This window comes from Ascaphus truei, chromosome 3 (assembly GCF_040206685.1).
Source record: "Ascaphus truei isolate aAscTru1 chromosome 3, aAscTru1.hap1, whole genome shotgun sequence".
NCBI classification, from domain to species: domain Eukaryota; kingdom Metazoa; phylum Chordata; class Amphibia; order Anura; family Ascaphidae; genus Ascaphus; species Ascaphus truei.
In genome coordinates, this window is record NC_134485.1 from 105,205,751 (window position 1) to 105,336,643 (window position 130,893).

A 130,893-nucleotide genomic window follows, 5' to 3' on the forward strand; every position below is an offset into this window, starting at 1 on the left:
GCCGAGATTCACTAAAGGATGCTAAGCTTTAGTACACAGTAACTCCCTTTCAAATAAACTGGAGTTAAGGAGTTCAGCCTTTTAGTGAATCTGGGCCAAAGAACCCAACAGTTGATCCCAGTACAATGAGAAATGTACAGCTGACGTGAATAATAAGCACTGAAAAGCTGGACACCGGATATGTGCCAGAAAAAGCCATTGGTCCTGGCATGTCAAGGGAATGGCTATGAATGCAACAATATATTCACTGTGCCACATTATGTGCAAATGTAAGCAGTAGTGCTTTTGACTGTCTAAATAGTGTCAACCTGAAATCCTGTACTACTGTACGTCTTTTCTTCGGTTAAAGCAACAAAATGTGAAAAATCCTATGTTTTGTTTTTTTTTTTTTTTTTGTTTTTTTTAAAATCAGCTCTGTAGAATGTTAAATAAAACTGTCTGCACTTTTTTTTTTTTTTTTTTATCTCCTAATGCCATTTTTAATTACTGATCATCCTTTGGTTGCTACAGCAACCATATAGAAAGTCATAGCCACTTCCTCTTTTGAAGCAGGATCTGGCACACTTTTTGGTAACATAGTAATAGATTGTTTTGCCAAACAGCAGACTGGCTGATGCTCTGAAAGCTGTAACAAAATAATGTGTTACACTTAGTCTGCGCTTATAGTGCCGGCGACGCAATGTCGCGTGCGCTTATAGTAAGCGCGGAGTGACGGGAAATTTGGACGCCAGTCAAATTTGATTTTTCAGAGGCTGTTGCCATGTGACAATGACCTGGTCACCGCAAAGTGAATTACAACTTTCGCTAGCGGCGACGGGTGACGTCACGCGTCACCTTTGCCCGCACTATAAGCGCGGCCTTAGTAATATAATGTTACATATCAGCGGCAGCATTTCACAGACTGCCGCACAAACTTAGAAGACAGCCATTTCGTTAGGCACACAATTAGGATTTATTACAACAGGAGCACCAAACAATTGCCAGCTTATATAAAGAATATAGAATTATACCTTGTCACACGCTTATCATTTCAGGGGGGTTGGGGGGGAGGAGAAATGTAGTATTGCTGCTTTAGAGATAAGTGCTTTAAGTTTAAATGCGGTTTGAGCCTGCATTCTAGCTACAGAGAGAGGCCTGACTGCAGCTACTCAAAGCAGGAGAGGAAAGTAATTATTGTTTAGGCCATGTTTGGCTTGGGCCTTCAAAAGTAAGATGTAATCCAGAAAGCACCATCGCCAGCAAGGTCTAGGTATCCAATGAGTGAGGTTTACCTGTTATGTATGATGAACCCAATAATGTTTTAGTTGGATCATTGTGGCTTTGATGCAGCATGGAGGCCACTGATGCTGGACATAGGGGAAGCTCACTGGAGGGGAGATACTTAATGCCAATGTAATATAAAAGCACTCAAGACAATTTAGGAGGGAAATTAGATAGATATTAGACATTAATTTCTATTAAGATGCAGTGACCATCGTCAAGGAGAAAAATAAGTCACCCAAATAACCCCCACATTATTCAGTACAGTGAGAAGCAGGATATTACATCAACCGCCATTCACTATGGTCCCTATTTAGTACGCCGTGAAGTTGTTTCCCCCTATCTTGGAGAAGCATGTTCACGTACGGTCAAAATAATAGACCTCAAAGCTTCCTTAACAAGTGAGAAGCAGGTTAACTGCATATTAAATTAGGAGCCAGTAATGGCCACACAGTTGTGCAGCACAATTAATGAGTGTTGTGCCAGGCATGCTATTACACAGACATTATTGTTTTTCACACATGAAAGCTTTGGGATGAGGCACTCATAGAGAGCGCTAAGTCTACGGCCCCAGTGTCAGCTCCTGCATGCGCGCCTGGCGGCGTGTTCATGGGTGCAATCTGCGGTCTGTGCTTGAGCTGCAGGGGGAAAGAAAAGAATGGGGGGGGCGTGCCCATGGTTTGCCCTCATTGGCTGAACCGGCGCCATGACGTGGCCAATGCTCGGCCACTGTGCCAAAAGACATGTCTTTTGGCAAAGGCGGTCTCGCATCACACTTCCCGCAGGCAGCCATTGGGGCAGACCCCATAGAGGGTCGTACATTCTGTGCGCCGCGCACATGGGACTCAGCCTAATGGTCTCATGGCGTTCAGTGAAGTTTAGCAGCTGACAGAACTATTCAGTTAAAGCATGTTATTGATCTAGAGCAACTGTCTCACGAAAGGCTTTATTGGGCTTATTCTTTAAACAGTTATAGTGCCGAATGGGGCAGTATCGTACAGAAACGAAACCAAGATACAAACTTAGTTAGTGTTCCACTTCTAATCAATAGTTTTCCCCTATTTCTGTATGTAGATAACCCTCTTCTTTGCTAAAACGGGACTGAAACACATTGCTGTAAGCTCCTCGGAGCAGGGACTCCTCTTCCTTAATGTTACTTTTATGTCTGAAGTACTTATTCCCATGACCTGTTATATATATTATTTGTTATTTATATGATTACAACATGTAGTACTACTGTGAAGCGCTATGTACATTTATGGCGCTATATAAATAAAGACATACAATACAATTGCTGAGCAATGCGTCACAGGCCCGACACTTAAGGCTTTATACCTGTCAGTTTCCCTGTGCACCTAAGTGACAAATGTAAGAAACGAGATTAGCAGCTCCATTACATTTGATGCCAACAATACTGAAAATGTGCACTGCATCAAGGCACAAATGTAGCTGTTTGGCACATGGTGAATTTATTTGTCAAGGTTTGAATGTGAGGGAACCTTGCAGTGCATCAAATATGTTCTAGTCAAGAAATGACATAGAAAGGGAGACACACCCTAATCCGCATCATGCTGCCACATATTAAGTGGTGCTATTTCAGAAGACCCACCACACGACCAATTCAGGTGAATGTCTTATTATGGAATAGTACCGCGTAGTCGATAGGGGCCAATATGTGCAAAACTGAACTCTCTTTACCCTCACCAGCTGGTGCACATTTATCAGTCTGCCTGGGCAGGAAACATGGCACACAAAACAGCACATTTAACTAAGGAAACTGTTATAGGATACATTTCGGGCTGTTTTGTACACCAGTTTTGCAGCTTAACGGCCAATGGAGATTTTTTTTTTTTTTAGATGTGTTTAAAATATAGTGCACCTTTATGCACAAGTTTTACAGCTGGGCAACTTCGAGAGGCGTTCTTGATTTCAATTGCAAATCTGGTGCAGGTTTGTTAGGGGGGGGGGGGGGTATCTAGTTACTGAAGTCTCCCAGTTGCACCTAAATAATTGCACCAGATTTATCAAAGGGGAAAACAACCACTGGATTTATTTCTGTGATACATTTGGTGTGGGGTTTTTTTTTGCCTCCGTTTTACTTTAGTGAATACAACTTGTCGCCCTGCCCTGCTCTTCAGCACTGCTGCAGCGCACGTGCTGCGGGCCCTCCCTGTGCAGTCACTTCCTGTTCCCGGGGTAGCGGCTAGTCGGCCTCCGCTGAGAAGTGCCGCTCGCTCCCCTCGGAGGAGCGTTCTCTATGGTGGCCCGGAGGTTAGGCTGCTGCTGCTGTTGCTGCCCCGGTGTCGGGGGTGGTCTCCGGGTCCCGGCTGGACGATATGCCGCTGATCTCCGCGCTGCCCCTGGCGCTGCTGCTGCTCGCGGCCCTCGGCGCGCTGCTCCTGGGACGGTGAGCTATACACCAAGGGAGAGCTGGACAGGAAATACCCGGGGAGGAGGGGGAGCACCGGGAGAGACGCGTTCCCCGCGCCTGAGAGGTGTCAGGGTGTGCAGCTGTCAGACGTGGCACTGAGGTGTGCAGCTGTCAGACGTGGCACTGAGGTGTGCAGCTGTCAGACGTGGCACTGAGGTGTCAGGGTGTGCAGCTGTCAGACGTGGCACTGAGGTGTGCAGCTGTCAGACGTGGCACTGAGGTGTGCAGCTGTCAGACGTGGCACTGAGGTGTGCAGCTGTCAGACGTGGCACTGAGGTGTGCAGCTGTCAGACGTGGCACTGAGGTGTGCAGCTGTCAGGCGTGGCACTGAGGTGTGCAGCTGTCAGACGTGGCACTGAGGTGTGCAGCTGTCAGACGTGGCACTGAGGTGTCAGGGTGCGCATCTGTCAGACGTGGCACTGAGGTGTGCAGCTGTCAGACGTGAAACTGAGGTGGCAGGGTCCGCAGCTGTCAAACGTGGCATTGAGGTGGTAGGGTGCGCAGCTGTCAGACGTGGCACTGAGGTGTCGGGGTGCGCATCTGTCAGATGTGGCACTGAGGTGTCGGGGTGCGCATCTGTCAGACGTGGCACTGAGGTGTCGGGTGCGCATCTGTCAGACGTGGCACTGCGGTGTGCAGCTGTCAGATGTGGGACTGAGGTCAGGGTGCGCAGCTGTCACAAGTGGCACTGAGGTGTGCGACTGTCAGACGTGGCACTTGTGCTGTGTCTCCTGGTGGTGACAGAATAACAACTGTAGGGCCAGAGGGGCTGCAGTGCATTGCAAAGCTATATATATTTGCTTTGCTCGTGTAATACGAGCCTGAGACAAAAGGTGGCACTGTGTGCTCATTTGCATGTCATTTCCCAGAGTCCCTTGCTGCAGTGGAAGCGCTGTGTGCTGGGCGATAATGGTGAAAGACAGGGTTGCAGACCTGTCTAAGACATGCAAATGAACATACAGTAATATTTACAGTTGCTATATATATATACTACATATATATATATATATATATATATATATATATATATATATATATATATATATATATATACACAAACAACAAGGGAAAAGCAACCTTTAAATAGCACACGGACATAAATGAAGGTGTAACAAAAATGGTTTTTATTCAAGTGATTTAAAACAGGGGATGAAAATTAAAAGGAGAGGGGGGCTCAGCACTACCTAAGCATATGAGGCATGGAGGCAAGAGTCAAGTAAAGATAAAAAAATCAAGACACATACAGGGTGTAGGTGGCTATATCTAAGCACACCTGCGTGACAATCTACCTATACTGAGACCTTGTGACCACATGTAAAGAGTATTTGCCATATAATTTGGTGCAGTGATTACATGATAAGGGTACACAGGAATAAAAGGTAACAGGTTGCAAAGATACGTTACCACTCAGCAGGTGATTGTCACAAATAATAAAGTCAATACTCCATGTTGTAGATAGGAAAGGTAGGGGCCCCCCTCAGCAAGACTCCCACTCCAACGCGTTTCGACGAGAAACTGTCTTCTCCCAGAGTCTCCCAGAAGAAGACAGTTTCTCGTCGAAACGCGTTGGAGTGGGAGTGCTTAGATATAGCCACCTACACCCTGTATGTGTCTTGATTTTTTATCTTTACTTGACTCTTGCCTCCATGCCTCATATGCTTAGGTAGTGCTGAGCCCCCCTCTCCTTTTAATTTTCATCCCCTGTTTTAAATCACTTGAATAAAAACCATTTTTGTTACACCTTCATTTATGTCCGTGTGCTATTTAAAGGTTGCTTTTCCCTTGTTGTTTGCATATTTCTATTTACCTTTAGCACCACTGTTCAGTCTTACAAAAATTGACTTATCAACAGTGTTTAGGACAAAGTTCATGTAAAGTGTTGAGCGATATCTTTGTGTGTTCCAACATATATATATATATATATGTGGTGACACATTGTGCGCTCATTTGCATGTCATTTCCCAGAATCCCTTGCGGCAGTGGGAGCACTAGGTGATAATGGATAATGGTGAAAGGCAGGGTTGCATACCTTTTGACACCTCCAGCCATAAAACACATCCACACCGGGGGAAGGACCAGCACAGATAACATTCCAATAGACACTGTTTATAGTATAGCTTTTGCTTGCTGCAATCATTGTAACATCGCCGGAAGAAGAGATCAGTGTATCTCGAAAGCTTGCACAAATAAAAGCATTTCGTTAGCCACAGAACGGTATCATCTATTTATTTTTTGATTATTGAAGCTCGGCTAACACGGTACTGATACTTCTACACATATATATATACACACACACACACAAATATGTAAATATAACTGTATGCTCATCTGCATGTCTAAGGCAGGTCTGCAACCCCGCCCTTCACCATTATCACCCAGCACACAGCACTTCCACTGCAGCAAGGGATTCTGGGAAATGACATGCAAATGAGCACGCAGTGCCACTTTTTGCTTCAAAAACCATTTTTAACATGGTTCCCTATAGGCTTAAGCTTGCTGCATGGTGACAGCTTTGAGCACAGCCAGGGTTAAGGTGCATACCCAGAAAACCACCCACAGGCAGCTGTTTCGACCTTAATGGGTCTCATCAGTGTGGGGTTGATTGACTGGGTATGCAAAGAAGCTAAGGGATGGGGTATACCATAATACTGAGTTACGTTATGGTGAGTAAAAAAAGTGACAAAAACCCTCCATTGCAAAGCAAATATGCAAATATTACATATTTGCATATTTGCTTTGCAATGGAGGGTTTTTGTCACTTTTTTTACTCACCATAACTTATATATATATATATATATAGTTATTAAAGAATATCTTTATATATATATATCTTTATATATATATATATATCTCTTGTACCATACTGTCTTGCAAAAATGTGTATATATAGGTGCTGAACATGGTGAGTGTTGGTGTAGGTATGTGGGTAACGGGCAGGTGGTGTTAGTAAGCGGATGGCAGGTGATGTAGGTATGTGGTGATGGCGGGGCAGATGGTGTAGGTATGTGGGTGACAGCAGGATAGGTGGTGTTAGTAAACGGGTGGCGGGTGATGTAGGTATCTGGGTGACGGTGGGGCAGGTGGTGTAGGTATGTGGGTGATGGTGGGGCAGGTATGTGGGTGACGGTGGGGCATGTGGTGTAGGTATGTGGATGACTGTGGGGCAGGTGGTGTAGGTATGTGGGTGACGGTGGGGTAGGTATGTGGGTGACGGTGGGGCAGGTGGTGTAGGTATGTTGGTGACGATGGGGTAGGTATGTGAGTGACGATGGGGCAGGTATGTGAGTGACGATGGGGCAGGTGGTGTAGGTATGTGGGCGACGGCGAGGTATGTTGGATGGTTGTGGTATTGTGAAATGGGGAATAATTGTGTTTGTAGGAGGGTTCTCGGGTGGCATGATAAGTTTTGTCAGGGTTGCAGTGATACTGGCATTACCAGTGTTGGCAGATTGGCATGAATGTGACTGGTTGGTGGGTGGGCATAGATGTTATTGGTAGATTAGCACCAATGTGGGGATTAAGGTATTGGTAGATGGCGATTGGTGAAGCAGGTTTAGACTTTATTTCTGAACTGAGCATCATTTATTTTTATTTTTTTGCTTTATGTCTTGGCATCTTGTAAATCGTTTCCCGGGTGTAGCTTTTTTTAGTCATGCTGATTAGATTGTCACAGGTTTGAGATGGATGCCTCTTCTACTCCATGCTCTCTTGGAACTGGAAATACGTCAAATGAACCCCGTTGACATCTTAAGAAAACACAGAGAGTGCTGTGTGAACAAGTTTCATGCTCTGGAATAGAGTACCACCTACCGTGTCCCACAACAATGCTGGGCTGTGCTCAGTGGGTCCAGTGTTTGTGTACTGTCATTGTGGCGTTTACAGAAGCGCTTTGGTCGGTGGTAGACTCTCCACGATATGCATGTGAGGTTACTAGTTCATTTAAAACAGTCTATAACCTTAGAGCCCGTTTTCTAACTCTGACATACTTAACTGAATTGGCCATGCGTTCTAATACGTACTAATTCATTTCTTATAAGGGATGGCTGGGTTTAATATGTATCAATTACATAGAGTGCGGACTTGCACTGCATGTATAGCAGGGACCGAAATGTTGAATAAACAGTAGTTATGCTCGTGCCTGTACTGTGATGTGTTATGTTAGACACCAGTGTGGGATTCAACATAATCCACATCTATCTAAATTGTTAGCCTAAGGGCCGGAGCAGACTTGTAGCGTCGCGACGCAGCCTGCGCGCGCTTCCGTCTGCTGGGCGATGTGTGAACATCCCCAGCAGACGGAATGATCCGCGGGGGGGGGGGGAGTATCCAGTTTACCACTCTATTAGAAGACCCCCTACATAGTGTGTGTGTTTATAAACCAGTGTTTTCAAACCTTTTTATGGTTAAGGAACCCATAAATTCCTTAACCAAATTCTGAGGAACCCCCAACCATGTTTAATAGCAACTCTGTGATCAGATGCATTGTCAATTCTTCTGTATTTAGTACAATTTTCAAATGACCAGAAAATTGCAGGGAATCCTTTAGGGACGCCCGGGGAACCCATGGGCTCCTAGGAACCCTGGTTGAAAAACACTGCTATAAGTACATATATACAAAAATAGGAACCAGCACACTATTCAGAGGTCAATGTTTTCATATCTATAAAAATGAATTGATTTGAAACAATACAAACGTTTGTGACATCAGAAGGGTGAAGAAATGTAAAATGATAATGTGTTTGGAGTAATGTGGAGAAGAGAGGCTTGCAACTGTAATACCTGGAATATAATTGGGGAGGTCTACATCCAGCAATGGATCAGTAAGGGGCTGAAGATGACAGCATGCTCTCTACACTTGAAGAAGCAGCTAGTTTTGAAAACAAAGTACTGTATGCTATAGTTTCATCTATGGGGGAAATCTCAACATCGGTCCCAGAGAAGGTGTCACAACCTGCAACAAATCATGATGGACACCACTAAGCCATTTAGTTGTTTGCAGTGCACCTCACAATATCAATTAAGTGTAATGAAAGGCCCTTTGTTTACACTGCATCTACGGGGGCTACCTTTTATAGGGCTAATGCTACTGTGTGATATAAATCTTATCTTTACACTATGGATAGAGGATCAGTGATCTTTCTTTGGAAAATGTGATTAATTGGCCATGTTAGTTGGATTGATCTTTATTGTTTATTTTATGGCTCTTCTGGTTATAATCCCTGTATTTTACTTTGTAGGCTTATCCTATAGAGCTTCGCATAAATGGGTATGACAATATGCAAGTGTTCAATAAAACGGGCTTCTGTAAGCGGAAATCTTTTACATTGTGTGCTTGATTCTTGTATTCCCATTCTCAGATGGCTGCTTTATCGCCTGGCCACGAACTGGTGTCAGAGAAAGCTGGGAGCTGATTTAAAAATTGGGTCCATGGGCTTCTACTGGCTTCAGAACATCAGCCTGAAGTTTGGGACGCAGCAGCAGCAAACCCTGGTGAGTAGCAACAACAAAGCCCTCCTGCGAGACCACGACCACGGGAATTCTACTTCCTAAAAACGACCTTCCACGGCCACTTTGTAAAATACTTTAGGTAACAAGAGAAAGTCACTCGGGCTACAGCTAGGACTTGTGCTTTCCTGTTTCCTGTGCTTGGAGTTCCTGTGTACTGTGGGACATTATATTTCCTGGTGGGGGTTGGGAGGGGGGGGGGATTGTACAGGCAGCTCTAGTAAGCCAGCGATGAGCATGTTTGCTATCCCATGAGACCAGAGTTTTGTTACTCTATGCAGGTGTGGAACGTCCTACTGTAGTGTTATTTAGTGGAGGCTATTGATGAGAAAGTGAGCCTTATTGCTCTAGTTCAGGCCTGCACAACATACGGCCCGCGGGCCGCATGCGGCCCGCCTGGATCTCTGTGCTGCCCGCGATAACTCCGTCCGGGCGCCAGTGAATTAATTAAATAAATTAAATAAAAAAAAGAAAGTTAAAAAATTTTTTTTTAAATTGGCGGCGATTCATCACCCCCCCTCCCACCATTACCCCCCCCCTCCCACCACTACCCCCCCCCTCCCACCACTACCCCCCCCCTCCCACCACTACCCCCCCCCTCTTCCACCCCTCCTCCACCCCTCCCCGCCCCCGGTTTTGCGGTGCGCGGGGGCAGCAGCAGCATGAGTTTTTTTTTTTTCAATAGCAGGATGCGGGGGGCGGGGCTTAGTACCGGGAGAGAGGATGTGCTGATCTAAAAGGTGTGTGTGTGTGTGTGTGTTTCTGTGTGTCTGTCTGTGTAAAATGGGGGGGAGGGGTAAAACGGGCTGGTGGGGGGTGGGTGTGAAAAACGGGCTGGTGGGGGGGTGGGCTGCTGACGTGAGGGGGGGGGTGGGCTGCTGACATGTGGGGGGGGTGGGCTGCTGACATGTGAGGGGGGGTGGGCTGCTGACATGTGAGGGGGGTGGGCTGGCTGCTGACATGTGAGGGGGGGTGGGCTGGCTGCTGACATGTGAGGGGGGGGTGGGCTGCTGACGTGAGGGGGGGTGGGCTGCTGACATGTGGGGGGGGTGGGCTGCTGACATGTGAGGGGGGGTGGGCTGCTGACATGTGAGGAGGGGTGGGCTGCTGACATGTGAGGGGGGGTGGGCTGCTGACATGTGAGGGGGGGGTGGGCTGCTGACATGTGAGTGGGGGGACTGCTCACATGTGAGGTGCAGGGGGGGGAGTGGTGTGAGGTGCAGGGGGGGAGATAGTGTTATATTGAGGGGAGGGGGAGAGAATGTCATATTGAGGGGAGGGGGAGAGAGTGTCATTTTGAAGAGAGGGAGAGAGAGAGTGTCATATTGAGAGGAGGGGGAGAGTGTGTCATATTGATGGGAGGGGAGAGTGTGTCATATTGAGGGGAGGGGAGAGTGTCATATTGAGGAGAGGGGGAGAGTCATATTGAGGAGAGGGGGAGAGTGTCATATTGAGGGGAGGGTGAGAGTGTGTCATTGAGTGGAGGGGGAGAGTGTCATATTGAGGGGATTGGGAGAGAGTGTCATATTGAGGGGAGGGGGAAAGAGTGTCATATTGAGAGGAGGGGGAGAGAGTGTCACATTGAGGGGAGGGGGAGAGTGTCATATTGAAGGGAGGGGGAGAGTGTGTCATATTGAGGGGAGGGGGAGAGTGTGTCATATTGGGGGGAGGGGGAGAGTGTGTCATATTGAGGGGAGGGGAGAGTGTCATATTGAGGGGAGGGGGAGAGTGTGTCATTGAGGGGAGGGGGAGAGTGTGTCATTGAATGGAGGGGGAGAGTGTGTCATATTGAGGGGATTGGGAGAGTGTCATATTGGGGGGAGGGGGAGAGTGTGTCATATTGAGGGGAGAGAGAGTGTCATATTGAGGGGAGGGAGAGAGAGTCATATTGAGGGGAGGGGGAGAGAGTGTCATATTGAGGGGAGGGGGAGAGTGTCATATTGAGGGGAGGGGGAGAGTGTGTCATATTGAGGGGAGGGGGAGAGTGTCATATTGAGGGGAGGGGGAGAGTGTCATATTGAGGGGAGGGGGAGAGTGTCATATTGAGAGGAGGGGGAGAGGGTGTGATTTAGGGGAGGGGGAGAGAGTGTTATATTGAGGGAAGAGAGACATGGAGGGGATGCTGACTTGTGGGGGGGATGCTGACTTGGGGGGTGGGCTGCTGACATGGAATTGGCTGGGGGGATGTGATGGGGGTATTGTGTGTTTGATGTGGAGGGGGGTATTGTGTGGTTGAGGGGGAGAGATGGGGGTATGAGAGATAGATGGGGAGTATCGTAAAGGTGGATAGTGAGGGGTTCTGGGGGAGATATGATGATAATGATGAGAGGTGCTGGAGGAGAGATGATGATGATGATGATGATGATTTAACCCGTGCAGCCCAAATTTTTTTTCCTTGGAGCAGTTCGGCCCTTCTCACTTTACGAGTTGGGCAGGCCTGCTCTAGTTCCTGGTGCGAGCTGTTCAGCACTGTGACAATGTAGCAAAAGCTATGCTTGAAAATGAGTTTTTTCAGGTTTAATGAACAGACGGATACAAATATCTAGGATGGCACTCTCAGACGAGTATTAACAGTAAAACCTTAAAGAAGGTAGGGTGAATACAAGTGGTGATCACGTATAAAAGTGAGCAGTGCATACAAATAACAAGTGCATGAATCAAACAGGGATAGAAGTGTGATCAAAATGGATACAGGTGTAGAACATCCCAACACGTTTAGGATGAAAGGAATATAATGTGGCGCCAGAAAAGTGAAACCAGCACACAGAAAAAGTGTATAAAATGAGTCGGTCCACTCAACCTTCAAAGAAAAAAAAACCTTTCCCCCAGTTTCTTCATATGCAGTAGTTCCAAGGAGATGAGGGAGCGGGGGACATCAGTCATAAAAATAGGAAAACGCCACAGAGCAGTACAACAAAGACTCGTGTGGACGAGGACGCAAAAAACCCTCCAACAGTTATACTCGCATGCTAGTGAGTTTAAAACAGCAAATCACAATCTGTGGCAATGTAGATGAGTTGTGTGGTGGATGCAGGTTCTCAGAAGACGAAAGGAAAACACCATAGCGCAAATATATATGTAATAAAACCTTTATAAAATATCCCATCCAAACCTATAGAATGCGCACTTACAAGAAGGCCATTCTTTTAGGCGTTGTACACAGGGTTGCCACCTTCGACTGACGGCCAACTCGGAGGATTTTTTTTTAAAATGACACTGTTTTGCCATGACAACGGGATGCTATGTAACGTCATTCGGCGTCAAGTTGCCATGACAACGTGGCTCCGCATGACATCATGTAGCGTCACATTGTCATGGCACCGGGTGTCACGTGATGCCGTTACGTCACGTGACTTTCCCGTTGGTATGGCAACGCAGTGCCATTTGATGTCGCGCAGCCAAATTGACAGTATTTGCAGGGGGACATGCCGGGAGACATTGCTGTTGCGGGCACTATTGCTGCATTAATGATATATGGAATTGTATATTACTGTACCTAACTTTCTATTATTTTTAACTAATGCTGATGACAATTGTTGCACACAGATTACATTGCCACAACTCAACACGCACGCACATACATTATATATATTTATAAAAAATGAATAGACGATACCGTTCTGTGGCTAACAAAATGCTTTTATTTGTGCGAGCTTTGGAGATACACTGATCTCTTCTTCGTGGTACATTTGAATAAAGCATGCAAGGTTTAACACATACATACATACACACAAATATACACACACACACGCATATATATCTATATTATACCTTAGTAATAAATATTTGTACATATTGGGTAGAGCGTTGAGTCATTCTATATTTTCCAATACATATACATACCTGGTAGTGAACAGGCACTGGAAGCAGGGGGAACAGGCACTGGAAGCAGGGGGAACAGGCACTGGAAGCAGGGGGAACAGGCACTGGAAGCAGGGGGAACAGGCACTGGAAGCAGGGGGAACAGGCACTGGAAGCAGGGGGAACAGGCACTGGAAGCAGGGGGAACAGGCACTGGAAGCAGGGGGAACAGGCACTGGAAGCAGGGGGAACAGGCACTGGAAGCAGGGGGAACAGGCACTGGAAGCAGAGGGAACAGGCAGTGGAAGCAGGGGGAACAGGCACTGGAAGCAGGGGGAACAGGCACTGGAAGCAGGGGGAACAGGCACTGGAAGCAGGGGAAACAGGCACTGGAAGCAGGGGAAACAGGCACTGGAAGCAGGGGGAACAGGCACTGGAAGCAGAGGGAACAGGCAGTGGAAGCAGGGGGAACAGGCACTGGAAGCAGGGGGAACAGGCACTGGAAGCAGGGGAAACAGGCAGTGGAAGCAGGGGGAACAGGCACTGGAAGCAGGGGGAACAGGCACTGGAAGCAGGGGAAACAGGCACTGGAAGCAGGGGAAACAGGCACTGGAAGCAGGGGGAACAGGCACTGGAAGCAGGGGGAACAGGCACTGGAAGCAGGGGGAACAGGCACTGGAAGCAGGGGGAACAGGCAGTGGAAGCAGGGGGAACAGGCACTGGAAGCAGGGGGAACAGGCACTGGAAGCAGGGGGAACAGGCACTGGAAGCAGGGGGAACAGGCACTGGAAGCAAGGGGAACAGGCACTGGAAGCAGAGGGAACAGGCAGTGGAAGCAGGGGGAACAGGCAGTGGAAGCAGGGGGAACAGGCACTGGAAGCAGGGGAAACAGGCACTGGAAGCAGGGGGAACAGGCAGTGGAAGCAGGGGGAACAGGCAGTGGAAGCAGGGGGAACAGGCACTGGAAGCAGGGGGAACAGGCACTGGAAGCAGTGGGAACAGGCACTGGAAGCAGTGGGAACAGGCACTGGAAGCAGGGGGAACAGGCACTGGAAGCAGGGGGAACAGGCAGTGGAAGCAGGGGGAACAGGCAGTGGAAGCAGGGGGAACAGGCAGTGGAAGCAGGGGGAACAGGCAGTGGAAGCAGGGGGAACAGGCAGTGGAAGCAGGGGGAACAGGCACTGGAAGCAGGGGGAACAGGCACTGGAAGCAGGGGGAACAGGCACTGGAAGCAGGGGGAACAGGCACTGGAAGCAGGGGGAACAGGCACTGGAAGCAGAGGGAACAGGCACTGGAAGCAGGGGGAACAGGCACTGGAAGCAGGGGGAACAGGCACTGGAAGCAGGGGGAACAGGCACTGGAAGCAGGGGGAACAGGCACTGGAAGCAGGGGGAACAGGCACTGGAAGCAGGGGGAACAGGCACTGGAAGCAGGGGAAACAGGCACTGGAAGCAGGGGGAACAGGCACTGGAAGCAGGGGGAACAGGCACTGGAAGCAGGGGGAACAGGCACTGGAAGCAGGGGGAACAGGCACTGGAAGCAGGGGGAACAGGCACTGGAAGCAGGGGGAACAGGCACTGGAAGCAGGGGGAACAGGCACTGGAAGCAGGGGGAACAGGCACTGGAAGCAGGGGGAACAGGCACTGGAAGCAGGGGGAACAGGCACTGGAAGCAGGGGGAACAGGCACTGGAAGCAGGGGGAACAGGCACTGGAAGCAGGGGGAACAGGCACTGGAAGCAGGGGGAACAGGCACTGGAAGCAGAGGGAACAGGCACTGGAAGCAGGGGGAACAGGCACTGGAAGCAGGGGGAACAGGCACTGGAAGCAGGGGGAACAAGCACTGGAAGCAGGGGGAACAGGCACTGGAAGCAGGGGGAACAGGCACTGGAAGCAGGGGGAACAGGCACTGGAAGCAGGGGGAACAGGCACTGGAAGCAAGGGGAACAGGCACTGGAAGCAGAGGGAACAGGCAGTGGAAGCAGGGGGAACAGGCAATGGAAGCAGGGGGAACAGGCAGTGGAAGCAGGGGGAACAGGCACTGGAAGCAGGGGAAACAGGCACTGGAAGCAGGGGAAACAGGCACTGGAAGCAGGGGGAACAGGCAGTGGAAGCAGGGGGAACAGGCAGTGGAAGCAGGGGGAACAGGCAGTGGAAGCAGGGGGAACAGGCACTGGAAGCAGGGGGAACAGTCACTGGAAGCAGGGGGAACAGGCACTGGAAGCAAGGGGAACAGGCACTGGAAGCAGGGGGAACAGACACTGGAAGCAGGGGGAACAGGCAGTGGAAGCAGGGGGAACAGGCACTGGAAGCAGGGGGAACAGGCAGTGGAAGCAGGGGGAACAGGCACTGGAAGCAGGGGGAACAGGCAGTGGAAGCAGGGGGAACAGGCAGTGGAAGCAGGGGGAACAGGCACTGGAAGCAGGGGGAACAGGCACTGGAAGCAAGGGGAACAGGCACTGGAAGCAAGGGGAACAGGCACTGGAAGCAGGGGGAACAGGCAGTGGAAGCAGGGGGAACAGGCACTGGAAGCAGGGGGAACAGGCACTGGAAGCAGGGGAAACAGGCACTGGAAGCAGGGGAAACAGGCACTGGAAGCAGGGGGAACAGGCACTGGAAGCAGGGGAAACAGGCACTGGAAGCAGGGGGAACAGGCACTGGAAGCAGGGGGAACAGGCAGTGGAAGCAGGGGGAACAGGCAGTGGAAGCAGGGGGAACAGGCAGTGGAAGCAGGGGGAACAGGCACTGGAAGCAGGGGGAACAGGCACTGGAAGCAGGGGGAACAGGCACTGGAAGCAGGGGGAACAGGCACTGGAAGCAAGGGGAACAGGCACTGGAAGCAAGGGGAACAGGCACTGGAAGCAGGGGGAACAGGCAGTGGAAGCAGGGGGAACAGGCAGTGGAAGCAGGGGGAACAGGCACTGGAAGCAGGGGGAACAGGCACTGGAAGCAGGGGAAACAGGCACTGGAAGCAGGGGAAACAGGCACTGGAAGCAGGGGAAACAGGCACTGGAAGCAGGGGAAACAGGCACTGGAAGCAGGGGAAACAGGCACTGGAAGCAGGGGAAACAGGCACTGGAAGCAGGGGGAACAGGCACTGGAAGCAGGGGGAACAGGCACTGGAAGCAGGGGGAACAGGCACTGGAAGCAGGGGGAACAGGCACTGGAAGCAGGGGGAACAGGCACTGGAAGCAGGGGGAACAGGCACTGGAAGCAGGGGGAACAGGCACTGGAAGCAGGGGGAACAGGCACTGGAAGCAGGGGGAACAGGCACTGGAAGCAGGGGGAACAGGCACTGGAAGCAAGGGGAACAGGCACTGGAAGCAGGGGGAACAGGCACTGGAAGCAGGGGGAACAGGCACTGGAAGCAGAGGGAACAGGCACTGGAAGCAGGGGGAACAGGCACTGGAAGCAGGGGGAACAGGCAGTGGAAGCAAGGGGAACAGGCAGTGGAAGCAGGGGGAACAGGCAGTGGAAGCAGGGGGAACAGGCAGTGGAAGCAGGGGGAACAGTCACTGGAAGCAGGGGGACAGGCACTGGAAGCAGGGGGAATAGGCACTGGAAGCAAGGGAAACAGGCACTGGAAGCAGGGGGAACAGGCACTGGAAGCAGGGGGAACAGGCACTGGAAGCAGGGGGAACAGTCACTGGAAGCAGGGGGAACAGGCACTGGAAGCAAGGGGAACAGGCACTGGAAGCAAGGGGAACAGGCACTGGAAGCAGAGGGAACAGGCAGTGGAAGCAGGGGGAACAGGCACTGGAAGCAGGGGGAACAGGCACTGGAAGCAGGGGAAACAGGCACTGGAAGCAGGGGGAACAGGCACTGGAAGCAGGGGGAACAGGCAGTGGAAGCAGGGGGAACAGGCACTGGAAGCAGGGGGAACAGGCAGTGGAAGCAAGGGGAACAGGCAGTGGAAGCAAGGGGAACAGGCACTGGAAGCAGGGGAAACAGGCACTGGAAGCAGGGGGAACAGGCAGTGGAAGCAGGGGGAACAGGCAGTGGAAGCAAGGGGAACAGGCACTGGAAGCAGGGGGAACAGGCAGTGGAAGCAGGGGGAACAGGCAGTGGAAGCAGGGGAAACAGGCACTGGAAGCAGGGGGAACAGGCACTGGAAGCAGGGGGAACAGGCAGTGGAAGCAAGGGGAACAGGCACTGGAAGCAGAGGGAACAGGCACTGGAAGCAGGGGGAACAGGCACTGGAAGCAGGGGAAACATGCACTGGAAGCAGGGGGAACAGGCACTGGAAGCAGGGGGAACAGGCACTGGAAGCAGGGGAAACAGGCACTGGAAGCAGGGGGAACAGGCAGTGGAAGCAGGGGGAACAGGCACTGGAAGCAGGGGGAACAGGCACTGGAAGCAGGGGAAACAGGCACTGGAAGCAGGGGGAACAGGCACTGGAAGCAGGGGGAACAGGCACTGGAAGCAGGGGGAACAGGCACTGGAAGCAGGGGAAACAGGCACTGGAAGCAGGGGAAACAGGCACTGGAAGCAGGGGGAACAGGCACTGGAAGCAGGGGGAACAGGCAGTGGAAGCAGGGGAAACAGGCAGTGGAAGCAGGGGGAACAGGCAGTGGAAGCAGGGGGAACAGGCAGTGGAAGCAGGGGGAACAGGCAGTGGAAGCAGGGGAAACAGGCACTGGAAGCAGGGGGAACAGGCACTGGAAGCAAGGGGAACAGGCAGTGGAAGCAGGGGGAACAGGCAGTGGAAGCAGGGGGAACAGGCAGTGGAAGCAGGGGGAACAGGCAGTGGAAGCAGGGGGAACAGGCACTGGAAGCAGGGGGAACAGGCACTGGAAGCAGGGGGAACAGGCACTGGAAGCAGGGGGAACAGGCAGTGGAAGCAGGGGGAACAGGCACTGGAAGCAAGGGGAACAGGCAGTGGAAGCAGTGGGAACAGGCAGTGGAAGCAGGGGGAACAGGCACTGGAAGCAGGGGGAACAGGCACTGGAAGCAGGGGGAACAGGCACTGGAAGCAAGGGGAACAGGCACTGGAAGCAAGGAACAGGCACTGGAAGCAGAGGGAACAGGCACTGGAAGCAGGGGGAACAGGCACTGGAAGCAGGGGAAACAGGCACTGGAAGCAGGGGGAACAGGCACTGGAAGCAGGGGGAACAGGCACTGGAAGCAGGGGGAACAGGCAGTGGAAGCAGGGGGAACAGGCACTGGAAGCAGGGGGAACAGGCACTGGAAGCAGGGGGAACAGGCACTGGAAGCAGGGGGAACAGGCACTGGAAGCAAGGGGAACAGGCACTGAAAGCAAGGGGAACAGGCACTGGAAGCAGGGGGAACAGGCAGTGGAAGCAGGGGGAACAGGCAGTGGAAGCAGGGGGAACAGGCAGTGGAAGCAGGGGGAACAGGCACTGGAAGCAGGGGGAACAGGCACTGGAAGCAGGGGGAACAGGCACTGGAAGCAGGGGGAACAGGCACTGGAAGCAGGGGAAACAGGCACTGGAAGCAGGGGGAACAGGCACTGGAAGCAGGGGGAACAGGCACTGGAAGCAGGGGGAACAGGCACTGGAAGCAGGGGGAACAGGCACTGGAAGCAGGGGGAACAGGCACTGGAAGCAGGGGGAACAGGCACTGGAAGCAGGGGGAACAGGCACTGGAAGCAGGGGGAACAGGCACTGGAAGCAGGGGGAACAGGCACTGGAAGCAGGGGGAACAGGCACTGGAAGCAGGGGGAACAGGCACTGGAAGCAGGGGGAACAGGCACTGGAAGCAGGGGGAACAGGCACTGGAAGCAGGGGGAACAGGCACTGGAAGCAGGGGGAACAGGCACTGGAAGCAGGGGGAACAGGCACTGGAAGCAGGGGGAACAGGCACTGGAAGCAGGGGGAACAGGCACTGGAAGCAGGGGGAACAGGCACTGGAAGCAGGGGGAACAGGCACTGGAAGCAGGGGGAACAGGCACTGGAAGCAAGGGGAACAGGCAGTGGAAGCAGGGGGAACAGGCAGTGGAAGCAGGGGGAACAGGCAGTGGAAGCAGGGGGAACAGGCAGTGGAAGCAGGGGGAACAGTCACTGGAAGCAGGGGGAACAGTCACTGGAAGCAGGGGGAACAGGCACTGGAAGCAGGGGGAAGAGGCACTGGAAGCAAGGGAAACAGGCACTGGAAGCAAGGGGAACAGGCAGTGGAAGCAGGGGGAACAGGCAGTGGAAGCAGGGGGAACAGTCACTGGAAGCAGGGGGAACAGGCACTGGAAGCAAGGGGAACAGTCACTGGAAGCAGGGGGAACAGGCACTGGAAGCAAGGGGAACAGGCACTGGAAGCAAGGGGAACAGGCACTGGAAGCAGAGGGAACAGGCAGTGGAAGCAGGGGGAACAGGCACTGGAAGCAGGGGGAACAGGCACTGGAAGCAGGGGAAACAGGCACTGGAAGCAGGGGGAACAGGCACTGGAAGCAGGGGGAACAGGCACTGGAAGCAGGGGGAACAGGCAGTGGAAGCAGGGGGAACAGGCACTGGAAGCAGGGGGAACAGGCACTGGAAGCAGGGGGAACAGGCAGTGGAAGCAAGGGGAACAGGCACTGGAAGCAGGGGGAACAGGCAGTGGAAGCAGGGGAAACAGGCACTGGAAGCAGGGGGAACAGGCAGTGGAAGCAGGGGGAACAGGCAGTGGAAGCAAGGGGAACAGGCAGTGGAAGCAGGGGGAACAGGCAGTGGAAGCAGGGGGAACAGGCAGTGGAAGCAGGGGAAACAGGCAGTGGAAGCAGGGGAAACAGGCAGTGGAAGCAGGGGGAACAGGCACTGGAAGCAGGGGGAACAGGCACTGGAAGCAAGGGGAACAGGCACTGGAAGCAGAGGGAACAGGCACTGGAAGCAGGGGGAACAGGCACTGGAAGCAGGGGAAACAGGCACTGGAAGCAGGGGGAACAGGCACTGGAAGCAGGGGGAACAGGCACTGGAAGCAGGGGAAACAGGCACTGGAAGCAGGGGGAACAGGCAGTGGAAGCAGGGGGAACAGGCACTGGAAGCAGGGGGAACAGGCACTGGAAGCAGGGGAAACAGGCACTGGAAGCAGGGGGAACAGGCACTGGAAGCAGGGGGAACAGGCAGTGGAAGCAGGGGGAACAGGCAGTGGAAGCAGGGGGAACAGGCACTGGAAGCAGGGGAAACAGGCACTGGAAGCAGGGGGAACAGGCACTGGAAGCAAGGGGAACAGGCAGTGGAAGCAGGGGGAACAGGCAGTGGAAGCAGGGGGAACAGGCAGTGGAAGCAGGGGGAACAGGCAGTGGAAGCAGGGGGAACAGGCAGTGGAAGCAGGGGGAACAGGCAGTGGAAGCAGGGGGAACAGGCAGTGGAAGCAGGGGGAACAGGCAGTGGAAGCAGGGGAAACAGGCAGTGGAAGCAAGGGGAACAGGCACTGGAAGCAGGGGGAACAGGCACTGGAAGCAGGGGGAACAGGCAGTGGAAGCAGGGGGAACAGGCAGTGGAAGCAGGGGGAACAGGCAGTGGAAGCAGGGGGAACAGGCACTGGAAGCAGGGGGAACAGGCACTGGAAGCAGGGGGAACAGGCAGTGGAAGCAGGGGGAACAGGCACTGGAAGCAAGGGGAACAGGCAGTGGAAGCAGTGGGAACAGGCAGTGGAAGCAGGGGGAACAGGCACTGGAAGCAGGGGGAACAGGCAGTGGAAGCAGGGGGAACAGGCACTGGAAGCAGGGGGAACAGGCACTGGAAGCAGGGGGAACAGGCACTGGAAGCAGGGGGAACAGGCAGTGGAAGCAGGGGGAACAGGCACTGGAAGCAGGGGGAACAGGCAGTGGAAGCAGGGGGAACAGGCACTGGAAGCAAGGGGAACAGGCAGTGGAAGCAGGGGGAACAGGCAGTGGAAGCAGGGGGAACAGGCACTGGAAGCAGGGGGAACAGGCACTGGAAGCAGGGGGAACAGGCACTGGAAGCAGGGGGAACAGGCACTGGAAGCAAGGGGAACAGGCACTGGAAGCAGGGGGAACAGGCACTGGAAGCAGGGGGAACAGGCACTGGAAGCAGGGGGAACAGGCACTGGAAGCAGGGGGAACAGGCACTGGAAGCAAGGGGAACAGGCACTGGAAGCAGGGGGAACAGGCAGTGGAAGCAGGGGGAACAGGCAGTGGAAGCAGGGGGAACAGGCACTGGAAGCAAGGGGAACAGGCAGTGGAAGCAGGGGGAACAGGCAGTGGAAGCAGGGGGAACAGGCACTGGAAGCAGGGGGAACAGGCAGTGGAAGCAGGGGGAACAGGCAGTGGAAGCAGGGGGAACAGGCACTGGAAGCAGGGGGAACAGGCACTGGAAGCAGGGGGAACAGGCACTGGAAGCAGGGGGAACAGGCAGTGGAAGCAGGGGGAACAGGCACTGGAAGCAGGGGGAACAGGCAGTGGAAGCAGGGGGAACAGGCAGTGGAAGCAGGGGGAACAGGCACTGGAAGCAAGGGGAACAGGCACTGGAAGCAGGGGGAACAGGCAGTGGAAGCAGGGGGAACAGGCACTGGAAGCAGGGGGAACAGGCACTGGAAGCAGGGGGAACAGGCACTGGAAGCAGGGGGAACAGGCACTGGAAGCAGGGGGAACAGGCACTGGAAGCAGGGGAAACAGGCACTGGAAGCAGGGGGAACAGGCACTGGAAGCAGGGGGAACAGGCACTGGAAGCAGGGGGAACAGGCAGTGGAAGCAGGGGGAACAGGCAGTGGAAGCAGGGGGAACAGGCAGTGGAAGCAGGGGAAACAGGCACTGGAAGCAGGGGGAACAGGCACTGGAAGCAGGGGGAACAGGCACTGGAAGCAAGGGGAACAGGCAGTGGAAGCAGGGGGAACAGGCAGTGGAAGCAGGGGGAACAGGCACTGGAAGCAGGGGGAACAGGCAGTGGAAGCAGGGGGAACAGGCACTGGAAGCAGGGGGAACAGGCACTGGAAGCAAGGGGAACAGGCACTGGAAGCAGGGGGAACAGGCAGTGGAAGCAGGGGGAACAGGCAGTGGAAGCAGGGGGAACAGGCACTGGAAGCAGGGGGAACAGGCACTGGAAGCAGGGGGAACAGGCACTGGAAGCAGGGGGAACAGGCACTGGAAGCAGGGGGAATAGCAGGATGAGGAAGACAGCCAGAGAGGACAAAGTAAGGACTGAGTGAGCAGGCAGCGTGGCACCGCAGTGGCGGACAGGACCAGGTCAGTGATCTGTACCGGGTTGCACTGAAGACAAAGAAAGTCAAGAAGGTCTTGACTTCCGAGTTGGGGGGTACTTCTTGGGAGCGCTCGTGTGTGCGCGCACACAGCACGCTCCGCCACATCTGTGGTGATTGGTCCACAGCCGTCCAATCCTCTGCCGCCCGGCTCCTGCTTCACTGACTTGAGCTCTCAACTGCTCTCTGTCGTCCAGACCACCCGCCCATCCGGAGATTTCAGGGGCAAACCCGTAGCCTGGAGAAGGGGATGCGAAACCCGAAGTCTCCGGGTGAAACCCGGAGAGGTGGCAACCCCGGTTGTACAAAGTTAAAATTCACCATCTCGTTGCAAGCGGCGATGTCACCGCTTCCGCGACGCTGATGGAGTTTGCTGCTGGATGCCGGCTGGTGTAACTTCCGGCAGCGGCCTCCCGGGAACTTCAGCAGATCCAGCAGCAGTTCCCTCTCCGACTTGATATTCTTCTCTGGGACTCAACGCGTTTCGCTGCGTGTCAGCTTCGTCAGTCACTCCTGACAAAGCTGACACGCAGTGAAACACGTTGCACACCAGAGAAGAATATCAAGTCGGAGAGGGAACTGCTGCTGGATCTGCCGAAGTTCCCGGGAGGCCGCTGCCGGAAGTTACACCAGCCGGCATCCAGCAGCAAACTCCATCAGCGTCGCGGAAGCGGTGAGATCGCCGCTTGCAGCGAGATGGTGAATGTTAACTTTGTACAACGCCTAAAAGAATGGCCTTCTTGTAAGTGCGCATTCTATAGGTTTGGATGGGATATTTTATAAAGGTTTTGTTACATATATATTTGCGCTATGGTGTTTTCCTTTCCTCTTCTGAGAGCCTGCATCCACCACACAACTCATCTACATTGCCACAGATTGTGATTTGTTCTTTTAAACTCACTAGCATGCGAGTATAACTTTTGGAGGTTTCTTTGAGTCCTCATCCACACGAGTCTTTGTTGTACTGCTCATTTGTGTTTTCTATTTTTATGACTGATGTCCCCCACTCCCTCATCTCCTTGGAACTAGGTTTAATGGACATCCCAGAAAAATATTCTGAAGGACAGGTATATAAAAGGCTCAAGCAAATGAACAGCTTTTTAACTTTTTATATTGAAAAAGAAGGATCTAGTCCAGTCTGAGAGAGACTGAAGATTGGAGATGCCTCAATGTGTGAATGCTTCGGTGTGTGTGTGTGTTAAGGTGAAGCAACGACAACACTGCATTCTGTTAACATGAGCTTTGCTGTGTTTTGTTTTAGGAAATTGACAGTGTCTGGGTGTCCAGCAAGCTACTGAACCATGAGTTACCGTGAGTACCTATATGACCAGCACCTGCCACCCCAGTGGGCCTGGTCATTCTGACAATGCTTCCTGTGTGTGAATAGCCTATTTAGGACATATTTTGCTTCAATGGACTTTCTTGGACTTGCCTAGCTGTACATTAACTCTAGGGTAAAATCTCCAGCTTCAGGACATTAAGTGATAGGGACTGGGCCATCTTTTGGTTGGGACCTATTGAGTCTTTAGCTTTGCTTTTGAACAACAAGCCAGTTTGACCTAAGACTTTCTCTGTTCATGTCTTGGCTCGTCATCTGTAATACCCCAAGGCTTTCTGACTTTCACTTTGTTTGTGTGTCTCCTTTATTTCAACAGCAGAACGTGCATTTTTGGGGGGATAGGTATGAAAGGGTGGGTCTCTGGAGTTGAACCCCATTCATTTCCGCTCCGGTGACCCCCTGCTTTCGGAGATACTTGCATCCATAGGGGATGCTGGTTCTTCTCTGGTCTTTAAATGCCCTGCTCACGCAGGCAAATAGGAAGGCACAAGAGATGACGTCACGGCCTCCTTTTGACCCGCGGGGGCTTTAAATCTGCCATTTCAATAGCCCCACACAGCCCAGCTTGAGCTGCTACCGGCACCCCCTATGGAGGTAAGTATCTCGGAAAGCAGGGGGTCCCCGGAGCTGAAATTAACGCAGTCTAACTCCGGAGACCCCCTGCTTTAAACCTATAATGCGCTGGAAAAAAATAAAAAAGGAAAGCAGTATTGCTGCTTTACACTTACAATGTACCTCTTCCTTTCAGTCACTACTTTGCACTGTGTTTTGGGGAGGTACGCATTCGCACTGACCTGCAGGGGACAGCAGCTTCTCCACGCCTTACCCCGGAGGCTCCAGCAGACGTGAACAGAGAGGATGGAGACAAGGCCGTCCTGAATCCCTCACTGCTGAGAATCCTGTCCCAGGTAAGTTACTGCTCACATCACACATCTGCACCCGAGGGATACTGTGTGAGGGCGCGGACATGCAAAGTGTTATATATATATATATATATATAGATAGATATTTGTTTCGCCAATTTATGAGCACTGAATAGATTATTTTCATTGAATATCTAGACACGTTCTCACACAGTTTGATTGACACTGTTACTATATATCACAGTATTTAACTGTCACTGGTCACGGGTGTACATTGTGGGAGCGCCGTCTTAGACAGTTTTTTTGTTCCATGTGTACATTTTTGAACTAAAGGATTTGTATTGTTCTCTATTGTTCCTTGTAACTTTTTTTCAAAAGAAAAATGCAATCCAATGTAATGGAAAAGGGGCTCTTATGCTGTTGTCTTTTACAGCTGCTGTCTGTCCATTTGGACTCCATCAACATCATGGTCCTGAATGTGGCTAAGTCAGAATCCCTTTGGCACATGACCGTTTCCAGGACTAGTTTCCTATTGGACAGCGATGGGAAGAGGTAACCACCCAGCATCCTCCTCACCCACGTCTCAAACATTTTGATTCCAGAGCAGCTTTACTCTCACTGTTGGAAAGGAGGATGGGAATAATGATTCCCACCAGCTTTACAGTCTCTCTGCTCCTCTTGCAACGGTGTCTGGAAGGCTGCTCAATACTTGTATTATCCCTCCACCAGTGAAGATGAATGAACTGAAATAGCAGCTTGGTAGTAAAAACACTGTGTGTGTGTGTGTGTGTGTGTATATATATATATAAAATCCAAGTGTCAACTCTCTGACTGAGTTTTGGCGAGTCACTTTGGCCTACATTAATTAAGTAGTGCTGTTCCATATGGCTCCATCCAGTGCCAGAAGTCAACCTGCGTATGTTTTCAATACTATATACGAATACATCCGTAATTATTATCCCCGTACTTACTAACATTATTTGAATGTTTATGTTTTACATTTTTTTCTACCTGTCATTGCTATGTTATTAAACCGTGGTGCCAGGGTACTCGACTTTGCCACTTTTAAAGCTGATACAGGGCATCAGTACAAGAAGTGTGTGTGTGTGTGTGTGTGTGTGTGTGTGTGTGTGTGTGTGTTCTGACCTTAGATTTCCTAACATATCTTTGGGATCTTGAGAAGCATCTTGTTTAATATTAACTAATGTAATACATATGTGTTTGATAGGGTATGTATCTGTTAATAAATCTGTATAAATGTAGTATAGTTTGAACTTGATGGACATATGTCTTTTTTTCCAACCCCATCTACTATGTAATTATGAATAGGCTATCATAAAAACTGCTTCTGGCTTAGGATCCCAAGGATAAGTTTGGTAAGCAGAGGAGGAGTTATATTTACATTTGTAACAGGGAGATAAAGGAAGTGCTGTTGATTAGGCAAAAGTTTATTATGAGACGTGAGTGGGCTACTAAAATGCTTCTTATGCATTTATGTTATTTGACGGAGGCTTAAGAGCGGAGACTTTAGCAGTGGTAATGGGACTCCACTGATATGGGGAATCAGGGGGGAGACCCAGGGAAAGGGGCAGTAGAAACATGAGACAGAGAGGTAGATACAGCTCCCATCCAAATGTGGGTATAGAGATTAAAGTTGAACGTTATTGCTTGTCCTCACGAAGGGGCAATGAAGGGGTTTGTTGCAGTCATATTTTGACCATATCATTGTAGACACACACACCACTTGCATGTTTTCTGATTGTCCTACAGTCTGGACTGTACACTGAACATGAACCAGTTGACCAGCAAAGTGCTGAAGAGCAGCCAGCAGGTGAGTCTCAGTGGGATACAAACAGTCCTTAATAGGCAGAAGTAGAGCTGTTGTCTTTGAAAATCTTCTTTTGTGTTTGTTCTTGACACGGTCGTTCTTTGACTGAGCCCTCTTAACCTTCTACTCAAACACATCTGAGTTTTGTGGCTGTGACATTACTGGCTGGCTTGATGATTTTTTGCTTTTCCTTGAAGCAGCCCTCCTCTCGCAGCTTCATGACCTCACGCTGTCTGGTTGCCATGACCCCTCTCTCTCTCTTACACCGACACACCTTACCTCGCGTGATGTCCGGGGACTCTGCAGCTCCCTCCTCCGGTCGGGGGGGGAAAGTTGGATCCCGGCGCCGACAGGAGGAGGGAGTGTATGGCAGGCAGTGACCGCCAGGCTGCTGCATGGGGAGCCACAGCACCGGCAACCTACGGCGGCCCCGTAGAGCTTGGGGGGCACAAGCCTAGTGGGTAATCCGGCACTGCTTACAATCCAGGGGTTTCAATGGGGCACATATTTTTATGTCATGGTCGTCTTATTAACCAGAACACATTTATACTTGTATGCCAGCAGCTCTTTTATTTCACCACATCATGTCTCATGCATTAAATGTTCAGACGATTGTCCTCATCCCTGCTGAGAAAAGGCGGCTGGCTCATGCTTTTGTCCCTCTCCTCTTGGCACAGGACGAAGCCTGCCTTGCAGAACTGTCCCTGGCTCTGACTGTGGAGTGCAGTATCAGCCAGCGGAGCCTGCGAGCCATCAGTCTGAGGGTGCGCGGCCTGCATGCAGAGTTGCACGAGAGTCTATTCCACAGCGAATTGCTTCACGGGGACATGGTTGCAGTAGAGCAGAGGGACAGCACGGAGGAGCAGGCCGACACGGACACAGGTTGGGGCTGAGGGAATCGCAGACAAATCAGGAAAAGGGCTCAACAATGTCAACATTCTTGCTGAATCTCTTAGGAATAATGTCGTACCGGAAAGAATGGGAAGGGCACAATATAGCGTAATACATTTCAAATTGGGTCAGAGAGCCGAAAGCCAAATGCGGTCCTATTTACTCACATTTCCCCCAAAGAAAAGACCGCATCTCCCAATCTGTGGCAATGATAGTTCAGACGGTCTGGTCGGTAGGTAAAATCTCAAGGGAAACACATTAGTGCAGACGGTATACTAAAAAAATAACATATATATATATGTTGACAAATGCACTCGCCCGCTAGCCACGGGCTAGTGCATTTTGGCCGCTGTCGAGTGCTTACTGCGCCGTGGTGCGGCAATCTCTGTCTTCTTGCCTGCAAATTGTACTTTTTCCCTGCAGGTCCTGAAAAATGGCCGCGCCACATTGCCATGACAATGGGACACTGTGCGACGCCCCGTTGCGTGGCGTCCCGTTGCCATGAAAAAGCGGCGTCATTTGAAGCAGCGCGGCCGTTTTTTAAGGACCTGCAGGGAAAGAGTACAATTTGCAGGGGAGAAGTCGGAGATCGCCACACCACGCCGCCGGACCCCACCACAGGTAAGAGTCGTGAGGTGGGGTGAGGGAGTTTTTTTTGGGGGGGGGGTGGGTTTGTCGAGCCGTGTGTGTGTGTGTGTGTGTGTGTGTGTATATATATATATATATATATATATATATATGTACTGTGTGCTCATTTGCATGTCATTTCCCAGAATCCCTTGCTGCAGTGGAAGTGCTGTATGCTGGGTGATAATGGGGAAAGGCGGGGTTGCAGACCTGCCTAAGACATGCAGATGAGCATACAGTTGTATTTGCATATTTGCTTTCCTGTGGAGGGTTTTTGTCACTTTTTTTACTCACCATAACTTAACTCAGTATTATGGTATATAGCCTATCCCATAGCCTCTTTTGCATACCCAGTTAAAATCAACCCAACACTGATGAGACCCATCAAGGTCGAAACAACTGTCTGTGGGTGGTTTTCTGGGTATGCACCTTAACCCTGGCTGTGCTCAAAGCTGTGACCATGCAGCAAGCTTAAGCCTATAGGGAACCATGTTAAAAATGGTTATTGAGGCAAAAAGTGACACTGTGTGCTCATTTGCATGTCATTTCCCAGAATCCCTTGCTGCAGTGGAAGTGCTGTATGCTGGGTGATAATGGGGAAAGGCGGGGTTGCAGACCTGCCTAAGACATGCAGATGAGCATACAGTTGTATTTGCATATATATATGCAAATATATATATATATTTGGGGGGGGGGGGGAATTTCCATGATTTGCGGAGAGAAATGTCCGGACACACACACACACACACCAACCCCACCCCCCCGCCCAATAGTGATCAGTTGTAAGTGGGGAAATCCCAGCATATGCAGGTCTCCAAAGCTGTAAAAGCATCTCTTCTCCACACTGACAATGTGGGATTCTAACCGTGGCATGCACACCACAAGCAGCTGTGACTGGAGGTATACACTGTTCTTTAATAAGATTATTTGCACTATATATGGTAACATTTGTTTGTTCTACATACACCAGATTTTTTAAGACACTTTTTTTCAGGTTAGTGACACCTAATAATAGTTAATTTTAGTCCAGCACTAATTCAATTCACCACACACACACTACCTCTCTTGCTTCCGGCGCCTTCCTTCCCCCCACTCGCCCTCACACACACACACTACCTTTCTTGCTGCTGCTGCCTCCCTTTCCCCCTTCCCCCCTCACACACTACCTCTCTTGCTGCCTCCCTCCCCTCCCCCCCCCCTACACACTACCTCTCTTGCTGCCTCCCTCCCCTCCCCCCCCCCCCACACTACCTCTCTTGCTGCAGCTGCCTCCCTTCCCTCTGAGTTTTCTGCCTTGCAACGTGGGGAGAGGCCTCATGTCACAGCAGCAGAGGCGTTAAAACAGATTAATGGTAGGTAGAAGTTACTCTCTCTGCTGATGTTGGTTTCAGACTGCATACCCCCCCCTCCCACCCCCACTCCACACACTACCTCTCTTGCTGATGCGCGCACACACCTCCATACTAACTGGTTGAAGAGGGTGCCTGACAGGCCCAGTGCCCCCCTTTGTGCACTACCCACCCTTGGGTCCTCGAGCCCAGACCCCTCCTCTGATGTGGGCCCATCCCCTCCCTGGGGCTCATCCTGTCTGTAGGTCTGGATCGCCATCGCTCTGTTCACATTTGCACACCCCCGGCGGTAATTTCCCTCCCCCCCCCCCCCCCCCCCCCTGCGATCCCGGTTATAATGCAGTCTCATCATGTGGCTCCCGTGCACCGCGTTATAATGGGGTTCAGCTGTATATAGAGATGATTGATATATATATATATATATATAATACCACCTTCTAGTGCTTTATTGTAATTGGCCCCGCAAAGAACATTTCTGAAGTGTGCAAGACCCTGCGTCTCTCATTGGGTCAATGATTTATTTTTTCACATTGTACACCGCCCTGCCTAATTGCACAGGCCCGTTAGTGGGAACCAAAAAGTCTCTAGAGGTGCCCAGACATGAATTCAGACTGTGTTATATGGGAATACTGCTCTGAATCTGAAGGTGTAATGCAAGCATGTCAAACTCGCGGCCCACGGGCCGCATGCGGCCCACAAGGAACATATTTGCGGCCCAGCCCAGTGGTTCCCAATCTGTGCGCCGCGGCGCCCTGGCTTGCCTAGAGGGGCACCGCGATTATCCCTCCCTGGCTTGCCTAGAGGGGCGCTGCGATTATCCCTCCCCACCTTCCCTCCGATTATCCCTCCCCACCATCCCTCCTTAATCTCGGCCGGGCCGCAGGGGATTGGCTGCAGGCAGAGAGGAAGCCGGGGGCGGGGCTTCCGCTTTGTGCAGAGCACACGGTGAGTGTGTGTGTCTGCCTTCCTGCTCCTGGCTCCTCTGCCTGCTGGTGGCTGCGCGGTGTCCCGTCCCCTTCTGCCCCGGGTGATAGGAGAAGGTAGGGGGGTGCTGGGGGGGAGTTAGTTGTACATTTGCCTGTCCTGCACGGATCGCATGCCTTTCCTCCCCCCCTCCCCCCAGTCACTCACATCCGTTGCTGCCTCTGCTCTCGTGTGTGTGTGTGTGTGTGTGTGTATCTGTGTGTCTGTCTGTGTGTCTGTCTGTAGCTGTGTGTGTGTGTGTGTGTGTGTGTCAGAGAGAGAGAGAGTGTGTCAGAGAGAGAGAGAGTGTGTCAGAGAGAGTGTGTCAGAGAGAGTGTGTCAGAGAGAGTGTGCCAGAGAGAGAGAGTGTGTCAGAGAGAGAGAGTGCGTGTCTGTGAGAGAGAGAGTGCGTGTCTGTGAGAGAGAGAGTGCGTGTCTGTGAGAGAGAGAGTGCGTGTCTGTGAGAGAGAGAGTGCGTGTCTGAGAGAGAGAGAGAGTGCGTGTCTGAGAGAGAGAGAGAGTGCGTGTCTGAGAGAGAGAGAGAGTGCGTGTCTGAGAGAGAGAGAGAGTGTGTCTGAGAGAGAGAGAGTGTGTCTGAGAGAGAGAGAGAGTGTCAGAGAGAGAGAGAGTGTCAGAGAGAGAGAGAGTGTCTGAGAGAGAGAGAGAGTGTCTGAGAGAGAGAGAGAGTGTCTGAGAGAGAGAGAGAGTGTCTGAGAGAGAGAGAGAGTGTCTGAGAGAGAGAGAGAGTGTCTGAGAGAGAGAGAGTGTCAGAGAGAGAGAGAGAGAGTGTCTGAGAGAGAGAGAGAGAGTGTCTGAGAGAGAGAGAGAGAGTGTCTGAGAGAGAGAGAGAGAGAGTGTCTGAGAGAGAGAGAGTGTCTGAGAGAGAGAGAGTGTCTGAGAGAGAGAGAGTGTCTGAGAGAGAGAGTGTCTGAGAGAGAGAGTGTCTGAGAGAGAGAGTGTCAGAGAGAGAGAGAGTGTCTGAGAGAGAGAGAGAGTGTCTGAGAGGGAAGGAGTGTGTGTGTCGGAGAGGGAGGGAGAGAGAGTCAGAGAGAGGGAGAGTCAGAGAGGGAGGGAGAGTCAGAGATGCCAAGTGTCAGGAAGAAAACATTAATTTAATTGTTCTTTTTTTTTTTTTTTTAATATATATATACTGTACTTTTCGAAATAAACCTACGTTTCTATGAAAATTGAAGTTTTTGTTTTTTTGCGGCCCACCTAAACTTAAACCTTGTTTATTTGGCCCGTGTTAGCCTTTGAGTTTGACATGCTTGGTGTAATGTGAGCAAACGCATACTATCTGTTTGCTTCTTTGCGTATGATACTGATTCATGTCGTCAATGTATTTACAGAAAATGCTGCATCTCCTAAGTTGCTGCAGGTGGTGCAGCGGTTACCTTGCAAGGTGGATGTGGGCTTTGAGAATAGCACTGTGGTTCTCTCCATGAACAGTCAGCAAAGGTAAATGAGCATGTCTACAGAGATGAGTCTTGTTAAAAGAAAGGGATAGGTAGAGCATGGTGATTGTGTTTCATCTGAGTGGCTCCATCTTGGTTTAACCCCCTCTCTCTTTCCAGGCACCTGAACTGGACCCTGAAACTCCTGCGATTTTCTTATACACGGGCGGAAGACCAGCTGCCTCTGCGGAAGTTCCTCGGCACCTCAGAACTGGCCCAGATGAGCTTCGAGCTGCTAGTGGAAGGTAGGTCAGACCATCGCAGGAGGCGGATACTGTAACCCATACTTGGTCATAACATGCCGCAGTAACATGAGCAGAGGATGAATAAATAACACAGGATCTCATAGCCTTCCATTACAAGTCTATTGTCTGCCTTTGCTTTCCAGACGGCCTGCTGCTGTCTCAGAGCCGACAGAGAATCATCTGCTTGAATCACTTGAAGGCTGGTGTGCAAGTAAGTGACAGAATCTGATGTGACATGTCTACATTCCCACAGTCGGGCTCACGCTGTGTTCCTTCAGGCTCATTAAAAAATGCAATACCCAGAGTGGAGCTAGAGAACATGTCCCCTTTACCACCCTACAGGCTTTAGAGGTCAAGCAAAGGAAGGCTGCAAATAAACAGCAGGGCCATAAATGTATGGCAATTGGTTTGCTTTACTGAGCAGCAAAGTGCTAGCCCGGGGCTGGGCAACTCCCGTCCTCAGGGGCCACCAACAGATCAGGTTATCACGATGTCCCTGCTTCAGCACAGGTGGCTCAGTGGAAGACTGCACCGCCTGTGCTGAAGCACTTATTTTTGTTAATAAGCAAGTCAGATTTGTTTCTTTTCTCGTTGGCTCTGCTTTTCTTAACCCAGGCGGTGGTGAAAAGCTGTGTAACACCTCAGGTTTAAGCTTATAGGGCTCCATGTTAAATAGGATAAGAAGCAAAAGGTGGCACTGAGTGCTCATTTGCATATCATTACCCAGAATCCCTGGCTTCAGTGGAAGCACTGTTTGCTAACTGATAGTGGGGAAAGACAGGGTTGCAGACCTGTGTATGAGATGCAAAATGCACCACAAGTGCTATTTTTATTTGCTTTCTTTATGAATCAGTTGTTCGGCTGTTTTTTTCTGAACACAAACAAAAAGCCACATGTAATACGTTTCAAACGTGCGAGGGCTGACATTCTGGATTACCATGTTTATTTTTGTACCTACGTGTTTGTTTTCTTTACACGTACCCTGGATTTGCAGTGGCCTTTCACACTTACCCTCCCAGATTCATCAAGCTCCATTCCGGGTTATTGCACCGGAACGAGCGGTAACTCCCATTAACTGGAATTGATGCCTGTTCTGGTGCGTTAACCCAGTAAAAGAGAGTGATGAATGTGAGGGTTAGTGAGAGAGGCTGCATGAGAAAGGAAGACTTATTTGAGTGAATTGGGGGTTTCTTGTGCTTAAAAGAGGCCAGAGGATCATGACTCTTTAATCCTATTGGTGCAGGATGAGCCGGCGACGCGTGGTTCTGTTTTACTCCTCTCTCCTTCCGACTTGTCGTTTCAGGTCACCTCCATTGATATCACGAGCTACGTGGCTCTGAACACCTGTATTATTCACTACCGGCACCAGGAGTTCTCCCACTGGCTCAGCTTGATGGCGCTGGAACGCCAGTTACAGATATCCCCCAAAGCCTCAACCAAAAAGAATCGGTGAGTTTGTTATCAAGAGGGTTAAAGGGGCAGAGTTGTAGAAAAAAAAACCCTTGTGTGAAATGTATCAATGTGTAGCAGGGGTCTTTATTAAGTGGGCAATCCCGTGTAGACGGACAGTTTACTATTTTTTACGGGCCTGTGAATGGCGAGGTGTTTGTCAATCAAGTGTTTTCCGAATCCTTATTCCACCCTGTCCTTCTCATAGAATGAATAAAGATGAGAGGGTGGAGGGAGGGAACAGGGGCAAGCACTTGCTGAACACACTGTGACATCAGACAAAAGGGATGAGCCAGAGAAATCAAACCTATTTGTTTAACTTAAAAAACAATTTAAAAGTTGTTATAGGTGTCAGATTTAATTACCCAGATGGGACCCCTTAAACATGTCACTGGAATTATTTCACTTTGGTCCCTGGAGGAATTCCTTCTTTAGCACAAAGTGTGTGTGTGTGTGTGTGTGTGTGTGTGTCTCCTAAGTTAAATTCTGAGGAACCCCCAACCATGTTTAATAGCAACTCTGTGATCAGATGCATTGTAAATTCTTCTATGTGTGCGTGTCAACCACTTCACTGCTTTACTGGCCTGCAATACTAAACCCGCCAAAATATTGTACGTACATATAGTTACTACTGTAGTTTCTGTACTCGTGCTGGGTGGAGGCAGTTCCAATGGAAGTCCCCTGACCTGTGCCGCTTTCAACACGCACAAACTTCTGTTTTAATAGGTATAGCTGGTATTACAGGACCCAGCACATGTAGTGTACCTGCTACATAGGTACAGCTGGGGGGTGGGCATTACATTGCAATGCATCGTGGCCCTGGTACAATACAGTACGGTTAATTGGAAAGAAGCGACATACCTAGAATTGATGCCCGGGCCTATCACCATAGTCAGAATAGCTTTCGTATTTCCCTTCCACAAGGCCAATATTTCCATATTGGCACGCAAATCAGTGGAGGCGATTTGCCAACGTGCAGTTGTTTTCTTGCTGTACAACACCAGTAATACAAGTAAATGTCTGACGAGTCGCTGGGACAGCTCAAGCATGTTACTGAATAACCGTGTTAGAGTTAGGGGCAGAATGTGCAAACTTGGCTGCGTATTCCCCTTTGATGATAAATAGGTTACTCAGCATGATTGTAGAAAAGTGTTGGGGTTTTGGGGGGGGAGGGGGGGTAAACAGTTTGTGATTTTAGAAATGTGCAGTTGAGGATTTATTTGCAAACTATGCTATATCTGGTTACAACAAAACATAATTCCAAATACCTAAAAAGTACTTATTTATTGGGGTTTTTTTTTGGGGTGGGGGGGGACAGAAATCTGATCACCTGAATTGTCTACAATTCACCATATATCATTTTCTATCACCATAAATTATAATCATAACATTTGTTCAAGTGAAGTGCAATTCCCTTTATAAAGGGATAAAGGGTTAATGGCTTCCTGTTTCCACACAGACCTCTTCCTGTGATTTTGGCCCCAGTTATTTTCAACTGCTCCATCTCTAATGTTAACGTGTCTGTCCAGCTCGGGGAGGCACAGCCCTTTGCAGTGGGATTTTCATCTGTTTCGCTAGGTAAGACTAACCTGTATCTCCTACTTTCTCCTTTTGTAGCTATTCTTAACTATAACTAGATTAGTCATTTAGACCCTCAGCATTTTCTTCAGTTGCTGACGTGACGTGTTCTTAGGACTCTTGTATATATTGTATTGCTGTATATATTATGCTTTTACAGTTGCACTTTGTTACCTTGGATGTGGTATATCATTTACATTTTAGCAAGCTCAAGACCCAAATCCAGTGTGTGTGTGTGTGTGTGTGTGTGTGTGTGTGTGTGTGTGTGTGTGTGTGTGTGTGTGTGTGTGTGTGTGTGTGTGTGTGTGTGTGTGTGTGTGTGTGTGTGTGTGTGTGTGTGTGTGTGTGTGTGTGTGTGTGACCGAGAAACACATAAGACAGTATAATATTGGTTCTTACTGAAATGGGTTTACCGTGAGATGGTCGCAAGCTTAAAATATTTTGACCAAAGTATTTAATTAAATGAGCCTTATTTATGAAGAAAGAATAGTAACAAATACATAGTAATGTACTACATAATTTGTCAGATTGGATGTAGCATTTTTATTATTATATTATTCTTCTTTTTTATTACATTGCCCTCCAATTTGTTTTTCTTTCTGTTTTCTCTCTTTATTAAACCCATCGTCCTCCTGTAAATCCTTGGGCTCACATCTCTTCCCAGACATTATAATAATAATAGCTTGTTCTTCTATAGCGCTGCTAGTTTTACGTAGCGCTTTACAGAGACATTTTGCAGGCACAGGTCCCTGCCCCGTGGAGCTTACAATCTATGTTTTTGGTGCCTGAGGCACAGGGAGATAAAGTGACTTGCCCAAGGTCACAAGGAGCCGACACCGGGATTTGAACCAGGCTCCCCTGCTTCATCGATCATTCACTTTTCTCCCGTGCTTCAAACTCCGTGCCAGTCAGTATCTTTACTTACTGAGCCACTCCTTCTCTCCTATCTCCTATCTCCTATCTCCTAAAAAAAAAAAAGAACGGTGTGTGTGTCGAGCACACGTGTACGAAGTGAAACTTCTTTGCATTTTGTCACTCTCAAGTCTTTCATTCATGCAAAATGATAAAAATCTAAATATAATTTGTGGGTCAAAATGCAAAGCAGTGTCAGTTAGAAACTTAGAACTTGTGTGTGTGTGTGGTTTTTAAGTTATGATGTATACATCTTTCAGGAACCATTTAACACCTCTAGCCATAAATCCCATCCACACACTGGGGAGGGACGAGCACAGATAACATTCCAAGTGACACTGTTTTTAAGTATACCTTTTGCTTGCTTCATTCATTGTAACATCGCCGGAAGAAGAGATCAGTGTATCTCGAAAGCTCGCACAAATAAAAGCATTTCGTTAGCCACAGAACGGTACCGTCTATTTATTTTTTGATTATTGAAGCTCGGCTAACACGGTACTGATACCTCTACATGAGAAAGGTCCCACTGGGGGACCGAAACGTCGGTTTATGTATCTTTTTCAATACAAAAACTTGTGATCAAACTTACCAGAGTGCTGTCTCCTGATCTCGTGCTTCAAACGGTATCGTATGGTTTATCATTGCTTTATGGGACAAGCACCCAATTTTTTCTACTTGCAAGTGGAGTGCCGGCTGCTTCTGTGGATTATATATATATATATATATATATATATATATATATATATATATATATATATATATATACAGTATATCACACATAAGCATATATACATATGTTCACCTTTTTATAGCATCTCCAGAGTGTTATAACCTAGGTGTGGCGCTTCCTTTTCTTGTAAAGCATTGTGTTTCTGTCTCCCTCCATCATTGTTTGGTATTTGTGCTGAACCACAGAATCCGAGATGTGTAAAGATACGACACCAGTCCTCCCGGCTGCACGCGCGCCTGGCGGCATAGCGACACGTGCAGCTACTACAGCCACGATCGGCAGTCTGTAGGGGAGTGCAGGAGGGGACGAGGAGGGTAACAAGACAAAATTCTTGTCTTCCCTGCCAGCGTACGCGTCACAGCACGTTGCGCGCCTACACACACAGCCACTGGGGCCTGTCCCATAGAGGGCTGTGCTGTGTGACGCTCACGCTGTAGCGCGCGCTGCCGTGACTACCGGGGACTCGGCCTAAGAAAGACAAACTGTGGTAGCCCCGGGGACAGTATGCCTGTGGGGGGGGCGTTGAGAGATTTCCCGCTGCCGGTGGATACTGCGGTCAGGATTCCGCGGGTTCCCCCAACAACGGGAACATTAACTCCGGCTTCATCTGTGTATGAGCGTATTGAGCTTTTTTTTTGTTTTGTTTGTTTCTTCCTTTAGAGTTCAAGCACCTGCGTACGCAGAATCTCCACCAGCGGGCCCTACTGTCTGTCAGCCACCTCTGCTGGCGAGTGGGGAAGGACTCTCACATTCAGCAGGCTCTTCATCCGCCAAGCACGCATGTCTGGGGAGATGCTCTCGTCCTCGACTCCTTCAGCCTGCAGGTGGGAAGAGAGATTAATGTGAAAGCCGCATTTCATGTTCCAAACAGGAGTACAAGTACTCAAAGGAATTACATTTCACTTCTTGACTCAGAACAATGGCGTGAATCAATATACTGATCCTGAGATCGTGACATTATGGCAACGTATAATACGTTTCCTGATCCATATTTTAGAGAAGTCGTGAGCAAAACAGGCTGGCACCTCTTCACACCTCTCCAGTTCACACACCTACCATACATAGCTCCTGCTAATGTATGCTAATTGTTTCACTACTTCACGTAAAGACTCCCCTAATGAATTATCTCCAGGTATCTCCTGCCTTTGAGTATATACATGCTTCCTTGTCACTGCTGCCACAGTAGACCTGAAGAAGAGACATGTGCGCTTCAGAAAGCTCTCAACACTATAATCCCATCTATGATGAACTAATGTTGGCTTACCAAAAAGTATCACAGCCTACAACAAATTTACATTTCTCCAGCACCCATATGGCTACTAAACTTGGTAGCAGCTTCAGAATGGTAAAATACTCCTATTCCTGTAGAGTATTTAAACAATTTCAGTCAAAAAAAACCCCCCTTTCTTAAGATGTAACAAACTATTAGTTTTCCAATAGACTTTTGTAAATTTTGTGGCTTTACTGCTGAGATCTTTTGCAACCACGCTACATAAAACAAGGTGATTCCATTGTCACCTTCTATTAACCGAAATTGTTAGGGTATCGATAATCGGGCAAATGCTGAGCTAAAATAGAGGGCAGGTCGCTGCTCCCCCAGCCACCTTTCGGGACCCAGATTAATATGATTTGAAGTTGATACTTGAACATAAGTCCACCATTTGAGTAACCCTGACCTTAACTGATGATATGCAATACGTACCCCCAAAACATCAAGTTGTAAACTTGGCAAGGGTTTATGTTGTGTGGTAACCCAAGAGCTACCATTACAAATAGGAGAGGTTACTTCCCCGCCATCCTGTATGTTTTTGCGTTTTGGTGTTCAGGGGAGATTTAAGGTATACGTTTTTGTACTGTTTTAGGTTTCTGTTATGTAACGTGAAGAAGCTTTAGCCGGTTAGAAGGGTTTAGTCACACTCGGCGTTGCTTTATACAGCAGCACAATTAGTTTTACAGGGTATGGGGTTCAGAATAGATATGCTGCTTTCACTTGGTATTCTATTAGGCTGTTGTCGCTTTGTGCTACGTAGACACATTTGTGTTTCCAGGGCAGCTACAACCAGTCTCTGGGTGAAGGCATCATGCAGGCAGACACCCTCTTCATAGAATCCACTGTCCAAGGTCTGCAGGTGGAGTGCTCAGATACCTGCGCAGAATGCCTGTCCCGCGTGCTGAGTCTGTTACCAGCAGTGCCCAGGTATCCTGTGCTAGCCTCACAAGACCTGCCTGCTGTCACCTCTCTGCCGTGTGGCGAGCCAGGCACCAAACCACCCCTGCTTTGGAAAGTGGACATTCGAGTGGAGGAAGTGAACCTGTTTACATTGTCCAGCCTAGTGGGTAAGTGTCCGTGTGTGTTAGTCCGTGTGTGTTAGTCCTGCCTGTCCCTTATTGAACTTTGGTCAAACTCTGTTCAAGTCTTTATCAGGAGCATGGGTTTTTTTGCCACGGAGAATGGAGATCCTCTCATAAGACCATTGCTTTCTCAGTAACACATTTAGCAAGGCACAGTGTAACCTATCTTGTCAGATATCCCAAATCACAGTGCGAGTATCACATGGAGGGGATTTACTGTTTTTCACCTGTTCTATAGTTCCATTGTTCTACTACTTCTATTGATTAGTACCATTTCAATAGAGCCATAAAACTACTGTACAATTACTACTAAAGTAACTCTTGCTTTTGCGTATACAGTATATACTTTTGCTTTTGTCAAGTGCCACAGTCTGGTTCTATTAAAAGGTGATTCTGTATTTTCATAGCAAAATAAAATTTTAGGCCCATGTTTACTAAGCAGTGCTGTTGCGTACAATACCTTCCTCTGCAAGAAGACGCCGAATGGCATATTTAAGTGGATAGACATGATGGTGTCTTCCAGCGCCTGAAGGAATAGTGGAATATTTATGGGAAGCATAATCATTTATGCCGTAGCACAACTTACTAAATATGTCCCTTAATCTCTTCTGGTGGGTGAACTGCAGAGGGAACATGTTGGGTTGAAAGAGTTAAAAGTGAAGCGAGGAACCTGAGAATCACAGATCCAGTTGCTTTGTTCCTTTTTGAAATCTAAAAGCATTGTTCCCTTTTGCCTTGAGCGGCCCATCAACCTCTCTGTGTTTTTGTGGCCTCCCTGCATCGCTACTCCATGCCTTCTCTCTCTCCTCCCCTGCAGGTGCTTCGCAGGTTAGAATCGACTTGCTTACTGTAATGGGCAGTGCAGAGAGCTGCAACCTGAACATAAAGGGGGTAGCTCTGTCGCTCCTGAAGTCGATCACTGAGAAGATGGAACTGTGCTGCAAGGCCCTGGACATTCCTGAACCACTACTCTTCTTCTCCACCATGTCCCTAACGTACCACACCACTACCCGGGCTTTAGAGGTGCGTCTCTCTGTGTGCATCTCTGAGGCTACGGCCCCAGTCACTCCGCGCGCGCTGGGGTAGGAGCGCCTGGCCGCGTGTGCACCTTCTCCAGCCGCGGTCTGTGCTGGAGCAACATCTTGTGTTTATAAAATCTGGTCGAGGAACGCGGCAGCGAATTGCGCTAAGGTAGTTAGCGGGCCGGCCCCATTGACGGGCGGTTCTTGTTCCTGCAGCGCACGCCAGAGTGCACACTGCAGCAGGCACTGGGGACCTAGCCTTGGATCTTACACTGTCAGCAGGGCCTGCTACAGTAAGTCATTCAGTAAGGGGTTAAGAACGCCCCAACATTTGGTTAATAAAAAAAATATCAAAAAGAATACTTTTCTTTTTCATATTAAGGGGGAACATTTAACTTCACTACTCTACCTGTGCCCTTCTTTCCACTGGGAATTTCTGGCTGACCTGTGTCTGAGATGCCAACCTCGGTTTTTATCAGCACAGGGTGCCGGCCACAACATTTCCAACTCCCATTTTCCGTCAGACATCTACAACGAATACAAATCTCAAAAAATGTCTTACTCTTTGTGGCTGGTTTAGTAAGGATGATAAAATAGGGCACCCACCCTTTTTTTCCTCATTTAAAAACCGTAAAGAAAGTGTAAATAAATATTCACAATGGAAAATGTTTATTTGTATGTCTTAAATTCTGCATGTAATTTAACGCTGTAAAGAAACTTAATGCTGCTTTCAATGACCCCTGATGTGGCTTCCTCTGCTGTTTCTGTGTGCAGGTGCATTGCGGGGAGGAACTGTCTCTGCACTGGAGTCCCTGGAATCACATGTACTTGTATCAACACACCTTGTCCACCCTGCAGTGCAGGGATCTGCTGCTCGCAACCCTAGGCAGAGAAGCCCAGCCGCCGGAGTCTGCTACTCCGGAGTATGGAGACAGCCATGTCTTGCCCCCTCAAGATTCAATAACAGGGAGCCCAGGCCCTGAGCACGGGATCCACCGCAGAGGCCTGCAGATTACACTGGAGCTGAGCTCTGTGAGGCTGCACGCCGCTGTGTCACAAGAGAACTGCTTCCTGTTCAGCACTCCGAACATCTTGCTGAGTCGACACGAGGGCTCCCTTCAGCTGCGCTCTCCCGAGGTCCTGATTAGCGCCGATGGCCACAACATCTTCTCCTTCAAGGAGGTGGACGTGCAGCGGCTGCCAGAACTAGAGGAGATGCTGCTTCACCGCAGCTCTTTCCCCTCACTGCGCACTGAGATGAACCAAGCTTGGGTCCTGTCCCTCGGCAGCGCCTCCCTGGAGTTTCCTCACCGCTACGACTTCTCCTGCATCCTCGACCAGGCCATTGGGGTTCAAAAGTGGCTGAAGGGCCTCCACCGCTCCCCTCGGGCTGGACCAGAACCTCTCCCACCGGACTTGGTGATGAGGATCAAGCAGTTCTCTTTTGCCTTCCTGGACGACGTCTTCGAGGTGAAGCTGAGGGATAACTACGAACTGATGAAGGACGAGAGCAAGGAGAGCGCCAAAAGGCTGAGGCTGCTCGATGATAAGGTGGCCGCCTTGCGCAAGCAGCATGGCGAGCTGCTTCCTGCCCGCAAGATAGAGGAGCTGTACGCCTCTCTGGAGAAGAAGAACATAGAGATCTACATTCAGCGGTCCCGGCGCCTCTACAGCAACACCCCCATGAGAAAGTCACTGATGACATGGACCATGTCTGACCTGGAGCTGGTGGCCTTGGCAGACGAGTCCCTGCATGGACCAGAGAGGGTGCTCGAAAACATGAAAGACATTGACAGCATCAGTCCCTTCCCCTCCGAGGGACTCGCACTGGTCATCCAGTGGTGCCGCATGTTGAAGTGCTCTCTGAAGACGTTCTACGGTGAGTCGTCCTCATCTTAATCAGAGAGGGCCTCTGTTTTTTATGGGAAATACATACATATAAGAAACAATGTTGCCCTCCTTGGCATTCTGATTAAATCAAAAACCATGATCCGTTGCAAAAACAGTATACATAATTTGAAGACTCTGTTGGGAAATCCTCTGTTGATTTCTTATTCAGAGTTGTAACAGTTATCATGTTTTAATAATGGGTTCAAGAGGACAGGGAAATTCCGTGACGCTTACGGTCACCGGCACGTTTCCAGACTTCTGTCACGTTTCTCACAGCATACCATTAAAATAAATCTAGGTTTGAGTTTTTGGAAGACTATGAGCTCTTTGTGGGTTAGAATCTCTTCACGCTTAACCCGCAGACTATCCATTCATTTCCCCCATAAAAATGAGAGAGACAGACAGAGAGACAGACAGAGAGACAGACAGAGAGACAGACAGAGAGACAGACAGACAGAGAGACAGACAGACAGAGAGACAGACAGACAGAGAGACAGACAGACAGAGAGACAGACAGAGAGACAGACAGAGAGACAGACAGACAGAGAGACAGACAGAGAGACAGAGAGAGAGACAGACAGACAGACAGAGAGACAGAGAGACAGACAGACAGACAGAGAGACAGAGAGACAGACAGACAGACAGACAGAGAGAGAGACAGACACAGAGAGAGACAGACACAGAGAGAGACAGACACAGAGAGAGACAGACACAGAGAGAGACAGACAGACACAGAGACAGACAGACACAGAGAGAGACAGACAGACACAGAGAGAGACCGACAGACACAGAGACGTTCGACTCCTGAAATCCTGCAAATATTGATTGGTTTTGTAGGCCCTATCCTTTGGAGTTTCCTTGGCACAATGGGCAGGGTTACCATTTTATGTTCAAAATTATAAATAAAGAAATATTTAAAAAGTTGTGATATTGAATTGCAGGCTGTATGCAGCGATGCCAAGTGGAATTAAGATATGTGAAAGGGTTAATTTGATGTAGAATGCAAACTTTTGTGCAACGTTGGTGAAAAAGAGGGGTCGGTCTGACGTGTGTGCTATCGTAATCCCTTCTGGGTTTTTTTCTCTCATTTTCAGTGCGGATCCGCGATTACCCTCGCTATCTGTTTGAAATCCGGGACTGGCACCTCTCGGGGAGACTCCTTGGGACCGAGCAGAGCGGACAAGCTAGCGCCCGCAGGAAACAAGTCCTGCGATTGGGAGCCCCATGGGGTGACGCCATCATGGAGAGAAACTTGCCCCCTCTTAAGTTCTTCCATGATTTTCACTGTGAGTGGAATTTGGGGCTTCTACTTCATAGGGGAGTAGCGCTGAGTGCTGTGATGGGTGTGTACCACCAACAGTATTGACTTATATTCCAGACACTCCACTGCTAAATTATCACAGGGACAGGCTTTGGGCTATTGAACCCTACTGTTCCTGTCACCATAGATCATTAATGAACAACTCTATGCAAGAAATGCCAGAAACCAAATGACATGGTTTTAAATTGGATTTGAGTAATGTTTATTTGGAGAACTGGCATCTCGATACTTTTTTTAAAAAATTGTTTTTATTATTATTACGAAAGTTAAAGCTGCAGTTCAAGCTGACGTTTAAAAAAAATATATATATATATATATATATTTCCCATTCAATATGTGCATTAATACAATCTGCACACTGACAAGTGATTAGCTAAGCTGCAGATCGATCTGTTCTCCTGTAATCGAGCGCTTGCTCCGGGTTATTTAATTCAGTTCTTGCACAGCATTATGGGCAATGTAGTCCTGGAATATGATTGACTGGGCAGTTACTAGATACAATTGGTGCACTGCTAGAGAGAGGGCGGGGCTCAAGAGCCAGAGCCTATCAGAAGGGGAAGGGGCTGTCACTTTGGAAATGCTTCCTACATTAGAAACATTAAAAATGTCTTTAAAACATTTTTTTTTTAAATGCTACAAGTATTTTCTCATAGTACAGAACTGATTTATTAAAAAAACAAAAAAAACACACATGTAGGATATTGCTTGAACTGCTGCATTAATTGCATTTAAATTAAATGGAAGAATATTTTTTGAGATACTAAATAGCTGACGTGTTTTGAGGTCCTTCCGACCTGCAGTTTCCCATCTCGACATATATATATATATATATATATGTCTTAAATATATATAATATATATATATATATATAATATATAATAATAAATATATAATATATATATTAAAAAAACACACAAAGAGTAGCGCTATTAAGTATAGTAAATAACTGTGAATAATTAATATAAACAAAAATATATGCAAGATAATTAATAAAAATAACCAACAAATAAATAAATAGTGTCTAAAGAAAAAAAGGATAAGTCCAAATGTCTCCACTTAATGGTGGTCTGGAGGAGGAGAGGGTCCCATCGATACACTGACCACAGGAGCTCCTTGCTGCTTCAAAAGAAAGTGATGTAGCCACCCACCATAGATCTAGAAAAACAAAACACAAAAAAGCGCAGGCTCCATAGCGCGTAACTGTGTACAAATGAGGGTGAATTTATTTAAGAAAAGTGTCCCTAGGAGATACACTTACAAAATGTAGGAATAAAATATACATTGGGGAGAATCTGTATGGGGCGTCATCTACAGGAGTGGGGGGAAAGGGAATTTCGTCCGTGATACGGAGCACCTAGTTTGGCTGCTTCTGACTCCTGCCACGAGTCCTGCAGCAATTCAGCGTCTCTGATGTTAAAAGAGCTTCTTTTGAAGGTGCAATAGTAGAAGCACAAGCAGAATAGCTGGAAAAGTGCCGAAGAACACAGGACCTCCTCCCACACGACCGTCTGAGATGATGTCACCCCGTCTCTACGCATTTCGTCACGTTGCGTGACTTCCTCAGGAGCTAAAGACTATTGAACATGTAGTGTCCTCTATTGCTTTGTTGCAGGGGTCTTATGAGGGAATGGGAAAGTGTTTTCTTACTGTGTGTTGTTCCCTAATTCCTTTGAGCAGGAGATGCTCTTTGGTTTGGCAGAGAGCAGCAGAGCAGTGGGTGTGGTATTGGGCTGATCCATCTCTGTGTTTGTTGCAGCCAAGATCCAGCTCTACACTATTGTGTGGGGCCCATGCTGGGACCCAGCCTGGACCCTGGTGGGACAGTACGTTGACCTCCTTTCCAAACCCTCTGTGGACCCAAGCACCCCCCTGCCATGGTGGGACAAGAGCCGCCTGCTTCTGCACGGACACTTCAACATGGACATTGACCAGGCTAATCTGCACCAACTGGCAACAGAGGTAACACTGACAAACAAGCAAGGAGAGAACATTCAGCACAGATTGTGAGAGGGGCCATGGGGGGCATTATATTGGTAGTGGGGACAGTGAGTGGCTAACCTCAGAATGGTAAGTTAAGCTTTCTGTCATCCCAGTGATGCCCCACAGGGGAGAATGGAATAAATGATGCAGGGTTTGTCTTCTCCTAGGACCCTTATAACACCACAGAGAACATGCACTGGGAGTGGAGCCGGCTCAAGTACGCCTGGAATCCCGGGCAGTTCATCTTTAAGGGGGACTTGGATGTCAATGTCCGCACGGCCTCCAAGTGAGTGATCTAAAGCAAAGGGACATAGTAAAACCTACAGCGGTCTTGCAAACAAGGTGCCAGAGCATTCATAAGAATAAACTTTCACTGCAGCAGCAGGGCCGCCAACATCATTTTTGGGGCTCAGGACAGACTTGAAGAATAGGGCCCCTGTAAATGTTACAACATAATCACATTCAGTCTACTTTGCCCCCATAGTGTATTTCTCTCTCACACCCGTTTGTCATTCCATCTTTCCCCTCCTCTCTTATATCCCTCCTATGCCTCCTCAGGTCTCTCCTCCTCAGCATGTCGCTCTCCTCTCTCCCCACCCCAGCCTATCTTTTTTTTTTTCTCCTTCCCCCCCCCCCAGTGTGTGTGTGTGTGTGTCTCTCTGTCTCTGTGTCTCTCTCTCTCTCTCCCAGCATGTCTCTCTCTCTCTCTCCCAGCATGTCTCTCTCTCTCTCCCAGCATGTCTCTCTCTCTCCCAGCATGTCTCTCTCTCTCCCAGCATGTCTCTCTCTCTCCCAGCATGTCTCTCTCTCTCTCCCAGCATGTCTCTCTCTCTCTCCCAGCATGTCTCTCTCTCTCTCCCAGCATGTCTCTCTCTTTCTCTCCCAGCATGTCTCTCTCTCTCTATCTCTCTCTCCCAGCATGTCTCTCTCTCTCTCTCTCTCTCTCTCCCATCATGTCTCTCTCTCTCTCTCCCAGCATGTCTCTCTCTCTCCCAGCATGTCTCTCTCTCTCTCTCCCAGCATGTCTCTCTCACTCTCTCCCAGCATGTCTCTCTCTCTCTCACTCTCTCCCAGCATGTCTCTCTCTCTCACTCTCCCAGCATCTCTCTCTCACTCTCTCCCAGCATGTCTCTCTCTCTCACTCTCTCCCAGCATGTCTCTCACTCTCTCCCAGCATGTCTCTCTCTCTCTCCCAGCATGTCTCTCTCTCTCTCACTCTCTCCCAGCATGTCTCTCTCTCTCTCACTCTCTCCCAGCATGTCTCTCTCTCTCTCACTCTCTCCCAGCATGTCTCTCTCTCTCTCTCTCTCACTCTCTCCCAGCATGTCTCTCTCTCTCACTCTCTCCCAGCATGTCTCTCTCTCACTCTCCCAGCATGTCTCTCTCTCTCTGCCAGCATGTCTCTCTCCCAGCATGTCTCACTCTCTCCCAGCATGTCTCTCTCTCTCACTCTCTCCCAGCATGTCTCTCTCTCTCACTCTCTCCCAGCATGTCTCTCTCTCACTCTCCCAGCATGTCTCTCTCTCTCACTCTCTCCCAGCATGTCTCTCTCTCTCACTCTCTCCCAGCATGTCTCTCTCTCTCTCTCTCTCATTCTCTCCCAGCATGTCTCTCTCTCTCTCACTCTCTCCCAGCATGTCTCTCTCTCTCTCTCTCTCTCTCTCTCTCTCTCCCAGCATGTCTCTCTCTCTCTCTCTCACTCTCTCCCAGCATGTCTCTCTCTCACTCTCTCCCAGCATGTCTCTCTCTCTCACTCCCAGCATGTCTCTCTCTCTCTCACTCCCAGCATGTCTCTCTCTCTTCTCCATCCCTGCATGTATTTTTCTCCCCTCTCTCCTCTCCCCCCCAGCCTGTATCCTCATCCCCCTCCCTCCAGCATGTCTTTAACTCCCCTCTCTCCCCACCCCAGTCTTTCTCTGCTCTCCCCACTCCAGCCTGTGTCTCTCTCTCTGCTCTCCCCACCCAGCCACTCTTTTTTTTTTCTCCTATCCCCCCAGCCTGTCTTTTTCTGTCCTCTCCCCTTCAGCATGTTTGTCTCTTCTTACACTGTTTATCTCATTCTCTCTATTCTCCCCTAATGTATTTATCTTATTTACCCCTCATGTCTTCTTTCCTCCCTCTTCTCTCACACATGCCATTCTCTTTAATTAATCCTCCGTGTTTCTCTTTCTCCCCCCTCTTTTCCTTATTCCCTCCCCCATGTATTTTCCCCATGATTGTCCCATGATCACCCTCCCGGCATTTTCTTTCCCCCTCATGTCTCTCTTTTCCCACTTATGTGTATCTCTTTGTGCTTTACTTTCTCAGGATTTTTCTCTTCCTTTCTTCTTCCCTTTTTCAGGTCTGTTTTTCTCCCCCAGATTTAACTGTTCCCTCACCTTTCTCTCGGGTCACTCGCTGCTGTCCTCGAGGACTCTTCCCCCGGCCCCACCCGCGGAGGCTCTGCAGAGGCAGGGATTACCCCTCTGTGCTTCCTGCATCTCAGGGCCCCGCCCCCTGACAACGGCCCCACCCACTTAGGGAGGGCTCTGCAGAGGCAGGGATTACCCCTCTGTGCTTCCTGCATCTCAGGGCCCCGCCCCCTGACAACGGCCCCACCCACTTAGGGAGGGCTCTGCAGAGGCAGGGATTACCCCTCTGTGCTTCCTGCATCTCAGGGCCCCGCCCCCTGACAACGGCCCCACCCACTTAGGGAGGGCTCTGCAGAGGCAGGGATTTCCCCTCTGTGCTTCCTGCATCTCAGGGCCCCGCCCCCTGACAACGGCCCCACCCACTTAGGGAGGGCTCTGCAGAGGCAGGGATTACCCCTCTGTGCTTCCTGCATCTCATGGCCCCGCCCCTAACACAGGCCCCACCCACCTATGGAGGCTCTGCAGAGGCAGGGATTTCCCCCCTGTGCTTCCTGCATCTCATGGCCCCACCCCTAACACAGGCCTCACCCACCCACAGAAGTACTCCAGATGCAGGGATTTCCCCTCTGTGCTTCCTGCATCTCATGGCCCCGCCCCTAACACAGGCCCCACCCACCTATTGAGGCTCTGCAGAGGCAGGGATTTCCCCCCTGTGCTTCCTGCTGCATCTCAGTTCCTGCTGCAGGGAATTAATGTGCGGGCAGCAGGGGGCCGAGCCTCCTAAACACACCGGGCTCGGTGCAGCAGTCCTAACTGTGTGCCGCCCCTCCCCCTCGCCCCCCCCACCCCTTGTCGGCGGCCCCGGGTAGCAGTATTAACCACTTTGGCAACATGCTTCTTCTTGCTCTCCTGCTGCTGTTTCAGTGTCAGGTGGTTGGTTGTACCTGCCTTGCATTCGGTTTGCATTGTGTGTGCACTTGTAACAGCAATCCCGTCTGCTCGAAATTACCAACAACAACAAAAATAAACCCTTTTTCTCTTTTTACCCTGGCAAAGTAGTTTTGCTGTTTTCTAGCCGTCCCATTCTTTCTTTTAACGTCCGTGACTGAATTCTGAAGATAGCCGCTGCTGAGATTTTGCTTCCTGGCATGTTAAGTCCACGGTCCTCCACTCTCATTAAGCCAAACAGAGTTTGCCATGAGAACAGCTGATAACGGGGGTGGAGGGGAATAGATGAGCACCACATGAACCATCAGATTATGTTCCGACTTCATTTTTCTTTCTTGGAGGTTTTGCTGTTTCGAGCAGGGGAACGTTAGTGACTGTTTCCTCATTCTGTTCCCCAGTTAGTGCTCGTCCGATCAGGGAGTAGTGTCACGAGTTGTGTATCCAGGCTCTGGCCTTTTTGTTCTGCCACCCACAAAGCTTCAGTGCCTTTTTTTTCCTCCCCCTGCAGGTATGATGACTGCTGCTTTCTTCACCTACCCGATCTCTGCATGATTTTTGACCTACAGTGGCTGTGCCACGGAAACCCCCACGATCACCACAATGTAGCACTTCGCTCCCCTGACTTCCTAGCAGAGGTCTCTTCCGTCCAGCCGCACGACTCCTACCGGGCCTTCCGCTCCGAGAACCTTAACCTCTCCGTCAAGATGGACCTGACTCGGTCCCATGCGGGTAGGTGATGAGGGGGAAAGGGATTTGTTCTGCTGCAGGACAGCGCTCATGGGCACTTCTGCTCTGTCACAGGAGGTTGTTCTTTTCTACATCTGTCTGTTTAGTTGTCTGTTTTAACACACAGTACAGTAGGGACGAGCGGCTCAGTGAGTAAAGACACTGACTCTGCAAACAATGACACCGAGTTTGAAGCAGGGTATCCTGGCTCGTTGTGACCTTGGACAGGGATACCGCGCACTATACTGTAATTGTGAAGCACTTTGAGTCCCATTGGGAGAAAAGTGCTATATATGAAATAAAGTTGTTGGGTGCCCGAAATCCAATCATACCATAAGCTGAGGATCCTTGCAGGGCCAGACTTTGACCTTCTGAGGCCCTGACCTATGGCCAGTTTAAAAGGCCCCAAAAATGAGAGATCGATTTATTATTGTGACCGAAGGAACCATTGAAAATCTAACCATGAAACTGAAATGAACGGAAGCATTATACTAGCATTGTTATATACAGAGATGATGGTGTAAAGCTAAAATGAACGGTGTTTGCACATCACATTCATTTTAATACTTTTCTTTCGGGATTTTTGGAGAGTAAAGTCACTGATGACGTCTTTTAATGATAAGCGACGACTTTGTCCCTTTCGATGCACACTGCTTAGTGTCATATTTGCAGTGTTCGACAAACCTATACATTTGCTCGCCCCGGGCGAGTGGATTTAACCCCCGGGCGAGTAAATATTGGCCCAAGCAGCACACGTTTGGTACTAGGTGGCGAGTAGATTTTTTTGTGTGGCGAGTAGATTTTTTGGTGATTTGTCAACCACTGCATATTTGAACGAAAATATCCATAGAGAATATTCTTTTTTTTCCCCCCAATATCTTTATTTATAATTCGGATTTAAAACTTGAAATGCATTAACATTTTTCTATTTTTTGTGGCCCCTCATATTGTGAGGCCCTTAGGCTTGCTGTAGCTTAGTTAGCTTATGCGCATGCGCGGCACTGGATCCATGATGGTGGAGGAAAGGATGGTGGAGGATAGTGGTTAAAGTGCTCGACTTGAACAGGGCCTACATTTTTTTTTTCAATGCCCTACAAGTTTTGTTCTAAAAAAAAAAAATTCTGATGATTTGAAGTTACTTATTACTTTACTTATTGCAGCAAACAAAGCAAAATGAAACCATGAAACTGTCATCAGTTTTGCTGTATCCTTTTAATGAATCGCCCCACACACCAGTTTTTTCCTCATAACAATTGGAGAGGAACGTTCCGCGGTGGCGTCCGAAGCTGCCGAAACAGGTAGCGGAGCTGCCGAATCCAACCCGAACCCCGTCACGAGGGCATCTTCATTGGCTGCACCTAACTAGGAGGTTGGATGTCAGCCTAGCCTGCGAGTGACTATACCTGGCCTACCTTTGGCTGCTATTTCACGTCCTGCCCTAATACTGCGTTTGTTTTCAGTTCCCATGTGGCCGCTGGCGATTGTTGGGTATCAACACTAACATTTGCACCTTTCGCCTTGTATAATAGGGTGCTGAGTTTGAAAGCTTTCATGCAAATCCGAGCACCAGAAATGTGCTGCCTGGATCCCACTCGTAGGCTGTGATTATACTCCCTGCGCATGCACGTTTTGCATGCCTGCCACTGGCGCGACGTGTGAACTGTGCTCTCAAGAGATGTTCAGGCAATGGGGAGGCGTGGCCATGAAGTCACGTCAGCGGTTCGCCCTCATTGGCTGAACCGCTTCACATGACGCGGCCGTCACTTGGAAAGACACCAATATTGTCTTTCCAAAACACGGTCGTGCACTCTATGGGCACCTCCATTGAGATTAGGTATTTGTTCCGGCTACGCTTTATAGTGCTGGTCAGGCGACGGTCGCTGGAAAATCAAATAGAGATGACTTCCAGCGATTGCGACCAATCCGTCGCGTCGCGCTTACTATAAGCGCACGCGACGGCGGCAATGCATTTGTTTTGCCGCGCCGTCGCCGGCACGATAAGCGGAGCCTTAGAGCTAGCTGCTTGAGTTCTACTGACGTGTAGTGGCAAACAATGGGCCCTAAATAAATAACATTGGTTGTACAACGGAGCATGTGCAGTGCTATCCGGTAACCTCTGTCACAGCGCACTCTCTTGGTCTGTCTCCTCTCCAGGAGTCTCTCAGCCTCGCATCCTGCTGTACAGTAGTACCCTGCGCTGGATGCAGAACTTCTGGGCCATGTGGAGCAGTGTGACCCGCCCCATCTGCAGAGGAAAGCTCTTCCACAACCTGAAGCCGAGCAAGAAGAAGCTAGGACAGCACTACAAGCAGCTGTCTTACACTGCCCTATTCCCACAGCTGCAGGTGAGCCTGGGGCCTGGGCTATTCCTATGTGGCGGGCTGCAGGTGAGCCTGGGGTCTGGGCTATTCCTATGTGGCGGGCTGCAGGGGAGCCTGGGGTCTGGGCTATTCCTATGTGGCGGGCTGCAGGTGAGCCTGGGGTCTGGGCTATTCCTATGTGGCGGGCTGCAGGGGAGCCTGGGGTCTGGGCTATTCCTATGTGGCGGGCTGCAGGTGAGCCTGGGGTCTGGACTATTCCTATGCGGCGGGCTGCAGGTGAGCCTGGGGTCTGGGCTATTCCTATGCGGCGGGCTGCTGGTGAGCCTGGGGTCTGGGCTATTCCTATGTGGCGGGCTGCAGGTGAGCCTGGGGTCTGGGCTATTCCTATGCGGCGGGCTGCAGGTGAGCCTGGGGTCTGGGCTATTCCTATGCGGCGGGCTCCAGGTGAGCCTGGGGTCTGGGCTATTCCTATGTGGCGGGCTGCAGGTGAGCCTGGGGTCTGGGCTATTCCTATGCGGCGGGCTGCAGGTGAGCCTGGGGTCTGGGCTATTCCTATGTGGCGGGCTGCTGGGTAGTAGAGACTCTGTCTCTCTCTCTTCCGTGGTTATTCTATTGCTTCTCCCTCTTCACACTTTGCTTCATTTGTAGGTTCACTACTGGGCCTCCTTTGCTCAGCAGCGTGGCATTCAGGTGGAGTGCAGCGAAGGGGAAATCTTCACTCGAGGGGTACAGAGGCTCATCCCACAAGGTTAGCATGTAGGAGAGGTAATGCGGGACCACCTAATGCCCCCCCCCCCCCCCCACCTATTATGCAGCTGCAAAGATGGTGAAAATAACGCAAAGAGACTATCAGACACTGCAGAGCACAGAGGGGGACATAAAAAAAAGACTTTGTTGTGAAACTCAAGAGTAGTTGGCTCTTTAACTGTATAGTTTCAGATGTAACTTGACACGCCCCCAACAAATAGATTCTTGCCAGGTCTGCCATGTTGTCTTGTTGTGAAACCAACTTTCCTCCGCTTTCCACAACAAAATACTCAGGAGAACCCTTCCTAAAATAAGAGGCCTCTCTCCGCACCCTGGTGCTGGGTTCAGAATCTGGTTCCTTCTTCATTAATTGCACGGCGTTCATTTGCACGGCGTTCACTTGCACGCAGCTCTTATTTTTTTTTCCGGATTAATTTATTAGAAAGGGTTAAATATTTCTACGTAGATCCTTTTTTTTTTGGATTCTGCATTAAAAGCCAGGTAGAAATACACAGCAGACACAAGAACCTCACAACTAGTTTACACGTAGTAACGCAGGAGATCAAGTGGGGTTTTTTAGGCTTTTGCACTTTGGAAGCGAGACTGGTTGGGTTAGCTGACGGCAGATGAGTGCTACTGCGGATCCAATCGGGGTATCTGCCTTTTGTATAGTTGATAATGCTGTATTATTTCTCTCCTTTTTTTCACCACCTGCTTTTGTCTCTTCCGGCAGCCGGCACTGTGATGCGACGTCTGATCTCGGAGTGGAGCGTCCCTCAGATGACGAGTAAACTGAACCTGGTGACTGTGCACCTCATGGCTTCCACCTGCGACGAGAACGCAGACCACCAGCTGGACAACCTGGTGCAGAAAACCCACCTGCTCAGCCTGTCCTCATTGAGCTACGACAGACAGGTAACTAACAGCCCTCCAGAAAGGGGCATCTCCCTAATCGGTCATCTCTGCCCGTGCTGTTGGCATTCGAGGGGGAAGGGTAGATGCTCCTGTTTGATACCATGATGCAAGTTGCAGTGATGTTCCTTATCTCATCGCAAGGGAAAGGCAGCTCATATTGACCTCGGAAAGAAATGCACAAGATCACCTATTCAATATGTTTATCGCCGAAGTGTGCGATTCAGGAAGCCATGTTAGTCCGGCAGCATTACAGATTACACGGTTTGTATGTAGGTACAGACGTAGCCAGACTTGCTGCCCTTGTAGCCGCGGGGATAAAAGGAGGGGAATCCCGCGGCCACACGGACAGCAACTCTTGCGGCGCTGAAGGGTTACCGCGGCGGGGTTCCATGCTTTTGAGTGGGAACCCGCAGCGCTCATCCTTCGCGTGAATGCGCCACCTGCAGGGAGAGAAATACCGGTACTCGCTTTCCAGGTGAGCAGCGCAGCCGTCTCTGCATCTCTCCATCTGGATCCGCGTCCCCGCTTGCTGAAGGTAAGCAGGGCTGCATTTCCTTCCCCCTTTGTGATGTTGATCATGGGTGCGCAAAGTTTGTTTCTCCTCCCCCCCCCCCCCCCCCATCTGCAACCTCAACTTACCGGGATTCAGCTGGCTCCTGGTCACGTCGCCATGAAAATGCGGTGTCACATGACCCTCGGCGTCATTTGATGCCGGGTCACTCGAGAGGGGGGGCGCGAGAGCGTTGCCATGACGACGCATCACGTCGCATAAACCCGCGGCATCATTTGACACCGCGTTGTCATGGCGACGTCACCAGAAGCCGTCCGAATCCCGGTACGTTGAGGTTGCAGATTTAATTTAAATGCCTCGAGGAAGAGCGCGGGACCTCTGCAACCGCCCATGCCCCCCAGGAAAATCCCGCCCGCCCCACCCCCCCAATTTGCACATTCCTGATGTAGATGTCCCTCATGATGTAAAGCCCCATATTAGGGCATCTACATCATCCAGGAGGAAGGAAACACAGCCCTGCTTACCTTCAGCGAGCGGGGATGCGAGACCAGATGGAGAGATGCAGAGCTGCGCTGCTCGCCTGACAGGTGAGTGCCGGTATCTCTCTCGCTGCAGAGGGCCCATTCAAGCAAACGATCAATGCTACGGGGTCCCATTCAAAAGCATGGAACCCAGCAGATTTGTATCCTCCTGGACCGCTTACTGTCCTCAGGGCCGCGCGCAGCCGCACCGGAGCAGTGACAATCACAGAACCGAAGACATTTAGTCTGGCTACATCTGTATACCTTTGTTTGTATAGCGCCATCCATGTACATAGAGCTTTACAGCAGCTATAGATGCAATAAGATAATGTGGAATGTAATACTTAATGAGACTAGGCACTTCTAACACAAAAGTAAACATTAGGGAAAGGAGTTCCTGCCCCGAAGAAAGTGCAATCTACGTGAATTGCAGTTTTTGATGCATTTTAATGGGCCAACAAGGGTTTATTACACTAATAGTGTGCACCGATATACAGGGTTTTCATGTGTACTATGTATAAATTAAGAGACTTTTGAACATTTAACATCTCTGTGCACAATGATACACCTATGAACAGCTAACTTTTGTTGATTCATTGAAAATTATGTGCAGCTCCATTTTAAGATCCCGGCATAGCAACTCATTTTAGTGCGGGATGTGGCTGAACTATGTCATTGGCTGGTGGCTGCAATGAAATCTACCCATGGGGGAATAGAGATTAGTTCATGTGCGTGTAGAGGAAGAGCAGCATTAAATCCAGCTTTATGCAGACTCTCTGGGCTGTTAACCCAGGCACGGCACGGTCACGTGATTATTCTGGAAAGCAGTCACGTGACTGCGTCAGTCTTTAACCCAAAAACGCAAGCGGAGTTGTCCTTCTCTTCCATTTCCTTATACAGCAGATCACGTCCTGTGCTCCATGGTATCCCAGGACTTGATCTAACCTGAAATAGAAGCACTCCTTGGGCGCGATGTAGCCACAACGTCATTTGGGCGCCTGGAGCACCAGATCTCATGACGTAGTGGCTACGTCTTGGGGTCACCCAAAGGGTGAAACTTCTTCATACGATAAGAAATTCTCTTTTGTTACACTGTCTTCTCTCTCCTCCCGCCCTTTCTCTCCTTGTGATCATTCCTGCTTCTCAGGAACTGTCCGCTACTAGTGAAGAAAATGCCATTTACACACACCGGCTGCATCTGGTAGATCTACGAGCATCCTGGACTACGCTGAACCGAGACATTGGATTCGGCCTGTACGATGGCTACAAGAAGGCGGCCGTACTAAAACGGAACCTCTCCACCGAGGCGCTGAAGGGGCTGAAGATTGACACCCAGATCCAGGCCAAGAAGCTGAAGCGCGGCTCCGTGCGGAGCTTCCCCCCAACCAAGAAAGTCCCGGCACCTATTGTCACTGGAAGGACCGAGAGGTCCCCCTCGGGAGGTGAGAGAAGTGGTCATTGTCAAATGTGAATCTCATGCACGTGACGCGGGCAACTGCACACCGCAACATACAACTTAATCATGCCATTTAGGCCAGCGCATGTCAATGTCTTACAACATGTAGTGCAGACTTTGCACTAACGCATCCATTGTAATCAATATTAACCAGATGGATGTGGTTATGCCACAGTACCTTGGTTTTTCTAAGGTGAACCTCAAGCCGCCTTGAGAACTCGCAGAACTGGCAGAAGGGAGAGACAGAGAGAAACTTGGCTACCGCCTGTCATAGGTCTCTTCCCCATTCATAGCTAAAGAGGTCTTTTGTCCATGTATTATTCCTTGATTGCTCGTTAGCCCTCAATGCCATTTCTTCATTACATCTTTATTGATGGAGCTCCCCACAGACTTGTACCTCTTGGGAAAGCATTTCTCTAAAAGCATCTGCAGATTTAGTGTACTATATCTAGGGTTTCCGATTTATGGGGTTTTCACCAGAAAAACACCACCGATTTGATCGTCTTGTTCAACCTGATCAAAACCGTAAATAAATCCTATTTTCCTACGAAGTTTCTACCTCTTGTAGCAGCCCAGTAGGAGACACAGGCAGTACAAGGGGAGTATGGAAAATGTATAAATGCAACGACTAACACCAATCGTGTCCCAACTATTTTTCCATTGTGACCAGTGAGCACTGATTTTTATTTATTTTTTTGCTAAAATAAAAAGACTCGGAAAAACCCTGATTTGGCAAAACAATATAAACATTGGCATCCCTAATTACATCATATGCTCTATGCTCGCAGACCTGTAAAGGGTTTGTATACAATGTCTTACATGCTGCATATACAGCTCTATTTTACTGCTGAAATGCAGCCTTTTACTTGTGTTGTACCGCTGAGAATACATCTGTGATAGCTTCCACGTTACGGTGACAAAAAATGAATGAGAAGAACTTACGCTCACTCGGTCCTGGGTAGCAGAGGTCACCTACTTCTTAGATAAAGGTGCGAGGCTCCTGTATCCATACCGCTGGATGCACACAACTGCAAATTCCTCGTTACAGAGGCCGGCAGAGCATCGGTTCATGGTTCTGCTGGTAGAGAGGCTGACCTGTTCATTCTTTATTCGCGCCCGCATCCATAGGGAGACATAGCAGAGCACGTCTTCTTTATGACTCCTTCAGTGCAAAAGAGGCATTTCAGAGCTTGACTCCTTGACTTGATGTGGGAGACGGCCTGGTACTTCCCTAGCAATTGATGGCCGTCACAGCCTCTTCCTGTCTCCTATTCTCTCCCAGGAGCGGACATGCTGCAGAAGCTGATCGAGGAGACGGATAAGTTTGTGGTGTTCACAGAGGAGGAGTCGGGGGTGAGCGAGCAGTTGTGCGGCAAGGCTCCCTGCCAGGACAAAGACATATACAACCACAACTGGCTCATTGAGCTGGAGAACTGCCAGGTAAACTGGGGCCCGCAAGATATACCAGATTGCGCAGCTGGATTCAAGACTTGGGGCCGGGTTCTGCTTAGGGCAGGGGTGGGCAACTTCAGTCCTCAAGGGCCACCAACAGGTCAGGTTGAGACAGAGTTGAAGACTGAGTCACTGATTGAGCCACCTGTGCTGAAGCAGGGATATCCTGACCTGTTGGTAGCCCTTGAGGACTGGAGTTGCCCACTCCTGCTTAGGGGACTCGTTTTTCTCGTCCTGGCATTGTCTCAAAGCTGCCTACCCTGCCATTCACACACCGTGTGTTCATAACCATGTCACTTGAACTGAAGCTGGGCTTCAGCAATAGATAATTAGCTAATGGGGAAAAAAAAAACTGCATTCAATACATCAAAATTTGGACTAATATTTGCATGCAAAAATGTAAGGCTATGCTAATGAGGACAAGTGCGTATGCAAATTGGCTTTGTCGTTAAATTATAGAGCTATGGAAATGCATATTTGTAGAATAAATTATTTATTTTTGAATTGTATGTCTTTTCTATGTAGATATAAACATGCATATATAATGTAATAAATAAATATACACACTCCATTATACACGGTCCCTGCATCTGCCTTTTTACACAACAGCCGTGTCTCCACCCATTCTCACTTGGTGGTTTTCCCCTGTTCTTGCCGGTCTCTGCAGATGGTGCTGCGAGGAGCCGAGACGGAAGGTTGCGTGATCGTATCCGCAGCGAAGGCGCAGCTCCTGCAGTGCCAGCACCACCCCTCCTGGTATGGCGACACCCTAAAGCAGAAGACCTCGTGGACCTGCCAGCTGGACAGCATGCAATACTTTGCCACCACGGAGAGCAGCCCCAGCGAGAGAGAGGACAGCCAGCTCTGGCTGGAGGTTAGTCAGCCCCTGTTCTTTCCTCATGTCACTTCTGGGCATAGGCTTCTATTTCTAAACCCTAATGCCCATATCCATGAAAATCTGATGTGGACACAATATTACAACTTAGTCCAGTTGCTGCAATGACCAAATATAATGATATCATTGTATATAGCGTTGCCAGCGTGTGTGGTAATTCCCAAATACATGCGCTACTTCAGGGGTGGTCAACACCAGTCCTCAAGGTCCTGCAACAGGTCGGATTTTCAGGATATCCCTGCTTCAGCACAGGTGGCTCAGTCAATGGCTGAGCCACTGATTTGAGCCACCTGTCTTTAAGCAGGGATATCCTGAAAACCTAACTTGTTGGTGGCCTGGAGTTGGCCACCCAGCCGCTACATGACTGATTAATATAGGCACAACAAAATCCTTCTTCCACGGCTCTTCCAGTCTTCATCTATTGCACGAGTGAGGGAAATTAAATAACTTGATTTTGGTCCAGAACCAGGCTCCTTTATGCTAGTGGCCACTACCTCTTCTATCTTTCAATTCCTGACCATGGTCGGGGCAACCTATACTTGGTAGAAACCGTCAAACACCTATGGATTGCATATGGAGGGTATGCTCTGAAGCCCCTTAGTTTCCACATGAACAAAAATAGACACCCCGACTATGCCATTTAATGACATAATACCAACAGGTTTACTCCAAGAAAATAACTTGCTCAATTTTAATACAGAACACCAAAAAACAAGCAGCGCTTCGCACTGTTTGCAAAAGCAGTCGCTGTGTGTGCTTTGCTGGTAGGTGAAACGTTAACATATTTATGCATATCAGATGCACACAACTGCGATGTCTGAGAGGGGATATTTAATTTGTACTGCAAAATGGTACAGAAGGGTGCCATTTATAAATGTGTGTTCTTATGAAATGCAGAGGTGTCAAGGATGCTATGGCCTCACTTCTTCTCAAAATATACACTTCTTTCAACAAGCCTCATGTCTCCAACTCTATTCATATATCTCCATCTCTCCTTTCTTCCCCACTTCTCAGTTCACATGAACTCCTTTCTTACCTGCGCCCACTGTCACTACACAGCTATACCCCCTGCACTAAAACACACCACTACAAATCCTCCTCACACATCCTCTTTCTATCCATGCTTCTCCTCCTTGCTTCTGGGGATATCTCTCCCAATCCTGGTCCCTGCCTTATTTCTACATGTTCTCATCCTCGCCTGCCTTCTGGTGTCAACCCCTCCAACCTCATACCCATCCCCTGCCACCCTCCTCTCTCCCGTTCTCCTGTGCCCTTTGGAGTGCTCGCTCCTTCTCTAATAAGTTCCTCTCTGTGCATGACTTCTTTTTCACTCACTCTCTGCTCTTTGCTATAACTGAGACCTGACTCACTCAGTCTGACTCTGCTCTGGAAGCTGCCCTCTCTTATAGTGGCCTTTCTTTCTCCCACACTCCGCGCACTGATGGCAGGGGTGGAGGCGTGGGGCTCCTCCTCTCCTCTCTCTGCCGTTACCGAACCCTTCCTGTTCCTCTCTCTTGCTTTTCCCTCTTTTGAGGCTCACACTGTCCAGATTTTCTCTCCTCTCCCTGTCCACGTGGGGATCATCTATCGCCCTCCTACCTCTACTCACCCCCCTTCTATCTTTCTCTCTCACTTTGAATCCTGGCTCTCTTTCTTTCTCTCCTCAGACTCCCCTGTTCTTCTCCTTGGGGACTTCAACTGCCACATTGATGACCCCTCTCTCCCTTGGGCTTCCTGCTTCCTCTCTCTAACCTCTTCTTTTGGCCTTCAACAGTGTACTGCAGCCAGCACCCACAAGCATGGCCACTACCTAGACCTGGTTTTCACTCATCTTTTCTCTCACAGATTTCTCCATTTCCCCCTTTCCGCTCTCTGACCATCACCTCATCTCATTTTCTCTCTCTCACTTCTCCCCCTCTCCATCTCCATCTACCCCTCGTTTCTGCAGAAACCTGCGCTCTATTAACCTACCAGCCTTTGATTCCACTTTACGCTTCTCCCTCTCCTCTCTCTGTTCTGCTACAGACCCTGACAACCAGGTCAGGAACTACAACTCTGCCTTGTCCTCCTCTCTTGATCTACATGCCCCGCTTTCTCTCTGCCGTCCTCGCCCTTCTAACCCCAAACCCTGGCTAAATTCCCACACGCGCATGCTTCGTTCTTGCACTCGCTCCTCTGAACGCCTCTCACACTCTCGCAAACTTCCTTCACTATAAAATGATGCTATCCTGTTTCAACTCTGCCCTCTCTGAGGCTAAACAAACCTACTTTTCTTCACTAATCAACACGCACAAGTCTAACCCACGCCGACTCTTCTCTGTCTTTCTCTCTACTCAAACCACCCTTAGCTGCCTCTGCTTCTTCCTCCATCTCACTTTGCTGACTATTTTAAGGAAAAGGTGGAATCCATACGTCAGAACATCCCCTCTGTTTCCTCCTCCCATCCTACACCACTTCCTAACTCTCCTCCTGCCTTCCTTGACTCTTTTTCCACTTTGTCAGAGGAGGATGTGTCACTGCTGATCTCCTCTTCCCCCTCTACCACTTGCCCTCTTGACCCTATTCCCTCCCATCTCCTAAAACCTCTTGCTCCTACTATAACTCTTACGGTCACACACATTTTTAACTCCTCCCTCTACTCTTGTACCTTTCCCTCCTACTTCATACATGCAACAGTTATACCATTACCCAAAAACAGCAAGCTTGACCCTACCTGTCTTTCCAACTATTGACCTGTCTCCTTCCTGCCTTTTGCCTCTAAACTCCTTGAACGTCTTGTATTCTCTCGCTTGCTCCACTTTCTCAACACCTATTCTCTCCTTGACCCTCTACAATCAGGCTTCCGCACTGCTCACTCCACTGAAACAGCCCTCACTAAAATAACTAATGACCTCCATGCTGCCAAAGACAGAGGTCATCGCACTCTGGTCATATTACTTGACCCCTCTGGAGCATTTGATACAGTGGACCACCCTCTTCTCCTTCACATTCTCCATACTCTTGGTATTCGGAACAAAGCTCTATCCTGGATCACCTCTTACCTCTCCCATCATACTTTTAGTGTCTCTTCTGCTAACACCTCTATGCTGACGACACACAAATTTACTTTTCAACCCCTGACCTTACACCTGCTGTACAGACCAAAGTTTCTGAATGTCTCTCTGCAATATCATCCTGGATGGTCCTCTGCCGACTTAAACTTAACACGGCAAAAACAGAACTCCTCATACTTCCTCCCAAAACTGGCCCTACTACCTCCTTCCACATTACTGTTGGAAGTACTATCATTCACCCAGTAGCCCAAGCACGCTGCCTAGGGGTCACACTCGACTCCTCTCTCACATTCTCCTCTCACATTCAAAACGTATCTAAAACCTGTCGCTTTTTCCTCCACAATATTACAAAGATACGCCCATTCCTCTGTTGCTCGACTGCTAAAACTCTGACTCAGGCCCTCATTCTCTCCCGTCTTGATTACTGTAACCTCCTGCTGTCCGGCCTTCCTGCATCTCACCTGTCTCCCCTACAATCTATCCTAAATGCTGCTGTCTGAATCACTCTACTCTTTCCTAAATCTGTCTCCCCTGCTGAAATCACACTCCTGGCTCCCTATCAAATCCCGCATCTCGCACTCAATTCTCCTCACTTTTAAAGCTTTACACTCTTCTTCCCCTCCCTACATGTCAGCCCTAATTTCTCGCTATGCACCATCCCGACTCTTGCGTTCTGCTCAAGGATGCCTTCTCTATACACCCTTTGAATCTAAAGCCCTCTCCCGCCTTAAACCTTTGTCACTGACTGCCCCACACCTCTGGAATGCCCTTCCCCTCAATACCAGACTAGCACCCTTTCTATCCACCTTTAAGACCCACCTTATGACACACTTGCTTAAAGAAGCATATGAGTAGCACCTAATACTAATACACATGATACATAAAGCTTGGCCCCCTGCAGACGCACTTATCAGAACGCCCTCCTACTGTTTCTGTACGTTCTTCCTACCTACCAATTAGACTGTAAGCTCTTCGGAGCAGGGACTCCTCTTCCTAAATGTTACTTTTTTTTCTGAAGCACTTATTCCCATGATCTGTTATTTGTATTATTTGTTATTTAAATGATTGTCACATGTATTACTACTGTAAAGCGCTATGTACATTAATGGCGCTATATAAATAAAGACGTACATACTGTACATAGTTAGTCTAGGACTAGGTGCTAGCGATTAGAATAAAGGGACGTGGTTCAGTTACAGACCGAATGTTTTGACAAATATGTTGCAATGGAGCATATTCTCTTTCCTTAGGTGAAAAACATTGAGGAACATCGCCAGAGGAACCTGGACACTGTGCAGGAGCTGATGGAGAGCGGGCAGGCTGTCGGGGGCATGGTCAGCACCACAACAGGTCAGATTAATGTCCCACGGCTCGTGTCGGTCAGTAACGTAGGTTGGAGGGACAATGTTCTGCAAATCTTTTGCAGAGAATAGAAAAATGCAGCTAAACTCTAGTGAGTCTTGGGAACAAGTGTCTGGATGCTATGTTAAATGTGAGTAGACATCTTGCCGGAGTGCTGTGGGCCTCCTATCTTTACTACATGTGAATTCAGGCATCTCCAGGTGGTGAATGGCAGCTCCGTGGCACCCTCTGGAGCCTAGGGAATAAATAAAAATTGAGTCAGAAGCGGCATCTTCTAAAAATATCACTACTGAAGTATATCGTACTTGGACTTAAGGATTATTGTCCCAGACACTGCAGCTCCGCCAAAGCAACAACATGAAACGCAAACACCTCTCCATAGGCCTCCCCACCTCTGGAAACACCCGACTTGGGCTTCTTCGGAGGGGAGTTGACTTGTTCCGGATGGCCTTAATATATCCCCAACATTCCACACCCAGATGTACCGTCAATAAACGTAAACATTACGTTTTAGCCTCATCAGGACAGGCTTTTAGGGATCTTGACAGCTCTTCGGTCAGTGTTGCAGCGCCTCCATTCCCACAGGGCCTATAGGAATAGGTGCAGTCCCCATGTGGACAACAATCGCTCCCTCCCTGAAGAAAGTGCAGCCTGAGGCAGGAGTATAAATCAAGTAACGGTTCTTTATTGCAGCAAGTACACAGCATACTCTTTACTTTGGTCCCTGGACACAACCCCCAGGGCTTGAGGACCCACGGGTCTATCCCTGACTCCCATACGCCCTGGTGGAGTATGGGGTAGCTGATCCCACTCCCCTGTGGGAGGGGAAGGAAGGCGAACCAGAGCCCTGGCTCCACACTTCACACCCTGCACAGACCAGCCCTAAATTTAGGCTGCAACTCCCTTTTTTGTTACCAGGGGAGGGTCCTAGGTCTGAGCCCCTGATAGGGCAGTGCCCAGGCCTTAGTCCCACCCCCCCTGTCACTCAAGGGAGTTGTTTAGTACTGCAAGGGCAGCTTTAACCCTAACACTGCCTGCGCTGGTAGCAGGATTTACGTGCTAGGCAGGGGAATTCAGAAGCCAGAGGTTACATGGCCACACTTACATATATCAATCCACAGATGGAAAAAAAATAAAAAATATTACTCGATTGGTTTTACAATTGTTGTTGTTCTGGCCCTATAGCCCAGGGGTGCGCAAACTTGGAGACGCGCTCCCCAGGGGGGGGGGGGGGAGGAGGTTTTTCTGGGGGGTGCAGGCGGTTGCTGAGGCCCTGCACTCTTCCCCGAGGCATTTCAATTAAATGTTGGGGGATCGCGTGAGGCCTCTGCAAGACTAAACTTACCGTGATTCAGACGCTGTGACGCGTCGCCATGGCAACGCAGCATCAAATGACCCTGCGGGGTCATGTGACATCACATGCGTCAAGTGGAGCCGTGGGTCACGTGATGTGCCGTCACATGAGCCCGCATTGTCATTTGATGCATCTGCAAGGTAGGAGTGGGGGGGGGGGGGGGGGGGGCGCGAGTACTGGGGCAGGCAAGACGGGGGCGCAGCGGCAAAAGTTTGCGCTCCCCTGCTCTAGCCCCTTGTTACAAAGGGGTAGGGTCATGCAGGTTAACTCATCCCCTTTAAATACACACAGTCTTTCTATGTTCTGCAGCTTTATTGGAAAAGTATACAGGAACATAAAAATAACTTGAGGGGTGGCACTTGTGGGGAGAAGGTACATTAATAATGCCTTGTATGGCAGAGGCAGTAAGAGGTGTGTACTCGCAGACTGCTGGATGCTAAGGCTGCGCTTATAGTGCCGGGCGACAGCGCCACGAAGGCGCGGCAAAACAAATGCATTGCTGCCGTCGCGTGTGCTTATGGTAAGCGCGGCGCGACAGATTGGTCGCGATCGTTGGAAGTCATCTCTATTTGTTTTTCCAGCCTATAGGAAGTGAGCCAGCCTGTAAACACAGGATATAGTCAGGACTAGCCATACAACCAGGGTTGCTGGAAGAAACCAATAGGGGTCTATGCTGTAGTTGCTAGGCAACAGGCACACCAGGGAGGGAAAGGAGTTACAAAAGTGACAATAATGTGGCAATGTACACTGGGGAGGTCTGGCAGCCTGAGAGCAGAGAAAATACATCATCCTGTTACAGGACAGTTGTACTGATGGGTTTTATATTGTCTAGCATTAGTGGAGGCACAAAAAGTGGTAGCTGACATCAATTAAATGATCCCACAGCTGTATTTTTTTCCAAAGAGAGGGGTCTAGAGGCCCACTTATGGCTGTGGATTAAGATGTCTTTTTAATTGTTACCTCCTATAGGTCGTTAATGGTTTCTGTCCAATAAATGGGCAGCGAACCTCATCTCTCAAAATGAACCAATACTTTTCCATTATTTTTTGAGCGGTTGCCACTGTGTTGTACATGGCAATTAATCTTACAGCATTTCTCTTTTTCTTTGTACCTTTTTATACTTAAGTCAAAATTATTTGATTTATACTTAAGTCAAAATTATTTGATTAGCCTTTGCTTATTGCCCCCTCTATTATCTTTTACTGTAACCACAGTCCATAAAAACATGTTATTTTTAAGGCCTCCACCTCAAATGCTTCTTTGGTAGAAAAGTTGTGTTTAATTGTTAGAAATTGCCCTGTCAGGACTTCTTTGATCTGATGAAAAGGATGATGGCGGTTAGCATGAAATACACTATTAGTAGCTGTATCTTTGCGATGAGCAGAAATAGATATTTTGCTATCAGCGTCTCGAAAAATATGTCGCTCTAATAACTACCTGTATCTATAGACTGTCACAAAGTTGATATCATATTGAATTGAAATGTTGTGTAAACATTTTCAATGTGGGTGCCTCTCCTTCCCAAATTAGCAAGATGTCATGGATGTATCGGATCCAGAAAAGAATATGGTCCGTATTCAATTCGAAGTCCTCTTGAAAGACACATTTGCTCCCACCAGCCAAAAATAAGGGTTGCAATACGTTGGTGCACATGCTGTCCCTCTTTGCTGGAGGTAGAATTTTGCCATGAAATAAAATGTTAATGTCAATATAAATTCCAGCATATCTAAAATTAGAAAATTGTGCGAGAAATTGAGCTCCTCAAGTGCCCAGGAAAAGACGCACTGCTCTAATGCCAATATTGTCGTTAATATTGTGTAGAGAGACTCAACATCGAGTGTAACCATTAGGCATCGGCCATGAATGCTTTTATCATATCTCTTTTTTTTAAATGTCTTTGCTGGTCCTGGACATATGAAGGGAAGGATGTTACATACTGTATTGACCAAGTAACCTATCGGCACACCTGCTAATTGGTTCTGTGAGAGAGCTAATCCCAGATACGATTGTTCGTCCAGGTGGTGATTTTAAGAATTCCGTTGCGCTTTCGGCAAGGTGTAGAATGTTGCCACTCTCGGTGCTTAAACTATAGGAAATGCAAACTCCTGTTTGGATAACAATTAATCTTTTTGTCTTATCTAGTAATTTATTTAAAAGGTGCCTGGGGTCAGATTTCAAAATCCTACAGCACTGAGTCACTCAAAAGTCTTAGACACGGGGGGTCCATGCGCGGCGCTGAGCCGAATGGCCGTGTGAGAGATTGGCTTCTGACATTGGCGGCATGGGTGGTGAAATGTAACAAGTCATGGCCTAACTGCCAATCCACAAAACACCCAATCCAAAACGAGGAGACTGCAAGAAGGGGGTACTACAATTCTTCAAGAAAGAACTCCTCAGCGGCATCCCAAGATGGCGGCCGGATAACTCGTGACAACTCTGAAGCAGAGTCTGATTCAGAGATGGAGCAGTGATCGTAGCATTCCACAAAAAAAGACATTAAAGACATATTTTGCCAACTAAAAACCCCGTTCCGTGCAGAGATGCAGGAGTCACTGACAGAATTCAGGCAGGAAATTGGCTCGCTTGGTGGCTGTATGAACCGCTTGGAGGAGAGAGCTGACGAAGCAGCTAATTCCCAATGAGCAGCGGAAACCAAGATGCAGGCCCTCCAGATCCCAGAACTGTCAACCAGACAGGAGGACGCAGATAACAGGGCAAGACGGAACAACCTCCGCATCAGAAATATAGCAGAAAACATTGCGGACCCTGAGACATAGCTGGTCAGATGGTTCCGCTCGCTCCTACCGGATCTCCCGGGGGAGCGGTTCATCATGGATCGCTGCCACCGGGCTCTCTACCCTAAACCACAACCAAGAGACAGGGCCTGTGATGTGGTGCTCAGATTACACTACTAAAAGGCTAAAGAGGCCTTGCTGTCGGCGACTCGAGAACAACGGACCCACGTTTTTTAAAACATCTCTATAGAAGTGTTCCAGGACATTGCGCCCCAGTCACTCACACAACGAAGATCCCTAGGACCGGTGGCGGATGTCCTCCGTGAGAAGTAGGTATGTTACAGCTGGGAGTTCCCCTGCAGGATCCTGGTGAGCTGAGAAGGCCGCTACTTTGCTCTGAGGGCTATTCTAGGAGGCTGTGCCCTTCTTGGAGAACCTAGGGATTGTCCCACCACCATCCTTACAGAGACCAAAGCCGCAGAGGAACACGGGTCGGGAGTGGCGCTGGGGAACCTCAAAGAGAGGGTCAGATGGAAGTTCCAGGGGGCCGACACCCAAGAAGGAGACCCGCTGGGAGTGACTTGCAGACATGGCACGCTGGCGTGCCCAGGCATCCTTGGTGTGCTCCTCATGATATCTTGAAACGATCATGGTAGACAGACTCTTGCCTTACTAGCTCCTAGAAAGTACAGTGTCCATAACCAATCATGCGAGAGGCATCAGTCCCTACAAAGTTATATTATTATGTTATACTGTTCATGTTATCCACCATAGATATTATAAGGCCTCTCATTTAGCCTAAAGTTACTGCCTTGATTCACAAAGGCTGCAGGTATTTTGTGACATACATCAAGTTCTTCGGTCCTTACGTGGGACACAAACCCCGTGGACACTATACCTCTTTCCAGAACTGTACGGGTAGAACGCCTATGGCCTTGCAGTACCGACACCCGCTCAGGCGGGTGGTATCCCTCAATACAAAGTTATACTGTTATTATGTTTGTGTTATATGCAATTGATACATGAAGGTTGTGCAGCCAGATCGTGGCCACCTAGCTAGTTCCCAGAGGCAGAACATCTCATGACATATGCTCCCTCTGGGCTTTTTTTAAGGCCATAAACCCCATGTGGATTGCTACTCCTCATATAATAGGGTTAGGGTCTTGCTCACTGCAAAGCCCCTCTACATAGTAACCCACATGGTGGTCCTCGCACAGACTGTGTTGCTTGGGAGGGTCTGGAGGCTACAAAATGTAATTTAATTGAGAAAAAAAAAGAAAGAAAACGAGGCATAATTATATATGAAAGAATAAGTAGAATAAGTAGCTGCCAAGGTTGATGAAATAGGTGTCCATGCTGACGTTTGTACACTTAGAATTTAAGATGTTTGAAGGTTGAATATGTTCTTAAAAGGCTGCCTAGTCCGGCCAGTTCATGGTTTAGTTCCACTCCGACAGACCTTCTTTAGATACAAACTTAGGGCCTATACCCAATGCATTTCAGATTATAATAATGCTTAGACCCCTGATAAAATGTCCCTTCAAATACTCTCCCATAACACCAAAGGGCTTAATAACTCCAAGAAAAAATGCATAGCCATGGCAGACTAAAAGAAATTGGCAGGTAATCTCATTCTATTGCAGGAAATGCACTTTAAAAAAACTGACCCCCCCCCCCCCTAAGAATTTACGATAAGAATTTCAAATTAATATATTTGGCATCGGCACCAGTGAAAAAAAGAGGCCTGGCTATCCTGATGCCCAGGAGACTTCCATTCACCTCAGACACGGTGGTCCGTGATAGCGAGGGAAGGTATCTGATCGTCACAGGTTCTATGGGGTTGAGATGACGATGCCAATGTCCATGCTGGCACTCAGGCTTAGAAAAGGCCAACCTCTTCATAGTATCCACACCATCCGAAACAAAAAGGGTCATCTGACCTCAAACCCAATTGAGATAGTGAAGGAATTCCATACTTGCAACTCCTCTTTATATGATGTGAAAAAAATAATGAAGCCCCCCCAAGCTATTCAAGGGAGCTAAACAGATACTTTTGTGAGGCGCACCTCCCCTCCTGATCTGCGCCAGGGCAGGAACGTCTTAACACCCAGATCTCCTCAGAGGAGATATTAGAGGTGATAAAGGGACTGAAACCATCCAAAGCCACCGGTCCAGATGGATTCTCAAATCTTTTTTTTTTTTTTTTTTAATTCACACATCTCATACCATACCTACTGAAACTGTTCAATTCTATACTAGAGGGGGAGCAGATCCCCAGTAATATGTTGCATGCTCATATCGGACTATGCCTCTGGCCTGAGCCTTGAGGGTTTCGGGGTCAGGAGGGAGAGGGGAGTCCACAGAGTGAGGAACATGCTCTGTAAAGATAAGCTCCAGGATTTTTACTGGGGGAGTTTCTCAGAATCCCCAATAAAGAACTATTCCAGTATTTACAGATAAAGGGCTTTGTCCAGTGGTTTTGTCCGCCTCCTCCATTGTCCCAATTCGAGAGGATCTGCCTGGAGGCTCATGCTCAAAAGGGCTTAACTTCTACTCTCTATAGCTCAATCTTTCTCGAATCCCCAAACGATAACCATAATTTCATAACACAGCGGGAGTCCGACCTTAATCAAAGCTTGGAGATGGAGGACTGGGGAGACTCTTTGAGGCTTCCGTCACAAGCTCTGTGTACTTCAATTAGAGAAAATGTCTATAAGGTATTATACTGGTGGTACTTAATACCAGTAAAACTCTCTCTCAGATGTTCCCCGGGGTATCTTCCATCTGCCATAAAGGTTGTGGTCATAGAGCCACTATGTTACACGTGGTGGTCCTGCCCCAGGGTAAAGACCATGTTGGAATCAACCCACAAATTTGCACAGTCCTGGGATGGTCATGTCTCTTAAATAGACCACAGAGAGATGTAGATAGAAACCCCAACAAACTGATCTCTCATATTATGACGACGGGGAGATGTTCCATCGCGGCCTCCTGGATGGGAACGGAAATACCAACCCTATCCCAGATCAAACAAAGAATATGGGCCTCCCTTAAAATTGAGAAACAAACCACTATCCTTAGAGATACCTACCCCAAATTCCAGAAAGTCTAGCAACCCTGGCTTGTATATGATATCCTCCACTCGAGAGGGCGGCTTCCTCTTACACAGACCTTCATCTCGGTTTAGTGGCCCACCAGGGGGGGGGGGGGGGTTGGTCGGACTCTCCGGGCCGCCAAGTTCTTCTGTTGTGATTATGTCTCCCGTTGTTTGACAAAGTTTCTCAGAATCCCCAATAAAGAACTATTCCAGTATTTACAGATAAATGGCTTTGTCCAGTGGTTTTGTCCGCCTCCTCCATTGTCCCAATTCGAGAGGATCTGCCTGGAGGCTCATGCTCAAAAGGGCTTAACTTCTACTCTCTATAGCTCAATCTTTCTCGAATCCCCAAACGATAACCATAATTTCATAACACAGCGGGAGTCCGACCTTAATCAAAGCTTGGAGATGGAGGACTGGGGAGACTCTTTGAGGCTTCCGTCACAAGCTCTGTGTACTTCAATTAGAGAAAATGTCTATAAGGTATTATACTGGTGGTACTTAATACCAGTAAAACTCTCTCTCAGATGTTCCCCGGGGTATCTTCCATCTGCCATAAAGGGTGTGGTCATAGAGCCACTATGTTACACGTGGTGGTCCTGCCCCAGGGTAAAGACCATGTTGGAATCAACCCACAAATTTGCACAGTCCTGGGATGGTCATGTCTCTTAAATAGACCACAGAGAGATGTAGATAGAAACTCCAACAAACTGATCTCTCATATTATGACGACGGGGAGATGTTCCATCGCGGCCTCCTGGATGGGAACGGAAATACCAACCCTATCCCAGATCAAACAAAGAATATGGGCCTCCCTTAAAATTGAGAAACAAACCACTATCCTTAGAGATACCTACCCCAAATTCCAGAAAGTCTAGCAACCCTAGCTTGTATATGATATCCTCCACTCGAGAGGGCGGCTTCCTCTTACACAGACCTTCATCTCGGTTTAGTGGCCCACCAGGGGGGGGGGGGGGTTGGTCGGACTCTCCGGGCCGCCAAGTTCTTCTGTTGTGATTATGTCTCCCGTTGTTTGACAAAGTTTCTCAGAATCCCCAATAAAGAACTATTCCAGTATTTACAGATAAATGGCTTTGTCCAGTGGTTTTGTCCGCCTCCTCCATTGTCCCAATTCGAGAGGATCTGCCTGGAGGCTCATGCTCAAAAGGGCTTAACTTCTACTCTCTATAGCTCAATCTTTCTCGAATCCCCAAACGATAACCATAATTTCATAACACAGCGGGAGTCCGACCTTAATCAAAGCTTGGAGATGGAGGACTGGGGAGACTCTTTGAGGCTTCCGTCACAAGCTCTGTGTACTTCAATTAGAGAAAATGTCTATAAGGTATTATACTGGTGGTACTTAATACCAGTAAAACTCTCTCTCAGATGTTCCCCGGGGTATCTTCCATCTGCCATAAAGGGTGTGGTCATAGAGCCACTATGTTACACGTGGTGGTCCTGCCCCAGGGTAAAGACCATGTTGGAATCAACCCACAAATTTGCACAGTCCTGGGATGGTCATGTCTCTTAAATAGACCACAGAGAGATGTAGATAGAAACTCCAACAAACTGATCTCTCATATTATGACGACGGGGAGATGTTCCATCGCGGCCTCCTGGATGGGAACGGAAATACCAACCCTATCCCAGATCAAACAAAGAATATGGGCCTCCCTTAAAATTGAGAAACAAACCACTATCCTTAGAGATACCTACCCCAAATTCCAGAAAGTCTAGCAACCCTAGCTTGTATATGATATCCTCCACTCGAGAGGGCGGCTTCCTCTTACACAGACCTTCATCTCGGTTTAGTGGCCCACCAGGGGGGGGGGGGGGTTGGTCGGACTCTCCGGGCCGCCAAGTTCTTCTGTTGTGATTATGTCTCCCGTTGTTTGACAAAGAAATCGCAACCTCGGTTGGAGTCAAATGTGTTGAGTATTAAGAGTGTATCGAGTGTGTGTGTGTATATGTATATGTCTGTGTGGAGTGTGTGTGTGTATGTATGTATGTATGTATGTATGTATGTATGTCTGTGTAATATATATATAATCTGTGTGGAGGTGTACTTGATGTATAACCCCCTCCCAATCTCTCTATTTTGTTCCCCTCCCCTTTTTATTAAACTTTTCAATTTAAAAATAACATTAAAAACATTGTACGTTTAAAAAAAAAAAAAAAGTCTCGGACACACTTGAACATATTGCTCTTTTGCTAAAAGAATAATATCTCTCACCACCCTCGTTGTCGTTTGGTTTACTCACTATATCGTAGCTGGATTTCAATTCTTCTAAGGCCCTCTGTCCTGCTTAACTAATCAGAGGGTTTGATATGTCGTCTGCTTTCCTTGACCACTAATCTTGTACAGACTGCTATGCTTCAGTAGAAGCTTATATTTGGTGTAAATATGCAAGACGGTTTAAGGTTAGTTTGAAGGTTTAAGTATATCAATGCTCGAGTGGACTGTTGCTGGGGAAGGAGTGGGTGGAGTGATGCTCTCTGGGTTCTCCTGATATATCTGTTCCCCTCTGTAGATTGGAGTCAGCCAGCCGAGGTCCAGCAGGACCAGCAGGTTCAGCGAATAATCTCGCGTTGTAACTGCCACATGTATTACATCAGCTACAGCCACGATATTGACCCAGAGCTGGCCATGCACATCAAACCTCCCTCCAATCCCCAGCACCCAGAGAAGGAAGATCTGCTGAAAGGACAGGAGGGTACGTAAAAGGGGGAGGGCATGCGAGGGAGAGAATATTTTGCTGCGGAGCGACCTTCAAGACTGGGGCTGCCTGAGATGCTCCAACAGGTTTCAGTAACTTTATCTCGATCTGGTTGCAGCAGCAGCAGACACCTTCACCCTGAAACACCAGCACCTGGAGATATCCACCAATCCCGCACAATATGCTATGATCCTGGACATCGTTAACAACCTGCTGCTGCACGTGGAGCCCAAGCGTAAGGTGCGTTTTGCTGAAGGTGGAGGTGAAGGACTTTGTAAAGTGAGCATAGGGCACACAGGACCTGAGGAAGGGTGCCACCAGGACGGGTGGGTGGGGGGAGCACAGACTGTAGGCAGCTGAGGCTGCAAGCACAGAGGTGCTCACGACCTTGTGTGAGCACAGGGTGCCCAGAACTGGAGGATGAGGAGACTACAGTGTTTAGTACTTGAAAATAGGCATAGCACGCCGGGCGCGCGTGTCACAGACATGACTGGGACCGCAGCCTCAAACGGATTCACAACCAAATACACAGTGAGGCGTTAGTGGGAACGCTAAAGAACCTGTTTCTAGAACATAGGGTGGAGAGATTGAGGAAAAAAAAATTGAAATTATATATATATATATATATATATATATATATATATATATATATATATATATATATATAATTTCAATCTCCCTAGAGTGACAACACTGGTCCCAAGACATACAAAGGAGTGGCGATCCCTTTCTGCATAGTCATCTTTCATCACACACGGGGGAGGGGAGTGACCTGAGTGATCCCGCACAGTTAACCCATTAAACCTGTTAATATAAGGAGTTAACTAGTAGTCCTGGGGGGGGGGGGGGGCTGCATATATAGATTTTACTGGAAAGATATGCCTACCAGGTAAATTGAAATGGCCACTGCCATCCATACACATTAAAACAGGTGTTGTCATGGTAGCTGTTGCACTGAAATAGCCGCAAAAATCAGATCAGTGCAATATAAACTGTTTGTTATGAGACAAGCATATAAAAATAGATCAGCTCCAATATGAGGATGCAATGTTGAAATCTTTTATTCAAGCTTAGTAAAAATTTTACACAGGAGGTAGCCCTAAGCAGTCCCCTAAAGTTTTCTACTCTTTCCCCCCTTATTTTGGAGCAGATCCATTGTATATGCTTTTCTGATATTGTCGAGGCTGGGATCGACTGCTGGCTGAGTTGGAGGGTTCGAGCCATTAGGGTGCCATTTTGTTTCTTTTTATGTTATCACTTCATTTTATTTTTTTGGGAGTATTGCAGCTTCAAACCTTTTGGGTGCTCCAGGACATAGCCACTTCGTCATGAGGTCTGGCACTGCAGGGGCCCCCATGGTGTAGTGGCTATGTATGTCATGTCCTTGTGCTCGTTTTCCAGGGAAGTTAGCTATGGAGCGCAGAACATAATCTGATACGCAGGGAAATGGAAAAGGTCTCCTCTTCCGTTTCCAGTTTAAATGATGCAGCAATCACATGATCGCTCTGTGGCGCGTTTGTGATCACGATTTGCCAAAGAGGCTGTGGCATTATAGTGCCCAGCCCCTGCGACACCCAACAGATAAAGCGGCAATCCCCACCAAAATGAAGTAGTGTTTTCTTTTTTTTTTTTTTAATTTAACCTCACATGAACCCGAGGGTCCTTTGGAGCTAAACCGCGAGGCTTCGGAGACCCACCGATTGCCTTGATGATGACTTTTTTACTTTTGTCAGTACTTTGCAAGGACAAACACCCAAGACGAAGCTGCAATATCATCTCACGAGGATATCACTGCAGTCTATGGAACTGCATGGAAAGTCTAACTTCAGTGGCCATATTGTTTCTCCCAGACAATTCTTGTAAGAGAGTTTCAAAATTCAATAGCTGAGGATATTTATCTATGGCCGAGTGCCTTAAATTCAGCTCTGGGAGACCCCTTGTTGCTAGGATTTCTGCTTCAAAGTATCGGCTCTTGCAGTTACCTGAAGTTATATTATACTGTAGCAACCTGGGACACAGTCACAATGTAGAGCAATAAATAAGCCAACTACAGGTTTTCAGACTAACGCGATTCGTTACTGCTACCAAGTTATTACCGAAAAATTTACTGCGCACGCTATTAAAAATAATAACATGTGTTAACGGAGAAATAACACTTACTAAATCTGTATCAGGTGCAATAGTGATGCACAGCTATGTCTGGTGATCTTTTCTATTTTAAGTAGATACTTAACATTTTAAGGTGAGAAACAGACAAGACAATCTTTTCACAAATCAGCAGCTTATATAAATATTTCAAAGGCTGGCAACATCCGTTGACTTTAATTTATTTTGGATTAAAACATATTTTAAATAATGAAACCAATGTTAACCATGAGAGATAAGGTAATTCAAAACATAGTGCATTATTGCAACTCCATTACATACTTTATGTTCGCTGCACTTATTTCTGAAGTGTATTATAAATCTCTGAATGAAAACAAAAAAAGAAATATAATGTTCACTAAATCAATTGATGTGATAGTAATATGATAGTGCCTGAACCGTCAAGATTGATGGTGGGTGCAACTGATGAGCTGAATGTACTGAAGTTAACTGCAGCTGGAAAGTGAAGACATATTTATTGCCACCACTTAGCAACTAGAAGCTCATTTAGAAGTGCACTCCTAGGCGTTAAAACTTAACATTTAATTGGTAAATAGAGTAAAATAAGTTCTTAACATAAAGTGATAATGTTAACTACATATAATGTACATTGGCGAGAGGGAATGAGGAGATGATAGATGGCCAGGGTATATAGTAAGGTATGCTAATGCCTAATAGTACATAGCAAAAGCAGTGATGCCAAATTGGCCTTTAATTGGGGAGTGGGTTACTCAGCTGAGAAAGCTCAAAAGTGCTTGCCCTGTGTATGAGTATTGTGCGTCATGTGGCGTAGCGTACCGAGCACCCAACCTGTATTGATAAATAGCCCAAATCAGTGTCCTGCTACTAAATATAATATTTAAGCTGTTGGATATAATCACTGTAAGTGCAACTCAATGACAGGTTGGTGGTACGTGGATTGATTCTGCGCCCAATGACGTTTAACAATCACTCTACATAGATGGTATGACAGGACAGCTATTAGTAATAAAAATCCAGAAATAAACTGATACTGAACACTCTGCTAATTATTAAAGCAGTAAATAAATTATTACTGTGGTTATTGAACAAGCCGTCAATATATAATCAATTCCGTGAGAACTTGTGCTCAGCAAAATCCCTGTACACATATACTTCTACCAATTCATAAAGTAATTCATGCATGAATGGGTGTCTGTGTGCAGCAGATGCTGACAAGCTAGCAGTGATGATGTTAAATACTGGTTAACTCGCAACAATTGGCAATTGCAGTAATGTCTGTTAGCTACAAGGTAAAGTAACACAATGAATCACAGTACAGAGACAGGCTTCAGCAAAGAACCACTGAGTGAACCGAGCCTGGTTAAACCTGGATACGAACGCATTTAAAATGAGCACCAGCAGAGAGCACAGACACAAAGTAACAATACTACCAGTCTCTCTCAGATCCCTTGCGCTGATGTCACCACGCCAAAACGCCCTACGCGTTTCCCTCCTTGACGGAGATTCTTCAGGGGCGAGTGATAACCAGCTGATTACGGAAGCGTGTTATATAGCGTCATAGGTTGCCATAGCAACCCGCGGGCCAATGGAAGGCTTGCGCAACGCTTATACCGATCAGTAGGGAACTGTATGCTAGAACAGCGGTTAATAAAGAGGTACACACTAATTTCAAACAATACAAAAAGGTCTAAATAAAGGTTTAAATGAATCACCAGCATATGGGGCAAAGGCTCATGCATGTAGGCGTCTATGAGGCTTATGAACCCATGCCGAAGTGGCAGATACTGGATAGCAATTCTGTGATATGTGGCAAAGCTTAATCATTGCAGGCTGGAGGTATTCAAACATGTACTAGATGAAGTGCATATTGAACTATACTTAGTCCATAATCAAAGGAATACTTGCTTGCTTGCCAGTAAGCTAGGGAGCGTATACAATAAATAACATATATGTTGTATTTATTTACATGAGGTATTTGGTGGATAAGTAAACATGATGTCAACTCAATTGATGATCAAATGAATGGAGTATATGTAAAACCCTCGTTTAACCCTTGAGGGTACAATGTTTTTAACTTGTATATCCATTCTGCCTCACGTTTTAATAATCTGTTATTTATATCGCCACCACGTATATTATTTTTAAGGTGGTCAATGCCTGTAAAAGATAGGCACTTAATATCTCCCTGATGAATATTGTTTACATGGCGTGCAACTGGTGTTTCTAATTTATTGTGGACAGAGTTTATATGTTCGAGTACTCGTTTTTTAAAATTCAAACATAGTGCATTATTGCAACTCCATTACATACTTTATGTTCGCTGCACTTATTTCTGAAGTGTATTATAAATCTCTGTATTGTAGGGTCTCGTGTGAAGCACAATTTACATATGGTTGGCACTATATAAATAAAACACACTATTAATATTAATTCTGTTACAGCTGGAGGCGTATACGGACATTGCAGTTATAAGAACACAAACAACACTGAAGAGTTTAAAAAAGAATTGCTTTAAAAACAGGACGATACAGCGACTTCAATGAGCTTCCCATTTATATTTCTGAGGCATTTGCAGGGGAGCAGCTTACGCAAAACACACGCTTCCATACTTAGCAGTGTACAATAGTGTGATGTTTAGCTGTACCAATCTGCGCATATAATTATATGTATGAGGTGCTGGCATTAGTGATTGGCACCTATAAATGGGAGGGGACATTGCTAACATTTGTAAATAAATGCACTGTCGGACTCCCCTGATTTATACAAAGCAAAGCCTGACTTTACAACGGCAAAATAAATGGCTGAAAAAAAAGAGGGGAAAAAATAGGCATAGGCTGCCCTGGACATAGAGGGGCACATTGTTATCTTTGGCTCTGTTCATTCTTTCTCTCCACTTTCAGGAGCACAGTGAGAAGAAGCAGCGCGTACGCTTCCAGCTGGAGATCTCCAGCAACCCAGAGGAGCAGAGAAGCAGCATCCTGCATCTCCAGGAAGCCGTACGGCAACATGTGCTGCAGATCCGCCAGCTGGAGAAGCAGATGTACTCCATCATGAAGGTAAGATCGATCTGTACTGTGCCCTCTCTGCAGTCTGTGTCATCTGGCTTCGGGGACAGGACTCCATGGTCCATATGCACAAGCAGATTGTCCCAGAGTATCCTGTAGTCCAGGGGTTCCCATCTCCAGTCCTCAAGGACCCCTAACAGTGCTGGTTTTAAGGATACTCCTGCTTGGTTCAGCCAAAGTGATTGGGCCACCCTGTGCTCTTGAAAGAATAGCCTTAAACCCTACACTGTTAGTGGTCCCTGAGGCCTCGAGTTGGGAGCCTCTGCTGTTGTCAACTAAGGGTGCGCGCATAGAACCGGTCACCACCTCAGCCGCTATATAATCAAATTGAATAAAAAGAACATTTTCCAGCACTCAGGTTCATTAAATAAAAAAATATATATATAATATTATTTATATATATATATATATATATATATATATATATATATATATATATATATATATACACACAAAATAGTTAATTACATCATCCTTCTATAAAAGTAAAAAATATGAAAAGTCCACTTGTATGATCGTGGAGCCAGGAAGTGGGAACTTTGGGGGGGGGCCACATTTCGGGCAGCATCCTTTTCTCGTGCCCACATACATTTTAGTTGTCTGTACTTTATAATGTGGCTATTTAATTGCCATCATTTGGTACTGCATTGTGAGTACCTGAAATTGAACGCTAGCGTGACACATTGATGCTCAGTATAATCTGACCTATTTTGTCTTTTGTGTATATAATATTCTCATATATTTCTAGTTCTCTTTCATGTTTGAGAAATCCAATGTGTCGGGACCTTTTTGTGCAGTAATAATGTGTAGTTATGTTTAATATTTAATAGTACATTTGTATATATTATAACATTTCTTTATTATGTATATAATATCCATAATTGACCCCGAAGTACTCTGATCATTTACATTTGGTACAAGAGAACCCGGTCTCTTGACCCATCTCTGCTCCGGGCACACGACTCTTCCATGTGGCATGGTTTATATCTTCTGTCATCGGAACTGGGACACACACGTGATGCCATATTGTTGCTGGGCACTAAAGCAGCAATTCATGCGGGCAACCCCATTAGTTTCAGCTCCAGGAACCCTCTGCTCCCAGAGATAGTTACCTCCGTATAGGGTGCCGGCAGCTGCTCCGCTTGGCTAGCAGGGATCACACAACGGCGGAGATCCGAAGCTCCCGTGCCCTGCGGGCCAATAGGAAGCCGTGACATCATCAGGTTTGGCTTCCTATTGGCCCACATGACATGGGAGCTTTTGCCTTTGCCGAGTTACTGGTGCCCCCTTTGGAGGTCTGTATCTCAAGAAGCAGGGGGTCCCCGGAGCTGAAATGAATGGGGTCTTGCTCCAGAGACCCGCTGCTTCAAACTTATATTAAAAATGTATAATAAAAAACAGCATGAATTGCTCCGTTAAGAGCTGCTCCTATCGTCCACGTATCACATAGGTCTTCAATTGACCTTTAACCCTGACGTCTGATCTAATGTGTATAAAATGGCGCCCAATGGTACTATGCTTACAGCACGTGGGCTAGGAAAAGGGTCGCTGCCTGAAACCTCGCCCCCAAACTTCCCCCCCTTTGTGGCTCTACTATTATGTAAATGGACTTTACATATGTTTTGCTTTTTGTATAAGAATGATTCAATAAAATATTTTCCATTTTTTAACCCCCCCACTGGAACCTGAGGAGGGCTGGAAGATTTTGCTTTTGTTCACTATGCAGTCTGCGTATCAAGTCACAAATGGTGCAATTCTGAAGCAAAAACCTGTACCATCTGCATCAAATCTACACTATCTACATCATCTGCATGAACTGCATCAAAGACAAAAAAAAAAGTCCCATTTTAATGTAATATTCAAATATTTTTTTTTTTTATCTTTACAAATCCGGAGCAAGGTTGTCTTGCCCCAGAATTGAGCCACTTTTTGCCCTGATACATGTGCCTTTTAGTGGGTGCGCTTCAGCCTCATGCGGTTTGCGGTGTGTCTTTTCAGTTCCTGCAGGACGAGAGTAAGAACGAGACCCTGCATGCGCAGCACCAAAAGCTGCAGAGCCAGCTGTGCCAGGAGAAGATGGATCTGCAGCAGAAGAGCGAGGAGCTGAATATTCTGATCAGGTAAAACTGCCGAGAGAAAGGGATCAGCACGAGGGCCGAGGCAGGGACCCGTCAGCAGCGATAAGGGGGGAGTTGTTGAACAGGCAATCCAAGCGGGCGATTTCGGGGGGGTTTATTTTGCGACTTGTATTTTTTAACAGGGGATTAAAACAGGGGGTCTCCGGAGCTGAACCCCACTATTTCAGCTCCAGGGACCCCCTGCTTTCGGAGATGCAGATTTCCGTAGTGGGTGCCGGAAGCCGCTCGCGTAGCAGGGAATGACAACGTAATTGCGACGTTTCAAAGCGCTCGCGCCCTGCGGTCCAATAGGAAGCGGTAGCGCCTACGTGACGCGGGAGCTTTTAAAAAGCAGAGAGAAGCAGGGGGGGTCCCCGGAGCGGAGATGGATGGGATGTGGCTCCGGAGACCCCACTGCTTCAATCCTGTGTTAAAAAAATAATAAATTAAAAACATTCACACGCAAAGAATTGCCACTTGGATTGCTCCTTTAAAGAGGCTTTTTTTTAATTAATTTTTTTCATTTCCATTTTGCATTAAGGAAGAAACGGCACCAGGTTTTCTTTTTTTCCTGTTGAAGTAAAACATTTCTCTCCTCTTTCTAAATACGGGGCTGCAACTTGCTTAATGAGAAACTTAAGCACAGTTCTGATAAATGACCTGAGAAGTACCTGCATTGTGCGGTGCGCTCTATACACCAACACGCAGCATGATGGTAACATAACACAGCGAAAGTCACACAGCGAGATGGGCCAGGACTCGAGCTTGAATAAGGGAGTGTGTCGAGGTTTTGGTCCATGTGCTGCATTTAAATGCCGACACTTTCAATTGAAGAAAAGTGCCGGCACAAACCTGGAGTCGCAAACAGGAGTCAAACTCGGGGGGGGGGGGGAATCCCAACGCTGTATTGCTAGGGAGCCACAAGAACCAAATCCAAATGAATCTATCCTGTGACATGCAAGAGGCAGGTGACTTCATAGGATCTATATTGGTGACTTCGTAGGGTCTATATTGGTGACTTCATAGGGTCTATATTGGAGACTTCGTAGGGTCTATATTGGAGACTTCGTAGGGTCTATATTGGAGACTTCGTAGGGTCTATATTGGTAACTTCGTAGGGTCTATATTGGGGACTTCATAGGGTCTATATTGGAGACTTCATAGGGTCTATATTGGAGTCTTCGTAGGGTCTATATTGGTGACTTTGTAGGGTCTATATTGGTGACTTCGTAGGGTCTATATTGGTGACTTCGTAGGGTCTATATTGGAGACTTCGTAGGGTCTATATTGGTGACTTCGTAGGGTCTATATTGGTGACTTCGTAGGATCTATATTGGAGACTTCGTAGGGTCTATATTGGAGACTTCGTAGGGTCTATATTGGAGACTTCATAGGGTCTATATTGGAGACTTCGTAGGGTCTATATTGGTGACTTCGTAGGGTCTATATTGGTGACTTCGTAGGGTCTATATTGGAGACTTCGTAGGGTCTATATTGGAGACTTCGTGGGGTCTATATTGGTGACTTCGTAGGGTCTATATTGGTGACTTCGTAGGGTCTATATTGGAGACTTCGTAGGGTCTATATTGGAGACTTCCATATCATTTATGGTTACTACTAAATTCAGCGGTTCCAGCTGGAGATATTTGGTTCTCCCTCCGATAGAAATTGACATGTTGTACAATTACAGTGGGTCAACCCACTTACTTCCAACCCCTCATATATCTATTTCCTTACACATATAGGATTTAGCGAAGTCTCAACCCCCTCCCCAGTTCTGTCCTAATTCTGTCACGCTGTGGAGCCATAGGATAAAGCAGCTAGAATGCCCCGTCTCACGGTTCTTGGCATTAGCAGTGGTAATCAACTTTTTTCTTTTGCCTGGCAGATGACGACTTCAAACAGTGTTATTGGAATATACGTCGGCACTTGATGAGAATATTGTGCTGCAAAACCTTTTCTAGTAAATTCTGCAGCCAATAGGTCTTGCACATGGCCCAGGAAGTCCCTACTTTTTGTCCTTCATGACAAAGTCACCTGTTATGCTGTAAGAGTAGTGTGCAATATAGGAAAAGCACGGTCTCCAATAGAATGTGTAATGTCCTTGTATTGCAGATGTTTCAAAGATTTCCAGCTGCAGCGAGCAAACAAGATGGAGCTGCGCAAGCAGCCAGAGGACCTCAGTGTGGCGCGTCGCACGGAATTCTACTTTGCGCAGGCTCGGTGGCGCCTGACAGAGCAGGATGGGCAGCTGGGCATCGCAGAGCTGGAACTGCAGCGCTTCCTGTATAGCAAGGTAGGAGAAGGTGTAGCGTAGCAGTCTACAAGGAGAGCACTTTCATTAGCTAGTTTTTCCACAGAGAATTACTAATGGTACTTCGATTTTTATTTGTATATTTAAAGATGTTCACATTTCTTGGAGCTATAGGGAAGTGACGCTGCATATGACATCTTTTCTATATGTTTAACACTGGCAATGTATTAAATGGGCTTTCAAATGTGAAACGGGCCTGGAAACCTGAACAGCACAGCAACCGGTTACATAGAACATGCAATGTGCAACGTATTTCTAGAAGGGTTTGTGCTCATTGAGGTGTTCGATTCTGTTAGTCGTGTACCCTTATGTGTAATTATTTAAACCCCGTCAATGTCTTTGTCCCCCCTCCCTATAAGGTTAATAAGTCTGATGACACGGCGGAGCACCTCCTAGAGCTGGGCTGGTTCACCATGAACAACCTGCTCCCCAATGCCGTCTATAAGGTGAGAAACGCGAGCTATTCTCCGGCTGAAATCATTGGAACCAACCACAACCAGCTCATTGGGGGGCGCATTGTAACAATTTAAAATGGGAGCAAGTGCACATAATTTACTATTGCTGACACTAATTACACTATTTCTTTTCATACCCAGAGTACCACCATTTTTATATTATACAATCATCCAATTCTTTATTTTCAAAATCTCGCTGGCAATTCTCCGTTAAAAATGCATGTGTTCCTAAGCAGTTTGGGTAACTGCACAGGTAGTAGGTACCCGGCCAGCGCTGGCTCTGTGGGATTATCGATCGGTTGCAAATTCCCAGGCGCCTCTCGCAGTTTCATGAGTCTGTTGTCCTGCAGGTGGCGCTGCGTCCGCAGAGCCCGGGGCAGTCACGGAAACAGCTGGCACTCCGGATCTTTAGCAAGGTCCGGCCGCCTGTAGGAGGCATCTCCATCAAAGAGCACTTTGAGGTACAGTAACAGCCCTGTCTTTGTGTTTTCTACATGTTATAGTGTTATTGGGCTGACTGAGTAAGAATGTCTGATGTCTTCTACAATTGTATTGTAGGTGCTGGTTGTGTCTGAGGAGTATGGGGTTTTATATAGGTTATAATTGGGGATTCCGGTTTTAGGTTTTAGGTTTTAAACAAAAAGCACCCCCAATCCGTTCATCTTGTACTTCTGGTTAAAACCGATTTAAAAAAAACAAAACGAAATTAAGCGGCATCCTTTTCCTATGAGTTAAACCTCTTGTAGCAGCCACTTCGCAGGTAGGGGAGACGGGCATTACACGGGAAGTATGGAAACGAACAATAAGTGCACCGATAAACGGCATATTCAAATGTGTGTGACATCATTTTCATTGGTGACACTGGTAAACACTTTTTTTTGTAATGAAATCACCAGGAACAAAATGAACATTAATTTTATTTATTTTAATATTGATAAATAAACAGAAAACAGGAATCCCAAGTTATAATGCAAGTGACCTGATTACAGGCATACCCCACATTAACGTACACAATGGGACCGGAGCATGTATGTAAAGTGAAAATGTACTTAAAGTGAAGCACTACCTTTTCCCACTTATCGATGCATGTACTGTACTGCAATCGTAATATACGTGCATAACTGATGTAAATAACGCATGTGTAACAGGCTCTATAGTCTCCCTGCTTGCGCACAGCTTCGGTACAGGTAGGGAGCCGGTATTACTGTTCAGGACGTGCTGACAGGCGCATGCGTGAGCTGCCGTTTGCCTATTGGGCGATATGTCCTTACTCGCGAGTGTACTTAAAGTGAGTGTCCTTAAACCGGGGTACGCCTGTATACTGTATGACAGCTTTCAGTACACAAGCCCTCTACTGGTTATAGTGCAAAAATGCACACTAAGTCAGGACCCTCTGTGTTATACAGATTACAATATGATTGTACAGGCTGTTTGGGGACCACCAGTAATTTGTATAGTAATGTAGGGGTGCTATATGTATTCTATGGATTACTATACTTTGCTGTGTGGGGGCTACACAACTTAATATAAATAATAACTTTATTTCACACCGCTTTTCTCCCAATGGGACTCAGTGCTTCACAATGACAGTATAGTGCACGGTACGCAGTACATAGGATTGTTACAGACACAGTCCCTGCCCAGATGAGTTTAGACTCTGTTTTTGGTACATGCGGCACAGGGTGACAAAGTGACTTGCCCAAGTTCACAAGGAGCTGACACCGGGTTTCGAACCAGGTTCCCCTGATTCAAACTCCTCGTCATTGTTTAGAGAGGCAGTGTCTTTATTCACTGAGCCAGTCCTTCCCCCTTCCCTGCTGCATGTTATAATGTTGGTGTTCTGCCCATTTGAGGCCTCGCTGTCCTATACAGGTTATAATGTAAGAATGCTGACTGCTGGGAGTACTCCTTTGCCTTTTGTGTCATGGTGATGTAATGATGTGCGATGTGTGATGTAATTATGTGACCCAACTGGAGTTCGAAGCCAACGCGTTTCTCTCTTATTCCAGGTAAATGTGGTGCCTCTGACCATCCAGCTCACGCATCAGTTCTTCCACAGGATGATGGGTTTCTTCTTCCCCGGGCGCAATGTGGAGGAGGAGGAGGTCGGGGATGAAGAGGATAAATCCAAACTAGTTACAACAGGTGAGGTCGGGCGCATGTATCCACCACTCCGTGTCCCTGTGTGCCCATTCAATGCTGGGCCTTATTGTTGCTCCTCTCCATCACAGGGATGCCTGTAGTGAAGCCAAGACAACTGATTGTGGCTGAGGATACAGTGTCTCTTGGTCCAGGAAAAGGAGTCGGCCAGGGTTTAAATCGGACAACAGGGGTCAGGAAGTCTTTCCGAAAAGCACCTGAGGTAAAACTGGCCTACGGTACTGCCAACATCTTGTCCCTGTTAGAAAAACTTAAGGAAGCTTTTCAGTAGTATTCCCTCTATCTCTTAACCAAGTCGTTGACATTTTCCCTTGTTCCTCTCACTCTGTACACCTAATGGATTTAAATTGCCACTGTCACTACACAACATCTTCACCGTTATACCATGTAAATGGGCATGTAATCCTGTTGTCTAAATCTCACTACCCTCCTTATTCCAAGATGGCGGGAAGGGACCACCACTTCAGTCAATGTGCACTCATGTCCATGGTGCTTATCTCTGCCTACCCTTATATACACTTTGTAGCAAGGAGAAGGCAATCAAAGTGCTCCTTTATTTTCCAGTAACCGTTGCTTTTCGGTCCCCATCACACATTGGTACGTTTGGCTCATGTTCTGTCTTTCTGACAGCATCCTGTGGATGACCTGGACAAAATGAAGGAGAGAGCCGCTATGAACAACTCCTTCATCTACATCAAAATCCCACAGGTGCCTCTGTGTGTCAGCTACAGGGTATGTGGAACTGTTTGGTAATGTTCCTCCTCTTACACCTGCTTGAGCTTTTACAAAAAAAAAAAAAAAAAAGACCGAAACTGCTATTACAACAGACTGTTCATGTAAATGTATGTTCACTTACTCGTGTAAAAAAAAACGGAGTTTCGAGGAGACAAAGCTGCCCTTGAACGTCTACTGAAATTTGCCCTGATTTGGTACTTCGAGGCTCTGGCATGCAGCAGTCATAATATAAAGTTTGCTCTGTAACTGTTCAGAGGTCTTTAAATAAGACTCTGTTCCTCACTCTGCCGTTGCTGTAGCAATAAGCTGGGAAGTATATATTTTTGTTGGCACTTTATTTTTTTTATGGCTATATTCAGTAGGGCACGTCTGGTTTTAGCCGCACTGTATCTCATATCTCCTAAATCTGAAGCCCTTGGGCGCTGCATCCCATGCTGCTGGCTATATTATTGTGTTTCTTCTCTGCGCTTGCCAGCGGAAGAGATACAAAAGACACAGTATAAAATCGGTAGTGTAGGAACCTACGGAGATGGGGTTACCATGAACTGGTTGCAGGCTTGGAATGTTTTGGCCAAAGGATTGAGCTAAATGACCCATACTTATGAAGCAAAAAATATATACATATAGTAATGTACTAAATAATTTGTCATATTGGATGTGCATTGGGGCTTCTTTGTTTATTATAATACTAGCTGAGAGACCCGGCGTTGCCCGGAATTGAAATAGATCAAATAAATTGATGTTGTTTAAAATAAAAAGTATACGAATTAAATATTATTAAACTACAACATATGTATTTGATGCACTTTTAGCCCAGATATATAATTAATGTGGTGTTCCGAGTATAGAACATGCCACATATAAGATTATAATATACGGTTTGTTCCATAACTGTTCAGGGGTCTTTAAATAAGGCTGTTCCTCACTTTGCCTTTTTGTTGCAACTGGCTGAGATTGTATGACAATGGATTATATTATTAGTTTTCTTTAGGGTGCCCTGCATCCTGGGTTTATGGAGCACAGGCAGTATATCGATGTTTATATTTTCTATACCAGTGTCTTGACATTTGTCTTTTTTATTAATTTTGGTTGGAAAATGCATGTTTTTTACGGTTCAACTATTTCTGTAATTGGTTGTCTTTCCCATTTGCCTGTAAATCTTTTGTAGGGGGAAAAGAACAGCGTTGACTGGGGAGATCTCACCCTGGTGCTGCCTTGCCTGGAGTATCACAACAACACCTGGACGTGGCTGGACTTTGCCATGGCGGTGAAGAGGGACAGCCGCAAGGCGCTGGTGGCACAGGTGAGCAGGTCTTCCACTTGTGTAGAAGGGGGGGGTAGCTGAGCTGCACCCTCTTCAGAATTTCTCAAGCAGGGACGTCCCTAATACCTGGGCAGGAGTTGGCTACCTTTGGTGTACAGCAGCGTTTCCCAAATTTGCCGGGTTGCAGCGAGGCTGGCCGCGCGGTGTGTCGTTCCCCCCCTCCCCCCCCCGCGGCTACCTTTGGTGTACAGCAGCGTTTCCCAAATTTGCCGGGTTGCAGCGAGGCTGGCCGCGCGGTGTGTCGTTCCCCCCACTCCCCCCCTCCCCCCCCCCCCGCGGGGATATCGGGGGCAGCAGGGGAAAGCGTCCGACAACACGGTAAGTCACCCCACCCAGTCACTGTCACCCACCCACCTACCCACCCAGTCACTGTCACCCACCCAGTCACTGTCACCCACCCACCTACCCACCCACCCAGTCACTGTCACCCACCCAGTCACTGTCAAAGTCACTGTCACCCACCCACCCACCCACACTGTCACCCACCCAGTCACTGTCACCCAGTCACTGTAACCCGTCACTCTCCCACCCACTGTCACCCACCCACCATCTCCCACCCACCCAGTCACTGTCTAAGTCAGTTGGTGCGGGAGATGGGCGCGGGGGCGGGCAATGGTGGCTGCGCAGTCGCTGCCGCGGGGATATCGGGGGCAGCAGGGGAAAGCGTCCGACGGCAAGGTCAGTCACCCAGTCACCCAGTCACCCAGTCACTGTCACCCAGTCACTCTCTCCCACCCAGTCACTCTCTCCCACTCACCCTGTCACTCTCTCCCACCCAGTCACTGTCTCCCACTCACCCAGTCACTGTCTCCCACTCACCCAGTCTCTGTCTCCCACTCACCCAGTCACTGTCTCCCACTCACCCAGTCACTGTCTCCCACTCACCCAGTCACTGTCTCCCACTCACCCAGTCACTGTCACCCAGTCACTGTCTCCCACTCACCCAGTCACTGTCTCCCACTCACCCAGTCACTGTCTCCCACTCACCCAGTCACTGTCTCCCACTCACCCAGTCACTGTCTCCCACTCACCCAGTCACTGTCTCCCACTCACCCAGTCACTGTCTCCCACTCACCCAGTCACTGTCTCCCACTCACCCAGTCACTGTCTCCCACTCACCCAGTGTCTCCCACCCAGTCACTGTCTCCCACCCAGTCACTGTCTCCCACCCAGTCACTGTCTCCCACCCAGTCACTGTCTCCCACCCAGTCACTGTCTCCCACCCAGTCACTGTCACCCACCCACCTACCCACCCAGTCACTGTCGCCCACCCAGTCACTGTCACCCACCCACCTACCCACCCAGTCACTGTCGCCCACCCAGTCACTGTCACCCACCTACCCACCCACCTACCCACCCAGTCACTGTCGCCCACCCAGTCACTGTCAAAGTCACTGTCACCCACCCACCCACACTGTCACCCACCCACCCACACTGTCACCCACCCACACTGTCACCCAGTCACGCTCTCCCACCCACCCAGTCACTGTCACCCACCCAGTCACTATCTCCCACCCAGTCACTGTCTAAGTCAGTTGGTGCGGGAGATGGGCACGGGGCGGGCAATAGTGGCTGCGCAGTCGCTGGCGGGCAGTGGGAGGCGGTGGAGCCGCCTGCTTGGATCGCCGTCCTTTCCTCTCTCCCCCGCCGCCCTCCAGTCACTCACATCCGTCGCTGCCTGTAATTCACAGTGTGTGTGTGTGTTTGTGTGTATCAGTGGGTGTGTGTGTGTGTGTGTGTATCAGTGTCTGTGTGTGTGCGTGTGTGTATCAGTGTATGTGTGTATCAGTGTCTGTGTATGTGTGTATCAGTGTCTGTGTGTGTGTGTATCAGTGTGTGTGTATCAGTGTGTGTGCGTTTATCAGTGTGTGTGTATAGGGGAGAGTGTGTGTGTGTGGGTGTGTATCAGTATCAGTGTGTGTGTATCAGTGTCTGTGTGTGTGTATCAGTGTCTGTGTGTGTGTATCAGTGTGTATGTGTGTGTATCAGTGTGTGTATCAGTATCAGTGTGTGTGTATATAGGGGAGAGTGTGTGTGTGTGTGTGTGTGTGTGTGTGTGTGTGTGTGTGTGTGTGTGTGTGTGTGTGTGTGTGTGTGTGTGTAGCAGTGTCACTGTGGCTGCGTGTGTGTCAGTGGCTGCGTGTGTATCAGTGTCTGTGTGTGTCTGTGTGTGCGTCTGTGCGTCTGTGCGTCTGTGCGTGCGTGTGTATCAGTGGCTGTGTGTGTGTGTATCAGTGGCTGTGTGTGTGTGTGTGTGTGTATATCAGTGGCTGTGTGCGTGTGTGTGTATCAGTGGCTGTGCGTGTGTGTATCAGTGTCTGTGTGTGTGTGTTTCAGTGTGTGTGTGTATCAGTGTGTGTGTGTGTGTGTAGCAGTGTCACTGTGGCTGCGTGTGTGTCAGTGGCTGCGTGAGTATCAGTGTCTGTGTGTGCGTGTGTGTGTCTGTGTGCGTGTGTGTGTCTGCGTGTGTGTGTCTGCGTGTGTCTGTGTGCGTGTGTGTCTGTGTGCGTCTGTGTATGTGTGTATCAGTGCTGTGTGTGTCTGCGTGTGTGTGTGCGTGTGCGTCTGTGTGCGTGCGTGCGTGTGTGTCTGTGTGTGTGCGTGCGTGTGTATCAGTGGCTGTGTGTGTGTGTGTGTATCAGTGGCTTTGTGTGTGGCTGTGTGTATCAGTGGCTGTGTGTGTGTGTGTTTATCAGTGTGTGTGTGTATCAGTGGGTGTGTGTGTGTGTGGGTGTGTGTGTGTGTGTGTGTGTGTGTGTGTGTGTGTGTGTGTGTGTGTGTGTGTGTGTGTGTGTGTGCATCAGTGACTGTGTGTGTCTGTGCAGGCCAGCAGTGGCTGTGTCTGTGTGGCTGTCTGTGCGTGGTTAGTGTCTGTGTTGGTCTGTCTGTGTGAGCATCTGTAGGTCAGTGACTGTGTGCGTCTGTGCAGGTCAGCGAGAGAATGGGGGGGGGGGGGAGAATAGAGGGGATTGGGGGAATATATGAAATCTGTATGGACATTCATAACTGTTTTATTTTACCTATAGGCGATAACATTTTTAGTGGGAGAAGTTCAAAAATAACCGGGTCACGGAAAAAAAAGTTTGGGAAACGCTGGAGTACAGGTTCAGCACTTCCTTAAGTATGGAACCGCTTGGGTACAGGAAAGATGCTGTGTTGTCAGCCAGACCCCTTTTGGCCTCCATCCCACGGTGTCCCATAATTAGACATTGCCAAAATATCTGCATTCACACCTTTTAGATTCTCATTGTTTTTGGATAATTGTATTTGTTTGCCGACGCTTACATTGAGCCGGTTGGTTCCTGCGAAATAGATTCCACATCTTTTGTGGATTACATTCCACTAAAATATCTAAGTTCAAGCTTAAAAGCAAAGCCAGATATATGTAAAATTGCCCCAAAAGCTAATACGCATCCAAATAAATGTGATTTTTGTATTGGGGTTTTTTTTTCTTTTCAGTATTGGTCAGATATCTTACAGTAAGTGTGATCTCTGGAAATGAAGGTGAAAATGAAATATATTTTTTTGCAAAAAAACAATTTTAAACAAATCTTTGGCCTTTTTTTAAATTTATTTATTTAGAATTTTGCAATGACAAACTGTGCTGCAAACATTTTTAGCGTGATATACTCTCTTCTTGTACAGTAATTGTTGATTTCAAGGCTTTGACTGCACTATTGATAGAATTCATGGTATTTGTGATGATATTTTCATTGCGTCTGATAGAACAGGGACGCGCAAGCTTCTTTTGCTGCGCGCCCCCCCCCCCCCCCGCCTTGCTCCCTCCGTTCCTGCGCGTCCCCGTCCCCCTTATCTCACGCGGCGTCAAATGACGTTGCGGGGTCGTGTGACGTCACGTGACCCGCGCCGTCATTTGACGCCATGTTACCAAGGCAACCGTGACGCCACATGACCCCGCGGTGTCATTTGACGCCGTGTTGCCATGGTCACGTGTCCCGAAGCCGGCGGAACCTCGGTAAGTAGAGGTTGCAGAGGCCTCGCGCGATCCCCCAGCATTTAATTTTAATGGCATGGGGAAGAGCGTGGGACCTATGCAACCACTCACACCCTCCCCCTCCCCCCCCAAAAAAAAATCTTGCACCCCCCAGTTGTGGCACTGCTGTGATAGTATACTAATAGTTAGTTGTGGAAAGGGGGTAGATGCACATTTCTTTGCAGTATATTGTAACTTCTTCACTAGTGAAAAGGGTATATTTTTCATAGTTTGATCAGCCTATTTGTGATTGAATGTCTGTATCCCGCCTGCCCTCACTAACCATCCCTTAATACGTTGTGTAGGTAATTAAAGAGAAGCTGCGCCTGAAGCCGGCCGCAGGTGCAGAGACTAAAGGCAAGGGTGAGGCAAAAACTGACATGAACCAGCAGGAGGAGGATGAGAAGGCCCGGCTGCTGATTGGACTCAGTATGAGTGATAAAAACACCGGCAAGAGGTCCATATTCGGGAGGCGTAAATAAGGGATGGGGATGTACCTGTGGGAGTCAGCCAAGGCCCCGTCGCCTAGAAGAAGCAGGGACTGTGCGAGACATCCTCTAAATGTACTAACCTAGACGGCCTACTGAGCTGCCTGTCAGCGACATAAGACAGTGAGGAGAAGATGGCCAGACAGATCATCACTGGGGCAATGGCTGCAGGACACAGTGTTCTGCTCATATGGTTGTCCTGAAGTGGGACATTACACTAGAGCATCACAAAACATGACTCTTGGCCTTCTGGGAGCTGCAGTCACCAAATAAAAAAAAATGTTGGGTGGGAAAGGGGTTGTTGTCTAGGGCTTACATACAAAGACTGCCGACTATGTCTTAGCAGCCCCTTTCCAGTTGTTTTTCTGTCATTAAGACACAACTCAATCGTTTGAGTCTATCCAGGATGATGTATTCAGAACGTACATTCAGTGAATGTTCTTGATGTGAACAGCGCACATCAACACATCGTGAGACAAAGTGGTTCAAGTGACGTAGGTCACGAGAGGCAGGGCGAGTGATCTTGGTGTATACCTTAATCATGTGCCTGGCCAATACCAGATGAGCCTGGCACAGAGTGAAGGAAATGCATTAAACTATCTGGATGAGATAGATGATTACTACCAGAACACCGTCTGACACAGGAGAGTCAATACCTGGATTGTCTAACTCTCGTCTATTAGTGCCTATTGTTAGCAGCTATTGTTCTGGGCTTGCATCTGACATACTGCAGGTATTTCCAGAGGTGGAAAATGAACCGTGTCCGTGACCTACATTCCCTCTGTGTGTGAGCGCATTATGTATCCTGGAAAGCGGCAGTACAATCCACGTGTGGAACTTGAGCATGCTTATTGAGTAGGCAGCTGAGTCCTAACATCGTAGAGCAGGGGTGGTCAACTCCAGTCCTCAAGGGCCACCAACAGGTCTGGTTTTAAGGATATCCCTGCTTCAGCACAGGTGGCTCAGTCTCTGATTGAGCCGCTTGTTCTGAAGCAGAGATATCCTTATAAGCGGACCTGTTGGTGGCCCTTGAGGACTGGCGTTGACCACCCCTGTCGTAAGGTAACAAAGTGGAAACTAAATAGCTGAGGAAAACCGCCTCTGCCTAAAAACGATGCAGATAATGCAGTGCATTTATTTGCTTAGAGCTGCTTAGCACTGCGACTGCAGAGCAATAATTAGGTCCCCTCAAACTCTATAACGATGTGCTGGAATCCGTCCCTCCCATTCAGCCGACTGGTCGTGGCTAAGCAGGGGAGGCAAGCATGCGTTCTCACACGGCTTAACCACCTCACTGTCAGAGAGTCCATCAGCCCAGCGCAAAGCATGGCTGCCCCACCACTAAGATAAAGGCATTCATAAACTTGGAGGGAGGAGATGGCTTACTTTAAACAATCTAACCCATTTTATTCTACTACCTAGTTTTCCAGGCGTTGATTTGTGACTCTTCATTCTAATTTTGTCACTGTTCTGTCATCGGTCTTGACTCCCCTTTTATTGGCTTTTAACACAGAGGTTGGGCGTTACTGGGGTGGATTTCCACCAACCTAGTTGGGGTTTTTTTTTTTTTCAATTCTTCACTGTGCATCTAATGATCATGGGTTAAAGAGGTGGTGATATAACTTTTATATAAATAGAGAAATACATATTTATATGCGTTGAGGCGGGACTGAGGGGCAGTTGATGCTGCTGTATAGGTGTATAAACTCCTGCTGTCATCTGCAAACATTTGCACTTTTTGGTACGGATCACTGTCCACCAACACTGATTAAAAAAACAAAATCTTACTGTTACTTTTAAAAAGAAAATGGTGGTGGTGTTTTTTTTTTACTTGTTTGTACGGATTCTTTTTTTTTTTTAAATCAACGAGAAGAGTTAAGTGGCGCAGTGTTATGTATCTATATATTTATATAGGACACACAGGGCACTCAGCACTTTACAAAAGCGGTAACAGTGTACAGGGAATTATAATACAGTAAGTGCAGCAAACAAAATCAGACGATAGGAAAGGAAATCGCTGCCCTGGAGAGCTTGCAATGTAATATGTAATACAACACAATAAGGAAGCGCTCAAAATCAATATTCCCAAGTGTGTAAACTACAATAAATAAATAACAAAGCGCTGCTTGAAAAAAGAACTGTTCCTAGTTCTTTGATTGAAGATTCATCCAGGAAAATCAACGCACCTCCAAGGAATGAAACAAAAAATGAAAAAGAAATAGTGAAGCACGTTTTAGCAGATCCAAATGGATATAACTTGGTGAGATATGTACTTCTAAGTAAGTAAGTGATGTAACAGCGTTATATACTAATATAGAGCATCAAAAAGGCCTAGAGGCAGTGAAATATTTTTTAGATTTGGATTTGATCCATCACAAGGATCAGAACAAATTTATTTTGGACAGCATAAATTATATATTAAGTCATAATTATTTCACCTTCAACAACAAATATTATTTACAGTTAGTTGGTACGGCCATGGTCACCAGGTTTGCGCCGAGCTACGCGAACCTGTCATGGGTAAATGGGAGGAGGACCATATATGGACGGGGTGTGCTCGACGCAAACCTGGTGCTATAGAGATTTATTGTTGACCTCATATTCATTTGGTGAGGTGGGGAAACCAGTTTGTATAGTTTTCTAGCCAGTATTAATTTCAATAATTGGAATTTAACATTTACACACAGTTATAGTCCAGAAAAAGTAGAATTTTCTGGATCTATGTATATACATAGAGAAAGATGACATCAAAACAAAAACGTTTTACAAATCGGTAGACTGCAATAGTTATATCTTACCATCAAGCAGTCACCATCAAAGATGGGTAAATAATGTACCGAAAGGTGAATTTAAATGTTTATTACGTAATTGTACTGATGTCAATACCTTTCTAGAAAAATCCAGAATTCTAACAAACAAATTTCAAGAAAGAAATTACAAAGAAAATTTAATTGTAGAAGCTAAAACACTGGCATTAAATGAAGATAGGGAAAATTTGCTAAAAGATAAAGTAAAAAATACACACCCTAAAGAAAATGTGGTAAGTTTTATTGCACAATTTAATATGGAATACAAGAAGATAGAGAAGATTTTTGAAAAAACATCATTCTACAAAAAGATCCTCTTTTAAAAAATTACTTAATTGATATACCAAAAGTGATATATACCAAATCAGGAAATTTGAAAAAAAAAATGAATATCTCAGCATCCCTAGAATGGAAAAAATTGAAAATGGTTGGTTAAAAAAAGAAATTACCAGAAGGTTTTTTTCAGATGCGGACATTGCAAATATTGTAAATATGGCAAAATGGGAAGGATTTTAAATCCGAACAAACAGGAGAAACCTTTAAAATCAATAAATGTATAACATGTGATAGGGGATAATATACCTGATTACATGTCCTTGTAACCAACAATATGTCGGACGAACTAAAAGATTACTCAAACAAAGGATAGGAGAACATTGTTTAAATATTTTGAAGGGACTCGATACACCTAGTGTCTTGATCCACTTCAAAAGATACCACAACAGCAATCTAGAAGGTATGACCTTTATGGTGATTGACAAAATTGAATTAGATATAAGGGGAGGGGATATAGTTTAAAAAAATCTCACAAAAAGAAACCATGTGGATTCATACATTAAAAACATTAGCCCCCCCCCCCCCCCCCCCCAAGGATTAAATATCAATATTGATCTTGGCTGTTTTCTCACATAAGGTCTTCATCTTTAGCTTTCTGATGTCTCTATTTCTTAGAATTACCTATTTGCTAGTTCAGAATATTCCAGAACAAAGTGTGTCTATAAGAATGTAACATAATAATTCATACATTATTCCAAAACTATTATGTTTTTGGGAAAATTCTTAGGAATAATTATCTAATTGCAAATGGAGATTGGGAAATGCATTTTATTCCTTGTCTCTTATTGCAATTGTTAACTGTCGCTCATTAGAAAATACATATTTGATCATAGCGATCTCCATTTGATAGTATTTGTATCTACACTTACCTCATAAAAAGAACATCTTTTCATCTGCTTTCTATATACAGATCTATAATAGAAATACGTTAGTTATTTTTTAGATGTAATTTTTATGTCTGTTTAATTCAATTGCATTATATGTAAAATATAGGTATTCCATATATATGTCCCCCCGTAATGTACTCTATCTGATTTTAGACAATAAAGTATAATATAGAATAGTGCTAGATAGGGTATAAAAGGGAATAGGATATGGACTATGCCATTCAAAGAGGAAGAAGGAACGCCCTTCGAAACGCGTAGGGTTGCTGTGGGGACCAATTTGCGAGAGCACAGAGACCTACCGGAAGTGACGAAAGACGCCGGCAGGAACGGCGATAGTCGCAGTGAAAGAGGAAAACTTGTGTCCGCGTGATTGGTGTCCCTGTTCCATCTGCGGTGTATACCTATATGCCTCTTTTTATTATAAAGAGTTTGAATTGTACCATGTAAAGGCTCCAGCTCCTCTGTATTCGCTACACTAAGAAACCTTTACGTGCCTGGGTCAGGCACTTAGAAGTAAGTGCATATCTCACCAAGTTATATCCATTTGGATCTGCTAAAACGTGCTTCGCTATTTTTTTGTTTTGTTTGTTTTTTTCTGTTTCATTCCTTGGGGGTGCGCTGATTTTCCTGGATGAATGTAATATATAGCAAATGTTGCGTCTGTGTAGTTTTGCTTTCGCAAGGGATGACGTTGCTGCTTCCTATTGGGCGGCAGGACGTGGGACTTTTTTTTTTTTTAAGTAATTTTGCTTTTATTAATATTCTGACCCAATCAATGTAAAACAAATGTTAACGTCCATCGCAAATAACCTTACTTGTAAACATCGATGCACCAATAGGAGCTTGCAATAAAGACTATAGCTTCCAAACAGGTGATTGATCAGGATATATTGTAAAAGTAAGCGCTATTTCTATTGGAGTGCCCAAGGACACACACCATTTCTTCCACAGTTCATTCCTGAATTAAGTAACACTGACCCAAAAATATATGTATGTTTTATGTTGGGTTTTATTTTAACTTATTTTATTGCATCATTTAAATACACTGTACATTTTTTTTTTATTTTTTTTTAAATAAGTAAAACTTCTATAGACTTAAATGTTTAAACTTGTACAAATGTTAAATTCAGGCAGGCATACATACTTTAAGTAGAGATTTTCATTTTGGTTAGTTATTGAAGAATGGGGGGTCTTCAACCCAACTCAAAAAAAAGATAATTGGGGGGGGGGGGGCGGGGAGTGTGTAGGCTTGGACTGTGCTTACATTTTAACTTCAATTGCCCCCCAAATCCCTACATTTACCATAGTCGAAATTAGGCTAAAAGAGGAGAGAGAAAACAAACAAGTGGAAATTATGCATTCAAAAAATAGAAAAAGTAAGTCATTGTAAGCTTTTAATTGTTGACTTAAAAATATGCTGCAACATGGTAGTATCCTGAATATCTGGAAAGGGGTATCGTAATATATATTTTTTCTTCTCAAGGTGTTTTAAACAGCTCTGAAGGAGCCTCCCTCAATCACTGTTTGCATTCAGCAGGCTGGACAGACTCTTTCTAGAATTGTATGAATGATAAACACAAGAAAAAAACATTACTCTTTGGGATTACTCTGATAATCATCATCGTCCTCCTCTCCCTCCTCTTCACCTTCTATTTCCTCTCCCTCTTCAAAACTATCTTCATCCTCAATAGCTTCCCCAGTAAAATAAAGAACTGCTCGTGGGACTAATCTTTCCCGGAAAAAGTGCCCAAGTTCAAAATCAGCAGCTAGACAATACTCCGTATCTTCATCCAACTCCTCTCCATCTCCTGACACTTTAACAGGGCTGAAGAAGTTAAAGAAGGACTCATTGGGTACTTGTTTAGTTATAGTCCCAACTGTATCACGTCCCTTGTGCTTTTGTTTCTTCTTTAACAGTAACATTGTTTCCCTTTTTCCAGTCAATAATGCATCCCTCACAATCAACAATTTCAGGGTCTTCAAATGAAAAGGGATCTTTAGTCTGACTCTGACTGCATCTTGTAGGTTTTTGTCAGAACAGAGTTAGTAAAGTAGTCATTAGATTAAAAGTAGAACTCTAATGTGAAAGACATTGGCTGACCAGGGTCAGAGGATTTTACTTTTACATCCTGCATGTGCTTTAGAATTGGTTCGTCCTATTCCTCTAAAGATTCATTGATCATATCTACGTTTCTAAAGATGTTAAGCCAAAAGTCTGGAGTGCCCTTGGAGTTGTCTTCATCCGCCGCTTCTTTTTTGGCTGCGGTTGCTTTGTATTTCCCATCTCCTGATAATTTGTCCTCATCATCGGCATCACTATGCCATTCCGATTCTGCATTTGTTGGTTCTACTTCACCACTGACAATTACGTGTCTCTTGTCAAAGAGGGGCTGGTATAGAGCTGCATATTTTCTCTCCAGTTCATGAACTTCTTCATAGGATTGAGCTTCTATACGAGCACTCTTTTCTTGGAGCTGTTTCAGTGCATTAATTCTTGGTCTCGCTGCTTTGGGTAACGTTTCAATGTAACTTGATGGACTCAGGGACACATTTTCAAGTCTTTCTTGAAGTGCAGCTAGAACTCGAAAGAACAGTTCAAGAAACTGACAAAGGACACAATACACAGAGCCTTCTCTTGCATGATCTGCAAGCTTCTCTGGCTTATCTTTTTCACTTGCATTGTTCTTTTCTTCTATGGGGTCTCCAACAATATGGTCAGCTTTGCTGCCCGCCACAGATCTCCCTCTGGACGTCGGACCTTTAAAATCGCCATATTGTGAACACAACCCAGGGCTTCTACCGGCAGCACCTATGGAGGTAATTATCTCGGAAAGCAGGGGGTCCCAAGAACTGACATCAACGTGCTTTAATCCTATTTTCAATTTTTTTTTTTAAGTGCCTAGTGTCACCTGGTCTACCGCTAAATCCAGGTTTGAGGAAGTCTGCTCAAGTGAACAAATATTTGATGGGACAAATTCAACTAGTTTCACATTTTCTCAGATGAAGAGAATGGCTTAATCTTTGTATTTTCTGTATGAGTGGGTGGCAGACAGTGACGTTCTTTATAAGAAACTAATGGATAAAAAAAAAATTCTTACTAAAAAAGTAAAACGCCAATGCGTTCCCTTTATATCAGCCGTAATATTAGCGTTCATGTCAGGACCAGTTTTAAGTGAGCCATCTTCACAGCAACACGAAGATACAGTAGCGAAAAAAACTTTGTGAACTCCAATGATAATTACGGAAATTCCATCGTTTTTCCATAATAACCTTCTTGGATCAAAACCAGTCTTTTCTTAAATATCCACTATGGTTTATATTAACCAATTTCCTGTCTTTTGAAACAAAATGATGTATGAATTAGACAAACAATGAGTGAACCCCTGGTTTTATCAGCTAAATTAAAGGGGATAATTAGAATTAAGTGTTTAAATAATTGGGTAGATCTTAAGGTGTGAATTTGGGAGGCCCCACCCTATTTAAAGATCAGAAACTTTGTGAGTTTGGTCTTCACCATACAGGTGTGTGGAGACATGTCATGCCATGATCAAAATAGATTGCTGAGGACCTCAGAAATGCAGTTATTGGTCCTCATCAGTCTAGAAAGGGTTACAAAATCATTTCTAAGGATTTGGGGCTCCACCAATCCCCTGTCAGACAAATGGAGAAAGTTCAAGGCCACAGTCACTCTACCCAAGAGCGGTTGTCCTACCAAAATCTCTCCCAAGAACCAACTGGCAAATCATCCAGGAAGTCATAAAGAACCACATAGTAAAATCCAAGGATCTCCAGGCCACACTTGCCTTGGCTAATGTGAGTGTTCATGACTCAACTTTCAGAAAAAGAGTGTACAAGATTGGTGTTCATGGAATAGCAGGAGAAAACCACTGGTCACTGAAAAAAACATTGCTGCCTGTCTGAAGTTCACCAAATAGCACAAAGATGATCCATGAGACTTCTAGAACTATGTTCTCTGGTCACATGTGTCAAAGGTAGAACTTTTTGGCCTCAATGAGAAACGTTATGTTTGGGGAAAATCAAACACTGTTCGAACAGAAGAACCTCATCCCAACTGTCAAGCATGGTGGTGGGAGTGTGATGGTTTGGGGCTGCTTTGTTGCCTCAGGACCCTGACGGCTTGTTATCATAGACACAACCATGAATTCTGCATTATATGAGAAGATTCTAGAGGAGAATGTAAGGCCATCCACCCGTGAGCTGAAGCGAATGTGGGTCATGCGGCAAGACAATGATCCTAAAGATACAAGCAGATCTACAAAAGACTGGCTGCAGAAGAAATTATGCTTTTTAGAATGGCCTAGCAAAGTCTGGACCTAACCCCATCGAAATGTTGGGGCAGGACCTAAAGTGAGCTGTCCATGCAAGGAAGCCCTCAAATGTCACTGAGTTAAAGCAGTTCTCTGAGGAGGAATGGGCCAGAATTCCTCAAAAATCGATGTGAGAGACTGACCAGCAGTTACAGGAAATGCTTAGTTGAAGTCATTGCTGCTCAAGGGGTCCTGAATCTAAAGGTTTGCATACTTTTTCACACACGGATGTTGAATCATTTGTGAATAAATAAATGTTGGAAAAGTATCGTGGTTCTGTGTCATTTGTTTGATCAGGTTATATTTGTCTATTATTAGGACTTGGATTAAGATCTAATAACATTTTAGGTTTGAAATATGTGAAAATCCTAGTGGGTTCCCAAACTCTCTCACCGGTCCTCTTGCCAGGTAACGTCAGGGGCAGCAGTTGCAGGTCTCGCACAATGGGACACCAAGAAGTGGGATGCTTATATACTTGTGCTTTCATGAATAATGCAGCTCTGGATAGAGATGCATAAGTAATGAGCAGTACTTAAGAGCGGATTAAAGTTGTTTGTCAAACTAAAGCGGATTAACAGGGCATGTGACCCTCCAGAGATCAGAAACGGTCACCGAAAGGGGGGGAGGGGGGAGAGAAGAGCGACGATGGATGTAGACTGACTAAAGTGCAGGACATGGGAGCAGCAAGCAGTGATGCCAAGGTAGGGAGACAGATGTGCCCAAAAATAGTGAGGTTCAGGCTGACATATTGTTCTAATGGAAAAATAGATTTTTTGCTAGTGTATGTATGTATGTATATCTTTATTTATATAGCACACAGCTGTACTTGGCACTTTACAAGAGAGACAATACAGTAGAGGGAATTATTGTATTCTAGTGTAACAAATAAGATCAGACAATAGGAAAGGAAATCCCTGCCCTGGAGAGCTTACAATCTACGTGGTAGGATGGAAAATTTCCAGAGACAGCAGGTGAGGGAATAAGTGCAGTAGATGGCAGTCATTGGTAGGAGTGACTGGGTGTGGGACACTAACCATGAGTGCTTCATTTAAAAGGTGAGTTTTAAGGTTTGTCGTAAAGGTGGGGAGGGAAGGTGCTTGGCATATATTCAAGCATCTGAGAACAATGATGCGAGAGAAATGAGTGAGACTATCTTCCAATGCATGCTGCGCATTCTAAATGAGTGACACTTCCCTGGCAAAGGGATATACTCTAAGCAGAATTATGACCAAGCCCTACCCCCCCCCATGAAAGATTTACCATGTGTTCCCTAAAAACATGATCTTTCTTTAACAAACATTTAATGTTCTTTCGGGTAAGGGGTTAACATATTTTGTAGATTTTTTTGTATTTTTTAGGGGAATATATTTTATTTCACAACCTCTATAAGCAAATCCCTCACCCATGTACTCACACATTGCATATTCCCTTGTTGTCAAAGTGTCAGGGATACAAACCCTGTTTTCCACACTGAAATCCTTTACGGAAAACCTGACACACAATTGGGAAATCATACTTTGTACAACTCTGCTCTACCACACCCGTAAGACTAATCCTAACGCAGGGATGTGCAAACTTGGGAGGGTGCAAAATGTTCTTGAATTGGGGAGGGGGCGCTTACAGGCGCCCCACGCTCTTCCCCACAACATTTAAATTAAATGCTGGTGGAGTGTGCAAGGCCTCTGTAAGTTCCCTGACCTCAGGCAGCTTCTGGCGACACCATGGCAACACATCACATGGCGTCGTGATGTCAGGAAACGCTGGAGAAAAGGTAAGAGGGGGGGGGAGAGCAGGCAGGGGGGCGCAGACAAAGTTTTTAAATCTCTTCTGGCAAACACAATGGCATATTCATTAAACCAAATATGGGGCAAAAACTCTGCACCATAGGTTTCAAAATAAAAAAAAATCCCATTTGGTACAACATGTTTTGCTCAGGAATTGCTGGTGCTTGTTACATACCCCAAACAATTTTTGACGGTATAGTTGGTTCAATTTCAGATGCCCCTTTTATGCTGGTACTGAAGAGATTTAGTGTTAACAATGCTCAACTGAACCCTAAAGAGCGCAAAGGGGGGTGGAGGGAACATGTGTGCCCTAGTACAGTGGTTCTCAACTCCAGTCATCAAAGGTTTTAAGGAAATCCCTGCTTAAGAACAGGTGGCTCAATAATTTTGCTTGATCCACTTGTTCTAAAGCAGGGACATTCTTAAACCCCGAGCTGTTGGTGGGGCTCGAGGCCTGGAGAAGAGAGAAACACTGCCCTAGTAGACCAGTATAATCAGATCTCCGAGTTGCTTGCTCTTTGCTTTGCAGGGTGGTTCCTTTTTGTCTCCCAGTCCGTGGGTCCCCCCCTGGAAAGGGCTGCTGACCGGGAGCAGTTTGGCTGCCTCCGGACTCGAGAGGCTGTGGGTCACTGGCCGGGCAATAACGGAGAAGTTGAAGGCAACACAGCCCCACAGTTCTCATGGGGAGAAAAGCGGAACAGAGTGGCCCCTACCTCATTACATCTCCCTGTTCCTGCCGGAGTTCCCAGTTTGGCCCCTTGTAGGACAGCCGGAGTTAAAGGTCTTTTTGCATTTCCTCATTTAGAACTCACAAAGTATTAAGGCCCTTATTTACTAAGCAGTCTTCTGCCATAAGATGCCTTCCAGTCCTGGAAGATCCCTTGCCGCCCATTGATAGGGTTGCCAGGTGGCTTCTCTGAAAATACTGGACTCAATGGTGGAAGGTGCGCCAGGTCACCATGTCCAGGGAGGAAAATACCGGACACATACATGTCCAGTATCACAGTACCTCTCATTTTTTACTGGACGGAGTATCCAAATACAGGACAGTCCAGTTCAATACTGAACACCTGGCAACCCTACCCATGAATAGGCTGTAAATTGTCTTTTCATTTCCGAAAGGTGTCATATCAGAAGACTGCTTAGTAAATAAGGTCCTAATGTCAGGTCATTTCCTTCAGATCCTTCATCCTAGACCAGCTTCTCTCACAGTGACCAGAGATACAGACAGATCAGAGAAGCTAGCAAGGCATAGATACTGTAGGCACATATTTGGGAGCCAAGAATAAGTCCTTCCTGACAGCTCACTATTGGAAATAACATAACATTGGATGTTTATATTGCCATATTATTGTTTGTATCACGGTACAAAAAATGGGAACTGTGAAGCCTTCTACAAAATAGCTGACCCTTTAGTTTCAGCGCACGAAGTATGGGGAGATAATGGGACTTTCACAATGTTGGAACCGGGCACTTTTCCATTTCAGCAGCCAATGCCCTAACCAGAAGGCATCTCCATACTGAATCAGTAGTCCTGTCTCCTAATCAAAACACAATGCAGTTCTTACTCGGATTCCACTAGAAGTTGAGCTGATTTCTTATAGTGTTCTCTTCCCATTCAGCGCAGCCTCGCACAACCATTGTTGCACAAAACGTTGGCATCTCATGCCATCTCATTTCTGTGCCGATTTTCCTGCTGTAGGTATTAGGGTGCGTTGCTAAAGGATCCCTCGGCCCGGTGCTGAAGGTTTTACACTGCACACAGCAGAAAGTGTTTGCATTGAAGGTGAGAAAAAAAAAATTCTGTAAAAGTTGTCGTTTCCGACACCACCTAGTTGAAGGTTGAGTGTTGAGTGTCTTTCTTCCAGGTGTTACCCAAGGGAGAGGTGCTGCGACGTAACACACTGAAACAATGCAAAGAGGAGGTCAGCATACAGGTAAGGTTTTTAAGTTCTGTGGATCCAAGGGAATTCTTTTTCACTGTGGTCTGGATTGGCACACATTGTACAGTATGAAATTGCAAACTCTTCGAGCCAGTGGCGGATTTACAATTTTGCGTCTCGCCTTCTCCTTCTCGCCTTCAATACACATAATACCGCTCTCTCCCCAATGCACAAAATACCGCCCTCTCCTCAAAACACATAATACCGCCCTCTCCTCAAAACACATAATACCGCCCTCTCCTCAATACACATAATACCACCCTCTCCCCAATGCACAAAATACCGACCTCTCCTTAATACACATAATACCGCCCTCTCCCCAATACACAAAATACCGCCCTCTCCTCAATAAACATAATACCACAATCCCCCAATACACATAATACCGTCCTCTCCTCAATACACATAATACCGCAATCCCACCAATACACATACTGCACCCCTCCTCAATGCACAATACCCCCATCTCCAACACACAAAATACCCCTCCAACACAAACCCCCCCTCTAGCACACACAAAATGGCACTCCTTTCCCAGCACACAAAATGGCACACCACCCACCCCAGCAGACACAAAATGGCACCCTCCCACACACACACCAAACAGACCCCCCCCCCCATACAAAATGGATTTCTCCTCTCCAAGCTGGAATCTGCACCTCCCCCCCACCACAGAACAGAATCTGCCCCCAAAATGGAATCCCCCCACCCACAAAACAGAATCTTTCCACCCCCTCCCCCACACACACAAAACAGGATCTGCCCCCTCCCCCAAAAATGGAATCTTCCCTCCCCCCCACCAAACCTTTCCCCAACATATATGTTAGCAGCAGGTGGGGTATTAATGCAGTGTAGGCAGCTATTTTCTCCCCTTTTTTGCGCTCACCTTTTTTGCCAAGCCGGTTGTGGGGATATAATTATTTTTTTATCACTTTAAGGTTTAGTTAATGTTTTTAGGATCTCAATTTTGGTATTTTGTACGCTGTTGGTCCCCCCAACCCCACCTCCAAATGGAATCTGTCATCCCACTCCAAACAGAATCTATCTCCCCCCCCCCAAACCTAATCTTTCTCCCCCCCCAAACAGAATCTCTCTGCCCTCTCCTCACACACGCAACTGCACAGCGTGTTCCGAGAGAATTGAAACATTGTTCCCGCGCTGTGCAGTTGCTTGTAGTCCCCGCCCATTCAGACGTCTCCTCCAATCCAGGCTCGGGGGAGGCGGCGAGTCAGAGGACTGTGACGTCAGGAAGATGTAGGGAAAATCTGCTGCCCCAAAATTCTGCCTCCCTAGGCCCCGGGCCTAATGGCAAATCTGCCACTGCTTCCAGGATAGAATGTGTTAACAGCCTATACAGATAAACCACATTAAGACTGACCAGGATTGTTTTTTTCCCTTTCAGCGGCAAGTGAATCACCCTTTTATTCAATGCATAGGGGAGAGCTGGCAGGGACAGCGGCATCTCTTTATCAGTGAGTCATTCCCAGTCCTGCGGAAAGCCATACATAGTGCAAACCTTTGCTTTTGTCTGTGCTAGTACTGGTGTGTACCCATGTGACTGTGTCCATAGATACTGTATACTGTATGTCTAGACACCAGGTTTGAAACAACTCCGGGTTTCACCTGGAGACTATGGGTTTTGGCCATGTATCTCCGGGCTTACCTAGTAAACATCGGGTGATGGCAACCCTGGGCGGGCGACGGTGGCAAAGGCAACGTCTCCCGGCATCTCCCCCTGTATCTACTGGCAAAATGTATGTGCGGCGTCAAATGGCGCTGCGTTGCCATGCCAACAGGAACGCCACGTGACGTAACAGTATCACGTGACGCCCGTTGCCATAACATCAGTTATGTACATACTTGTATAAATACTTGTATAACAGGACTTGGTTTGTCCCTAAATTCTATGTACTGTCTTTAGTATTTTCTTTTAAGTATAGAATATTCAGAACTGGGTGTTATTCTTTGTCCTTATATTGGTTGGTTGAAGATGTTGAACCTGCAGCTAATTAGGTCAGTTGGGTTATTATTTGCATGCTATGTGTACCAATTCTGATCATCTTTTTTTTTGTAGCTTTGTTTCTTTTTTACTTGGGTTACAGGAATCAGCAGTGTTACAGCAGCTTGGTGTTCATAGTGTAACCCTTATTCTCCACCCCCCCCCCCAATCTCACATCGGATCTCCTTGGGAATATACTGCTCTTGCTACATGACTTTGGGTGGTGCATACTTGCCTGCAACATGGGGCCCTGAGTTTCCCGCATGATGGTATAAGGGATGGACAGGACAGGCTTCTGGGGTTGTGCCTCAATCTCACTTACTGGTGCAGCGCCTCCATCTCGTGCAGCCCCCAGCTGTATGGGGTGAAATATCTGCAAAAGAATGATGCTCCCCTCCTCCCAATATACTCCACTCTCAGGCAGGAGGTATAGATAAAATGCAGTGTCTCTTTATTTGGTCTCTCCTCCTCTCTGCTCTTCCCCTATCCTCTGGTAGGATAGGAGGTATGTGGTATACCCTCACTCCCCGTAGGGAGGCCTCAAGCTTAGAGAAGGACACTGTATGAAGTAAAGACACTAACATACAGATAAGGCCCTATATATAATGCACTCAAGGTCTGTGGGAGAGAGTACCCTACTGAGTGAATAGTAGCAGTACAAAAGAGATAGTCTGGACCAAATAGTAAGGTGAATTATTATTTATTAAAATATATTTTTATTAGGAATAAACTACTAAAATATAATGAAACCAGTCTAATGTAGTGAGTGTAAGAACTGAAATTGAAAGTATTCCGTGCTGATGCCCCGTAGGGGGTCTATAAATAGCAAGATATACTAAATATGTAACACCTGCACAATGATAACCGTGCAAGTAAGGAGTCCAAGTAAGACTAAAAAAATCAGCACAATGAAAAACCAGAAGCACAGGTGCCCAATGCCTAGTGTAACGTGGCTAAAAGGGATGCTTCTGATAGGTCATGACGTCACTGGATAGCCTATAAATCTTAGCACTCACAAAAACACTGGTGTGTTGGTCAATAGATATCAACTAGCATTTAATGCCTCTCAAAATTATGTAATACTGTAGAAGTAATGAACAATTGAGGGCAACAATGTAGTGTGGTAAATAATGGTGTGAGGTGAATGTAAGCCCACACACTGATTGAAGACACACAGGTGCACACTTGCAGTATTTGCCACAGTGATAAGTGGACAAACACGTAAGTGGAGTAGCTGAATTTGCTAAATTGGCAGTGGAGAGCCCCGCATATACTAACCCTGAGCGGCAGTAACTACGCACAGGGACGGAAGTGAAATAAGAGGTCCCTACACACCAATATATGCTGACCCTGCGAGGATATAACAGTGCAGCAGGATCGTGTACTCCCAAAAGCTGACCCTCGATAACATACCCCTACAACACACGGGGGGGAGGGGAGAGGGGTGGGAAGAGGAGAGAAAAGAGGGAGAGAGGACCCTCAACCGACTTATCTGTGCTTCCCCTGTGGGAACACGATCCTGTGTGGTGAGTGCACAGCTTAGGAGGCTCCGTCGGTGTTCCGATCAAGTCTGCTAGTAACTTCTGGCATCCGTTGTGAAAGTCGCGGTACGTGACGCCCTTACTATTTGGTCCAGACTATCTCTTTTGTACTGCAATATTCACTCAGTAGGGCACTCTCTCCCACAGACCTTGAGTGCATTATATATAGGGCCTTATCTGTATGTTAGTGTCTTTACTTCCTACAGTGTCCTTCTCTGTGTTTGATATATATCTCCTTTGCCCTATTGCACCGGCCTTTTTCTATGACCACCTGGTCACATTAGGTAGAGCGGGTGCATTTTTCTCTTGCCTCCCAGGCCTCAAGCTTGCCAGAGCCCTGGCAGCTTGGTCTGGGTTACCTTGCCCCTCTCATGTTAGGGACCGACTAACTAAATAGGAAGTGCTATGCAGTAAGTAACTCCAGCAGGCACCACCCCTATGTCTCCTAATTGGACACAGAGCCTGATGACACTGCCTTCACTGACTCACTGCACTGCATGAAGTGGGGAAAACCCATGATTGCTTCTGGCAAACCTGCCCTTACGCAGGTATTACTGCCAGGAGAAGGGCAGACCTATAGCCCAAATCACACAGGGCTACAATAGCTTGTCTGCTATTTGGAGATCTCTTTCTAACAGTGTCTCTTTTCAAACATACACATCTACCATCTCCGCCCACCTTTCTCTTCCTTAGATGACTTGCTGGTCAGTGTCCTTGTCCATTTTGTTTTTTTCTTGATTCATCTATACTTGCACTTCAGCTGGTGGAACAGACTCTGAATATTGCTAATAATGCTGATTCTTGGTCGCTCAGGGACAGCTGGTCATTGGTTCCTTCTCCGCCTTTTTTTATTAACCCCTTCCTCACCAGTAACACACAGGCTGCATTGTTCTGGGGGGGGGAGGGGCGAGGGGGGGGGGGGGCTTGGACGGACATGTAAGGTCTTCGGTATACAACATCAGGTGTGCTCAGATTTCATATAAATGTTTTTATTAGGAGTGTCTTCCCAATCCTTTTGTGTTATATAGCTATTGTGACAAACGCCCCTCTTTTGTAGCGCTGACGTCTTTCTGGGTTCTTCCCGACACAGTCTTCTAGGGTTAATTATATAAAAAACAGGAACATGCAAAGTATTACGTTGCTTAACTCAGGCTTCTGCCTGCTTTATTTTCATCCCAGTAAGGGACTGCAGCTTTAACAGGTGTAGGCAAGAGGCACTCAGATATTAACATTCAGCGGTTTACTCATATCAGTGTTATAGTATTTCCCACACTGTTATTTCAAGAACCAAAAACCAAATAATATAAACAAAATCCTATCCCAATCAGGGATCTAACTACACAGCAGAATCAGCCTCTCTAACTGCTGCTGGGCCAACTAACCTGGTTCCCCAGCTTAAGAACAATGCCCTCTCATTTAGGGTCACTAGATAAAGCATAGTCTTTTAGATACAGCCATAAACATTTGTTTGTCTTATCTGTTCGTGGTGGGAACTCGGTCCCAAGTGTCCAGGCAAATCCTCTGGTACTGTGATACTTGAAGGGGCTGTCCACCCCGAACTGGATGCAGGGGAGCAGCGAAACCCCCAGTCTCCAGGCTCTAAGAAGAGAGACTGAAATGCAAACCTCTCTGCTCTAAATACCTGTGCTAGTGATTAGGAGAGCAGGTGAGGGAGAAATAGTAATCCACTAACTAGAACATTGTAATCTGTGGTCTGGATTTTCCATCCACCAGCCTGAGTTAATGTGAAGCTGTGGAATGGGTCATTTTGCACAATTCCTGCACTTTCTGACCTAAAACGGGGCAGAAAGCTGCATAACATCTTTGGACTATGTCACACTATGTATACTGTATGTTTTTATGTTATGTAGATAGATGCATATTTGCTTTCTAGGCACAGATGGATGTTTTTCAATGTACCACATGGTCAATCAACCAAGTCGCAATGCACTTACCACTTACGCTGTTTTATTGGTAATATTGAGGACCCTGTTTTATATTTGGTTTACAATAATGTTATTCCCTTTTACTGCCTACTGTAGTGTGCTCCTACTGCAGTTTTGGGGATCTCTATACATTATGGTCGTCTTCTAAGTTTATTGAGGAAGACACAGTACGCCTATTTGCAGCAGAGCTGGTATCAGTGTTAGGTGAGTTAAGGAAGTTTTGTGATGAGTGTCTGCAGCATAATGTTCCTCTCCACCCGAAATACATATAACCCTATCTCACGATCCCCACCCTTTTATCAAACACACAAGGGCATATGCACTAAAGCAAATGTGTGGCACAAAATCCCACTGTGTTTCAAAAGAAAAACATTCATTGAAATCAGTGGGACTTAAAGCTATTGTGAAAATGCACAGTGTATAATGTCTCCGTTACCAGTCTTTGCATACATTATGGACTCCCCCCTAATATGGGATGTTGCTAACTTAAGTTACCCTTTATCTCCACAGTATACCTCCATGATGTGGGTATCATACATCGCGATGTGAAGGTAGGAGGATCTATAAGGACACAACATGAGTTTGTCTGTTTGTAGCAGGGGTGGCCAACTGCTATCCTCAAGACCTTCCAACAGGTCATGTTTTCAGGCTATCCCTGCTTCAGCACAGGTAGAGCTTCACCACAGAAACTCCCTGCTTCACCACTAATTGAGCCACTTGTGCTGAAGCAGGGATATCCTGAAAACATGGCCTGTTGGGGACTTGGGGGGTCTTGAGGACTGGAGTTGGCCACCCCATGTCTGCAGTGAAAGGTTATTTATTATTTATTTTATTTATTTATAAAATATTTTACCAGGAAGTAATACATTGAGAGTTACCTCTCGTTTTCAAGTATGTCCTGGTCACAGAGTTAAGACAAATAATACATGTTTACAAATACAGTTACATAAATGAACAAGGTATACATTATATACAAGACATTGCATGCACAGTTAAAGATAATTTATGTTATGGGAGTATGAAACAGTTACAGACCAGATTAAAATGTGTGACAGCCTTAGATTTGAAAGAACTTAAACTGGTGGTGGATGTAAGAGTCTCTGGTAGGTTGTTCCAGTTTTGGGGTGCACGGTAAGAGAAGGAGGAGCGGCCGGATACTTTGTTGAGCCTTGGGACCATGAACAGTCTTGACTCCTCTTGTAACTCCAACATGCTATCATTTCAGATGGAAAATGTACTTCTGGATGAAAGAGGTAAACACAATATCATGACTTCCATACATAGATACTGATGCAGCGGCCTTTATTCGAACACTTCACGCGTCACGTACATTGGAATCCCGATTTGAAACCGCGGGATGAATTCCAGCCTTCCCGCGCTAAGATGTGAGCGCGGCGAGAGCAGAAAAACGAATTTTAGTGTTCTGGCTTTTAAAAACATGAAACTGACACAGTAGCACAGTACTGTACACATTACAATTCATCCATTTTATTGCAACCGAAGAAACAGAATCCATGAAATTCAAACGAAACATCCGCGATAAGCGCGGGTGCCTGGGGCGATTGGCTGCGTTCATGCTGCGTGGGGAACAGCAGAGAACTCAAAATCGGCGCCGTGATGTGTTCGAATAATGGCCGCTCCATCAGTAGCAGCTGGATACATGTTGCGTCTCAGTGTAAGATGTCTATGGAAGGCATTTGCAATGTTTTCTACCTGTTTCCCTCCCAAGGGCATTTGAAACTGACCGACTTTGGCCTTTCACGCCAGCTTCCTTTTGGGGAACGCGCTTATACAATTTGTGGCACCCTCCAATACATGGGTAAGGGAACTTGCTGCTAAGGGATATATGTTGTGTGTTCAATAGGAAGCTGCTGTATTTGCAAGAAGCATATTACTGTGAAGTTTGACCGGTTACAAATGCAAGTATCCCTAAGCAACATTCACTGCATTTGCCTTAAAGTGAACACTCATCCATCTGTAGCCCTCTTTCCCCCCCCCCCCCCTAAGTGATATTGGGGTGGGTAGGTGTATCTGACTACTTATCAGCGTGGTGCTGTACCTGTTTGGCAACCAGGAGGGCTGAGCTTCCGCCACGGGGAACCTGGGGTGAATTACTCTTACTACTACTATATGGTGCAGCGCCTCCACCTGCGATGGCTCCCAGCAGAGCGGGAGTTGTTCCTCGCAGGACACATACGAATGAACACATACACTGGATGTGAAAAAGCAAAGGGCTTTACTGAACATAACATATATCTTACACACTTATACTCTAATGCTCATATAACCTTAGTGGCTCGGCCACTCTCATCAGGAGTAACGTCTCCGTCCCGTCACCGCGTGCCCCACACACCGTGTCCATGTATGATACTATTAGTATAGGCTCAGTTCTGTAGCCACTCGCTCAGTGTTCCTAAAGAGTTTAGCCTAAGGCGGGATCAGCGCCTGTTGACCGGTGTTGGTGCACTTGTTGTTATAGTACCTTCCGGTCACAGTGGTGACCGGTACCTCTTCACAAAGGATCAGATGAATCGGCGGTCTGCCTCCTGGGTCTCAATGTCCAGCCGTCTGGTCCCAGACGACTCGCCAGCAAAACCTGCTTCGCACGCTTGTCCCTTGGTCCCTAGCTGTCTACACAGTGACGGGTGATGCTTGCTACCACTATGGGCGTCCCTGCAGCACAGCAACCTGTGGTGACTTCAGGGAACACTCCTAGGGGCCTACGGGGCAGCCTGCCCTATGCAGGTGGGTCACTGACCCCCTGCACCCACTCTACCTCTCCCTTCACCTCCCGGATCCCCTCTCACTAACTTCTCCCTAATACCTGCAGCAACCCACTGCACTAACTGTACCTGCAGCAACCCACTGCACTCACACCGAACCTGCAGCAAACGCACTGCAACCAACCTGGTACCTGCAGCTACACTGCACACAACCTGGTACCTGCAGCTACACTGCACACACACTGTGCCTTCTTGTCAGCACTCATAGCAATGACAGCCGTGACACTGACAAGACTGCACACACACTGAACAACTAGAAAACAACCCCTTTCTTCCTATGAGGGGCCTCTCACTAATACAGCCAGATAACTGCTGTGGCTGCACTTCAAAGCCACACTGTATTTCCTAGTCAGAGCACACAGCACTGCAGCTGTGTCACTGACTAGACTTCCACACACCTAAGGGCAGGGTCCCTATCTAAAGGGCCTTCCCTAAGAACTTACCCACTAACCTAGTGGGGAGTGGGACCTACCTGGGACCTGGGTGTAACCTGGCCTAGTGTAAGAGCCTTGCTCCTTACACACTTCCTCCCCCTTCCTGCTCCCAGCTCCAACTGACAAACGTGGTCCCCGCAACATTGTAGCCTTCCTCCACAGGAGAAGCTGCAAAACCCTATTTGCTGGCTGGCTGCACGTGATGTGGGTGAAAGGGCAATCCCCAGAGGCTGCTGGGAATTGTAGTCCACTCAGGACCTCTGTAGCATTGGGACCACGTGCGCTATCTTTACAGCGCACGCGCGATCCTGTAATGGCTACCGCGTGGTAAGGGGGCTAGGGGGAAGCCTGCTACACATCTAACACCCTATCTTTTCATTTTGATATTAAGTCTTACATTTAAAAAAAATTATTGGAGGCCCACAGGCCTAACTGGACAAAAATATTTTGGCCCAATATTTCTCCAAAATATAAAATTGCTGGAATATCCTACAATGAAGGAAAGGTAAAATAGGGACACGTGAATGTAACTGAACTTGGATATTTTCTATGATCAAGCCAACAATCGCAGGGTTTTCTGGGATCTAGCACAGTTGTGTTACACTTTTTTTTAAATCTCTCTCCCTTTGCTGTGTTCCTTTTTTTCTTTGCCACTCCCAGCACCTGAAGTCCTTTCTGGAGGTCCTTACAGCCATTCAGCTGACTGGTGGTCGTTGGGTGTGTTGCTGTTTGCATTGTCTACCGGGGAGGTAAGCAAGCTGTATATGTTGCTTATTTTCCAATCCGCAGGAAACATCTCTTGACGCATGAACCATGGCTCTTTCTGTTTCTTATACAGTTTCCTGTTGCTCCTGAGGAAGACCACGTGAGCATGTTGGAGTGTGTCAATCAAGCAACATATGATGTCCCTGTGTGCCTGAGCCATGGACTTTCTCTCCTTCTCAAAGAGGTAACAGGCAAGAAAAGGTCAGGGCTGTTCTCAGAGAATACATCACTTTGTAGTTTCCTGGTTCACATACAGGCACGTCTTAAAGAATACAAATTGTCTAAAAACAATGCGTTCAATATAAACCCAAGATGAAGGATGGCAATGTGGATTCTTCTTAAAAATATATATCGGCTCTGTAGAGGATCAAGAGTTGGTTTGTTGGTAGTTTGAAATTCAAATGTTACTTTCAGGTAGTCCATCGCACACATTTTAATTTGTAATACGAAAGTACAATGTTATATTAACAACGTAATCGTCAAAAAGAGGTTCAAGAGTAAGGGAAAAGTATGAATAGAGTAAAAAAATGAGAGGCAGACAAAATATGAATATGCCCTTTGTTGCTGACCTGTGATGGTAGACAGTAGACCTTTTAACCAGGGTTCTAGAGCTTAGAACAATATCAAGGCAGTGTATGATCATTTCCCATATTGATGCTCGAGAGCCTAAGCAAGCATAACATTATTATTCATTCTTAACGATCAGAGGGACCACAGCTCCCACTACTTTCAGAGGTCACTGGTCGCACAATGCCAATTTCGGGAACAGGATAATGTCCAGGAGTGCAGCTCACAACCTCTATGATGAGATCCAGACAGGCCAGGCTGGCCTTTAGTTTAAACCTACGGAACGGCTGAGGTAGTTCAAATGTAAGGCACATATAATACTAATGTACAGAAACACAAACCTTAAATAGCCGCTGGAAGGGAGCTGCCCCTGGTATCACGGCAATCCCAGCAAGGCTAACCTCACGGTGTCTATAGCTGTCTATCAAGCACGGCTGATAGATACACTCCCACTACAACTAAAAAAACAAGGCAACACCCTGATGTGAAGGGGAATATAATGTGTGGTGCTAAGAACCGTATACAGTCAAGGTAATGATGAAATAATGATGATAAATCCTGTATGAGGTCTGGGATGTATCTTGATTGTAGGGAGGGTACTGGGTGTGGTATCCTAGTTGGTAAGCCAGCATAGATGGCACTCAAGTTGTCCAGGAACCCAAGAGCTAATAATCACCCCAATGAATAATACCCTAATATCCCTTAGTGGAATGATATAACCATGTAGCAAGCAGGAAACACTCACGAGTCTGCTCCAGCGTCCATGTTGTTCCCATCAGACCTTCAAGGTGTGCCTCCGTCCGTGAAGATAGAATGCAATAGGAGAGAGAAATGGCAGAGCACAACCGGAATTTATCCAAGAGAGGAATTAAAAAGAGGAAAGTGCGTTATCCATAAAAGGGTTTAATAGTCATGGAAAAAAGGGGGGGGGGGGGGGCAAGGCATTACCCTACCAACATGTTTCATGCTACACAGAGCACTTTATCAAGGCATTTGTTTTTTAAATTCCCCTTTTGGATAAATTCCGGTTGTGCTCTACCATTTCTCTCTTCTTTTGCAACACCCTGATGTGAAACTGCACTGTGAAAACCAACAAAATGGAGAGAGTTACACATTTCTATCATTCACGTCAGTATAAAAAAAATCAATTACAAATTCATCTATCACATATGATATTGCAATTACTACTGACAGAATTATAACCCCAGCATGGAATTCCACCTCCTAAAGAGACAGCCGGGTAACATTGGTTTTGCGGTCGACACCTTGGCACTGATGGACCTATTTTGGCAGCAGTAGCCAACTCCAGTCCTCAAGGGCCACCAACAGGCTAGGTATTAGGGATATCCCAGCTTCAGCACAGGTGGCACAGTCGTTGACTGGGCCACTGATTGAGCCACCTGTGCTGAAGCAGGGATTTACTTAAACTGACCTGTTGTTGGCCCTTGAGGACTGGGGTTGGCCACCCTTGCTTGAGGGCAATTATGGGAAGTAGAGGATGTATTGGCAGCTTGTCTAATGGCCCAGCTTCTGTCTCAGGACTGGCTCACACTTGCCATACCCAGGAAACCCATTCTGTTTGCCGCTGCTTGTTAATGGTATTGATATTGGGATGGAGAATAGCAGCCGTAGAAAGTCATTTTAAGCCCATTGACCACTTGCTGTTTGGAAAAGCATAGAGCAGGAGGTATGCTGAGCTCTTTTACTTGGGTGAAGGGAGTTTGGGCACTTACCTCGTTCCTACTCCCAGCCCACATGGATGTTTTTCATAATGAAGGGCACCCTGTCTAGTCTAGATTTCAGTAACACGCCCGCATGTCCTTACTTCCCTAGCTGCTGTGCAGAGCTCCACGGCAGCGGCTCCGCTACCTCCACCAGTTCAAGAGCCAACCTTTTTTCCGAGGGATGACCTTTGACCCCACGGTACTCCAGAAGTTTCCAGTCGATTTTGTCCTGTCCAAGCGAAAATCCGAAATGACGACAGATCTGTCCGATATCAACGGGTTTGATGACTTTGCCTGTGAATTTACAGAAAACGTGCGGTTTCCCTGCCCGGCCTAGAAGTGCAGGGAGTTGGAAAAGCAATTTTATTAGCTGAGGGAGTGGGGAAAAAAAGGGCTGGAGAAGTATCTTAGAGCAACTGTCACTGTCTTTGAAGTGGCTGAATCTGGGTCTGAATCCCAGTGTCGGCTCGTCTTGTAAGTTCTTCAGGGCACAGATTAAAATATGTACAGTTCTACAGTGTACACTGTCAGGCTACATTTTAAATTGTGTAATACAGAGGTGACCAACTATAGTTTTCAAGGACCACCAACAGGTCAGGTTTTCAGGGTATCCCTGCTCTAGCACAGGTGGCTCAACCAGAGGGTCAGTTGAAGATTGAGCCACCTGTTCTGGAGCGGGGACTGATTGAGCCACCTGTGCTGAAGCCTGAAAAACCTGACCTGTTGGTGGCCCTTGAGGACTGGAGTTGGCCACCAATGCTGCAATGCATATCATGACTTTAAACGCAGTTTGATGGAGGAAGGCAGTGTTAGAGTGGGTGTTTCATGGGTGACTGCTTTACTGTGTTTGCAACTCCAATACCGACACCCTGTGTTAAGTCTGAATCATGTTTAACAGTGGGCATTGTGTGAGGCTTTCATGCCACTTTTGTATTTTTGGGATTGGGTTGTCATATTGGGACTATGCAGTCATGGGCGTCCGCAGAAATGTTTTCAGGGTGGGGGATAATGTTAACTAGACAGAGAGAGAGAGTGGTTGTGGGGGGGGTGACGGGTGACGGGGTGGGTGACTGACACTTTGACTGACTGACTCGTGTGTGACTGACACTTGGGTGACTGACTGACACTTGGGTGGGTGACTGACTGACTGTGGGTTGGTGTCTGTATTCATTCACAGACAGACAGACACAAACACACACCCTCCCTCTCTCAGACTCTCCCCCTCTCAGACTCTCTCCCTCTCAGACTCTCCCTCTCAAACTCTCCCTCTCCCCCTCTCCCACTCTCCCTCTCCCACTCAGACTCTCCCTCTCCCTCTCAGACTCTCCCTCTCCCACTCTCCCTCTCAGACTCTCCCTCTCCCTCTCAGACTCTCCCTCTCAAACTCTCCCTCTCCCTCTCAGACTCTCCCTCTCCCTCTCAGACTCTCACTCTCCCTCTCAGACTCTCACTCTCCCTCTCAGTCTCTCCCTCTCAGACTCTCCCTCTCAGACTCTCACTCTCAGACTCTCCCTCTCCCTCTCAGACTCTCCCTCTCCCTCTCAGACTCTCCCTCTCCCTCTCAGACTCTCCCTCTCAGACTCTCCCTCTCCCTCTCAGACTCTCACTCTCCCTCTCACTCTCAGACTCTCCCTCTCAGACTCTCACTCTCCCTCTCAGACTCTCACTCTCCCTCTCAGACTCTCCCTCTCAGACTCTCCCTCTCCATCTCAGACTCTCCCTCTCCGACTCTCACTCTCCCTCTCCGACTCTCACTCTCCCTCTCAGACTCTCACTCTCCCTCTCAGACTCTCACTCTCCCTCTCAGACTCTCACTCTCCCTCTCAGACTCTCACTCTCCCTCTCAGACTCTCTCTCTCCCTCTCAGACTCTCTCTCTCCCCCTCAGACTCTCTCTCTCCCCCTCAGACTCTCTCTCTCCCCCTCAGACTCTCTCTCCCCCTCAGACTCTCTCCCCCTCAGACTCTCTCCCCCTCAGACTCTCTCCCCCTCAGACTCTCTCAGACTCCCCCCTCAGACTCCCTCCCCTTCAGAATCCCTCGCTCACTCAGACTCTCTCTCTCTCACTCAGACTCTCTCTCTCTCTCTCTCTCTCTCTCTCACTCAGACTCAGACACACACACACCCCACACACCCCACACACCACACACCACACACCCCACTCTAATGCAGATAGTCCCAAGGTGTAGCCCCATTTCTTTCTTACCCCCTCTCTTCTTCATTCACTCTCTCCCCTTACCCCTCTCTTCCTCACTTCCTCTATTACACCCCCTGTCTCCTCACTCTCCCCCCTCCATCAATTATGCCCCTCTGACTCAAACCCACTCCCTGAATCCGTCCTCCTCACATTCATTCCCTCCCCCCCTGATCTCACACACACATACACACACTCAGACACAAACTCAGACACTCGCAACATAGGGGAATCGGAGCAGGGGGGGGGAATCGGAACGGGAAGGGGGGACCCGGAGTAGGGGGGGAATCGGAACGGGAAGGGGGGACCGGAGCAGGGGGGGGGAATCAGAGCAGGAGGACAAGGGGGAAGCGAGAGTGGCATGGAGCAGTAGTCACCTGACTTGCTCCATGCAGGAAAGGGCAGGCCTCGCTATGCAAGGTCAGATAGACTCGCAGGGGTGAGCAAACTTTTTATGCCGAGCCCCCCTTTTCATCCATTTAATTTCTCAGGCCCCCCCTGCCTGACGTAATCAAAATCACATGAACCCCCCCCCCCTTTATTAAACGATATACAATGTAAATACAAATATGTTTCAACAGCTCGCGCTTGCAAAATTAGGCTCCGTCCACGCTGCCGCCGAGAGTGGTGACATCACCAACTCTCCAAGCATGAGCACAGGGTGTCCTGCATAATTTTGCAAGCACGAGTGAGGGGTATGGATCAGGGCTATTTCTGTGTTTGTGTGTGGCTGTGGGGTTGTGCGCATTGACTGCTGCTGAGCATGCTTTAATGTCAATTTTGTTTGTCTCGCCAAGCACACAATCAATCACAACACAAACAACACCCCCCACACCACACACAATCACAGCACACATTCAATCACAAAACACACACATCACACACACACATATATATATATATATATATATATATATATATATATATATATATACACACACACACACACACACACACACACACACACACACACACACACACACACACACACACACACACACACACACACACACATCACTATACATATATATACACACACACACATCATTATACATATATACACACACACATCACTATACATATATACACACACACACACACACACACACACACACACACATCACTATACATATATACACACACACACATCACTATACACACACACACACACACACACACACACACATCACTATACACACACACACACACACACACACATCACTATACACACACACATCACTATACACACACACACACACATCACTATACACACACACACACACACACACACACACACACACACATCACTATACACACACACACACACACACACACACACACACACATCACTATACACACACACACATCACTATACACACACACACATCACTATACACACACACATCACTACACACACACACACACACACACACACACACACACACACACACACACACACACACACACACACACACACACACACACACACACACACACACACACACACACACACACACACACACACACACACACACACACCTGTACTGCTTGCTCGGCCAGGAAGAGGAGGGCTTGTGTCTGTGTGCAGAGGGACGCCCTGCCCCCTCTGCAAGCACAGGGAAACACAGCACGGATCTTGTGCCTGGCATTGCTCTGCTCTGCCCCTGCTCTGCTCTGCCCCCAGGTTTCGCCGCACAGGCTGCGCCCCCCCCCCTAAATAATTTGGCGCCCCCCAGTTTTGCGCACCGCTGAGATAGAGTTGCGAGGGACAAAAAAAAAATAATCCTGGCAGCGTGCCAACACGCGCCAGCCAATCAGGAAACAAGGGAGGTTTTTTTTTTTTTGCAGAAGAGCGCGCTAAATCCTGTCACGCCAGTGCCCTCTGTTCCCCGCTGTTGGCGGCCCAGGATCCAGGGGGGGGCAAGCGCCCCCCCTTGCCCCCCCCTGCGGACGCCCATGTATGCAGTAAATCCTAATTTCATAAAACACATGCCTGTTCGGATCCTTTAGTCTGTACCGTGTGTGGGCATTTGCTATGTGGAAAGGTTTTTGCTGCTCAGACAGCCCATTCCATGGCGTATATGAAACAGAATAAGGTGATTTTGCTATGCAAATAATAAATCCTATTTCGATAATCTGTCTGCAGTTCTTTCTTTTGTGTGGCGTCAATTTACTGGCAAAATATCGTGTACACTGGATGTAAAAAATGCAATATTATTGCTATAAAAAACTCCTATGTGCTGCGTACCGCGCACTATACTGTGATTGTGAAGCGCTTTCAGTCCCCTTGGGAGAAAAGCGCTATATGAAATAAAGTTACTAATAACTTTTTTATTATTTGCAGTACGCCTGCTTTTACTTTGAAACTTCAGACCATTTTTCACACGATTAGTCTCATTTTATGGCCATTTGACGTATCAAAAAGGTGAATATGCCATTACTGTATTTGTAACAAAGTTGCTTAAACCGTAACTTTTTTTTCCTGCTGCTTTTCCTTTTTCAACAGTGATAAAAGAGCACATTCACATCCCAGACAGGCCCCCAAACCTGCCTTGCCCAATATTCATAAACTGTACAGTGCTGCCACTGCAGCCAGGGATTCTGGGTAATGACTTGCAAATGAATAATCACAGTGTGTCACGGTTTGCTTCTTATTCACTTTAACATTGACCCCTTTAAGCTTACGCCTGCTGTATTACACAGCAGCAAAGCCTGGGTTAAAGATCAGCATGGCCAGAAAACCTACACACAGACAGATATGTTAACTTGTGTGGGGCTGCTCGGAGGATGGTTACTGACCTAGCATTCATGCATGATAAAAAATATCCAAAGTGAAGTGATCTTAAAAAAAATAAAAAGATAAATATCACTGTGCTTACAGTATAAAATTTATAAATGCTGAGATCCATGTTCCCTACACACAGACAAGGGAACGCACAGGAATTGGAGGGTTTTGTGAGAAAGCAACGTAATCTGTATTTTGCCATTGTTCTTTTAGGTGTCTTTTATTTATTTTAATGTTTATTTGAGATCTTCATTTTAATCAAGGGTACAGAATAAAAAAGGGGGAAAAAAGAAGCTGAAAATGGTACAACAAAATGATTTAACCTAGAACCACTCATGGTTTGAAATGTAAAAATCTAAACAGCACTTGATTAGACACTACATAGATTAGTCATGGACTAATGTAGGATCAGCTAGTAATAACTCCCCTTTTTTTTACAACTTTACAATGAGAAATCTATATTCCAGCTTTTTTCGACTTTACCAATGGTTGGTACATGAGTGTCCTAAAACAAACTTGTTAATATCGGACCGGGTCACATTGTTAAAAGGTTGGTTGCTATGTAGATCTATGCCTGTCTCCTTCTTTATCCACAGGTCTCACATCCTAGAGAAATGTTTAAGGGAGTTGTTACGTAAGCTTGTGATCTTTTCATCATGTATAATTTGCTAGATATCGTTTTTAATAGCCTCTAAACGGGGGCCATCTTTCCTTGAGGCTGCTATGCAGCACTTCATAGCTCTAAAAACGATAGGTAATCCGCTTATGCTCGCTCCTGGGAAGGTTTGCAATCAGTCTGTTAAGTAGAACTGCCCAGTCAGGCATTAATGAGAGGACCTTAGGCTGCGCTTATAGTGCCGGCGACGTCGCTCCAAAACAAAAACAATTGACTCTGTCGCGAGCGCTTATAGTAAGCGCGATGGGCGACGGAGCGACCAAAAATTTGGAAGCCGGGTAAATTAGATTTTTCAGAGACTGTCGCCACAAGTGACTGTCTCTCAACCAATCAATGACCCCGTCGCTGAAAGTTAAATTATAACTTACGCGGGTGGCATCATCGGTCGTGTCGCAGTCGCCAGCACTATAAGCGCGGCCTTAGACACTACACCCGTAAAACCTTGGGGGGATGGGGGTTCACGGTCCAACACATGGACTGCTAATTTAGCATTTTTGCACTTTTTACTGACCACTATATTAGTAACGTTATTTGTATCCATGAGCCTACCATTGCCCATTTGCAGACAGTGTTACAGTAACTGGCAGGATACTGCTGTAGTACACTGCTTCAAGCAGCAGTTACAGTACTGCTACGTCTATGTCCAGTCATGACCATTACTACAAAAAAAGAAAAGTGAAACCGGGCGCTTCTATTAGTGAACTGTGTTAGTGTGAAACCAATAATGGTGTAATAATACAGAAAATATATCTAGTATCTAAATCAAGTGAGATAATTATACCTTAAATAATCACACCTCCAACCTATTTGGTGTATATCTATAGAACCGCTTCCAATCTGGAGTTAATCCTCCCAAAAAAATAGAAAGAAATCGCAAATGGTGTTGTATAGTAAAGAACTGAGTGTATTGCACAGATAACAAATAGAGCTGTTTCACTCACATTTCAACATAAACAAAGTTCATGGGAGAGAACCGTTGGCTGCTGTAGAATCTGCCTGCAACCCCCTCTGCATCCGCGTGCGTCACTTCCTGTGAGAACTCAAGTTAGGGCGGAAGTAGTCTCTCTGCTCACTCGGCTGCCAGTCTGCAATCTCCGGTACTCCCAGTAACTAAGTAGAAACTGCTGATTCAACGCGTTTCGCTAGGCTTCGTCAGGATCATCGAAGCCTAGCAGCCTGTAGGAGCCACAAGCTAAGGACGGTCCTAGGTCTTAGCCCTCACGAAGTGTCCCACGTGACACGAAACGCGTAGGTGAGCCATTTTCACGCTGGGTACGAAGGTTATGACGCTGTAGACCTAACGCTGCTTACACGAGTGCAGGGAAGACTTCAAGTGGATGCCGGTCTGAAACTTCCCCTCGGCACTTACCATCTGCGATCCGGAGGAGGGGGGGGCTCATGGATGTGGCGGGGAAGGGGTTAACTGGGCTTGTAATAAAGTTCAGGCCCACTTGGTTAACCCTGACCCGTGTTAGGGTCTTAGAGTGTCAGCTCTGGGACCCAGATGTCAAAAATGTATTACTGCAACTGTATACTGATTTTGCGACATTAAAGAATGATGTGATTTTATTTCCTTTCCGGGGATGCTGGGATCGGGAGATTTCTAGGCTGTAAGTTTCAGGTTGGGTTTGGTGGAGAAAGTCTTTGCAGAATGCGTCTATGTAGCGGGGTTCCGGGTTATGGGATACCCCAAAAGTTGTATAAGGAGATTGAGTGATATCCTCTGATAAAGCTAAGCGCATTACTCCGCCAACCTTGTATCCTGAAAACGTTCTTACGACTCACTGCCAGAGTCCCTGCTGCAGCATCTTCCAGACAAGGTAAATGGGTATGAAGGGGTTAAAAGATATCTGCAGGTATACACAGAGTCCTTAGTATAGCATGGGGCTCCCCAGTATAGCAGAGGTACCCACATACTGTACATGCCCAGGTATCCTGAGCCTAGAGTTCAGGAAGGTGCTCACGCTACGGTTATGAAGTTGAGCAGATTTGCAGTGTTTAAAAGTATATTTATAATGTGTGCCAGGAATGAGGCTAGTGATTTGTAGGGAATATTTACACTCACTCCATGCATGACACCAGAATAGGAACTCATAACTTTTTGCACGCAGCAGACACCACATCTTTTATTAAACGGGAATAGTTTAATATGTATAGATATTGCTGACCAGTATATGAGCTGAGGGCTTTCTAAGTTATAGACTCTGGAGGGCACAGATGGTGACCAGGCTCGGCTCCGTTGTGTCTGTCCAGGGGCCATACTTGAAATGGCTCAGAGATGCCTAGGTGTGAGGCCATATGGGTCCTGCCATTATTATAGAGCACACATATCCTGGCATGAAACAAGGTAACCTAACACCCTTTGCTAAACAGCCAGCCGCTGTGGAGCCTCGCACCATGGGGGGGCGAAGGGGCAGAGGGGGATATTTTACCTGCCCGGCTAAAAGGCTCAGGGGTGGGAAACCCTGTGTAACGGGTTTCCCCCTCCCCCCCCCCGATCGCAGATTATACGGTGGGAGCGGAGAAACATACGTGTTACCAGGTGTGTGTGGTGCGTTACCTGTTGGCTCACAGGAGGGCTGAGCTTCCGCCACGGGGAACCTGGGGCAATTACAATACTATGGACAACCACTTACAATAGGTGCAGCGCCTCCACCTGCGATGGCTCCCACCAGAGGGGGAGTGGTTCCTCGCAGGACAACACAATAATCACATACACGGGGAGATATATTAACGAGTGACTTTACTAACAAGCAATATAACATATCACGGCAATACCTTTATATAACTTGTGTCCCTCTCTAGAGGAGACACCTACTGCGTCGCGCAGGACGCTTCCCCAACACCAGGTGATCCCACCCAGTGTCCAAAAAACCCCACCCAATGTCCCACACTCTTGCAGAGAGTCAGTGGGTGACTGCGCAGTCACAGTTACACTAAGGGCCCGTTGGTGCACTTAGAACTGTAGATACCTGCCGAGCACTCTGGTGCTCGGATCAGCAACGCTTCACAAAGGGTCAGACGTGCGATGAACCGTCTGATCCTATCCTGGCGATATTCTCTGTGGACCCCAACGTGGGTCCGAACTCCGTCACTGGAACCGCAGCATCCGCTGAGTCCCTATCTGACAGTATAGCAACGTGACACACACTGCACTATAGGCCGTCCCTATAGCACAGCATCCTTAAGTGGCTTAAGGGGGAAACTCCTAGGGCATGCGGGGTGCCTATCCTATGCAGGTAAGTCCCTGCACCCCCCTACTCGTAGCACGGGCCCTGGGCTATGGCTCCCCGGATTGGTTACCGCTATGAACCCCCCAGTTGCCTCATACTACGCTCAACGCTCTGCAAACTAACACCAGCCCCCTTATCCCTTCCTATTCCCCAGCTCCAACTACCATGAGTGACAGGGTCCCTAACCTGAGGCTATCCCTGGCAACACTTACTAACCGGGTGGGGAAATCAGGATTAACTTGGGCCTTAGGGCCGCTGGCTTAGTGCAGGGAGTCCCCGGCTCCTGCATCCTACCTCCTTCCTTGGGCTCCTGACTCTCACTGACAACGTAGCTGCAAGCCCGCCAAATGTATCCACTTCTCCTCCTGGCCTTCCTACAGCCCTATTGGCTCCTATGAGGCACCTGGTGCCTCCCTCGCTAAGCCCTATGGGAATTGTAGTCCCGGAGCACCTGTACTGGCATTGAGGCCGCGTGCGCTCCTTCCCTGTACTTACACTAACCCCTAATGGCCGCCGCAACATCTCCCTACCTGTCCCTACTCTCGTGCGACCCTCCTGGCTTGCTCCTACACTCGCGCGATCACTGCGCATGCGTGGGTGGCTGAGTAATGGCGGCGCCCTCTTCGCCGGCCGCCAGGACCTTAGAGACGCAACCGCGGCCTTAGCAACGGCCCGATCGTGTCCCCAGCAACCGGCCCGCTCGCGGAGGCAGAGCACTGCTCCCTGCAACGGCCCCCACCCTTGGGATGGCCGTCGGGTCTGCCGCTGGCCTCCGGCAGCACCCGACATCGCTCCTAGCCACGGAGGCTCCCTGGGAGGTCGCAGGGGGCAAAGGGGGACCTGGCTACACTCTCCCCCTGGTGAACAACCCAACGCCCTCGCTTGGGGAACGACATAACATGGCACAATTTTACACCCTGAAAAATGGCATGGCTTAACCCGTACACTTAACAGATCGGCTGCAACATCCCTGAAACATGACACATCACACCCATTATTACCCGAGGCCAGCTGAGTATCAGCTGCTTGCTGAGACCATTTGTGGGGTGCCCCTAACTGATCAGATGGGGGTACCTCACTTTTGCGTCCGTGAGCCTCCCCGGGGAGAATCTCGCGGAGAGCACACTCTGGGATAACAGTCACGGGTTCAATACTACTTCCTCCCCCTGGTGGAAGGAATAGCACAGTGTCTTTCAAACCAACCTTTACTTGGTCACCCAGGGCCTGGAAGCAGCAGGCCAGGCGGCCAGGACCTTTCCCGCGGTCCACTACTGGGCGAATGGGTCGCTTTTCTTTGAGCGCAAAGGAGGCAACTTCTACTAGCTCCCTTGCCACACAATCCTTGTCCCTACGGACTCGCGAGGCTTCCACTGAGAAGCGAGAATCGGACACTGTCTCTTTACTCAAAGTCTCTGCTCCACCTGGCAGGGGGTAAAGGGTAGATACCTTACCACTGCGGTGATTCACGGTGGCCAACAGGTCCTCGGGGACGCTGTCAGTTCCCACCTCGGCTGTATCGGGACCTGTCCACAACACTTCTGGGACAGTCCACTCACTGGCTCGAAACTCGGGAGCGTTGGATCCCAGTCCTGGGACCATTTGGGTTAGAGCGCACGGGCTCATACTCAGTTCAGGAGCCGTATCTCTGGCCTTTTTCCTGGCCACCTCCATCGGAGCCTGTGGGGAGCAAGGGAGTTCCTTACCACTCTGCTGGTTTGCGATGGGTTTCTCTTCTTTGGGAACAATAGGCAGTGGGTACTGGTCCGCTCGCACTGCGGGACAGCTATCTTCTAGGGGGGACACTTCCACCAGGACGCGATGTCGAGTGGAGCCATTCGCCCGGGTGTCCAGACTTAAGAAGCTATCGTGCTCCGCGGTCACCTGGAGGCTCACCCTCAACACCCCTGGGGCAGTCAACTCACCCTTGTCGTCGTCAACCGGTACTGATCCCAAACCTGGGACCGATGGTACCTCTGTAGGCCGGCATGGCCGTGGTATGGCACACGGGCCCATATCAGGATTCACAACATCTGGATATACTTCCTCCAGGGCACACGGGCTCACCTCAGGCTCTGTATCCGCCGAAATCGTTGACTCGATGACTTCACTAGAGTGGTCCGCCGGCCGGCGCATCACCACAAGTGGTTGGTCGCTGAAATCACTAAAAGAAGATGGGGATACAGACACCTTACCCTGTGATTCCTCTGTATCATTGCTGGGGTGGTTCGCCGGTAGGCGCATCGCCACCGATGGGACTTCAACTTCTTTACTGGAGAATTCTGAAGATGGCAGCAGTACAGGCTTCATGAACTGTGCCCAGCAATCTTTACACCGGTCTCCCCAGGCCAATGTACAACGTGTGCAGTCAGATTTGTTACAAACACACCGTATGCACCCGTCCTCGCTCTCCCTTTCCACCTTGCGGGTTACCATGTGCTTGTATGCATCATACGCCCCGTCACCATACATGATAACGTCATCTTGTAAGCACTGACACAAAAGAATGGATACATTCCCGGCCTTTGTCCGCCAGACTCCAAACTGCAGAGGGGGTATATTACTGCGCCCGATATCTCCTTTATGGTGAACAGAAATTACTGGTTGGGGCTCACTGAGCTTGCTCCCCCTGGTGGACGGTAAAGGAGGGGCGCTTTCTATCAAGGACTCGTTCTGGCTTGGTGCTAAGCCACTCGTGCTGCAGGGGAGGGGCTTAGGATTTCCCGCCAATCCCGGACAATTTTCTGGAAAGTTATTATGCACCTTGAGCGCGATACCACGTGCAGGCTGCTCACTTGGGGGAAGTTGCCAGGGCGCTGGGTCCGCGTATACTAAAGGGTAACCCTCAGGGGGGCACCCGGGTATAACCAACTTGCAGGGGGACTCTGACAGGCATATATCCCACTCAGAGGACACCTCAAAAAGCATCGAACACCACTGGGAGGTGGGGTCTTTATCTTCATCTAATGGACAAGCGTACGACCACCCGGGGATTTCACGCATATGCCCCCAGACCTCCTGACATTTTATATGTGCGGGAAGGCCTCCGACGGCCACCACACGGCGGGGACTACAATCTTGCCTCAAAGCCCAGGCAAGGACCTCACGTCCAGACTTGACAAACATGGTGGACACAAAAATAGGAATGGAACAATTTGGAAAAATTGAAAACAGGGCACCCCAGGTCTCATCTCAGCAGCGCCTCCAAATGTAACGGGTTTTCCCCCCCCCGATCGCAGATTATACGGTGGGAGCGGAGAAACATACGTGTTACCAGGTGTGTGTGGTGCGTTACCTGTTGGCTCACAGGAGGGCTGAGCTTCCGCCACGGGGAACCTGGGGCAATTACAATACTATGGACAACCACTTACAATAGGTGCAGCGCCTCCACCTGCGATGGCTCCCACCAGAGGGGGAGTGGTTCCTCGCAGGACAACACAATAATCACATACACGGGGAGATATATTAACGAGTGACTTTACTAACAAGCAATATAACATATCACGGCAATACCTTTATATAACCTGTGTCCCTCTCTAGAGGAGACACCTACTGCGTCGCGCAGGACGCTTCCCCAACACCAGGAGATCCCACCCAGTGTCCAAAAAACCCCACCCAATGTCCCACACTCTTGCAGAGAGTCAGTGGGTGACTGCGCAGTCACAGTTACACTAAGGGCCCGTTGGTGCACTTAGAACTGTAGATACCTGCCGAGCACTCTGGTGCTCGGATCAGCAACGCTTCACAAAGGGTCAGACGTGCGATGAATCCGTCTGATCCTATCCTGGCGATATTCTCTGTGGACCCCAACGTGGGTCTGAACTCCGTCACTGGAACCGCAGCATCCGCTGAGTCCCTATCTGACAGTATAGCAACGTGACACACACTGCACTATAGGCCGTCCCTATAGCACAGCATCCTTAAGTGGCTTAAGGGGGAAACACCTAGGGCATGCGGGGTGCCTATCCTATGCAGGTAAGTCCCTGCACCCCCCTACTCGTAGCACGGGCCCTGGGCTATGGCTCCCCGGATTGGTTACTGCTATGAACCCCCAGTTGCCTCATACTACGCTCAACGCTCTGCAAACTAACACCAGCCCCCTTATCCCTTCCTATTCCCCAGCTCCAACTGCCATGAGTGACAGGGTCCCTAACCTGAGGCTATCCCTGGCAACACTCACTAACCGGGTGGGGAAATCAGGATTAACTTGGGCCTTAGGGCCGCTGGCTTAGTGCAGGGAGTCCCCGGCTCCTGCACCCTACCTCCTTCCTTGGGCTCCTGACTCTCACTGACAACGTAGCTGCAAGCCCGCCAAATCTATCCACTTCTCCTCCTGGCCTTCCTACAGCCCTATTGGCTCCTATAAGGCACCTGGTGCCTCCCTCGCTAAGCCCTATGGGAATTGTAGTCCCGGAGCACCTGTACTGGCATTGGGGCCACGTGCGCGCCTTCCCTGTACTTACACTAACCCCTAATGGCCGCCGCAACATCTCCCTACCTGTCCCTACTCTCGCGTGACCCTCCTGGCTTGCTCCTACACTCGCGCGATCACTGCGCATGCGTGGGTGGCTGAGTAATGGCGGCGCCCTCTTCGCCGGCCGCCGGGACCTTAGAGACGCGACCGCGGCCTTAGCAACGGCCCGATCGCGTCCCCGGCAACCGGCCCGCTCGCGGAGGCAGAGCACTGCTCCCTGCAACGGCCCCCACCCTTGGGGTGGCCGTCGGGTCTGCCGCTGGCCTCCGGCAGCACCCGACATCGCTCCTAGCCACGGAGGCTCCCTGGGAGGTCGCAGGGGGCAAAGGGGGACCTGGCTACACCTGTATGAGTGTTTTAGATTGGTTGCTAGGCGGTTGCTAAGGTGTTTTGATTGGGCTGCAGGTTTTCTGAGACCTGGACACCAGAGGTTTGAAAAGCCCTGACACAGGTCAGATTCTGCTGTTCTAAGAGTTCCATCTAAGAGTTTCATCAGTTCCACCTTGTGTGATTCACCTGAGATTCAGTCCCATTGGAGAAGTTCCAGCTCTGAGTAAATCGTCTACATTTCTCAGAGGATAAGTGACCAGAATATTCAACCGCCAGAGGCCAGAGGAATGAAAAGTGGCCTGGAATATTTTGCTGTGTGTTTGCAATTAGGAAAGATTAGTTTTGTTATCCCAGTTTTCCAAAGTAAGTGTGTCTTTTTACTGTATTTTTGTGTAACATTGTTGTGTGCGTTCATTAGTTGAATAAACGCAATTTATTTTTTATCTCTCTGCTTGCTCAATCAATGATCCCGGTAATTAAAAGTTGTAATAAGCTGGTCTTACCGTGACAATGGACAACGGAGTTGCTGCTGTGGTTGTTACCTGCCTGGTGTACTTGGATCATTAAGATCCTTATTTTATTGTAAGTCTTTGTACTTTTTGTGTGCCCTTATAAAATACCTATGCTTTAAGAATTTTTATTGATTTCTTTTCTCTCTTTTTTGCGCTCCCATTCGTTTGTCTGCTCCCTGGACACTACCTGCTCTGTTGCTGCTCCCCTTCCAACTGGCGTGGTGCTCTGCACGCCAAATGTATCCTTTCTGGCTTGCCGGGGATACCGTAGCCCTATTGGCTGTGCTCCCCTCATGTGGTGTGCAGCCCGTAACGCTGCTGGGACGTGCAGTCCCCATGTGGAGCCTGTCAGGAGCGCGCAATCCTCACCTCCCGGACGCGTCACGCCAGTCTCTCAGGCACACGTGTGGCTCTCCCTGCTAAGCGCGCGCATGGTCCCAGACGGACGCACGCCCGTGACGACGCTCCTCCGCTTGGCTCCGCCAGCGCATCGGCTGAAATTTGCGTGCCGTGTGCATACACGCAGCACGCCTCCCGTGCGAGATCTAAGAAGATTCTCAGCAGCTCTTACACACCTCCTATCACGTATCTACTTACTTAGGCTAAGGCCCCGCTCCCTCAGTCAGCGCGCCTGCACTGCAGACAGGCGTGGCGCTGACAGACACAGACCGCGATATGAGGTCTGTAGGGAGCCGGGAGCCGGAGAGGAAGGGGGGCGGGAGTGGGAGGGAGGGGGGCGGGCTCCGATCATGGTGCCGTCCACCCCCCCACACCCCGCACACACACATACACACACACACACTTTAATAACACGCAGCTCCTTCCCTGCTCCCCGCCCAAGGCGCCTCCCACCTAGCTCCTTCCCTCCCCTCCTCCCCATTGGCTGACTCGCGTACCACGTGACGCGTCAACGCCGAAATTCACAAGATTCTTGCAGCATCGGCCGGCTGACGCGTCACAGTACGTAGTCAGCCCTGTCGGAAGGAGGCAGCGGGGGCAGGGACCACTCGGACAAGGGTCTGGTGGTTCGCGGCCGTGCGGCCCGCCGGCTGCAGCGGGTTCGCAGCCTTACAGTTCACTCCTCCATGTTCTCTCCCCATTGTCTGCCTGTCCCTTCTTATGTCCACTCAGCCCTCTGCTAGTTGCTGAGCATAGACTGATGTTTGTGGAACGTGCTCATTGCAGCCTGAGTACCTGTTCCTGTTTTGCCTTCAACCTTGTTATGACCCTGCTTGTGCCTGACTTGTTCCCTCTGTACCCTGGACTATGGCTTGTTATTGGATTTCTGTTCTCTCCCTCCCAAGACCTCGGCTAACGAACCACGACGATTCTACTTTCTCCATCCCCTGACCTAGGCTCACGGACCACGACGACTCTCCTCTCTCCAACCCCGGATCACGGCAAGTACCTTCGTCTAGCTACACTCTCCTACCCTGACCCGGCTACACGTCCCTGACTCTGCTATCTGGACCAGTCCCTGTGGTTTAGGGCGGTGGTTATATATATTCCCCACCTCAGCCCCGCAGTCTAGTCCAGGTTGTAGTGAGCATCCGTGACAGAGCCTCTCCAATGGCCGCCGCCGCAACTCGGCTGTACTGCGCATGCGCACTGACCCCACTGTGCATGCGTGAAAGGCAAGATGGCCGCCACCTGTGTTCACGGACAGTCCCGGAGTGGTGCCCTTGGTGCTAGCTCCCACGGAGGTCCAGTGACCCGATCGCCTCACCGGCGCTACCGCAACCCACCAGCAGCTCCTGACCATCTCCCCACGTTCCCCCCAACCTCAGCTGCCAGTTGCAGCTGAAGTAATAGGTAGGGGACAGACAATAGCAAAAGAAGTCCCTGCCCCGGAGAGCATGCAATCTAAGCGGACCCTCTTCTGAGTTTATTCAATAGAGCCTTTAATCTGGAAGACCCTGCATACTATATTAGCTCTTCTCATCAAACTATATACAGAATTTGACAGCT

General features: G+C 47.8%; 2 protein-coding genes and 1 pseudogene across 3 annotated transcripts; 2 read left to right on the forward strand and 1 right to left on the reverse strand.

Moving 5' to 3' along the window:
* The first annotated feature begins 3,446 nt into the window (after window positions 1-3,446).
* BLTP2 (bridge-like lipid transfer protein family member 2) lies at window positions 3,447-92,689 on the forward strand. Of its 2 annotated transcripts, none has more exons than XM_075589260.1 (39): window positions 3,447-3,667; window positions 9,049-9,181; window positions 23,407-23,456; window positions 24,233-24,392; window positions 24,781-24,899; window positions 26,118-26,178; window positions 26,853-27,057; window positions 31,355-31,463; window positions 31,580-31,704; window positions 31,848-31,915; window positions 33,008-33,153; window positions 34,613-34,731; window positions 37,034-37,197; window positions 38,422-38,710; window positions 39,543-39,748; window positions 40,522-41,626; window positions 42,732-42,923; window positions 44,715-44,917; window positions 45,106-45,224; window positions 48,746-48,966; window positions 51,118-51,308; window positions 51,933-52,032; window positions 52,765-52,946; window positions 55,126-55,420; window positions 56,717-56,874; window positions 57,554-57,760; window positions 62,085-62,184; window positions 71,917-72,099; window positions 72,221-72,342; window positions 77,130-77,285; window positions 79,293-79,414; window positions 81,527-81,707; window positions 82,085-82,171; window positions 82,531-82,641; window positions 84,190-84,325; window positions 84,412-84,542; window positions 84,971-85,072; window positions 86,244-86,378; window positions 90,699-92,689. In XM_075589260.1, the coding sequence occupies exons 1-39, from the start codon at window positions 3,597-3,599 to the stop codon at window positions 90,873-90,875; spliced, it is 6,741 nt and encodes a 2,246-aa protein (XP_075445375.1). In that variant the 5' UTR covers window positions 3,447-3,596; the 3' UTR covers window positions 90,876-92,689. The 2 variants fall into 2 exon arrangements, with proteins under 2 accessions (XP_075445375.1, XP_075445376.1); XM_075589261.1 differs by having other exon boundaries at window positions 72,224-72,342.
* Window positions 92,690-96,437: 3,748 nt separating this feature from the next.
* On the reverse strand, window positions 96,438-98,736 carry LOC142490660 (nucleosome assembly protein 1-like 4 pseudogene; annotated as a pseudogene).
* Window positions 98,737-99,814: 1,078 nt separating this feature from the next.
* Window positions 99,815-115,752, forward strand: RSKR (ribosomal protein S6 kinase related). Its single transcript, XM_075589262.1, has 12 exons — window positions 99,815-99,940; window positions 101,553-101,804; window positions 102,726-102,809; window positions 102,892-102,960; window positions 104,369-104,438; window positions 108,549-108,656; window positions 108,963-109,003; window positions 109,678-109,705; window positions 110,182-110,271; window positions 112,330-112,418; window positions 112,508-112,618; window positions 114,835-115,752. Exons 1-12 carry the CDS (start codon window positions 99,914-99,916, stop codon window positions 115,060-115,062), a joined length of 1,197 nt encoding a protein of 398 aa, XP_075445377.1. The 5' UTR covers window positions 99,815-99,913; the 3' UTR covers window positions 115,063-115,752.
* The last annotated feature ends 15,141 nt before the right edge of the window (window positions 115,753-130,893 follow it).

Coding starts and splice junctions, on each gene's coding strand:
- BLTP2 (XM_075589260.1), top strand. CDS start 3,597: ATGCCGCTGATCTCCGCGCTGCCCCTGGCGCTGCTGCTGCTCGCGGCC. Junction 27,058..31,354: donor GCAGGCCGACACGGACACAG/GTTGGGGCTGAG, acceptor ATGTATTTACAG/AAAATGCTGCATCTCCTAAG. Junction 52,033..52,764: donor ACAGAGGCTCATCCCACAAG/GTTAGCATGTAG, acceptor CTCTTCCGGCAG/CCGGCACTGTGATGCGACGT.
- RSKR (XM_075589262.1), top strand. CDS start 99,914: ATGGGAGCAGCAAGCAGTGATGCCAAG. Junction 101,805..102,725: donor TAGGACAGCCGGAGTTAAAG/GTCTTTTTGCAT, acceptor TTCCTGCTGTAG/GTATTAGGGTGCGTTGCTAA. Junction 108,657..108,962: donor AGAGCTGGTATCAGTGTTAG/GTGAGTTAAGGA, acceptor TTATCTCCACAG/TATACCTCCATGATGTGGGT.